The 122,633-nt window shown below is 46.2% G+C and overlaps 1 protein-coding gene across 4 annotated transcripts; it reads right to left on the bottom strand.

Moving 5' to 3' along the window:
- Positions 1–8,713: 8,713 nt before the first annotated feature.
- On the bottom strand, positions 8,714–107,375 carry LOC140201690 (dual specificity tyrosine-phosphorylation-regulated kinase 1B-like). Of its 4 annotated transcripts, none has more exons than XM_072266225.1 (11): positions 106,969–107,375; positions 31,425–31,654; positions 25,031–25,150; positions 17,631–17,819; positions 16,028–16,175; positions 14,398–14,708; positions 13,931–14,077; positions 13,439–13,579; positions 12,813–13,116; positions 11,569–11,672; positions 8,714–9,309 (listed from the first exon to the last, which is right to left on the bottom strand). In XM_072266225.1, exons 2-11 carry the CDS (start codon positions 31,572–31,574, stop codon positions 8,797–8,799), a joined length of 2,127 nt encoding a protein of 708 aa, XP_072122326.1. In that variant the 5' UTR covers positions 31,575–31,654; positions 106,969–107,375; the 3' UTR covers positions 8,714–8,796. The 4 variants fall into 4 exon arrangements, with proteins under 4 accessions (XP_072122326.1, XP_072122324.1, XP_072122323.1 ...); XM_072266223.1 differs by lacking the exon at positions 106,969–107,375 and adding an exon at positions 65,686–67,354 and having other exon boundaries at positions 14,398–14,705; XM_072266222.1 differs by lacking the exon at positions 106,969–107,375 and adding an exon at positions 65,686–67,354.
- Positions 107,376–122,633: the final 15,258 nt, after the last annotated feature.

Consider the following 122,633-nt stretch of genomic DNA (forward strand, 5'->3'; position numbering starts at 1 on the left):
TGTACCCCAGTGTTATACAGTGACAGACCCGTCCCCACCAGTACTGTACCCCAGTGTTATACAGTGACAGACCCATCCCCACTGGTACCGTACCCCAGTGTTATACAGTGACAGACCCATCCCCACCGGTACTGTACCCCAGTGTTATACAGTGACAGACCCGTCCCCACCGGTACTGTACCCCAGTGTTATAGTGACAGACCCATCCCTACTGGTACTGTACCCCAGTGTTATACAGTGACAGACCCATCCCCACCGGTACCGTACCCCAGTGTTATACAGTGAGAGACCCGTCCCCACCGGTACTGTACCCGTGTTATACAGTGACAGACCCATCCCCACCGGTACTGTACCCGTGTTATACAGTGACAGACCCATCCCCACCGGTACTGTACCCGTGTTATACAGTGACAGACCCATCCCCACCGGTACTGTACCCGTGTTATACAGTGACAGACCTGTCCCCACCGGTACTGTACCCGTGTTATACAGTGAGAGACCCGTCCCCACCAGTACCGTTCCCCTGTGTTATACAGTGAGAGACCCGTCCCCACCAGTACCGTTCCCCAGTGTTATACAGTGACAGACCCATCCCCACTGGTACTGTACCCCAGTGTTATACAGTGACAGACCCATCCCCATCTGTACCGTACCCCATTGTGCAGTGACAGACCCATCCCTACCGGTACTGTACCTCGGTGTTCTACCCTGACAGACCCATCCCCACCGGTACTGTACCCGTGTTATACAGTGACAGACCCATCCCCACTGGTACTGCACCCCAGTGTTATACAGTGACAGACCCATCCCCACCGGTACCGTACCCCGGTGTTATACAGTGACAGACACATCCCCACCGGTACTGTACCCCAGTGTTATAGTGACAGACCCATCCCTACTGGTACTGTACCCCAGTGTTATACAGTGACAGACCCATCCCCACCGGTACCGTACCCCAGTGTTATACAGTGAGAGACCCGTCCCCACCGGTACTGTACCCGTGTTATACAGTGACAGACCCATCCCCACCGGTACTGTACCCGTGTTATACAGTGACAGACCCATCCCCACCGGTACTGTACCCGTGTTATACAGTGACAGACCCATCCCCACCGGTACTGTACCCGTGTTATACAGTGACAGACCTGTCCCCACCGGTACTGTACCCGTGTTATACAGTGAGAGACCCGTCCCCACCAGTACCGTTCCCCTGTGTTATACAGTGAGAGACCCGTCCCCACCAGTACCGTTCCCCAGTGTTATACAGTGACAGACCCATCCCCACTGGTACTGTACCCCAGTGTTATACAGTGACAGACCCATCCCCATCTGTACCGTACCCCATTGTGCAGTGACAGACCCATCCCTACCGGTACTGTACCTCGGTGTTCTACCCTGACAGACCCATCCCCACCGGTACTGTACCCGTGTTATACAGTGACAGACCCATCCCCACTGGTACTGCACCCCAGTGTTATACAGTGACAGACCCATCCCCACCGGTACCGTACCCCGGTGTTATACAGTGACAGACACATCCCCACCGGTACTGTACCCCAGTGTTATACAGTGACAGACCCATCCCCACCGGTACTGTACCCCAGTGTTATAGTGACAGACCCATCCCCACCGGTACTGCACCCCAGTATTATACAGTGACAGACCTGTCCCCACTGGTACTGTACCCCAGTGTTATACAGTGACAGACCCATCCCCACTGGTACTGCACCCCAGTGTTATACAGTGACAGACCTGTCCCCACCGGTACTGTACCCCAGTGTTATAGTGACAGACCCATCCCCACCGGTACTGCACCCCAGTATTATACAGTGACAGACCTGTCCCCACTGGTACTGTACCCCAGTGTTATACAGTGACAGACCCGTCCCCACCGGTACTGCACCCCAGTGTTATACAGTGACAGACCTGTCCCCACCGGTACTGTACCCCAGTGTTATACAGTGAGAGACCCGTCCCCACCGATACCGTACCCCGGTGTTATACAGTGACAGACCCATCCCCACCGCTACTGTACCCCAGTGTTATACAGTGACAGACCCGTCCCCACCGATACCGTACCCCGGTGTTATACTGTGACAGACCCATCCCCACCGGTACCGTACCCCAGTGTTATACAGTGACAGACCTGTCCCCACCGGTACTGCACCCCAGTATTATACAGTGACAGACCTGTCCCCACCGGTACTGTACCCCAGTGTTATAGTGACAGACCCATCCCCACCGGTACTGCACCCCAGTATTATACAGTGACAGACCTGTCCCCACTAGTACTGTACCCCAGTGTTATACAGTGACAGACCTGTCCCCACCGGTACTGTACCCCAGTGTTATACAGTGAGAGACCAGTTCCCACCAGTACTGTACCCCAGTATTATACAGTGATAGACCTGCCCCCACCAGTACTGTACCCCAGTGTTATACAGTGACAGACCTGTCCCCACCAGTACTGTACCCCAGTATTATACAGTGACAGACCTGTCCCCACCGGTACCGTACCCCAGTGTTATACAGTGAGAGACCCATCCCCACCGGTACCATTGCCCTGTGTTACAGTGACAGACCCATCCCCACCGGTACTGTACCCCAGTGTTATACAGTGACAGACCCGTCCCCACCGGTACTGTACCCCAGTGTTATACAGTGACAGACCCATCCCCACCGGTACTGTACTCCAGTGTTATACAGTGACAGACCCATCCCCACCGGTACTGTACCCGTGTTATACAGTGACAGACCCATCCCCACCGGTACTGTACCCCAGTGTTATACAGTGACAGACCCATCCCCACCAGTACTGTACCCCGGTGTTATACAGTGACAGACCCATCCCCACCGGTACTGTACCCCGGTGTTATACAGTGACAGACCCGTCCCCACCAGTACTGTACCCGTGTTATACAGTGACAGACCCGTCCCCACCAGTACTGTACCCCAGTGTTATACAGTGACAGACCCATCCCCACCGGTACCGTACCCCAGTGTTATACAGTGACAGACCCATCCCCACCGGTACCGTACCCCAGTGTTATACAGTGACAGACCCATCCCCACCGGTACTGTACCCCGGTGTTATACAGTGACAGACCCATCCCCACCGGTACTGTACCCCAGTGTTATACAGTGACAGACCCATCCCCACCAGTACTGTACCCCAGTGTTATACAGTGATAGACCCATCCCCACCAGTACTGTACCCCTGTGTTATACAGTGACAGACCCATCCCCACCGGTACTGTACCCCAGTGTTATACAGTGACAGACCCGTCCCCACCGGTACTGTACCCCAGTGTTATACAGTGATAGACCCATCCCCACCGGTACTGTACCCCAGTGTTATACAGTGACACACCCATCCCCACCAGTACTGTACCCCAGTGTTATAGTGACAGACCCATCCCCACCAGTACTGTACCCCAGTGTTATACAGTGACACACCCATCCCCATCGGTACTGTACCCGTGTTATACAGTGACAGACCCATCCCCACTGGTACTGTACCCCAGTGTTATACAGTGATAGACCTGCCCCCACCAGTACTGTACCCCAGTGTTATACAGTGACAGACCTATCCCCACCAGTACTGTACCCCAGTGTTATACAGTGACAAACCCGTCCCCACCGGTACTGTACCCCAGTGTTATACAGTGACAGACCCATCCCCACCAGTACTGTACCCCAGTGTTATACAGTGACAGACCTGTCCCCACCGGTACTGTACCCGTGTTATACAGTGACAGACCCATCCCCACCGGTACTGTACCCATGTTATACAGTGACAAACCCGTCCCCACCGGTACTGTACCCCAGTGTTATACAGTGACAAACCCGTCCCCACTGATACTGTACCCCAGTGTTATACAGTGACAGACCCATCCCCACCGGTACTGTACCCCGGTGTTACACAGTGACAGACCCGTCCCCACCGGTACTGCACCCCAGTGTTATACAGTGACAGACCCATCCCCACCGGTACTGTACCCCAGTGTTATACAGTGACAGACCCATCCCCACCGGTACTGTACCCCAGTGTTATACAGTGATAGACCCATCCCCACCGGTACTGTACCCCAGTGTTATACAGTGACAGACCCATCCCCACCGGTACTGTACCCCGGTGTTATACAGTGACACACCCATCCCCACCAGTACTGTACCCCAGCGTTATACAGTGACAGACCCATCCCCACCGGTACCGTACCCCAGTGTTATACAGTGAGAGACCAGTCCCCACCAGTACTGTACCCCAGTGTTATAGTGACAGACCCATCCCCACCAGTACTGTACCCCGGTGTTATACAGTGACACACCCATCCCCACCAGTACTGTACCCCAACGTTATACAGTGAGAGACCAGTCCCCATCTGTACGGTACCCCGTTGTACAGTGACAGACCCATCCCCACCAGTACTGTACCTCGGTGTTGTACCCTGACAGACCCATCCTCACCGGTACTGTACCCGTGTTATACAGTGACAGACCCGTCCCCACTGGTACTGTACCCCAGTGTTATACAGTGACAGACCCATCCCCACCAGTACTGTACCCCAGTGTTATAGTGACAGACCCATCCCCACCAGTACTGTACCCCAGTGTTATACAGTGACAGACCCATCCCCACCAGTACTGTACCCCAGTGTTATAGTGACAGACCCATCCCCACCGGTACTGTACCCCAGTGTTATAGTGACAGACCCATCCCCACCGGTACTGCACCCCAGTGTTATACAGTGACAGACCCATCCCCACCAGTACTGTACCCCAGTGTTATAGTGACAGACCCATCCCCACTAGTACTGTACCCCAGTGTTATACAGTGACAGACCCATCCCCACTAGTACTGTACCCCAGTGTTATACAGTGACAGACCCATCCCCACCAGTACTGTACCCCAGTGTTATAGTGACAGACCCATCCCCACCGGTACTGTACCCCAGTGTTATAGTGACAGACCCATCCCCACCGGTACTGCACCCCAGTGTTATACAGTGACAGACCCATCCCCACTGGTACTGTACCCCAGTGTTATACAGTGACAGACCCATCCCCACCAGTACTGTACCCCAGTGTTATACAGTGACAGACCCATCCCCACCGGTACTGTACCCCAGTGTTATACAGTGACAGACCAGTTCCCACCAGTACTGTACCCGTGTTATACAGTGACAGACCAGTTCCCACCAGTACCGTACCCCAGTGTTATACAGTGACAGACCCATCCCCACCAGTACTGTACCCGTGTTATACAGTGACAGACCCATCCCCACCAGTACTGTACCCGTGTTATACAGTGACAGACCCATCCCCACCGGTACCGTACCCCAGTGTTATACAGTGACAGACACATCCCCACCGGTACTGTACCCCAGTGTTATACAGTGACAGACCCATCCCCACCAGTACTGTACCCCAGTGTTATACAGTGACAGACCCGTCCCCACCGGTACTGCACCCCAGTGTTATACAGTGACAGACCCATCCCCACCGGTACTGTACCCCAGTGTTATACAGTGACAGACCTGTCCCCACCGGTACTGTACCCGTGTTATACAGTGACAGACCCATCCCCACCGGTACTGTACCCCGGTGTTATACAGTGATAGACCTGTCCCCACCAGTACTGTACCCCGGTGTTATACAGTGACAGACCCATCCCCACCGGTACCGTTCCCCTGTGTTATACAGTGACAGACCCATCCCCACCGGTACTGTACCCCAGTGTTATACAGTGATAGACCCATCCCCACCAGTACTGTACCCCGGTGTTATACAGTGACAGACCCATCCCCACTGGTACCGTTCCCCTGTGTTATACAGTGACAGACCCATCCCCACCAGTACTGTACCCCGGTGTTATACAGTGACAGACCCATCCCCACCGGTACTGTACCCCAGTGTTATACAGTGACAGACCTATCCCACTGGTACTGTACCCCAGTGTTATACAGTGAGAGACCCATCCCCACCGGTACCATTCCCCTGTGTTACAGTGACAGACCCATCCCCATCGGTACTGTACCCCAGTGCTATACAGTGACAGACCCATCCCCACCGGCACTGTACCCCAGTGTTATTCAGTGACAGACCCATCCCCACCGGTACTGTACCCCAGTGTTATACAGTGACACACCCGTCCCCACCGGTACTGTACCCGTGTTATACAGTGACAGACCCATCCCCACCGGTACTGTACCCCAGTGTTATACAGTGATAGACCTGTCCCCACCAGTACTGTACCCCAGTGTTATACAGTGACAGACCTATCCCACTGGTACTGTACCCCAGTGTTATACAGTGACAGACCCATCCCCACCGGTACCATTCCCCTGTGTTACAGTGACAGACCCATCCCCATCGGTACTGTACCCCAGTGTTATACAGTGACAGACCCATCCCCACCAGTACTGTACCCCAGTGTTATACAGTGACAGGCCCATCCCCACCGGTACCGTACCCCGGTGTTATACAGTGACAGACCCATCCCCACTGGTACTGTACCCCAGTGTTATACAGTGACAGACCCATCCCCACCGCTACTGTACCCCAGTGTTATACAGTGACAGACCCATCCCCACCGGTACTGCACCCCAGTGTTATACAGTGACAGACCCATCCCCACCGCTACTGTACCCCAGTGTTATACAGTGACAGACCTGTCCCCACCGGTACTGTACCCCAGTGTTATACAGTGACAGACCCATCCCCACCGGTACTGCACCCCAGTGTTATACAGTGACAGACCCATCCCCACCGGTACTGTACCCGTGTTATACAGTGACAGACCCGTCCCCACCGATACCGTACCCCGGTGTTATACAGTGACAGACCCATCCCCACCGGTACCGTACCCCAGTGTTATACAGTGACAGACCTGTCCCCACCGGTACTGTACCCCAGTGTTATACAGTGACAGACACATCCCCACCGGTACTGCACCCCAGTATTATACAGTGACAGACCTGTCCCCACCGGTACTGTACCCCAGTGTTATACAGTGAGAGACCTGTCCCCACCAGTACTGTACCCATTATACAGTGACAGACCAGCCCCCACCGGTACTGTACCCCAGCGTTATACAGTGAGAGACCAGTCCCCATCTGTACGGTACCCCGTTGTACAGTGACAGACCCATCCCCACCGGTACCGTACCCCGGTGTTATACAGTGACAGACCCATCCCCACCGGTACCGTACCCCTGTGTTGTAGTGACAGACCCATCCCTACTGGTACTGTACCCCAGTATTACACGGTGGCAGAGTCATCCCGACTGGTTTTGTCCCTTGCAAAAAATGAAACTCGTACGTTTTTCTCATAGACTGTACAGCATAGTGGTTGTTCAGATTGAGAACCTTGACCCCAGAGAACAGCGAACAGGACAGTTTAGATATCCAAGGAACCCCCCCCCCCAAAATGAACAACTAGGGGTGGTGAGGGGTGTACTGAATATCTAAAGTGGTTGTCACCCAAAAACAACCCACTTTCAGCTCCAATGTGGTAACCTCCCTGCGTCATTCTGCTTGTGAGCAAACCCATCGCATGGCAAACGGCACTCAACAATTCACAATCCTGCTAGTAATTTTCCTTTTTTTTATATATATATATATATATATCCACACACACACACACATATATATATATATATATATATATATATATATATATATTTTTAAAACAAAGTGTTAGGAAAAAAAAAATTTAAAAGACAAATCTAAAATCCTGTACAGTTACCCATTGTCCCACCCTCCCCCCTTTACTGTTTTCAGTCATTAGAGATCTTCCCCCAATAATACCTCTCGGCCGTCTTTGGTACAATAAATTAAAAAAAAGAGGGACCACAACGGCTGGTTGTCTCATGCTCCCGATCACTGCTTCTTCACCCTCCTGCACCGATTCCCAGGAGGTACATCTGTCATAAGCAAAGAGCAGGAGCAGGGGATGTGTGGGGTTCAATAAATCTGTGATTTCTCCAGCAATCCCCCCAGCACCACCTCTCCGGGCAGGCAGCACGTGACCTGCATGCAGAGGGGAGGATGGTCCGGGGGGGTTGAGTCTCGGTTGGGCTCGGATCAAGAGCCTGGCATTTCCATCCAGAAGAGTGTTGCAATGAAGTCAGTGTGGTGCTGGGAGCGGGTTGGGATGATTCAAGGGAAGGTACTGGGGTGGGGGGTGGGGGGTGGCGGCAGAGAGAGGTTGAAGTAGAGAATGTGAGATAGAGATAGGGAGAGAGAAAAATGCGAGTGATACAGAGTGAGTGCCCTGAATGACCCAGCTGAAATCCCTCTTGTCAACCAGTGCAGGAGGGGACAAAAATGAGGCCGGAGAATGGGGAGGAGCTGGGGTGCAGGGGCTTTCCAGAAATTGATGTTTAGTGTCCCGGTGCCTTCAGATTGAAGTTGTGGAATTAGTGAGATTATAGGGAAGGGGGTGGTGAAGCAGAGGGAGAGAAAGCGGAAAGAGGAGGAGGGAAGCAGAGGAAACAAGAGTGCAAAGCCCATCTTGGGGAAGCAGGCAGGAGAAGCTCCTTTTTCCATTTGCTCAGCAATAAACAAAACCCTTTTGAGCTCCAGTACAAACTTTTAAATAAATAAGGGGTTGAGGGGAAAATATACATTGGCAGTCCAGCTCGGGTTTGAAGTTGCCGTGAGATTCCCCACCCCTTTCCCCTCTCACACTGACCCTGGCCCCACCCACCCACCCCATAGCTCTTGTTCAGTGTTATGGCTTTTTTTAATTCTCATTTTGACATACGCCCCTCGCTCTCTCTCACAGGAGTCAGCATCAGGAGGTTGCCGCTGAACCGCGGGGGGCACGGAAGCCCACCAGGGGCGTGGCCTGTGGCTGGGGTCCGTCTCGGGGCGGCCTGATGCCGCCGGGTGACGGGGCGCGAGAGGAGGAGGAAGAGGAGTAGAAGACAGGGTGAGCGGCCCGGGGCCAAGAGGGGTCCAGGCGAGACGTCTCAGGACCCTGAGCAGAGAGGTGAAGGAAGCCATGGGAGGAGGAGGGAGACAGTGGCTCAGAGGGTGGCGAAGAGGGCAGGGTCTGCAAGGGACGCTGGTGCTGAGGCCGAAGGTGCCGGTAGAGCTGCAGGTGGTGGTGTTGGTGGGGGGGAGGAGGCTGTCGATGGCCAGTGGGATGGAGGGGAGGTGGGTGAGCCAGTGGCAGAGGGAGAGGAGGAGGAGGAGGAGGAGGAGGGGGTGGAGGGTACAGGCCACTGGTAGGCTCAGGGCCGTCTCCGATGTTCCACAGGCGTAGCGAGGGTGGATGCTGCTGCTGGGTTGCCGGAGCAGGAGCCTGGGGAAACAAGACAGGAGAGTGTCGGTGTCAGTGAGGAGCATGGGAAGGTATGTCCTCACACCCAACATCACCCCCCCACCACAAACACCAACCCCTCCCGCCCCCTCTAACGTAATCACAGCCCACCTATCTCTTGACCCATTTTACTTCCACAGTCAAAAATAACCCAAAATCCATATGACTCAGAATATCCATCTAACTAATCTTAGAGCACCCACTCCAGACTTACAGGTTTCCTCGTTAGAGGAGAAGGAATAGGGAGTCTCCTTTCCCTCTCCATCTCCTCCCCAGAGGAAATGGCTTCTCTTCCACCTCTTTCCCCCACTCCCTGCAGCCTCCACCAGCACCCTGGAAGCTCCTTGGAGTACAGAGTACCCAAAGGGGCAATGTTAGCATTCATTTGAGAGGAAGGATGTAGTGCTGAAGCTCTATAAGGCATTGGTCAGACTGCACCGGAGGACCGAGAGCAGTTTGGGGCCATTATCTAAGAAAGGGTGTGCTGGCTTTGGAGAGGGTGCAGAAGAAGTTCACAAGCATGACCCCAAAAATGAAAGCATTAAGATATGAGGGAGAAGGCAGGAGAATGGGGTTGAGAGGGACGTTAAATCAGCCATGAGCAGACCTGATGGGCAAATGGCCGAATGATATTGCTCCTCCTTGTGCTGGTAAGATGATGGGGAGGTGGGGTGTGGGTGCACTCAGTTCCCTGAGAGTAGCATCATGGCGGACAGGATGGTGAAGATGGCGGTTGGCCTGTTGGTCTTCATCAATCAGGCACTGAGTGCAAGAGTTCGGAGATCACGAGATCATGGCTGAATTGTACAGCTGAGGCTTCACTTTCATAAGGATGTGGACAAAACACAGGTAAATGGGATGAGCTTGGATGGTCAGCACAGACTGGTTTGGCTGAAGTGTGACTCATCAGTTGGGAAACCCTAACCAGAGAGAGATACTACCCACTCTCATTTCCCCATCGAGTGTGGAACCTCTGACAAGCAGCAGGAGAAGCAACTGGCTTCCCAATCCCTCTTTGAGGGTGAGACGTGTGGGGGGAGGTGGGGGAAAAATGAGCTGGTGCACCACTCTCCAGCCTGTTACACGCTGCCTCAATGAAGAGGGTGGGGGAAGACGGACACACTTTTGACGGTTCTGCACACTATCATGACTGGCCCGTGCCTCTTCCTGGTCCCTAATCGTTCCCTCCCACACAAGTGCTGCCCACCCTGGAACACTACCCGCACAAGGGAGGGAAAATGGCCAACTCAATGGGAGCACCAATGCTTGGTACCTAACCTCCCTCCCTCGCACTCTCCTCCTCCAGGACAGTTCTGGAGGAGCAGCAAGAGATTCCCCCACCCAACCACCAACCCTCCACATCCTGGATCCAACCAATCTCTGGGGAGGAGAGCAAACTGAGTGACGAAGAGGCCAGTCTTCCTTTCCTGTGGGAATCTGGTTTTTATAGTGATGGGCTGCAGGAAGAAAGACGCACAGTGACAAGGGAATAAATATGCAGAAAATGGAGCGGTGATTCCCATGGGCGGCTCTGTACACAGTGGTGGAGAGTCCCTGAGTAACGGAGAGAGAACCCCAAAGGGGAGGCAGGTTGATCTGGACAAGCCCCTCGCCCACGGGTCACCTGAGAGGAGTGAAGCAGCTCCCACGGGCACAAGGGGCTGGCTAGGGGGGCAGCAATCACAGCCATTCAAAACCCCACTTCCCTGCCTTTGTACCGAATGCAAGAAATGATGGTGACAGGCACCTGTGCACGTGTGTTCACACACAAGCGCGCGCGCGCACGCACGCACACACACACACACACACACACAGACAAGAGGACACCACAGTGTCAAGACAGAGAAAGGGCAGATAGAAAACAAATTGACAGAGACATGAATAGACCCACTCCCCCTCCCTCCTCCCCAGCATTGAAGAGGTGCCCATTCACGGGCTCCAAGGCAGAAACCTCAAGTGAAATGCAACAGAGGGAGAAGAGCACACATGCAACAGTTGCTTCTGAGTGTGGAAGGGAGCTGGATCTTCTGAACCAGACACCGAGTCCTGGGTCCGTGTCGGAGCTGACCTTCCCGCTCCACGCCGGGTTTCAAGTAAAGAAGGTTGTTCCTTTCTTCACCCCCCACCACCCCACCTAAAGGGGGAGGATGTTTCTCGACGTCCAGCCATCCCCACCCGGCCGCGCGTGGACAGAAGGCTGCCTCCCGGTGAGAGACGAGGTGCTCCTGGAGACTTTCGTACCTGCGGACTGTGCATCTCACAGTCGGTGGGGGCCTCGGCATGGTTGAAGTATCGGTTGGGGTACCGCTGGTTCCGGTTGTCACTGGACGAGCCACTGGAAGCACCTGGGAGCAGGAATGGTTCAAGGGGTTAGCGGTGGAGGGAGGGGATGGGTCACGCGGAAAGAAGTGGAGGGAGGAGAAGTGGAGAAGGGGTGAAGAAGAGAGAAAAGCAGGAAGCGATAAAACATTGAAAGAGCAGACACAGGTACATATACACTACACAACACGGACTCCACATACACGAGGGATCCAGCAGCACACAGCACGAGAAGCAGCAGAAGAACCCAGTTCTGATGGTAATCAGTAGGTGACCAGCAATCCACCTTGGACTCACCATCTGGTGCAAGCAGTTTGTAAAAATAAATGGCATTCAATAACCATGAAAGAACATGATGTGACAATATAAATCTTCTAGGCTATCAAACCATTACAGACTGTACCTCAGTGTTATACAGAGACAGAACTGTCCTCACTGGTACTCTACCCTGGTGTTATACAGTGGAAGACCCACCCCACTGTACCCCGGTGTTATATAATGATAGACCTGTCCCCACTAGTACTGTACCCCAGTGTTATACAGAGACAAACATGTTTCTGCTGGTATTGTACCTTGGTGTCATACAGCGACAGACCTGTCCCCACCATTACTGTACCCCAGTTGATTTCCTCACATTCTCAGTCAGAGAGGCTGGGTAGTGATGGGTAGCAGGAACCCTTGCTGATGGTGATATTTACATTCTCTCTCTCTCTCTGTCTAACCCTGGAGTAAGTGGGCAATTACGGGGAACAGGAACCCTATACGATTCCCCTCCTCTCTTACCCAGGAGTAACCGGGCAGTGATGGGGAGCAGGACCCATGGTTGATTTCCCCCACCACATCTCTCTCTCTAATCCAGAGATCACTGGGCAGTGAGGGGTAGCAGAAATCTTGCCATCCACCTTCTCTCCAACTCCAACAAAGGGCCCACTAAAGTGTATCTGACTACAGACTCGCTCACCTCCCCACCTGTCCGAGATTCCCTGATGAGACAGAGATGAGGAGGAGGTAGCAGCCCACATGAACCTCTGCCAGAACTCCAGTTCTAGAGATGAGGAGGAAGGTAGCAACCCAGACAAGCCTCTACCCGAACCCCAGTAGGCAGCAAGGTAGGGGCTTTACCTGAGCTGGACAGGGAGAAGTAGGCAGCAAGGTAGGGGCTTTACCTGAGCTGGACAGGGAGCTGGCATTGCTGGTAGATTGGCTGTGCTCCACGGAGGGGCTGGTGGAGATACTGCTGCAGGTATTTGTGCCCTCGTCCAGTGTCTTCTTGAAGAAGTTGTGCTGCAGTGCATAGAAAGGGGTGATGCGCGTCTTGGGGTCATAGTCCAGCATCCTGAGGATCAGGTCCTTGAACTTCAAGTACTCTGCTGGGGTGTGACCAGGCTCGCCAACCCTCCGTCCACTCGGACCCCCGGTCTCCACGCCAATAATGTTGTGTAGCTTGCGGGAGGCAGCTGCTCGGTACTCCTAGGTGGGGGGAGGGTTGGGGGGGGGGGGGGGGTTGAAAGACAGGGATTACAATGTGCACTTCCGTCCTCTGCATCCTCTACCCCATGATTTATCAGAGGAGCCCCCACCTCTCTACTCCTGCCCACTTGCCTGGCCAAATCCCAGAGATGCTCCAAGATGTTCCTTCCCTCTGCACCCCAAATCAAATATTCCCTCGGTCTCCTTACTTTCACTCACACACACCATTTCTCTGCCCTAAACTAGCTAAATGCACATGTTGAGCAAACATACTGTGCAAGAAATGTTGCTGACTACATCTACAAGCATCAATCAGACATACCTTCTTCACGTCTTTGACCTTCTTGATGGCCCACAGGCCGTCTGACAGCTTTTCAAAGTACTTGCGTGCTTTCGGGGCTTGCTCCAGCATGTGAGTGGGAGGTATGCCAACAACCTCCACTATCTTATTCATCTGATCCACCTGAATGACAGAACGGGAGCCACATGTTACATTCAACAGGATGAGATGTAGAAAGAGGAGTGGAAGCAGTATGGTCATGCAGATTCCCAGCAGAACACTTGGGAGGTTTACTTCCACCCCATCAACTCAACGAGCGAATGAGTGTTGGGATGGCGTGGAGGCAGCGTCACCCCATCTCTGATCCCAGGAGTGTGTGATGGGATGGGGCGGAGGGAACCTCACTCTCTGTCTGACTCCAGGAGTGTATGATGGGATGATGTGGAGGGAGCTTCACTCTGTGTCTAACCTGTATTGTCCCCACCCCAGATGTATTTGATGGTACAACATTCAGGTGCCAACACTGCATCTCACCTCATTGCACCCACTGAAGAGAGGCTCTCCTGTGTGCATCTCCACCAGAATGCAACCCAGTGACCACATGTCAATGGAGAGATCATAGGGCATCCCAAGAAGCACCTCAGGCGAGCGGTAAAAACGGCTCTGGATGTACTGATAGATCTGTGGGCAGAGGGAAAATACATTTACCCCACTTCTGTCAATAAACCAATTTCAATCACCACCACACACACACACACACACACACACACACACACACACACACACACACACACACACACACACACACACACACACACACACACACCACCAGTTGCCCCAGCTGACTGAAGTCTGCATATATACACACACGCTCATGACTTACAGGCACACCAAACACACTGACCCTCACTGGGGTACGTTTTACATGCACACCTCCCCTGAGGGGGATCATTTCACACACACACTACCAACAACCCCCCGCCCCCCGCCAGTCCTCTCACCTGCTGCCCCAGCTGGCAGGAGCTACCGAAGTCAACGATTTTGATGGCACTGCGCTTGGGGTTGACCAGCAGGATGTTCTCGGGCTTGAGGTCACAGTGGATGATGCTGAGCTCGGGGGTAGCCAGGAAGAGCAGGGCCGTGCACATCTGCTGAGCAAACTTGCGGGTGAGGTTGAGGGAGACGCCTCGGAAGTTGGTGTTACGCAGCAGGTCGTACAGGTTGTAGGAGAGCAGCTCAAACACCAGGCACAGGTGGTTGCGGAACATGAAGTGTCGCTTCAGATGAACTGCGGGCAGTAGGAAAGGAGCTGCTGGGAGACACGGTGCACATACAGGTCCTTCGATCCGCCGATTCCATGACGGGCATCAACCACCCATTGACACTATGCAAATCCTGTTTTATTTCTTTTACAGCATCACTGATTCCCTCCCACTGATGCTGCCTTAGGATAGTTTATTGGCTGATTAACCTACCATCCCTCCAGGAGCCCACACAGGGAGAACATGCAAACTCTGTGCAGGACAGCTGGAGCTGAGAGGTGATAGCTTTACCCACTGCTGCCCTGACATGGCACTGACACCTCCCTCTCGTTTATTCTCCCAACTTTCCCCTCAACTCTCCACCCCGGATTCCATCCCTCACCCATACACTAAGGGGGCAATTCACAGCAATTAACCCACAAATGCCACACGTCTTTCATTTTGGTAACACCCATGGGGGCCACAGGGAACTTTCTTCTTTGTGCCACTTCTCCATCGCCCCCAGTACCCACCCCTCAACTAACTTTCAAACATTTCAAACGTAACTGTATCGGACACAGTTCATGGGAGGACCCTTAACAGAGGGTCTTGGGATCCTCAAGAATCCACCTTGAGGACACACAGATGGATCTTGGGATTTAAGTCCACCACTCCCTGTAAGTGGCTGCACATGTTGATAGGGTGGCAAAGAAGGCATATGGCATGTTGCTTTTATTAGTTGGGCAAACTTGGGTTGCTGTCTCTGTAGCAGCTGAGGCTGAGGGAGAGCTGATAGAGGGGTACAAGATTGAGAGGCACAGATAAGAGTAGACAGCCAGTGTCCATCTCCCCAAGGTTATAATCTCTAATAAATTTAAGAGACTTTTAAAGTGAGAGGGGAAAGCTTAAAGGAGATGTATGGATCAAGTACCCCTCCGCCCCACCATCACAAACAATGGTGGATACCAGGACCATTGCTAGAGGCAGTGGTTGAGGCAAATATGATAGAGGTGTTCAAAAGGCATTTACATTGGCACATAAATCTACAGGCAAGGAAGGAAAATGGACATTCTTTGGGCAGAATGGATTAGGTTAGTTAATCCAGAGCAGCTCTGTGGGCCGGTGCTGCATTATTCTATGTTGACATGCAGACTTCACACAAAGACAGAGCGGAGGTCAAAATCAAACTAGGAAGTGAATGCAGAGAGCAAGCCACTGTGCTGCCCAACTGATCGAAGGTGAGCTTGCTCTACGCCAAGCTTCACAGCTCGACTGACTGCAACAGTGTGTGTTTCCCATGGCTGAACGCAGCCAGCTACCTATCCTGCAAGAAGCAGCTGGGTACAAAGACACGCGGCGCCCCACTGCCTGCGCAGGCAGGCGGCCCTACCTATGTAGTACTTCATCTCGGTATCGTGTTTGTTCATGAGCTCCAGGAGGCGCAGCTCGATCTGGGCTTGGTTCAGGAAGGCCTTCTTGTTCTTGATGATCTTCACCGCCACCCACTCCTGCTCCTGGTGGTCATACGCCTTCACTACCTGCATTGTGGGGGAGGGGTGGTTAGTGACGGAATGGTGGGGGAAAACAGGGAGAGAGAGGTGAGCAAAGTAGCTCGACGCCACCTTCAAAACACCCGAGGCAGACACAGGATACAAGGTTGTTTGATGGCTCTGGGCCTATATTCAGTAGAGTTTAGAAGTGAGGGATTGCATTGAAACCTATGAAATATTGAAAGGTCTAGACAGAGTGGACGTGGAGAGGATGTTTCCCAGTTGGGGAGTCTGGGATCAGATGGCACAGTCTCAAAATAGAAGAACATTCATTTAGAACAGAGATGAGAAGGAAATGCTTTATCCAGAGTGCAGGGAATATGTGGAGTTCATTGCCAAAGACGGCTGTATAGGCTAAGTCATTGGTATATTTAAAGCAGAAGTTGATAGGTTCTTGACTAGTAAAGTAAGGGCATCAAAGGTTATGCGGTTAGAGACGGTTCAGAAGAGGTTTATGAGAATTATATTATGGATGAAAGGGTTAACATGTGAGGAGTATTTGATGGGGCTGGGCCCGTACTCACTGGAATTCAGAAGAATGACCAAAAAACCATAGATACTGTAAGCAGCCCATCAAGTCTGCTCTGCCATTGCTGATTTATTATCCCCCTCAACCCCATTATCCTGCCTTCTCCCCATAACCTTTGACACCCTTACTAATCAAGAACCTATCAGCTTCAGCTTTAAATATACTCAATGGCTTGGTCTCCACAGAAGTCCATGGCAATGAATTCCATAGATTCACCACTCTCTGGCTAAAGAAACTCCTCCTTATCTCTGTTCTAAATGGATGCCCCTCTATTCTGAGGCTGTGTCCTCTGGTCATAGACTCATCCACAATAGGAAACATCCTCTCCACATCCGCTCTGTCCAGGCTTTTCAATATTCGATAGGTTTCAAAGAGATCCTCTCTCATTCTTCTAAATTCTAGCAAGTAAAGGCCCAGAGCCATCAAATGCTCTTTATACACTAAATCTTTCATTCCTGTAATCATTCTTGTGAACCTTCTCTGGATCCTCTCCAATGCCAATTCATCTCTTCTTAGATAAGGGGCCCAAGACTGCTCACAATACTCCAAGTGTGGTCTGATCAATGAGGGACATCTCTTTAAAGCCAACTGAATACTGAAAGGCCTACAAAGAGTGGACATGGAGAGGACTTTTCCAGCACTGAGAGAGTCTAGGTCCAGAAGGCACAGCCTCAGAATAAAAGGACATTTCTTTTATAACTGAGATGAGGAGGAATTCCTTTAGTCAGAGGGTGGTGAGTCTATGGAATCCATTGCCAGAGACAGCTATGGAGACTAAGTCATTGTGCATATAGAAAGCAAACATTGATAGTTTCTTGATTAGTAAGGGCATGATCATCAAATGGCAGAGCAGACTTGACAGACTGAATGGCCTACGCATTTGTTCTACGCATTATGGCCTGCCCACAGATTACCTGTCCAAAGGAGCCCTTCCCGATGAGGGAGTCAATCTCGTATCGGTCCATCCACTTCTCCCCATTCTTCACAATGTAGTCATAGTTATCATCATCATAGCCTTCATTGTACACCTTGCGTTCTTTCTTGTTGCTGGAGTCATCCGGAGGGACATGTTGGGCCCGTCGCTTCTTCTTGGCATAGTACACCTGCAAGCAGCCCAGACAGCAGTGACTTGAATCAGATCGACAAAGGAGATCCCACTCCCTACTCCCGTATAACCCCTTCCATCACTACTGCCTCTGCCACTACGTAATGCCAGTGAGGTTGAAAGAAACAGTAGGTGCTTGGATGTGAAACAAAAGACAAGCTGCCAGAGGAACCTAGCAGGTCAGGCAGCACCTGTGGGTGGGGGTCCAAACCCTTCATCCGGACAGGAAGACAGAGAAGGAGAGAGCCAGTATAAAGAGGTGGCACAGGAATGGCAGAGCAAGAGCTGGCAGTTGATAGTGGACAACAAACACAGATTGCTGGAGGAACTCAGCAGGTCAGGTCAGGCCCCATCAAAGAAGGGGAATAAACAGATGACGTTTCAGACTGAGATCCCTCAGAACTAGAAAAGAAAGGGGCAGAAGCACATTAAAAAGATGGGGAGGGGGAAGGAGTACAAGCTGGAAGATGATAGGTGAGGACAAGTGAGGGGATGGTGGGTGGGTGGTGGAGGAAGAGGATGATGTAAGAAGCTGGGAGGTGATAGGTGGAAGAGGTAAAGACCTGAAGGAGGAATCTGATAGGAGATTGAACCATGGAAGAAAGGGAAGGAGGACAAGAACCAGAATGGGGAATGGAAAAAGGGAGGAATGGTTGGGAGGGGTGGTGGAAAGAGAGAAATTACCAGATCAGGGAAATTGATGTTCATGCCATCAGGTTTAAGGGGACACAGACAGGATACAAGGTGTTGTTCCTTCACGTTGAGAGTGGCCTCATCATGGCAGTTGAGGAAGGCCATAGACAGAAATGACAGAATGGGAATTGGAAGTCGAATTGAAATGAAAGCCACCGGGAATCCAGTCTTTTGTGGCTGGTGGAGCAAAGGTGCTCGATGAAGCGGTCCACTAATCTATGTCTTGTCTCACCGATATCTAGGAGACCACACCTGCTGAATACAGTAGATGACTTCAAAAGACTTGCAGGTAAGGTATTGCGTTACCTAGAAAGTCTGGGGCCCTGAATGATGGTGAGGGCGGATGTGTTGGGGCAGGGACAAATACCAGAAGGGAGATCAGTAAGGAAGAACAAGTGGACGAGCAAATCGTGCAGACAGAGATCCCCACTGAAAGATGTGTTTAGTGGTAGGATCCCATTGCACATGGCTGAAGTTAGAATGATGTGCTGGATACACAGACTTGTGAGGTGGGAGAATGGGGTGAGGGCAGATATGCAGGAAATGCAGGTGAGGATAGTGAAAGAAAAACCCTATTCTTTGAAGAAGGTGGACATCTCAGGCACTCTAGAATGAATAGCTTCATCGTGAGAATGATGCAGTGAAGATGGAGAAACTGAGAAAAAGCGAGAGCTGGATACAGGTGAGGAGAGGGTCATAGACAAAGGGGGGAAAGGAAAACGGGAACAATGTCAGAAGCTGGGATGGGTAGAGGCAACAACAGGTTGCAGATGGCTGAGACACAAGAGAGGCTGTAGCTGCTGGAAATCTGGATCAACATACATGAAATGCTGAAGAAACTCAGCAGGTCAGGCAGCATCTATGGAGGGAAATGAACAGTTGATGTTTCAGGCTGAGCCGTTGAAACACTGACTGTTCATTTTAAACCATAGTTGCTGCCAGACCCGCTGAGTTTCTCCAGCATTTGTAGGTGTTGATCCAGATGATACAATCTGATATGAAAGGCAGGTGAAGAATGAAAAAGAAGGGAGGGACCTGGGTAAGCAGGAGGGAGTAATAAGAGAGAGGAACCAGTGGGAGGACTGAGATGTGCAAATCAAGAGGGTGTACAAAGAGAAAGAGATAGGATGATGGCAGTTAGGGAGATCAAGAGGGGAGAGACTAGAAACAGAGAGAGGAAGCAATACCAGAATTCATTGCTTTAATTCTAATTCAAACATTGAATTCTTAAGTTTGAGGAGATTTGATATGCCACCAAAGAATCTTGCAAAGTCCTAAAGATAGAGAGCACTCTGACTGATTGCATGACTGCCTGGTACAGAGGCTCCCACACACAGGATCGCCAGAGACTGCAGAGGGTTGATGGCTCCGGCAGCTCCACCATGAGTACAAACCCCTCCACCATCAAGGACATCTCCAGTAGCTGGCATCCATCATCTCTAATGCAGGTAACCATCACCATCCGGGACATGTCCTCTCATGTCTTCACATCATATGAGCCCAATTCTAATTCAATGTACATGCCACCAGGTTGTGGACTATCCAGGTGGAATACAAGGTGCTGTTCCTATAGTTTGCGTTAAGTCAACTAACCAAATCTACCCAATTCCCAGGACAACCTCACAACTTTCCACAAAGCTCAGTCCATTTGGAAAACCCTATGGAACGTCAGTCACCCCCAGACAATTTGGCACTGGTTAATTATTACATAAGAGACTGCAGACACTGAGATCTCGAGCAAAAGACAAGCTACTGGAGGAACTCAGTGGGTCAGGCGGTATCTGTGTTGGCAGGGGTTAGAGGGAGGGTACACATTTTGGGAACAGTCAAAACAATAAGTGGATCTGATGAATAGAGAGAGTCACAGAGACCACGTCACGATATCAATCTAAGCTAGCCTGATTTGGCTGCATTAGGTCCATAACTCACTAAACTGTTCCAATAAGCTGGAAAGAGTACAAAGGGATTTTGGGATCCAAGTCCATAGCTCTCTGAAAGAGACCCTGCGACTAGATAAGATATAAAGGCACATGGTATACTTGTGTTTATCAATCGGGGTATTGAGTACAAGACTCAGGAAGTCACATTACAACTCCATAAAAAAAAAAACATTAGTTGGGCCACACTTTGAGTATTGTGTACAACTCTGGCCACCCTATTACAAGGAGGCTGTGCAGGTTATGGATAGAGTACAGAGGACATTTAACAGGATGCTGCCTGGATTAGAGGGTATGAGCTACAAGGAAAGGTTGAACAAGCTTGGGTTGTTTTCTCTGAGAACGGCAGAGGCTGAGGGGAGACAAGTAGGGGCAGGTAGTGTAGAGGAAGCAGGAAGCCTGCAGAAGGAAGAGATTCGGAGAATGGGCAAAGAAGTAGCATATGGAATATAGTGCAGGAAAGTCTCTGGTCAGGCACTTTGGTAGAAAGTATAAAGGCATAGATTATTTTCTAATTCAAAAATCAAAAATCAGTGGTGCAGAGCAACTTGGGAATCCTCTGCAGGATTCTCTAAAGCTTAACTTGCAGGTTGAGTCGAGAGTAAGGAAGGCAAAAACAATGTCAAGGATGTAATGTTGAGGCATTATAAAGCTGGTCAGACTGCACTTGGGAGTATCGTGAGCAATTCTGGGTCCCTTATCTAGGAAAGGATGTATTGACATTGGAGAGCGTCCAGAGATTCATGAGAATGATCCCAGGAATGAAACGGTTAACATATGAGAAGTGTTTGATGGTGCTGGGCCTGTACTTTCTGGAGCTTAGACGAATTGGGAGGGGAAGAGAAGCTGATTGAAACCTAACGGTAACTCCTTATTGCATCTTCGGAAACAACTCTATTGCTATCTTTGATATCTCTCTTTTCCCCTTTCAAGGTTCTTCTGCAGACCCTGACCTGGAGTTACACGCTGACTTCAGTTCTTTGCAGAAATGGGACCCGCTCTTGGGGACTCACAACTGGCTGCTTTTCAATACACCAAGGATGCAGCCTGGAAGACGAGCGCGCCTTCAGGGTGCTGGATTTTCATGGCTCTGGAGGTGGGCTGATTTAAGGCCTGTGCTGCTGTCTGATGTGTCGTGGGAGACAGCAGATCGTAAGCAGTGAGCTGGCTGTGTGCCCAGAGACCCGAGTTCTTTGGGCACAGAGCTCAGAAAAAAACGACACAACATACTTTTAACGCCATAAATCAGTGAGTTGCTTTGTTATGTCGCCCCTCTCGCTGTGGAACGGGGACACCTCTTTTTCCCTTAATAGGGAGAGGGGGAGAGAGAGGGAGAGAGAGAGAGAGAGGGGGGGGAAGAGAGAGAGAGAGAGAGAGAGAGAGAGAGAGAGAGAGGAGAGAGGAGAGAGGGGAGAGAGAGAGGGGAGAGAGAGAGGGGAGAGAGAGAGAGGGGGGAGAGAGAGAGAGGGGGGAGAGAGAGAGAGGGGGGAGAGAGAGAGGGGGGAGAGAGAGAGGGGGGAGAGAGAGAGGGGGGGAGAGAGAGAGGGGGGGAGAGAGAGAGGGGGGGAGAGAGAGAGAGAGAGACAGACAGACAGACAGACAGACAGACAGAGACACAGAGAGACAGCCTGTGGTATGTTGGATTACCAGGTGAACGAGTATTCTTTGGGGTACTGCAAGTCTGTGTCTTCACTGATGCTTTGCTGCACGCTTCAGTGGGGAGTGCCGATGCTTTTTTGCTAGTCGGGGGGGAGTCGTTGCTTTGCTGCTACTTATGCGTGGGAGGGAGGAGTTGGGTGGGAGACTTTTGGGGTTCTAACATTTAACTGTCATTCTTTGGGGTACTCCTCTGTTTTCGTGGATGTTTGCAAAGGAAAAGAATTTCAGGATGCATATTATATACGCTTCTCTGACAGTAAATGTACCTATTGAACCTATTGAATATTGAAAGGCTTAGATAGCGTGTATATGGAGAGCAGGTTTCCTGTAGTGGGGGAGGCTAGGACTGCATGGCACAGCCTCAGAATACAAGGACATCCCTTTAGAACAGAGAGAAGGAGAATTTCTTTAGCCAGAGGGTGGTGAGTCTATGGAATTGCCACAGAATGTTTGTGGAGGCCAAGCCATTGGGTATATTTAAAATGGAGGTTGATAGGTTCTTAATTGGTAAGAGTATAAAAGGTTAAAAGGAGTAGGCAGGAGAATGAGGCTGAGAGGGATAATAAATCAACCGTGATCAAATGGCAGTGCAGATTCAATAGCTTGATTGGCCTAATTCTTCTACGTCTTATGGTGTTATGGAGAGCTAATAGAAATTTATAAAATTACGAGGCAAAGGTCAGGTAGACAGTCAGAATCTTCATCCCAAAGTATAAATGTCAAGTACTAGAGGACACATTCATGGTGAAAGAGGAAAAGTTGAAGGGACATGTTAGAACAAGTTGTTTTTACACACCAGATGAACCAACGCCTTCTATGCACGCTTTGAAAGGGAGAACAGAACTACAGCTGTGAAGATCCCTGCTGCACCTGATGACCCTGTGATGTTAAGACTGTCTTTAAAGAGAGTGAACCCTCACAAGGCAGAAGGTCCTGATGGAGTACCTGGTAAGGCTCTGAAAACCTATGCCGACCAACTAGTGGGAGTATTCAATGACATTTTCAACCTCTCACTGCTAAAGGCATAAGTTCCCACTTGCTTCCAAAAGGCAACAAACATACCAGTGCCTAAGAATAATAATTTGGGTTGCGTCAATGATTATCGCCCGGTAGCACTCACATCGACAGTGATGAAATGCTTTGAGAGGTTGGTTATGACTAGACTGAACTCCTGCCTCAGCAAGGACCTGGACCCATTGCAATTTGCCTATTGCCACAATAGGTCAATGGCAGACGCAATTTCAATGGCTCTCCACATGGCTTTAGACCACCTAGACAACACAAACACCTTCGTCAGGATGCTGTTCATCGACTATAGCTCAGCATTTAATACCATCATTCCCACAATCCTGATTGAGAACATAGAACATAGAAATCTACAGCACATTACAGGCCCTAAGACCCACACTGTTGTGCCAACCGTGTAACCTGCTCTAGAAACTGCCTAGAATTTCCCTAGCACATAGCCCTCTATTTTTCTAAGCTCCATGTACCTATCTAAGAGGCTCTTAAAAGACCCTATTGTATCCACTTCCACCACCGCCGCCACCATTTAGTGTGAAAAATTATCCCTGACATCACCTCTTAAAGTTGCAGAACCTGGGTCTCTGTACCTCCCTCTACAACTGGAACCTTTCTTCCTAACCGGAAGACCACGGTCTGTGCAGATTTGTGATAACATATCCCCCTCGCTGACGATCAACACTGGCGCACCTCAGGGATGTGTGCTTAGCCCACTGCTCTACTCTCTGTATACACATGACTATGTGGCTAGGCATAGCTCAAATACCATATAAAAATTTGCTGACGATACAACCATTGCTGGTAGAATCTCAGGTGGTGACGAGAGGGCGTACAGGAGTGAGATATGCCAACTAGTGGAATGGTGCCGCAGCAACAACCTGGCACTCAATGTTAGTAATACGAAAGAGCTGATTGTGGACTTCAAGAAGGGTAAGACGAAGAAACACATACCAATCCTCAAAGAGGGATCAGAAGTGGAGAGAGTGAGCAGCTTCAAGTCCCTGGGTGTCAAGATGTCTGAGGATCTAACCGGGGTCCCAACATATTGATGCAGTTGTAAAGAAGGCAAGACAGCAGCTATGCTTTATTAGAAGTTTGAAGAGATTTGGCATGTCAACAAATACACTCAAAAACTTCTATAGTTGTACCATGGAGAGCATTCTGACAGGCTGCATCACTGTCTGGTATGGAAGGCTACTGCACAGGACCAAAAGAAGCTGCAGAGGGTTGTAAATCTAGTCAGCTCCATCTTGGGCACTAGCCTACAAAATACCCAGGACATCTTTAGGGAGCAGTATCTCAGACAGGCAGCGTCCATTATTAAGGACCTCCAGCACCCAGGGCATGCCCTTTTCTCACAGTTACCATCAGAAGGAGATACAGAAGTCTGAAGGCACACACTCAGCGATTCAGGAACAGCTTCTTCATTTCTGCCATCAGATTCCTAAATGGACATTGAAGCTACCTCACTTTTTTCAATATACAGTATTTCTGTTTTCGCACATTTCAAAAGATCTATTCAATACAAGTAATTGATTTACTTGTTCATTTATTATGTTTTTTTTCTCTCTCTGTCTGCTAGATTATGTATTGCATTGAACTGCTGCTGCTAAGTTAACAAATTTCACGTCACATGCTGGTGATAATAAACCTGATTCTGATTCTGAGTGTGGTGAGTACCTGGAATACGCTGCCAGGTAGCGGTAAAGGAGGGATATGGACCACAAGGGATTTAGTTTAATTTGGTATTCTGCTGCCATTAACATTGTGGGCTCCAGAGCTTGCTTTTCAACTGTAGCTGAACTAAGAGGGAAAAATGGGGACCCTCACTAACCCCACCCCAAGGATAGGGAGGTCCAGTGTGACAGGTGTTAGGTCACCACAGCCATCTGCTCACCTCATTTATGTGCTTGTACGTCTTGATCAAATCCACTGACAATTTCCTGAGGGGAGTCATCCCGGACTCGCGGAAGCAGAGCGGAATCCTCCTTTGCAGGATCGTCATGTCCGAGAGTGCCTAGAAAGAGAAAGACCAGAATGATAGAATTCCATGTTGTGGTGGCTGGGCTCCAGTTTGTGTGGCAGGGATGACTCTCCCCACCAACAAATTTCACACATCGAGAGGCAGGCCAGGAAAGTACAAGGGGTCTTGCTGCCAGCTCTGGCTGCAGAGAACAAAAGCAGTTGTGGGACAACTCCAATTTCACAGGAGAATGCTGGGCATCATGACACTGGGAAATGTTGCTGATCTGCAGGAATAGACACTTGATGATATTAAGCCAATCACCCCCTCACCAGGGGCTGCACCACCAAAGGACATTACATACACAGAGATGTGATAGGGAGAGCATGTGGAGGCAAAGAGAATTATGCACAGAAGCTGGAAGAGGTTACAGGGATAGGAAGCAATCTAGGGTCCACCAGGGGGAGGTGGTCTTCAAACAGATGGGGAGGAGGCTAGAGGCTGGAAATCACAGAGACAGGGAGGGGTGTAGGGTCCAGAGGTAGTTACAAAGATAGGGAGGGGTCAGAGGAGATCACAGTGACAGAGAGGGTTACAGAAGTCGGAGGGGGTTACAGAGACAGGGAGGGGTGTAGGGGCCAAAGTGATTTAGAGACGGGGTTGAGTATAGGGTCCAGAGGTGGTTACAAAGACAGGGAGGGAGAGGCATCAAGGTTGGAGGAGTTCACAGAGACAGGGGGCGTATAGGGGCCAGAGGAGATCACAGTGACAGAGAGGATTATAGAAGGTGGAGGGGTTACAGAGACTTTGAGGGGTGTATAAGGCAGAGGGAATCACAGAGGTGGGCAGGGGTGTGGAGTCTTGAGGGGGTTACAGAGATAGGGAGGGGTGTAGAAGCTGGAGGGAATTAGTGCTAGTGCAAAGTGCAAAGTAAATTTATCACCAAAGTACATATGTATATATTACCACATATTACTTAGAGACTCAATTTCTTGCAGCCATTTTACAGTTAAGAAAAAAATCAATACAACAGAATTTACAATAAACTACACATAAATAGACAAGGACTGACAAACAACCAAAGTGCAAAAGAAGACAAACTGCGAATAAAAATTAATACTGAGAATATGAGTTGTAAAGAGTCACTGACAGTGAGTCTGTAGGTGTAGGATCAGTTCAGAGTAGTGGTGATTGAAGTTATCTACACCGGTTCAGCATCATGATCATTGTAGGGCGGGGGGCCCCAGCAGACCGGTTTAATATTGACAATATTCTTGCGGACCAGCCGACAGGGGTGGTGTGTTAATCACGACCGGAATATAGGTGATAAGTCAACTATGTCACTTATCAGTGGCTAATACACTCACTTTTGTTTCTAAGGGTTCATCTAACAAATTTAATATTAAACACACAGCGCATATTTTCCTCACATGAATATAGTGGTAAGTCAGTTATAAGTCATAAGGGGGTTCCTTATGTCCAGTCTATTCCACAATTTAGCTTTCATTGCGTTCATTGCAGAAAATTCCACTCCGCAGAGATATGATGTTGGAAATGGAAGCAACGTTTTCAGTGCTTTCATGGCTATCTCAGAATATTCAGCCTTGACTTTGATCCAGAATGCCAGCAGAGATCTTATGTCAAACATACTTTTCAGCCCATCGTCATTTGCAAGCTCAAGGAGTTGATCTTCTTCCAGCGCTGACATGGATGATTCACCGGGGACATTCACAAATGGGTCACGGACCCATTCCTTTGCACGTCTTGGGTCATTTGCGGTTGGGAAGTAACGCTTGAATTCTGTCGACAGCGAAGGTAGGTGTTCGCGCACCAGCTGTGAGCCTCAGTCTCTCCCAAATTCCCAGCTAATGTTGGGAACATGTCAAATATGCCCCTGTCCACTCGCCATCCCCACAGTTCCAGTTTGGCTTTGAAAGCAGACACTTTATCTGCCAACTTGAAGACAGTTGTCATTCTCCCCTGAAGTGACAAATTGAGTTCACTGAGCAGGTTGAAGATGCCACACAGATAAGCGAGTTTTGCTATCCACTCCTCGTCACTGAAGTGTGCTGCCAGTTGTGACTTTTTTCCCCGAAAGAAATCTCTGTAGCTGTTCTCTTAACTCAAAAACCCTGGCCAGGGCTCTCCCCCTTGATAGCCACCCGACTTCAGTGTGTAAGAGGAGCATTTGTGCTCTGCATCCATTTCCTTGCAAAGCTGCTCAAACAGACGTGGGTTAAGGGCTTTTGTTTTGATGTGATTGATAACTTCAACAACGTCACTCAATACGCTGGTAAGATCAGGTGACATTTTTCGGCTAGCCAACATTTCCCTGTGTGTGACACAGTGTGCAGACTGGCATTCAGGAGCAACCTCTTTGACTCAGGAAGTGAAACCAGACTCGTTAAGCCGTTCCAACAGCTGTGCTTCGATGTCCTCCGCTATGTCATCAATTCTCCTTGAAACTGTGGTCGCTGAAAGAGAAACCTGTGCCACCTTGTTAGCTGCAGCTTCCCCCAACAGTTCACGGCACATGTCCTTGGCAGCAGGCAGAATCAATTCTTCACCAACAGTGAAAGGCTCCTTAGCCTTAGTAATATGGCTAGCCACTAAGTACGACGCTCTCAGAGCAGCAACATTTGTGGAGGTGGTGGCTCTCAGCACTTGCTTCTGTCCCGCTTGCTCACGTTTTTTCTGCTCAAAAAACTCAACGGGTTTGTCTTTAAGTGCAAGGACTCAAGGTGCCAAAGCAGTTTTGAGGGCTTCATTGCCTCATTGGACAGCTTGTCTCCACATATCACACACAGGGGGCTTGGAGCGTGCGAGTCACTGGTCGCAATAAAACCATATTTTATGTACGACTCATCGTATTTTCTGTTGAAGGAAGCTTTCTTTTTTTCTTCGCAACCTCCGCCTCAGCTGTCTCTGCGTTATCATCATTGTTAGGCCTTTTATGTCCCCTACCATCTCTTCCAAAGAAACGCTCAAGGGACATTTGTTTTTTACTCATCGAGTAGTTGCAGGTTAACAACTGACTGATGACCTTGCGTGGGTAATGACCTTGCGTGCGTTCAAATTCAACAGTGGGCGTGGCAGGGAACGAGGAAAGGTGCAGCTGACTCATATCGTTTCCTCGCGGCCCGGTAGCACATGCTTTGCGGCCCGGTACCGGTCCACAGCCCAGTGGTTGGGGACCACTGTTGTGGGGTCATAACTGTTTCTGCACCTGGTGGTGTGGGACTCAAGGCTCCTGTACCTCCTGCCAATGATAGCAGCGAGAAGAGAGAATGACCTAGAAAGCAGGGGTCCTTGATGATGGATGATGCTACTTTCCTGTAGTTGCGCTCCATGTAAATATGCTCAATAGTGGAGAGAGCTTTGCCTGTGATGGCCTGGTTTGTACCCACCACTTTCTGTTCTTGGGCACTGGTGTTTCTATATCAGTTAGGAATGGTAAAGAAACGTTGATTGATTTGCAATTTGGACCCCTGCGCCCCTGTTCTTGTGGGCAGTAGAAGTGGTGGATTTGGGAGGTGCTTTTGGAGTAGGCTGTGGACAATAGTGAGTTCTGCAGATGGTGCACTCTGTCTGCAGCCACAGTGTGCCAGTGGTGGAGGGAGGTGGGAGGGTTGCCAATTGAATAGGCTTTGTCCTAGAGAGACAAAACTTCTCAAGGGTTGAAGCTGCACTCACCCACACAAGTGAAGAGGGTTCCATCACACTCCTGACTGTAGCTTGTAGATGAGGAAAAAGCCTTGGGATTTCATGAGGTAAGTCACTCTCGGCAGGGTCATTAGCCCCTGACCCAAGGATGAAAATTTATGGCTAGCCAAGACTGATGTCTGTCCTCCAGTATAAGGAATTTGTGTGAATGGCCAGGTGCTCCGAGAGGGAAGTGGAGCACTGCTAGTATGTGCGGATTAATAGATACAGCAGGAATCAGCAGATTTCAAAAAGGCGCTGGTGAGGGAAGTGGGGCACTGTTGGTATCTGTAGATTAATAGACACTGCAGGTACACAGCAGGAATTGGCAGGTTTTAACCAGACCCTAGAGAAGGAAGTACAGCACCATTAGTATGTCTGGATTAATAGATATAGCGAGCGTACATTGGGAATGGGCTGGTTTTAACCTGATCCTAGTGAGGGAAGTGGGGCACTGATATACATGTGAATTAATAGACACAGCAGGAATGGGCAGGTTTTAACTTGATCCTGGTGAGAGAAGTGGGGCACTGATAGTATGTGCAGATTAATAGATACACCACATCATCTGACGAGGGAGAGGAGGGAGGAGGACGACAGCAAGTGAGTGGGGAGAAAGGACGGCGACGGGCGAGGGAGGGGGAGAGGGGATGATGGGCGAGGGAGGGGGAGAGGACGGCGACGGGCGAGGGAGGGGTGAGAGGACGGCGACGGGCGAGGGAGGGGTGAGAGGACGGCGACGGGCAAGGGAGGGGGAGAGGACGGTGATGGGCGAGGGAGGGGGAGAGGACTGCGACGGGTGAGGGAGGGGAAGAGGGGACGACGGGCGAGGGAGGGGGAGAAGGAGCGAGGGAGGGGAAGAAGGGGCGACGGGCGAGGGAGAGGCGGAGAGGAGGACGATGGGGAGGCAGAGGATGGGCGAGGGAGAGGCGAAGAGTTTGGTAGATATATATAAAAAATAGAGAGAGAGTGCTTCGAAAAGGAATAAAATCCCAATAACAACCAATCTTTGGGAATAAGTTCCAGTCTCCCTGGGTTTTACTGCCAGAAAAGGGGTACAGAAGCCTGATTTCCCACACCACCAGATTCAGAAACAGCTACTTTCCTTCAACTATTTGGTTCTTGAACCAACTGGCACAATCCTAACTCTACCACAGCAACGAGACACTACACACCATTGCTTGCCCTACCTTGAATCTGTCTTCGAATGTGTCTTTCTTTTTGTTTCACATCAAGGTCTTCCTTAACTTTTTCAGTGTATGATATAATTTATATTCTGTTGTTGCCTCTACCTCCATGCCTGTGGTGCTGGTATTTGGTGTGTATAAAAAAAGACTATCAGATTCCTATATATGCAGATGTAAGTGTACTGTTTCATTTTAATGATGCAATTAAAATCAAGTTCTGGATTAGGGACATTATGTTACAGTTAAATGCAGTAAGCCACTGGTGAGACTGCTCTTGGAGTATCGTGTAGTGTTTTGATCACTGTGTTATAAGAAAGGCAGCTGGAAAGGGTGCAGCAGAGATTTGAGAGGATGCTGCCTGGACTAGAGGGCCTGAGTTATAGACAGAGATGGCCCACTGTATCTTTATTCCCTGAAGTGTAGAAGAATGAGAGATGCCTCTAAAGGATGGACATACATAATTTCTTCCCCAGGGTTAGGAGTTGAAAACTAGAGGGCACAGATACAAGATAAGAGGAGAGAGATTGAAAGAAACATGAGAAGTAAGCACTTTACACAGAGGATGTACTTGGAAAGAGCTGCCAGAGGAAGTGGTCAAGATAGATAATTGCAATATTTAAGAAACATTTGAATGGTTACATGGAGGGGGAAGATTTGGAGGGTTATGAGCAGAAGACATTCACCTGGGAATAGCAGGGAGGATGCTGTGGTCAGCGTGGAAAAAGCTGAAGGCCTTTTTTCATGCTGTGTGACTCTGTGACTCTACCTTGGAGAGCTTTCTGACAGGTTGCCTTACTGCCTGGTATGGAGGCTTGAATGCACAGGAACGAAAGAGGCTGCAGAAGCTGGTAGACTCAGCCAGCTGATCATGGACACAATCCTCCCCAACAGTGAGGACATCTTCAAGTGTTGGTGCCTTCAAGAAGGCAGCATCCCTCAGTCCCTGAGACAGGGAGTCATGTGGCCACATGGCATTACTGAGGTAGTAGCCTGAAAATGCACACTCAAACGATTCAAGAACAGCCTCTTCCCTCTGCCATCAGATTTCTGAATGGTCCATGAACACATTAACACTACTTCACCATTTTGCTCCCTTGTGGTACTACTTATTTTTATAATTCTTAATGCAACTTCATAATTTTTATCGCACTGTACTACTGCCGCAAGACAAATTTCAGGACATGTCAGTGATAATAAAGCTGATTCTGATTTCTGAACGGCACATGATCCTGTGAACAAAACCTCTCTATCCCTCTTCTGCAGTATTTTTTATTGAAACTTATAGTCATCTTATGCCCTGCACTGTACTGCTGCCACAAAAGCAACAAGTTTCACAACGTAAGTGACAATAGAGCAGATTCTGAATGAGCTTGCGATCATGTGCATCCCTCGCCGTACAGTGCATGACACGGTGAAGCCAACTTGGCTGGCACACGTACCTTATCAGTGGTGGTGCCCCTCTGGTGGTCGGCGGCTTGGCCTCGGGTACGAGCGCTGGTCGGGCCCCAGTGCGGCCCGTGCCGGGCTTGCGGGGTCTCATTCGTGGGCTGCAGGCTGCTGAGTGGCAGGTGGCTGTGCTGACTCGACATGCTGGGCTCAGTGGGGGTGAAGCCAAGTGAGGCAGCCAGGCAGTGAGAGGAGGGTGGCTTGCATCCTGAGCTGGTCCCACCTGTGGACACGCACGTGTAAAGAAAGAAAAATACACCAGTCAGCAGCTAGGCAATATGTTCATCCCTACTTCTGAAACATCTCAAGACATCCCATACAAACTCACAGTTCAGCAGAAACAGTAACCAGTACCCAAACACCCCCACACAGTATAGAGCTTGGCACAACGTTGTGGGCTGAATGGCCACCCAGTGTTGTCCCGTTCCATGTTCTACAGTGCCATAATCATGGCGATAGGGCTCCTTGAATCTACAAGCCCAGAGTGGCAGATAGTCCCCAACACCTCCCAAGGTGCAGCATATCCTCAGTCCCGCTTCCCTGAGAATGCTTTCAGACCGCAAGATACAGCAGCAGAATTAGGCAGTTCACCCATTGAGTCTGCTTCACCACTCAATCATGGCTGTTTATTTTAAATCAACCCCATTCTCCTATCCAGGCTGAAGAAATTCGTCATCTCAGTTCTAAAAGGACATCACTTTATTCTGAGGCTGTGCCCTCAGATTCTAAACTCTCCCACTGATGGAAATGTCCTCTCCATGTCTGCTCTGCGCAACCTTTCACTATCTCTAATTACACAGACTGTTTGTGTCAGTCCTGTTACAGCAAGGGTTCATCAGAACATCAGAACCTCAGAAACACCAACCACCATCCTCAGAGAATGCAGCACCATCTCTTCCCCCCTTCCTCCAGCCACTGAAACATGCCCCGGAGGGATTATGAGGTCTCTCCACTGGCCCAAGGGAACTGACTGCAAGGCACGTACTCCTTTTGCTTTCAAACATTCAGCAGGGAGTTCAAAATATATAAAGATACAAAAGATTAAGAGCAGGTATCACCAGGCTCAAGGACAACTTCTATCCCACTGTTATAAGATTACTGAATGGACGTCTTACGATAAAGTTGAACTCTTGATCGTTCAATCTACCCCAATCCTGGTTCTTACACGTTATTTGTCTACCTACTCTGCACTTCACTCTAACACTATCATCTGCATTTTTTTCTGTACTACCTCAATGTACTTGTGCATGTAAAGATCTGTCTCAAGAGCTTTTCACTGTATCTTGTACATGCAAAAGTAATAATGCTTTCACAAACTGATGCTGCAATCTGGAATCACCCACATATTCCTCCATTACTCCCCCATCCTGTCCAATCAGATTCTATCTTCAGCCCCCTTCACTTCCACCTATCACCAGGAGACAGACAGACAGACAAACACACAGACACACACACACACACACACACACACACACTGTCATAAGGAAAGGTTTTGTCCCAAAACATTGACTGTTTATTCCCCTCCGTTGATGCAGCCTGACCCGCTGAGTTCCTCCATTTGTGTGTGCTGATCCATATTTCCAGCATCTGCAGAATCCCTTCCACCTCCTCTTATTACCTTCCATCTTCTGATGTTATTCCCATTCTGTCCCTCCTCTCATCTGTTTATCACCCCACTCCTTCAGCTAGATCCACCTATCGCCTGCCAGCTCTTGCTCCACCTCTTTATGTATTGGCTCTCTCTCCTTTCTTTCCAGTCCTGAAGGAGGGCCAGACCCGAAACATCGGCTGTCTGTTTCCCTCCACAGGTGCCACCTGACCTCCTGAGCTTCAAGCAGGATTCAATTATGCAAGTGCCTAAGAAGAATGTGGTAACCTGCCTCAATGGCTATCGTCCAGTAGCACCTACATCCACTTCGATGAAGTGCTTTGAGAGGTTGCTGATGAAACATATCAACTTCTGCCTGAGAAACGACGTGGATCCGCTCCAATTTGCCTACCGGCACAACGGGTCCACAGTAGATTCTATTTCAATGGTTCTTCACTCAACCTGGAACATCGGGACAGTAAAGATGCATATATCAGGATGCTCTTTATCGACTAAAGCTCAACATTCAAAACTATCATCCTCTTAAAACTAATCAATAAGCTTCACGACCTTGGTCTCAATACCTCTTTGTGCAATTGCATCCTCTATTTTCCCACTTGTAGACCTCAGTCAGTTCGGACTGGCAACAACATTTCCACCACAATCTCCATCAGCACAGGTGCACCACAAGACTGTGTGCTTAGCCCCTGCTCTACTTGCTTTACACCTATGACTGTGTGGCTAAGCACAGCTCCAATGCCATTTTCAAGTTTGCTGATGACACCACTGTTGTCAGCTGCATCAAAGCTGGTGACAAATCAGTAACAGGAGGGATATTGATAATCCCACAGCCTCTCACTCAATATCAGCAAGACCAAGGAGCTGATTATTGACTTCACGAGGAGGAAACCAGTCCTCAATGGAGATAAGAGGTGGAGAGGATCAGTGTTATCACCTCAGAGGAACTGTGAGCCCAGCGTGTAAATGCAATTATGAAAAAGTTTGCGAAGATTCAGCATGACATCTCAAACTTTAACAAACTTCTATAGACGTGTGGTGGATAATACATATTGATTGGTTGCATTACAGCCTGGTGTAGATACCCTTGAATAGAAAGTCCAACAAACAGCAGTGGATAGGGCCCAGGCCATCATGGGTAAAGCCTTCTTCACTATTGAGCACAGCTAAACAGCACTATCGCAGGAAAGCAGCATCCATCATCACGTACACCCACAGCCAGGCCACGCTCTCTTCTCACTGCTGCCATCAGGAAGAAGGTACAAGAGCCTCGGGACTCTCACCACCAGGTTATTACCCCTCAACCATCAGGCTCTTGAACCAATGGGGTAACTTCACTCACCCTATCATTGAACTGTTCCCACAACCTATGGACTCACTTTCAAGGACTCTTCATCTCATGTTCTCAATATTTGTTGTTTATTTATTTTTTTAAATATTTTATATTTACAGTTTGTTACCTTTTACATTGTCATTTGTCTGGCGTATTTCGTGCAGTCTTCTGTAGATTCTATTATGTTTCTTCAATTTACTGAGTATGCCCGCAAGAAAGTGAATCTCATGGTTGTATATGGTGACGTGTATGTATTTTAATAATAAATTTACTTTGAACTTTAAACTTTCCTCCAGCACTGTGTTGCCCAGTTCTTAACTTAAGCCACAGAAAGGGCGTCATAGTAGTGTAGCAGTTGCCGCGACACTATTACAGCGCAGGGCGTCGGAGTTTGGAGTTCAATTCTGGCACCTTCTGTAAGCAAGTATGTGCTCTGGGTGCTTTGGTTTCTTTCCACAATCCAAAGGTTAGTAGGTTATTAGTCATTGTAAATTGTTCCATGATTAGGTTAGAGTTAAATTGGTGGATTGCTGGGCAGCGTGGCTTGAAAGAGATGGAAGGGTCTATTCCGTACCTCTAAATAAAAACTCAATTCATACAAGCACTTTTGCATACTCCTGCAGTCGCGAAATCTTCGCATGTGCAAGTCACACTGGGTGATATGTTTCCTGTGGTAGAAATTATGCTCGGTGACCATACCCACAGGAACTGGCACCTTAATGTTGTTCAGTAGCTCAGAGTAGTTTTGGTGTCATGACCACCATGCCAACGGTCAGAATGGGAAGCAGACGAGCCTGATCCCAGTTTTCAGGGATACAAAGAGAGTAATGTGTGGACTGGAGCCACCTGTAAGTTGCACAGCCACTGCAGGATCAATCCTGACCTCTAGTACTATCCGAGTGTGGAAACTGAGCTTTCTCTCCTTGACAGCAAGGTTCTCCCCACCCCACCCCCATGTTTTCCTCCCACATCCCAAAAACTGATGTGCGAGGTGGATGGGTTAACCAACAGTTGTGAATTGCCCCCTTACTGTATGGATGAGGGTGACAATCCGTGGTGTGAAGGGGGGTGGAAATTTGATAGGAATGTGGGAAGTATAAAAAAAAAATGGGATTAGTGGTAAATTGGTAAATTATTTTCACATGTAAAATGGAAATCCTGTCTTGCATACAGATCAATCCATTACAACCGTGTATTGAGGCTATTGGTCATATTCACTCCTAGGAACTTGAAGTTCTCAACCCTCCTAAGCTCAGTTCAGGAACATGTGTACTGCAGCCCCCACTGCCCCTGACCAGTACAGACTAGGCAGGCTGAAGGAACTGAGTCAGTCCTGTATGACTTAGCATGCCTATCGTGTACTTCGTGGCCGTTTTCAGAGTTCGAATTGCGGCCAATCAGTGAACTGGATTCGTTAGCAAAAACAAATAAAGATAACGCGGGGCAAGTGGAGCAGCGATTGTTGGAGTGGGCCAGTGTCAGAGTGGAGAGGCTTTGGCTTATTTGGCTTGGGTGAAGCAAGTATCTGGTAAGTTTCTTCTTCTTCTTCTTCTTTATTCTTCATTCCTTGTTTATTGAGGCATAGTCAGAGCAGTGAGAATGACTCCAGGGACAGGGTTATGTTCTTTGTGTAAGATGTGGGAATTCTGGGAAACCTAAGATAACCACATCTGCACCAGGTGTGCCAAGCTGCAGCTCCTTGGATAACATGTTAAAGTACTGGAGCTGTAGCTCCATAACATTCAGCGCATACAGGAGACTGGGGAAATGTAAGATAGGAGTTACAGGCAGATAGTCACCTCTAGGTTGCAGGAGATTGCCAGGAGAAGGAAGGGAAATGGGCAGCCAGTACAGAGAACCCCTCTGGCCATTGCCCTTAGTAATAAGTATACCATTTTGGATACTGTTGAGGTGGACGGCCTACTGGGGGGAGCCACAGCAATCAGGTTCCGAAGAGAAGAGAGATGAAGAGGACTGCAGTAGTGATAGAAGATTCCATAGTTAGAGGAATAGAGATGAGATTCTGTGGACTCGATAGTGATACCTGGATGATAAGTTGCCTCCCAGATGTCAAAGTCAGGTATGTATCAGATCAGGTCCATAGTATTCTAAATAGGATAGGTGAAAAGCCAGAAGTCTTGGTACATACTGGCGCCAGTGACATAAGTAGGAAATGTGAGAAGGCCCGAAAGAGAGATATTAGGGATCTAGGTATAAAGTTGAAAAGCAGGACCACCAGGGAAGTAATCTCCATATTGCTACCGGTGTCACCCACCAATGAGGGTAAGAATAGGAGCATTTGGAAGATAAATATGTGACTGAGGAATTGGTGCAGGGGGCAGGAATTTAGATTTCTGGGTCATTGGGATCTCTTCTGGGAAAGGTATGACTTGTACAAAAGGGATGGGTTACACCGGAACTCAACAGAACCAATATCCTTGCAAGCAGGTTTGGTAGAGCTGTTCAGGAAGGTTTAAATTAATTTGGCAAGGGGTTGGAACCGGAATGTCAGGGCTGATGATGAGGCAATTGGTTTACAAACAGAGGCAGTGTGTAGTGATACTGCTAGCAATAGCAGGCTGATGAGAATGCAAAATTGCAGTCAATTTGATGAGTTGCAATATAAAAGAGGGACAAAATCAAAAAGGGTGATGAATACAGGACAGAATATGTTATATTTGAATGCACACAGTATATGGAATAAGATAGATGAACTTGTAGCACCATTAGATATTGGCAGGTATGATGTTGTGGCATCACTGATTTATGGCAGAACGAAGATTAAAGCTAGGGGATAACATCCAAGGATACACATTGTATCAAAAGGACCGGCAGGTAGGCAAAGGTGGTGAGATGGCTCTGTAGGGTAAAACACTGAATTCAAATCCTTAGAGAAAGGTTACATAGGATCAGAATGTGTAGAATCCTTGTGGGGACAGCTAAGAAACTGCAAAGGTAAAAATACCCTGATGGGAGTTATATAAAGGCCTCCAAACAGTAGCAAAGTAGTGGGCTACAAATTACAACAGGAGATAGAAAAGGTTATGCCAAAAGGACAATGCTACAATAGTCATGGGGGATTTCAATATGCAGGTAGATTGGGAAAATCAGATTGTTGTCGGATCCCAAGAGGGGAAATTTGTAGAATGCCTACAAGATGTTTTTTTTTTTTGAGAGCAGCTCGTGATTGAGCCCTCTAGGGTAGGGGTCGCCAACCCGTCGATCGCGATCGACCGGTCGATCTTTGAGACTTTCCCAGTAGATCCCGAAGAAAAATCAAAAATAAATACACAAACACTGTTGTAATGTGAGCATTATAAAAGTAATACTAATTAGGATAATGGAAATATAGCAATATTTTCGCTAAAAAACTGTTTGTAAAAAGAGATTTTTTCCAGGTTGTGGGGGTTTAGTTCCGTTCTTTCTGCCCAGTACGCATGTGTATAGTTCCCCCGCCATGCACCGCGTTTTCAGCGTAGCCTGTGCTGCATCAAAGTGACCAATCAGATTAGATAAGAGTACAGACTGTCGCAAACATCAATATACGGCAGTGTCCCCAACCTCCGGGCCGCGAAGCATGCAGTGGTACGGCGGTAGTCCGGATGCACCCAGCACATCTTTAAGAAAAAAAGCCAAAATAAACAAGCTAATTAATTAGGTCGTGCCTGGCATGTAAATGTCGGCTCAGATCAGAGGCAACGCAATCGGCAGTCGCTCATGATATACTGATAGCGTGGCAGAGGCTCCACGAAAGAAGGCAAAAACGTACAAATTCCATCCAGAATGGGAAGAGGAATTTCTATTCACCTTGGTGAAAGACAAGTGTGTATGTATGTTGTGCCACCAAACACAAGCACTGACTAAAAGAGGGAATCTGGAGCAGCACCGCAACACCAACCACCAGGAATTTAAAGACAGCTATCCCCCAAAGAGCGCAATTCGTGCCTGGAAAGTTGAGCTGAAATCGGGGTTGAAGGCCTAGCAATCGTTTTCCACAAAACATGCTGCTCAAAATAAGTCTGCTCTGTCCGCCAGAGAAAGCAGTATCTCCCAGTGGCCACACATTTTAATTCCACATCCCATTCCCATTCTGACATGTCTATCCACGGCCTCCTCTACTGTAAAGATGAAGCCACACTCAGGTTGGAGGAACAACACCTTATATTCCGTCTGAGTAGCCTCCAACCTGATGGCATGAACATTGACTTCTCCAACTTCCGCTAATGCCCCACCTCCCCCTCGTACCCCATCCGTTATTTATTTTTATACTCACATTCTTTCTCTCACTCTCCTTTTTCTCCCTCTGTCCCTCTCACTATACCCCTTGCCCATCCTCTGGGTTTTCTCCCTCCCCCTTTTCCTTCTCCCTGGGCCTCCTGTCCCATGATCCTCTCGTATCCCCTTTGCCAATCACCTGTCCAGCTCTTAGCTCCATCCCTCCCCCTCCTGTCTTCTCCTATCATTTTGGATCTCCCCCTCCCCCACCCACTTTCAAATCTCTTACTAACTCTTCCTTCAGTTAGTCCTGACGAAGGGTCTCGGCCTGAAACGTCGACTGTACCTCTTCCTAGAGATGCTGCCTGGCCTGCTGCGTTCACCAGCAACTTTGATGTGTGTTGCTTGAATTTCCAGCATCTGCAGAATTCCTGTTGTCTGCTATTGAAGCATCATTTCGTGTAAGTCACCTTTTGGCTAAACACAAGAAGCCTTTTACAGATGGCGATTTATTCAAGGAAGCAATGGTCATTACCACAGAGACTGTTTTAATGGCTTTAAAAACAAAACGGCATCACAACCACAATACATAATACACCGCTTGGCCCTGCAACAGTGACAAGGAGGGTAGAGTCATTGTCAGAGGACGTGGATATTTTTCACTACAGTTTGATGAATCCCTGGATGTAATGCAAACAGCTCAGCTTGTTGTATTTGTCAGAATGGCTTTCCAGGATTTTACAACAAAGGAGGACTTCCTCACTCTTTTGCAATTAAAGAACGAGAGGTGAGGATATTTACAGAGTTTTAAAAAATGTCTGTGAAAATGACATCCCCATTCATAAACTGGTGGCAATTACTACTGATGGGGCCGAGCAATGCGCGGTGTGTGCGTTGGTTTTATAGCACTAAAAGACAGTGTCTACTCGGGTCAACTTATCTACGTGAAATTGCAATTTCACAGATGAAATGTTGGACTGTGTGTCCGACAGAGTGATCAGCAGCACTGGGGCTCCACAGGGGACTGTCTTGTCTCCCTTTCTCTTCACCATTTACACCTTGGACTTCAACTACTGCACAGAGTCTTGTCATCTTCAGAAGTTTTCGGATGACTCTGCCATAGTTGGATGCATCAGCAAGGGAGATAAGGCTGAGTACAGGGCTACGGTAGGAAACTTTGTCATGTGGTGTGAGCAGAATTGTCTACAGCTTAATGTGAAAAAGACTAAGGAACTGGTGGTAGACCTGAGGAGAGCTAAGGTACCGGTGACCCCTGTTTCCATCCAGAGGGTCAGTGTGGACATGGTAGAGGATTACAAATACCTGGGGATACGAATTGACAATAAACTGGACTGGTCAAAGAACACTGAGGCTGTCTACAAGAAGGGTCAGAGCCATCTCTATTTCCTGAGGAGACTGAGGTCCTTTAACATCTGCCGGACGATGCTAAGGATGTTCTACGAGTTTGTGGTGGACAGTGCTATCATGTTTGCTGTTGTGTGCTGGGGCAGCAGGCTGAGGGTAGCAGACACCAACAGAATCAACAAACTCATTCGTAAGGCCAGTGATGTTGTGGGGATGGAAATGGACTCTCTCACGGTGGTGTCTGAAAAGAGGATGCTGTCCAAGTTGCATGCCATCTTGGTCAACGTCTCCCATCCACTACATAATGTACTGGGTGGGCACAGGAGTACATTCAGCCAGAGACTCATTCCACCGAGATGCAGCACAGAGCATCATAGGAAGTCATTCCTGCCTGGGGTCATCAAACTTTACAACTCCTCCCTTGGAGGGTCAGACACCCTGAGCCAATAGGCTGGTGCTGGACTTATTTCATAATTTACTGGCATAATTTACACATTACATAATTTACATTTAACTATTTATTACTATTTTTCTATTACTATTTATTATTTATGGTGCAACTGTAACGAAAACCAATTTCCCCCGGGATCAATAAAGTATGACTATGACTATGACTATGAAAATTATTAAATCTAAGTACAGGAGTTGACTTACTGACAGACACCTCACATCTCACTCCCAAATAACAGACAAAAGTAGCAGTCAAATTCCGGGACATTTATGTTTACCCCGAGAAAGACTACCATGACCATGAAGCCTTGCGCGGGCACTTGTGTGCGCATGCGTGATGTGCCTATTTTTTTACCTCACGAATCGGTTTTGGCTTAATCTTCATTATTTCTACTTTATATAGGCTGTGTATTTATCATCTCATTCCTGCTTTTACTATACGTCAGTGTTATTTTAGGTTTTATGGGTTATTTGGTATGATTTGGTAGGTTATTCTTTTGGGTCTGGGAACGCTCAAAAATTTTTTCCACATAAATTAATGGTACTTGATTCTTCGGTGTAAAGCATTTCGGCACGAAAGGTTTCATTGGAACGTTCTACCTTACTGGGGGAAATACGGGACAGTTGGCAACCCTACACCTCACAGAGTGTCTCAGACTGGCCGTCTGTAGTTATGAGCCAAATTTCAGGGAACTAGCAGAAAGTATTCAGTCCCAGTCATCACACTGAGAGCAACAGTCAATTTTATTCATTTATTTTTCGTGTTGAGATAAAATTAAATAATGAAACTTAGAATTAAAGGTGTGAAATATTGTAATATTCTTAAAGAAAGACAGCTATGGCCTGTTTGATATGCTAGTTACAGTGTTTTCTTGTTTGAATTAATTTGAAAGTTTGACAAAAGTATTTTGTGTAATTCAAATACAGTTTGCCCAAATAAAAGGCCTCAAATTGGTAGTACAATCTGAGCTGTTTTTTCTCTAAATGATTTAGTAGGTAGATCTTACCTTTCACTGAGGTCGAGGTAGGGGATCTTGGGCTTAAAAAGGTTGGTGACCACTACTCTAGGGGATCAGCTATTCTGAATTGAGCGTTGTGGAATGAACTGGAATTAATTAGAAGTCATAAGGTAAAGCAACCCTTAGGGGTCAAATATATGATAGAATTCACCCTATACTTTGAAGTAGAGGAGCTGGCCAAAATTGATTGGAAAGGGATGATGGCACAGCAACAATGGGAATTTCCGGGAAAACTTTGGAAGACACAAGATAGATACATCCTAAAGAAGTATTCTAAAAGCAGGATGATGAAACCAGAGCTGACAAAGAAAGTCAAAATCATAAAAGCTAAAGAGAGGGCATACAACAGAGCAAAAATTAGTGGGAAGTTAGAGGACTGGGAAGCTTTCAAAAACCAACAGAAAGCAACTAATATGTCGTAAAGATGGAAAAGAATACAAAGGTAAGCTAGTCAATAATATTAAAGAAAATATCAAAAGTTACTTCAGACATATAAAGAGTAAAAGAGAGGCAAGAGTCAATATTGCATTGCTGGGAAATGTTGCTGGAGAGGTAGTAATGGGGGACAAGGAAATGGCAGACCAACTGAATAAATATTTTGTACCAGTCATCACTGTAGAAGGCACTAGCAGTTTGCCAGAAGTTCGAGAGTGTCAGGGGCAGAAATGAGTGAAGTTGTCATTACCAGGGAAAAGGTGCTTGGGAAACTGAATAGTCCAAAGGTAGACAAATCACTTGGACTACATAAACCACAACCCAGGTTCTAAAGAGGTGGCTGTTGAGATTGTGGAGGCATTAGTCATGATCTTTCAAGAATCAATAGATTATGATACTGTTCCAGAGGACAGCAAAATTGCAAATGTCACTCTACTCAAGAAGAGAGAGAAGCAAAAGAAAAGAAATTATAGGCCAGTTAGTTTGAACTCAGTGGCAGGGAAGATGTTGCAGCCGATTGTTAAGGATGTGGTTTGGGGTACTTGGAGGCACATGATAAAATAGGCCAAAGACAGCATGGTTTCCTTAAGGGAAAATCTTGCCTGACAAATTTTTGAATTCTTTGAAGAAATAACAAGCAGGATAGACAAAGTTGTGTACTTGTATTTTCAGAAGGCCTTTAACAAGGCACCATATATGAGGCTACTTAATAAGTTATTACATGAAATTACAGGAATGGTATTACAGCAGAGGTACAGCATTGGCTGATTGGTAGGAGGCAAAGTGTGGGACTACAGGGAGCCTTTTCTGGTTGGCTGCTGGTGACTAGTGGTGTATTTGGACTGCTTCTTCTTACATTATACATCAGCGGTTTGGATGACAGACTTGATAGTTTTGTGGCCAAGTTTGCGGATGATATGAAGATAGGTGAAGGGACAGAAAGAAGCAGAGAGACTGCAGAAGGACTTGGACAGATCAGAAGAATGAGCAAGTAAGTGGCAGATGAAATAGAGTGTCGGGAAGTATATGGTCATGCAGTTTGGTGGAAGAAATAAAAGCACAGACTATTTTCTAAATGGAGAGAACATTCAAAAATCCGAGATGCAAAGGGTCTTGGGAGTCCTCATGCAGGATTCCTGGAAGGTTCATTTGCAAATTTAGTCGGGGTGAAGAAGGCAAATGCAATGTTAGCATTCATTTCAAGAGGTCTAGAATATAAAAGCAAGGATGTAATGTTGAGGTTTTATAAGATGAGCAAGAGAGATCAGCTGGTTGAATGGTGTCACAATAATGACCTCATACTCAACGGCAACAAGATCAAGGAATTGAATATAGACTTCAGGAAAGCGAAGTTAGAAAAACATACAGCAGTCCTCATTGAGGGGCTAGCAGTGGTAAGCGTGAGATACTTCAAGTTCCTCGGTATCAACATCTCAGACGATCTATCCTGGGCCCAACACATTGATGCAGTAACAAAGGCACGCAAGCGAGTCTAATTCATTAGGAGTTTGAGGAGTTTTGGTATGACACCAAGGACTCTACCAAGTTTTTTACAGATGTACTGTGGAAAGCATTCTGACTGGTTGCAAGTAGCAGGCCAGTAGGAGGGCTCTAATGCACAGGATCGAAAGAGACTGCAGAGGATTGTGGACTCAGCCGATCCATCACGGACACAAGCCTCCCCACAACTGAAGACCCTCACCACCTGTGGGATTTCTTGTTCATATGAAGCTCACAGATGGTGATGCTAGCAATGAATACAGCAATGAGTGCAGATCGGCAGAAGGGTGCAAAGACTGTAATACAAAAGGGAAACGCTAAAGTGAAAACAATGGAATAACTAAGAGAGGTGGCAGCGTCATCTCCGAGAACATGGCAGCCCCATCAGGAAAAGGATGGAGCTGCCATGTGTTGATGGCAGACATCTGACGGCAGCATCGATGGAGGGTAATAAACAGTTAATGTTTCAGGTTGAAACCCGTCATCAAGATGTCTGGAGTTTTGAGCTCCTGTATTTTCTCAGAGGTAGAAGAAGGAAAAGGGAGTGACCGGATGGCAGACATCCTTGACTATATTGTTAGCCTCCTGAAGATGGGAGTGATGGAAGAAAGTGATGTGCCTGGATGGATTGGGCAGCCTTACTACTCTATGCAGGTTGTCAGTCAACAACAGAGCAGTTGCCACATCAGCGTGCGATGCAACTCGTTCTGCAACGCTACATCCCTTCAACCATTCAGTTCTTGAACTAACCTGATAACCCTAATCATTACCTCAGTATGTATAGCAACATTGTGACCACTTTGCGCTACACTTGACTTTTGTTCTCATTGTGTTCTTTCTTGTTAAAATTGTGCTCATTTTTCTTCTGAATCTTGTATCTGATTCTTTGTGCCCGTTATGATGCTGCAAGTTGTTCATTGAACGTGTACATACAGGAAATTGTGCATCTGGAAGCAAACTCAAGCATGACTTCAAACTTTGACTGTGTCAGAATCTTCTCTATGTTGCATCTGTAGAAATTTCAAAAAAAACCTCTTGAACAAGCAAAATCTTCAAAGACAACCAAGAAAGTGCATCCGGTGACATGTCTTCTTGATCACCACATCAAGGAGACTGCTGGTGATACGGGAACTGAACAACTTGAAGAGGTTAACCATCTCTCTGGCAGCTCAGCTGATGAGGACAGGGTTGTGTTCATCCATCTGTTTCCTTAAGCTGACAAACAAATCATATGTCTTGTTAATGTTAAAAGCTGGGTTGTTACTCTGACACCATATGACACAAGGTTCATCTCTTTGGTGCTGTTGAGTAGCATTACCAGCAGTCTGCGTGGTCCCTGAACGAATCCTGTCTGATTTTCTTTATCTCACTCATTAGTGCCTAATGTGTATACTTGAGGTTTAATTTGCACACTCAGGTTTTAAGAACACAAGACTATAAAACATAGGAGCAGAATGAGGCAATTCAGCCAATTAAGTCTGCTCCATCACTCCAATAAGGTTGATTTCAAAGTTCGAAGTACAAAGTATGTAAATATACTATACACAACCTTGTGATTTGTCTCCTTACAGGCAACCACAAAACAAAGAAACCCAATAGAACCCATTTAGAAAAGCAAGACTGTCAAACACCAACTGTGCAGAAAAAAATTCTGAAGTTTACAAAAGCAGATCCATAGCCATAAAGCCAGTGACTGCAGCTGATCCAGAAGCCCGTTAGTTGTGAGCCACAGCCTGAGTTCTGCACAGAGATGAGTAAACCTTGTGGAGTAGCAAGTTGAACACCGGCCCATCCCTCTCCTCATGCCCCAACACCCTAACTTTTACAATCTGGCCCAGCATTTGAAATGGCAAACCTCAGGTCACTCCATGCACCAGGATCTGGGCCCAGACCCCACGGCCTTGACTCTGACTCGCATCGCCTAGATCCTGCTGCATCAAATCACCTCCAAGTCTGCTCCCCAGAAATGACCAAACATTCCCTGCTTGCAGACCCTGGCCCCGCCACCACAATTTGACCTGTTGCCACCATCCTGCACCTTTCCAGACATCAGTTCGCCCCACAAAAATGCCAGGTTGTACAGGTGGTTCAAAAGCTTAGCTGCAAAAGAAAAGCTACAGGCTATTGATTACAGTGAAATTTATCTGAGAAAAAGTGTGTTTAATACAGTAGTTTATAGTTTTGTTTGCTACCAACAAGTTTTTGCTGTGCTTCACCAGTGCCATCTTAAACCGCTCTCAACCCCTATATCCTGCCTTCTCCCCAAAACCTTCAACACCATTACTAATGAAGAACCTATCAACTTCCACTTTAAATATGAGGGGTAATTGATAAGTTTGTGGCCTAAGGTAGAAGGAGTCAATTTTAGAAAATCTCCCACATTTATTTTTCAACACAGTCCCCTCCTACATTTACACACTTAGTCCAGTGGTCATGGAGCATACGGATCTTGGACCTCCAGAAAGTGTCCACTGCAGGGGTGATTGATAAGTTTGTGGCCTAAGGCATGTAATATGGCTGTCGTTCCATGCACATGCAGTTCAACTCTGAGTGATTATGCAGAAAGTTTGAAGTTAATAACTCGTCAGGAGTGATTGATAAGTTTGTGGCCTAAGGTAGAAGGAGATGGGTTATTAAGTTCAAACTTTCTGCATAATTACAGAAAGAGTTGACCTACATGTACATGTAACAAGAGCTGTATAACTCATCTCCTTCTACTGTGGGCCACGAACTTATCAATCACCCCTGCTGTGGACACTTTCTGGAGGTCTGAGATACGTATGCTCCACAACCGCTAGACTAAGTGTGTCTTGTCTTGTCTATACTGCACCAACCGCCGCTGCTGGGCTATAAACGTGCAGAAGCAATGTGTGGTTCAGTGCCTTGCTCAAGGACACAACACGCTGCCTCAGCTGGGGCTCAAACTCGGACGAGTAAAAGATCACTAGTTCAACGCCTTCACCACTTGGCCACGCGCCAAGTGTGTAAATGTAGGAGGGGACTATGTTGAAAAATAAATGTGCTAGGTTTTCTAAAATTGACTCCTTCTACCTTCGACCACAAACTTATCAATCACCCCTCGTATACCCAGTGACTTGGCCTCCACTGCCATCTGTAGCAATGAATCCCACAGATTTGCCAAACCCCCAGCTATAGAACTTTTGACAGGTTGTCAGTTTCTCCAGATTCCAGCATCCACAGTACCTTGTCCCAAGCAATATCTATATCAGCTTCAATACTACAATACCCATCAATCCCTTTGCAATAAAATGGATCTGTTTAGTTTGTTCTAATTGTGTTCTTGAAAAAAATTGCGTAGTAACTGTTTAGTTAGGTTTTTAGCACACCATGACCACTTTGATCACCAACCTGATGGTATGAACGTCAATTTCTCTAACTTCCAGTAATTTCTCCCCCTCCCCTTTCTCTTTTGCCATTCCACATTCTGGTTTTCTTCTCTTCTCCTAAGCAGTCCATCATCTCCCTCTGGTTCCCTTCCTTCCATGTCCACTGTCCTCTCCTATTAGGTTTCTTCTTCTTCAGCCTTTAATCTCTTCCACCTATCATCTCCCAGCTTAATTCACACCCCTCTTCACCCACCCACCTCCCCCGGCCTCACCTATCACCTGCCAACTTGTACTCCTTCCCTCCCACCTTTTTATTCAGGCTTCTGTCTCCTTCCTTTCCAGTCCTAATGAAGAGTCTAGGCCCGAAACTTCAACTGTTTATTCTGCTCCATAGCCTGACGTGCAGCATTCCTCCAGTATACAGGATCTGCAGAATCCCTTGGGTTGTATTCAGATAGTTTTTGTTTCAGTTGTGCTCTCTTGTTAAAAAAAAAGGAATATAATGTATGTTTTTCTTGTGAATGCTGCTAACATGATGCTGTGTTCCTCTGATTGGTACAGAAGCCTGAAGTCCCACACCACCAAGTTCAGGAACAGTTACTTCCCTACAAAACAATTGATTCTGGAAACAACCAACACAACCTTGCTCACCACAGTTTAGCAATACTGTGATCACTTTGCTCTAAAATGGACTTTTTAAAATTCTAATGTCTTCTTCCTTGTAAAAACAAAGAGCCTAATTTATGTTTAATTTGTTTTCCTTGTGAATATTGCTTACATGATGTCATGTGCCTGTAATGCTGCTCCAAGTAAGTTTTTCATTGCACCTGAGCATATATGGGCTTGTACATCTGATAATAAACTCTTGACTTTGCCATTAACTGAACATCCATTGAGGGAAAGATTAGATTATGAGAACACTCAGTCCTTGTTTATTGTCATTTAGAAATGCATGCATGCATTAAGAAATGATACAATGTTCCTCCAGAGTGATATCACAGAAAAACAAGACAAACCAAAGACTAACACTGACAAGACCACAGAATTATAACATATAGTTACAGCAGGGCAAAGCAATACCATAATTTGATAAAGAGCCTACCATGGGAACAGTAAAAAAAAGTGTCAACGTTCCCATTGATTCCCGATAGTCCCCGACAGTAGGCGGCAGAAGGGAGAAACTCTCTCTGCCATAAACCACCAGGCACCGACAACTGTCCATGCATTGGAAGCACCCGACCACAGCCGACTCTGAGTCCATCCGAAAACTTCAAGCCTCCCACCAGCCCTTCAACACCGAGCACCATCTCTGCCGAACGCTTCGACCCCGTCCCGGCCGCCGAGCAACAAGCAAAGCCGAGGATTCGGGGCCTTCCCCTCCAGAGATTCTGGATCACATAGTAACAGCGGCAGTGAAAAAGGCATTTCAGAAGTTTCTCCAGATGTTCCTCCGTTCTCTCACATCTGTCTCCATCAAATCAGGATTGTGCACGGCACCCTACTTGACAGATTACAGGTATCATTCACCTGAGTGGCCGCACAAACTGTGTCAGGCTGCCATCTTCTCCTCCTCCTATCAAGAATTCCAATAATTCACAACCATCTGATTGAATAAACAGTTCTCCATCCATTGAGGAAGGGCCATCCCCCTATCATGGGGTGGCATCCTATGGACCACCCTGCCAATCTCTCTTCTGTGTTTTGATAAGAAATATTCCTTCTGAAGGCATATAAGATATTTGGCTGCTTCAATACAGGGTGTAGGACAGGGAGGAGGAGGACAGAGTGACATCCAAGAAACGTTTCTGCTGTACTCCAGTCAAGGTGCTGTTAACGCACACAGTGAATTGAAAAATGAAGGGGAGTGGGAAGTGAGGCCCCATACCTATGGGCAACACTTAACAGTTGGACCACCTGCTGCTTAAATGGAGAGCTCACTAGCACTAGTGTGTCGAGGGCATGATGCTTTATAGAAAAGGGAGGGAAGAACTTGTGGAAGAGGATCCTGGTGGTTACAGCACCAGTGCCGCTAAAAGGAGACAATTTTTTGATATTAAACAATGATGAGGCAGAGAGCTCTGCATACTTTCCAAGTCAGGTGACAGAGAGATGCAGGCCCATTGCCTGAGCCAACCATCAACCACCCACATACACCCATCCAACATTAATTTCATTTCTTCTTGTTCTACCCACATTCTCATCAGCTTCCCCCATATCCTATCACTTGCCTACAGCAACCAATTAACCCGCCGATCCCCCATACCTCTTTGGGATGTGGGAGAAAGCCCATGTGGTCAAAGTCAAGACTGAGTTTAATATCATTTGCATGTGTGCACAGGTGTGATTAAAAACTTATTTGCAGCAGCATCTTAGGTACAGAGCATCAGGGTCAGATCATTCACAAGGAAAACATCAATTATACCAAATTATGCAAGAAAGAACACAATGAGAACAAACCAAAATGACAAGTTTCACATAGTAGCAGACAGTGATAATAAATCTATGATTCAAAGTGGCCCTGCTGCTGCTATACTAAGGTACTGATTAAGGTTATGCCAGTTGGTTCAAGAACCAAGTGTTTGAAGAGAAGTAGCTGTTCCTGAACCTGGTGGTGATGCTGTTGTACATTTTCGTAGCACTATTACTCACTATACATACACATATGGCAATAAACTCCATTTTACTTTTTTGCCTGTCTATGTGTATATCAATTGAAGCTTTCAAGGTTGTCTCAAGTGGCACAAATGACCATCTCCTGACCGTGATAACAAATGAGAGGCTGAACACAAGTAGGATACCCTTCCTGGGCAAGCAAGCAAAAGCCAGTTCTTACATTTCACCAATGCTTAATATGAACACTCATAGACTTTTAGAGTGATCATCACCAATAGCCAATCCCGGTCCACTACATTGACATCACAGCAAAGAAAGCTCACGAGCATCTCTACTTCTGACAGAAGACTAAAGAAATTTGTCATGTTCCCATTGACTCTTACCATTTTTTATCAACTGCTCTGGCCTTGACCACAAGAAACTTAAGAGTTGTGGACATAGTTCAGCACATCACAGAAATGAGTCTCCCCTCCATGAACTCTATCTATACTTTTAACTGCCTCAGTAAAGCAGCTAGCATAATTAAAGACCCCACCCACCCTTGACAATCTCTCTTCCCCCCTTATCCATTGAGCAGAAGATACAACATTCTGAAAGCACATACCTCGGGCTCAAGGATGGCTTCTACCCCATTGTTAAGGCTATATTAATAAATAATTCCCTGGTAAGATAAATTGGACTCTTGACCTCACAATCTACCACATTATGACCTTGCACCTCATTGTTTACATGCTTCACACTTTCGCATTCTATTGCTGTTTTACCTTGTTTTATATGAATACACTGTGTACTGATCTGATCTGTAGAAACAGTATGCAAGACAAGCTTTATCAATGTATCACAGTGAACATGGTAATAACAAACCAATTTCAATTACTTTCATTTGCAATTATAATACTGTTTTTTAAGCCAAGTAGTATCATAATGCAATTAAGGTCTATCTATAAGCCTGGAGCTCTGGAGAAATATGTAAAGCCAACTAGGAAACAAAAGGACAAATTCTACCCCCCCCCCCACTATCCCACAAAGTATGTCAACCATGTAGCTTCTGCAATATCCAATAATTTCAGTTATCATTAGTTTTAATGATGTAATTAAGAGATGCAAGAGACTGCAGATGCTAGAATCCAGAATGAATAAAAACACCACTGGTGGGACTCAGCAGGTCAGGGAATGTCGGTGGAGGGAGATGTATTATTGACACTTCAGCTCAAGACCCTTCATTGAATTAAATGCCCATTTGACCTGGGCTTCTTTAGTTCCTTTTTGTTCATGGGGAAAGAGGAACTGTTCATTGTCTGATCGCATTTATATCCTTATTCCTTAGAACTAGGGAAATGAAGGGCAACCTCATAGAAATGTTAAAAATCATAAGGTGGAGAGTAATGCTCTTTGCCCTAGGGTTAGGGGAGCCCAAAACTAGGGGGCATGGGGGTTTAGGATGAGAGGGGTAAGATGTAAAAGGGTCGTGACAGGCAGTATCTTCATGCAGACGGTGATGAATACACGGAATGTGCTATCAGAGGAAATGGTAGAGTATTATTTAAGAAGCACTTGGATAGTTACATATAGAGGCTTAGAGAAATATGAGCTGACACAGGAAAGTAGATCTTACTGGATGGGCACTGTGGTCAGCAAGGACTGGTTGGGCTGAGGAGCCTGTAACTGTGCTGTATTACTCTATGACCCTAGTTAATGTTCCAGGTAAAAAGAACCATCATCAGAATTCTGCTTTTTTCAGTTTCCTACATAATAGACATTAATAGCTTTCAAGTTCACAGGTTGTACCTGTAGAACAGTTTTTGCATATTGTGCGCTAGTACACCTAGATCTCTCTGCAGCACTACATTCTCTCATCATTTAGGAAAAAATAACTTTTTAAAAGGTTAACAACTGGGGACAATTGCAGCACATTTTCACAACTGTCTCCTGCTGATGTTTAAAACTGTTCCTCTTCCAAAGATACATGCTGAATAGATGACCAGGATGCATGACAAGGGGAAGGGAAGGAGAAAAGAGCAAAAGGCTTCAGAGTTTAAAATAGAGATATATTGGACAGAGACAAACACTTCAGTCCAACTAATCTGTGCTGATTAAGTTACCTGAGCTAGTCCTATTCGCCTATATCTGGCCCAAATCCTTTAACCTTCCCTATTATGTACCTGTACAACAGCCATTTAAATGCTTTAATTGTACCTGCCTCAACCACTTCCTCTGTCAGCTTGTTCCATATACCCTCAATGTGAAAAACCTTTCCCTCAGGTCACCTTTAAATCTTTCCCCTCTCACTTTAAAACTGTGCCCTCTAGATTTAGACTCCCCTACCTAGGGATAATTGAGTGGCAGGGTGGAAATACAGCATGTCTCTACCAAAGGAAGTACAAGGCACACCTTCCCTCCGCTAACCTGCAGGTTTCCCTTGGGCAAGGTGCAGCATCTGCATAGACCCCTGGTTAGGGTCATGAGAAGCCACAGGAGCACGAGGTGGATGATCATATTAGATTATGAGGACACGCAGTCCGCTTTTATTGTCATTTACTAATACATGCATTAAGAAATGATACAATATTCCTGCGGTGTGATATCACAGAAACACAGGACAGACCAAGACTGAAAAACTGACAAAAACCACATAATTATAACATATAGTTACAACAGTGCAAGCAATACCATAACTTGATGAAGAACAGGCCATGGGCACGGTAAAAAAAAGTTCAAATTCTCTCAAAAGTCCCACATCTCACACAGACGGGAGAAGGAAGAAAGCTCTCCCTGCCACGCCCGACCACAGTCCAACTCTGAGTCGTCCAAAAACTTCAAGCCTCCGACCAGCCCTCCAACACCGAGCACTGAGCACGATCTCTGCCGAGTGCTTCATCCCCAGCCCCGGCTGCCAGCAGCAGGCAAAGCCGAGGATTTTGGGGCCTTCTCTCCAGAAATTCTTGATCACACAGTAGCAGCAGCAAAAGTTTCTCCTGATGTTCCTCCGTGCTCCTCACAGCTGTCTCCATCAAATCAGAATTGTGCACGGTACCCTATTTAACAAATATGATATCATTTCACCAGAGAGCTGCGCATGCTGCGTCATGCCGCCATCTTCTCCTCCCGCCTATGAGTAGCTTGTGCAGAACACAAGTCTGGTTATGCGACCAGGCAGACAACCTCTAATGAGTATTGATAATGGCTGGGGTCACCCATCTTGTAAAGTCACTGCCTAGAAGATGGCAATGGTAAACCAATTCTGCACAAAAATTTGCCAAGAACAATCATGGACATGGAAAGACCATGATCACCCAGGTCATACAACACGGCACATAACAAACAAACTCTGGGATAAAGGTTTTGACAATCTACCTTATCTACACCTTTCATGGTTTTATAAACCTCTATAAGGTCACCCCTGAGCCTCCTTTGCTCCAGGGTAAAGTGTCTCAGACTATCCAGCCTCCCCTCATAACTAATGCCCTCCAGTCCTGGTAACATCCTCATGAATCTTTCCTGCACTCTCTCCAGCTTAATGATATCCCGACTACAGTATTACTTTTTTTTTGTTAATTTGTTTGTGGTAATATCAATTTTACTTGTTGTGAGTATAATGCACCTTAATCCGGAGTAATGTTCTTCACCACCCTCTACGTGGTTTTTACATAACCATGTACCTGTACATGGCATCAATATTAATAGAGCTCCCTTAGCTAGCAACCCGCATGTGTTTGGAACGTGAGAGGAAATTGGAGCACCTGAAGTCTGAGAGACCATGGGAAGAAAGTGGACACTCCACATGGATAGCACCAGGTGTCAGGATTAAACAAGGTCCATGAAGCTGTCAGACAGCACTCCATTATCTGAACAACTGCCATTCAGAATAAAAAGCGGCTTCCTTTCCATTATAGGTCTGAGTCAGCCCTTGAAGCAAAAGTTAACTCCTCCTATTGAGTCTCACACCTCCCTTCCCCATGGTTGCCATCTGCCCATCCATTATTTGGTTCCACGTTCCACCTTCCTGTCACATTCCACCCTCCATGCTCTTCTCACTGCCCCAGTAAAACAGCCAACATAACCAAAGACTTCACCCACCCTGGACCTTCTGTCTTCTCCCCTCTCCCATTGGGCAGAAGATATAAAAGCCTGAAAGCATGTACCACCAGGTCCAAAGACACCTTCTATTCTGCTATCTCAATGTCTCCTAGTACAATAAGATGGACCCTAGACCTCACAATCTACTTCGTCGTTACTTTGCAACTTATTGTCTTCCTGCACTGCTCTTTCTCTTCAGTTTTGCATACCAGCCATACAGATCATTACAGTGTACATGGGAAAACAATAACAATGTAAAATAAAGGTTTCCACTGTACCTCAGTACACATGAAAATAATAAATCAATTCATCACCGATCACTCCACCCTTTCTATTCTCACCTGCCTTCTTACTTTTCCAGTCCAGATAAACAGTCTCAACCCAAAACACCAGTTGTCCATTCCCCCTCCCTCACCACAGATGCTGCCTGACCCACTGAGATCCCTCATAAGTTATTTTGGACTGAAGATAAATCTGCTTCCCAACTTTCGCTATCCAGAAACTGCACTGTTCATAGATCATTCAATTTGATGGCAGAGTTGCCAACCACATCAGTCTAGCGGATTGGAGAAGTTTCTGAAAGAAGCTAGGCATAAGGAGAAGGAAGCACTCTGTCCCTCAGACCCCTTCCAGTCTCTGGCTGAAATGCAATTGGGTTCAATACATCACTTAATACTTCGGGTTAACAAAGAAAAACGTTGTTCAATCTTAGACTGAAAATTAACAAACCCATTATTTCTATTCAGGAGGGTAGAGAAGTGTAGAACAGAACATTAATTAAAAGGGAAAACACTGCAGAAGGTTGTATCACTGAGAGATCAGAGGATTCCCTGTGCACTTAACACTAGTAGCAACTAATAGGATTGACTTATAGAATGCTAGGTCTGATTTCAAGGTGGGGTATAATAGTAGGAAATTCTTAACAGCAATTGTTTGGTGCTGGCGCAATGACATTGGTGCCGGACCCAGGAGCGGAGGTTCCCGGGTTTGAATCCAGTCGGATCCACTCCCAAGTACGCTTTCCATCCGTGCTGGTTGAGTGTCGAGATCGCAACTTGACCTCGTAGAATAAAAGGGAAAAATACTGTGAAGATGTCTGTGAAGAGTGGTGCGCTCTCCCTCGCTCTGCGCCTTGTAAAACCCATGAAAAAGACATCATCACGGATGCACACACAGACACACAGACTCGCACGCACGCACAGACTCGCACGCACACAGGCACACGCCAAAAAAAAAACTGTATCTTGGTAGATGTGACAATAATAAACCAATTCCAAAGAACTGAATGGTTGAAAGGGAGTGGTCGCTGAGGTTAATGATGGAAAGTAGATAGGATAGCAGTGCTTGAGAGGTTGCTATATGAATCTACAGGGAATGGAAAGATGTGGACCACGTACAGCTAGAAGAGAATTAGTTTAATTCAGCATTGTGTTCAGCAGACACTGTGGGCCAAACTGTCCATTCCTCTGCTGCACCTTTCGATGCCTCATATTGTTCTACTCATTGGAGAACGAGGGGAGATATTACTGAAACACAGAGGATCCGTGGCAGCAAGACAGGGTAACTGCTGAGAGGATGATTTTCTTTTGTCAGGGTCTTGAACCAGAAAGTACGGTCTCAGAAGAAGGGGATGCCTGCTTAAGACAGAAATGAGGAAGAATTTCAAAGAACTTTCAGGGGGTGCGCATCTGTGCCACAAAATCCTTGTGTAAGCTGCGATAGATCAATTTCTAATGAGTAAGGGAATGGAGGGCCATCAGGAAAGGCTGGAAAGTGGACTGGAGAAAAGTCAAGTCAACTGTAGTACAATGAGAGAATGCGCAAACTCTTGCTCTTACTTCTTATGGTCTCTTTACCTCACTTCCAAAAGGAATGACTCCAAGTTTCACACTCTATCCCCTGGTTTGAGATTCCCACTTTATTAGGTACATCTGTACACCTACTCATTAATGCAAATATATAGTCAGCCAATCATGTGGCAGCAACTCAATGCATAAAAGAATGCAGACATGGTCAAAAGGTTCAGTTGTTCAGACCAAATGACTTTGAACATGGAATGATTGTTAGTGCCAGACAGAGTGGTTTGAGTGTCTCAGGAACTCCTGATCTCCTGGGATTTTCATGCACATCCTGGGACTCTAGAGTTGACAGAGAATTGTGCGAAAAACAAAAAAAAATCCAGTGATTAGCAGTTCTGTGGGTAAAAATGCCCTGTTAACAAGAGAGATCAGAAGTATGGCCAGACTGGTTCAAGCTGACAAGGAGGCGACAGTAACTCAAATAACCACACATCTCAACAGTGACATGCAGAAGAACATCTCTGAACACTCAGCACATTGAACCTTGAAGTAGAAGGTCTACAGCAGAAGACCACAAACACACCCTGAGTATATTGCAGGAGATACCTAATAAATGGCCACTGAGTGTAGAATCTAGCTACAAAGATACAAGAGATTCTGCTGATGCTGGAAATCTGGAGCAGCATAGACGAAGTGCTGGAGGAACTCAGCAAGTCGCTGCATCTATGGAGGGAAACAATCACTCAGTGTTTCAGGCTAAGTACTTTAATCAAGGTTCCCCTACAATACTATCTCCCCAGCTTACAAAAACATCAACATAATCATCCCTTAATCTTCAAAGACTAAGAGTATAGCCCTGTCCACTCTGTCCGTTGCACAAGGAAGGATTCCTGGCGTACACGCATTTCAATTTGACTTCCCATTCTTATTCTGTCATGTTGGTCCATGGCCGCCTCTACAGCCATAATGATGCCAAACTCAGGTAGGAGGAGCAACACTTCGTATTTCATCTGGGTAGCCTCTAACTTGATGACAGTACATCGATTCTTTACCTTCTAGTAACTTCTCCCCATTTCCCTTTCTTCCTTTTTCCATTCCACATTCTGGTTACAGTCTCTCCCCTTCTCAACTGTCCAAAGCTTCCCTCTGGTTCCCTTCCACATTCCCTTTATTCCATGGCCCACTGTTCTCTCCCATCAGTTTCCTTCCTTTGCAACCCTTTACCTCTTCCAGCTATCACTCCTAGCCTCTTACTTCATTCCACCCCCCCCAACTCGCCTACCTTACCCCTCACCTAATATCTGCCAGTTTGTTCCTTCCTACCTCCACCTTCTTATTCTAGGTTCTGCCCCTTTTCCCTCCAGTCCTGTTTATTCTCCTCCATAGATGCTGGCTGACTTGCTGAGTTCCTCCAGCATTTCTCAAGGCTTCCAGCATCTATCTGCAGAATCTCTTGTGTTTATAACTCAGAGACTTTGTTCCCAAACAAGTACTCTGATGCAAGTGTCCTATATTAGTTGAAGCACCCCCCCCCCCACCTATCTGGAACTATCTGTGCCAGTGTTTTTGTGTGTTTTATTTTGAAAGAGATGGATGGGATTTCCTAGTATTGGACAGATGTAATTTCACACTATCAGGTGTGGATGGCAAACAGTCCTGTCACCTGACAACAGAGGAACCAAGGACATCCAGAAAAACGTCATAGAGTCAGAGTTATACAGCACAGAAACAGGCCCTTCAGCCTGACTCATCCATGCCAAACAAGTTGCTCCCCTGAGCCAGTCCCCTTTGTTTAGCCCTTATCCCTCTAAACTAGGGGTTCCCAACCTTTTTCATGCCATAGACCAAGCAAAGGGTTCACGGACCCCAGAATGGGAACCCCCGCTCTAAACATTTCCTATCCATTTGTATGTCCATGTCCAAGTTTCTATTAAATGTTGTAATCATGTCCGTCTCCAACACTTCCTATAGCCCATTCTATACATACCAATGACTCTCTGTGTGAAAGTGTTGCCCCTCAGATCCCCTTTAAGCCTCTCAGCTTAAAGCTCTAGTTTTAGACTCCACTACTGTGGGAAAAGAGACTGAGACCATTCACTTTATCTATAGCCCTCATAATTTGATACACCTTTATAAGATCAGAGATCGGAAAGGTTTAGAGGGATCTAGGCCAAATGCCGGCAAATGGGACTTACTCAGATAGGAAACTTGGTTGGCAACAGTCAAGTTGGGCCAAAAGGCCTCTTTTCATGTTATGAAACTCTGTGATGCACAGTGAGGTGACACTGTCCTCTGAGATGTTACCTAGCGAGTTTGTCCCTTGTGCCTCTGTTTGATCCATAGAGTTCTAAACTTCTATCTTATGGATTTTAAATGTTGCTAGTGTGTCCATATCAACCACATTTTCCAAATACAGAGCACCCTCTGCATGAAGAAGTTCCCACCCAAAATCCCTTTTAAATCTCTCTCATCTTGAACCGATGCCCTCTGGTTTTTACCACCCCTCCGAGGTCTCATCCTGTCTATGCCTTCATGAACTTGTGTAGCTCTATCAGGTCACCCCTCAATCTTACAAATTCGTAGTCTATGCAACTTCTTGTAACTCAGGCACCCCAAGTTCAGGCAACATCCTGGTAAATCTTTTCTGCTCTCTTTCTAGTTATCTTTCCTGCAAAAGAGTGACCAAAACTGTACACTATAATTTAAGTGTGGCTTCACTAATGTCTTGAACAACTGCAATATAACTTCCCAACTGTACTGAGTGCCATGAATGATAAAAGCCTGCAGGCCAACCAGCTTCTTCACCAGCCTGTCTACCTATGACACTGTTTTCAGTGAACTATGCACTTGCACTCCTCAGCCCCTCTGTTCCATGACACTCCCCATGGCGTAGCTCCCAGATTCTTGCATCATTCACTCACCTCACCTTGATTTTTTACTTCACCCCTTTCCCTCACCATTTTATACCAGCTATCTCTTCGCCTTCTGTGTAGTCCCAATGAAGGATCTCAACACGAAATGTCTTCTGTTCATTTCCCTCCACAAATGCTGTCTGACCTGCTGAGCCCCACCACTCCATTGTGCATTGCTCATATTTGCTGGTGTTTGGTCTGCATCCTTCTAAATCTTTCCTATCCATGTACTCATATAAGTGCCTTTTAAACGTTTTAATCTTCTCCTAGTTAAAGTCAAAATTGTATGGAGTACTCTAGGGTGTATTCCTCACAAAGGATGCTGTAACAAGGCAAGCATCCTTCCTCCTACACTTAAAACATTCTGCAAAGAAGATCAAACTCCCTACCGCCTTAAACTGCTTGCTCTATCAACATACTTGAGTTCAACGTAGAACACGGAACAGTGCAGCACACAAACAGGTTTTTTGGCCTACTGTATTGTGCCTTACTAATTAAACTGGTAATTAATGTACTAGCCTACTAAACTAGTTCTTCCTGCCTACACAGTGTCCATATTCCTCCATTCTCTACACATTCATGTGTCTATCCAAGAGCCTGTTAAACACTATGTTGGGAACGCCACAGTAGTGTAGAGGTTGGAGCAACATTACTGGCAACACAAAGATGGCGGGAGGAGAAGATGGCAGCGCGACGCAGTGCGCACGGCCTCTCCGGTGAATGATATCTGTAATCTGTCAAGTAGAATGCCGTGCACAATTCTGATTTGATGGAGGCAGACATGAGAGCACGGAGGAACATCTGGTGAAACTTCTGAAATGCCCGTTTCGCTGCCACCACTACTGTATGATCTGAAATCTCGGGAGGAGAAGGCCCCGAATCCTCGGCTTTGCCTGTTGCTAGGCGGCCGGGGCCGAGGTCGAAAGCGCTCAGCAGAGATGGTGCTCAGTGTCGGAGGGCTGGTTGGAGGCTCGAAGTTTTCAGACGGACTCAGAGTCGGACAGTGGTCGGGTGCTTCCAGGATGCTGCATCGGCAAGTTTGCGCCGCTGGAAGCTCATGGCAGGGGTAGTTTTCTCCCTTCTACTGTCTGCGTGAGATGATGGGCTATTGGGACTTTGAGACTTTTTTTTACCGTGCCCATGGTCTGCTCTTCATCAAATTATGGTATTGCTTTGCACTGTTGTAACTATATGTTATAATTATGTGGTTCTGTCGGTTTTAGTCTTGGTCTGTCCTGTGTTTTTGTGATATCATACTGGAGGAACATTGTATTATTTTTTAATGCCTGCATTTCTAAATGACAATAAAACGAAGACTGAGTGTCCTCGTAATCTAATCTAATCTATTACAGCTCGGAGCAGAATTCAGAGTTGAATCCTGGCATCCTCTGTAAGCAGTCTCTGTATGTTCTCCCTGTGGAATGCGTGAGTTTTCTCCAGGTGCTCTGGTTTCCTCCAACAGTTCACAGATGTATTGAGTAGGCTAACTGGTCACTGTAAATTGTCCCGTGATTAGGCTAGAGTTAAACTGGGGTTGCTGGGCCTTGTGGCTCGAAGGGCCTGTTCTATGCTGCGTCAATAAATATAAAATAAAAATAAAGCTTCTATCATATCTGTCTTGATCACCAACCCTAGCAGCACATTCCAGACATCTACCACTCTGTACCATGAATTCAACCTTGGGAGGTATTTTCTTGTCTGTGGCTACATGAGCTTCCCCAAATACTCTATTTTCTTCCTACATCCCAACAAAATGCTATTATGTTAATGAACTATTAAAATCGACTCCTGGCGTAGGGTGGGGAAACTACATTGATGGGAATGCCCCCCAAATCAGGCACAAACTTGATGGAATAAATGCACTCAGTGGCCACTTTATTAGATACACCTGCTCGGTAATGCAAGCATCAGCTAATCATGTGGCAGCAGCTTAACACACAAAAGCATGCAGATATGGTCAAGAGGTTCAGTTATTGTTCACCAAACACCATAAGGGGGGAAAAATGTGATCTAAGCGACTTTGGCTGTAGAATGATTGTTGGTGCCAGACAGGACAGTTTGAGTATCTCAGAAATTCCTGATCTCCTGGGATTTTCACACACAACAGTCTCTAGAGTTTACAGAGAATGGTGCGGAAAAAAAAAATCAGTGAGCAGCAGTTCTATGGGTGAAAAGGCCTTGATAATGAGAGAAATCGGAGGAGAATGGTCAGACTGGTTCAAGCGACAGGAAGGCAGCAGTAACTCAAATAATCACACGTTACAACAGTGGTGTGCAGAAGAGGATGGGCTAAGGCAGCAGAAGTCCATGCATACACTCAGAAGCCACTTTATTTTATCATAAAGGAGGAGACTAGAAAATAATGTGGAAACTGAGTGCATGTCATCTAGGGATGTTGTTGCTGGCCAGCATGCAGATGATGAAATAGATCAAGGGAAATATTTTATGCAGTTAAATTCCTACAAACATCAATATGGCAGTGATCAGATCAGCTATTTTTGTGTCGCCAGTTGAGGAATAAACATTGGCCCCAGGAATTGACTTGTGGCCTTCTTCCCAACTTTGCACTTCCACATGGCAAACTTGTCAGCTGACCAATTGTGCTGAAAAGGTCGAATGATATAGCACAGAGGTCAATCACAATGTGCACAACTCTCCGATTAATTTCCCACTTCCCATCTTTGACCACACCACTGTCCACTTTTTCCCTTGTTGATGTAATAATTATGAAAATCACCTTTTCAGGAACTTGCTGCATAGAAGGCGTTTGGCATGCTTGCCTTCATTAGATACGGCACTGGGTATCAGAGTAAGGATGTCACGTTGCAGCTGTATAAAACTTTTGGTCAGGCCGCACTTGGAATATTCCATGCTCTTTTGTCAACTGTTCATTACTCTCCACAGATGTTGCCTGACCTGCTGAGTTCTCCAGTGTGTTATACCCTTTTCTACATTAACAACTGTATTGGTGCTGCTCTCTGCACCCATGCAGAACACATCAGTTTTATCACCTACACTACTTCTACCTTGCTCTCATTCTCTCTGCCTCCATTTCAGGAGACAAGCAACCTACTACAAATCCAGTCACTGAGACCACACCTCTCACCCTGTCTCTTGTAAGAATGTCACCCCTTTCTCCCAATTACTCCATGGGCCACACATCTGCTCTCAAGAAGAGGAAGACAGTTTTTGCAGTTGTATTAAACTCTGGTCAGGCCACACTTGGGAGTATTGTATGTCATTCTGGTAACCTAGTTACAGGAAGGATGTAGAGACTTTGGAGAGGGTGTAGAAAACACTCGCCCAGATACTGCCTGGATTAGACGGTATGGGCTATAAGGAGAACTGGAGACTGAGGGGAGACCTGATAGAAGTACCCTTTTCCCAGGGTTGAAATATCTAATATTAGAGGATATGTATTTGAGGTGAGAGGAGGAAGTTCAAAGGAGTCCCCTCCCCATAAAAAGTAGGGTAGACAATCAGAATCAAGTATGAGAGGACACATTTAAGGTGAAATGGAAAAACGTTGAAGGAAGATGTGCAGGTTAAGTTTATTTTTTACATGGGTGCCTGAAATAGGCTGCTTGGAGGAGGTGATGGAAACAGACATCGGTTGTTTATCCTGGAGCATCGGAGGCCGAGGGGAGAGCTGAGAGAACTCTATAAAATTATGAGAAGCACAAATAGAGTAATCTTTTCTCAGGTTAGAAATATCAAGTACAGGTCGACATTCACTAATCAGACTACCTGTAGTCCGGTTCCTTCGATAATCCGCACTGATTTCAAATTTTCCATGCAACTTTAATTTCAAATTTTCCGGGCCACTGTACCAATCTGTTGCACATTGTTTTGGTTGCGCTAGATCTGTTCACGTGTTGGCGCACTCTTGTAAGCACAGACAGGCGATTCCTGCTTATTTTCCTGCATTTATTAATATCATCTGTATGAGGCGTGGCCGCCTGGCGCCTGACCGTCTCACCCGCCAGCGGTGGGGGAGCTGCCGCACGTTGGGTCAGTCCGCTTTCTTGCCCGTTTGCCAGCAGTCACACACTGCCCTCCGGCGTTCTGTTCTCTTCTGCCTACGACCTCAGATCAGACGTGGTGACCCGCTGAACTTAAGCATATTACTGAGTGGAGGAAAAGAAAATGCCCTCAGTAACTGTGAGTGCAACGTAGTCTTTGGGGTAACTGCAAGTCTGTGTCTTTGCTATCGCTTAGCTCACGTTTGAGTGCTGGTAGCGGGTGTGCTTTATTTTTTGCTGGTGGGGAGGGGGGATTGTTGCTCGCTACCGCTTACGCGTGGGAGGGAGGGGAGCGGGAGGGTACTTAGGGGTTCTGACATTTGACTGTCGTTCATTCTTTGGGGCACTCCTCTGTTTTCGTAGATGGTGCGAAGAAAAAGCATTTCAGGATGTATATTGTATACATTTCTTTGACATTAAATCAACCTTTGAATCCTTTGATATTTTAAAGGTATGATGAGGCTATTGCTTAATGTGATCCTTCTGTAATTTGGCATTTTCACTAATCCGGCACTCCTCAGTTCCCAATGGTTCCGGATTATAGAAGGTTGACCTGTACTAGGGGATGTGTGTAAGTGATGGAGAAATTTTAAAGGTATGTGTGGGGCAAGTTTTTTTTAAACACAAGTGGTGTGTGACTGGAATGCGCTGCCAGAGTCGGTGGTGGAAGCAGGTATTCCACTTGCATTTGAGAGGCTGTTTAGAAAGGCACATGAATGTACAGGGAATGGAGGAAAGTGAATCACATGCAGGAAGATGGGATTTGGTTTAATTTGCACTATGTTTGACATAGCCATCGAGGGCCAAAGAGCCTTTTCTTGTTTTGTACTGTTTTATGTTCTGGAAAGATTTCAGTTATGCTTCCCTGGTCCTCTATCTTGTGCACTGCTTGTCTTAAATCTGTGCTCCTTCTGGCACTGGGAGACAGTTCCTCTTTATTTGCTCCAGCAGAAACGCACTTTCAAACTGTTATCAGACCTCACTTGAAGAACAACTGATGGTGATTAACTTGTGATCAATCACTCTGGTGAGGTTGGCTCGCAGCACAGCGAAGGAAGTCTCCGCCCCTGCGTTTATACAGGGCCGTGCAGATGGGGAAGGCTGCGGGTTTCAGGTTCCAAACCCTGACAGGTGCAGGATTCGCTGATCTCGATCAAGCCAGATTCGTCTCAGTGACAGAAGCCAGAGTGAAGAGGGTGAGAGTCAGCCAGGGTCCCTAGTCCAGCAACACAAGGTATATCAACGCATGCACTCACATGCACAGAGCCTCACTGGAAACAGGTCCCATGTGTGCACATACATATACATACATAAATACACACACACACACACACACACACACACACACACACACACACACACGCACGCACACAGACCCTTTCAACCTTCACCACTAGATGGTACTGCCCATGATTACCCATCTAGTGAATTGGAGAGAGCTGCTGAATGAATTTGACATCCACACTGCATTTAAACCCTGGACAGCGAGAGACAGCTACTTCAGGAGAGAAGAAAACAACACTATCCACATGTACAGCCTCAACCACCACCCACTGTGACACAATGAAAGGCTACTGGGATTTATAACACACAAACCTGACCTCATGAGTCATGCATCTCACTATTCAGACATCTACAATCAGATAAGGCTACTTAGTTGCCTTATCCCAAGCCATCACACGTTCCACACGATCCTCCTTTCACTCAAGCACCCTACCCCACTATCCCCTTCTGTCTTACACGCTCATCGAGTATTTTCTTAAACTGGTTTACTCTGGGAGAAAACTCCCATTTTCACTGCTCTCTGAATAAACTAGATTCTCCAGAGTTGCTGCTACATTGGTAAAGTTCTGTCTCTCTATCAATTGTCTACATCAGAGTCATACAGAAACAGACCCTTTAACCCAGCTCATCTGTGCCAACCAAAATGCTTATCTAGGTCGCATTTGGCCAACATCGCTCTGAACCTTTCCTATCCATGTTTTTAATACACTCTAATTTCAGAGTTTTCTACTACCTCCTCTGACAACTCATTCTACATAACCACCACCCTCTATGTGGAAAAACTTTCCCCTATATATTCTTCCTTTTTTAGTTTTAGATTCCCCTACCTTGGGGAAAAGACTGTGACCATCCATGCTATCTACACCCCCATGATGTTTATAAACTCCGTAAGGTCATTCCTCAGCCTTCAGGGGAAAAAAGCTGCAGACTTATCTAACCTTTCCTTTTAACTTGAGCCCTCCAGTCCTGGTAACATCTTTGTGAATCTTTCTCCTTCTCCAGCTTAATGACATCTTCCTGTGGCTGGGCAATCAGAACTGTTCACACATCTACCCTACAGGACCTTTCCAAAGATCCTGAAACACCTCAGTCGGGCTATTCGGTGGTTTTCTCTTTCCTACAACTCCTGCCAGTTCAGCATCATAACATTTAGCATCATCAAATAATGATACACCGGGCTGATTACTGCAGAAAGAGCCTTTGTCAATCTCAATGTACAAGTCCAAGAGTCCAAATGCCCCTGTAAACTCAAAATACCAACATAAACTCCTAGGTTCCAGCTAGCAATCACTTGCAGCTCCTCTCCAAAGCACTCTAAAAAATTGAAACCATGTAGAAAAATAATCTTTTACATTTCTGAACACATCTGTGGCCATCCATTTCTCGAAGGGACACAGCTCATACAGGTAGGGGGAATCAAATCAAAGAGGGAACACTCAAGAACAATTTAATCTCTGAATCTAAATTCAGGACAGATATACTTGTAATAAACAAACACATTTGTGTCAGAGCTGAGATCTGAGTCACACCCTCACCCATGAGTCAGGAGTCTAAGTTCAAATTCCTTCCCAGGATCTTAAGCATAAGAAAATAGGCTGACATTCCCAATGGATTTGGAGGGAGCTCTCACACAGAACTTTCTGCTTTAAGACTCTTGCATGGTGGTGGTGGGGGGGGGGGGGGGGAGAAGAGGAGAATGGTCTTAAGTAGTGCCAAACTAATGCAATAGCACTTTTGAGGAAGTCAGCAATGACCTTCCTGGAGTCCGAGGGCCAATATTTAACAAATTATCATTTGACCTCCTCTGCATTTTTATTTTTGAATATTACTTTGGACAGAAATTAAAGAACATTAATCTCATTTCCAAAAGTGCCAATGTGTGGAGCTTGCTGTAGACACATTTCTTACAACATTGTTAAGTGCTGAAAAACATTTTGGGTGCCCTGAGAGAAATGAGAACAGTACAATAATGCAATGACTATTCCTCTTAGAAAGTTAACCAAACCAGCACCAATAAACTAAGAGGGGATGGGGAAGAAAAATTACCTCTATACTTCTATGCAGCATTTCAATTCCACCCCACCTTTAATATTTTACCAAAGTTGCCATTGACTGGTCAGTACCACACCAATGTTACAGTGCATGGCAGTCTCTTACGACACAGATGGGGTTTGAAAAGTTGCAGACTCATGAAGTGGGAATAGTGACCTCAAATGCAAGATGCTTCACCCCCACCTTACCTCCCCCCACCCAACCACCAGCCCCAATCATACTAACTTCGTGTCGGCTTCTTGCTGCATTGAGAGGTGGCAGGCAGGCAACAGATCGGATCCTGTTTAATCCATTCCGAGCGGAGGGCAGCCAGCATGCTGGAGGGCGATTGTTCGACCTCGCTGGTTGAGGTGATCACCATCGGAGCGGGTTCTCGTGGCGGGCTCCTGCCAGGAGTGCGCCGAGCTCAGGAAAGATGGAGCAAAGAGTTCCTGTAGAATAGTGTTCCCCCACTCTACCCAGCCTAGGATCCTGAGGGCACCTCGCATCAACAAGGAGGGGGGAAAGAATCTAGAGGTTCAACAATGCAAAGCCCAGAATAGCTCAGAGTTGACCTGCACCCCTTAACACGCTACAATGACCAGTGACTGAGGCGTTGGTTCTCAAAAGATGGTCCACTGATGTCAGATTAGAGAACAGAGATACTGCAGGTTAACAATCAGATAGCACAAACAGGTATCCCTCAGCTGGTTCCTGAAAAGTAGCTGGAGTTATACTGTACAGATCCTGTGCTTCCCCCCCAGCAGCCTCTCTCACATAGGGAAAAAGCCAAGTTAAACAGATCCACTTTGGAAGCTTCAGATTTCTGTAGCTGAGTTGAGTCCTCTTGTTCCAGGACACAGGAGGCAGAGTTAGTGAGGGGACTTGTGGGAGCCAAGTTGACTATTTCTATACAGTAGATCCCTCACTCACGCACAATAAAGAGGGGTTTCTGCTTCTAAAAATGAAATGAAAGAGAAGACAGTACCAACAACCAAGCAGGCTGCTGCTCCGTGTTCAGACCCGCCTATCGATCGGTACTGGGTGTGTATATGTATAAATATTTTTTTTTGTTTTAATTGGACACTGCACGTGTTTAAATGCCTTTCCTTTAGTTTATAAATACATCCCAGAGACGCCACATTCACGTGACAGGTGCCAGCTCGCCGCCTTCTGCTGGCTGTCGAAGAGAGGGAAGAACTTCCCTTTCCTTCGGGATGAAAGACGCCCCCCCCCAACTTGAACTGAAGACACACACAAGTCTCGCTCCCCGCTTGATGACTCCTCTGGCACAAGGATCGGGCGGAATATTTTTACACAGCGGTGTTTTCCCCTTTTAGATACACATAGCCGGCGGGGTGGACGGAACACGAATGATTCTTGCAACTGCACTTAGAGGCAGGCCCTGGTGTGAATCACTTCCCGGCACACAGAAAGAGAAAGAGAGAGAGGTGGAGACCTTTCTTTTGTGTTCTTTTAATTCCCAGTTAGTTTGGCAATCGTCTCCAGTCCGCGGGACCCAAAAGGTCGGTTTTCCTTCAAAGCGCCCAAGGCGCAGGTAAAAGTTGATCTCCTTCAAGACGCTGTTTCAGAGGATATAATGCAAAAGAGACAATAAAAAGAGCCCTTCACAGGTTTAGGATGAGGCGGGCGCAAAGTTTGCCCAGCTCACAGCTCCGTGGTGCCTGCGGCCCCTGCTCCTGTTGCCGTCTGCCTGCTCCGTGACCGGCTGACACATCGCCTCGGCGTTGGAGAAGCCGCTCCTGGGCGAGTGGGTGCGTTCATTCAGCGGCTGTGTGTCTGTGTGTGTGAGAGAGAGAGAGAGTGTGTGTGCGCGCGTGTGTGTGTCTCTCACTCACTCTCTCTCTCTCTCTCCCCCCCTCTCCGGCCGGGAGAGCGAGGAGGGGGAGGGGGAAGGGGAGGGGTGGGCTGGTTTAAGCGAGTTGGTGCAATCCACTCATCGGAGGAGGAGATGCAAATAGACATCAGCAGCTGGCTGGGCGGATGGTGGCGAAGAGGAGGGAGGGAGTGGGTGAAAAAGAATCCACACCCTGCATGGATATAGAGAAAAACACTGAATCTGCAGCGCCGAGGGAGACTGCATCCCAGGAGCTGAGTTTTGCGCGAGGGGGTGGCACTAAAGCAGCCTCTGCCCCTGCTCCTTCGCCTTCTGCATCGGCAGCAATGCAAGCGGTCCTCCTGAGAGGTGGGAGGTACAGGGAGTTGGGGGGGGGGAGAAGAGGCTTCATTCCTCCCCTCCCCTCCACCCTCTTCCCCTTGGTCCCGGGATGGGCGGATCCGCCCGATCCACCTCCATTTATAGTCAGGAGCAGGCGGTAAATTTAGTAGCAAGACGCACCCTACAGCCTCCTCCTCCCCAACCTCCGTCCCTCCGCACAGGCAGGTCCGTGGGAATCCCTTGCAAACTAAACACGCTTCCAGTCGGCTGCCAGTTACGGGTAGCGACCCCGGTGCAAGGGAAATCAAGTCGAGCGCCTCATCCCGTCTGTAGTTCATGTCCACTCTCCCACCCGGAGACATTTAATCCACGCTTGGGGTGGCGGGTCAGCACCACCCACCTCCCTCTCCCCTCCCCGACATCAACTCGATTGTTTTAATTGTCACTACAACACCAATCCGAAATATATTCAACAAGTTAACGGGGGGGGGGGGTACGATAAAAAAAGACCAGAAATACTACAAATTCACACAGATCTATCTCCACCCACGCACACTTTCTGCTAAATGAAGGTACAACGATGGATCATAGCCTAGTTCGAGGTCGTAAGTTCGCCCAAACACGCAACCCAGTGAGTTGTGCTGAAATGACCCGTTGCTCGATAATGGACCCGAAACGTCGACTGTCCATTCCCCTAGTATATGCTGCATGTGCCACCGAGTTCCTCCAGCCTTGTGCGTGTGTGTTGACCCAGAGTCCACCCGCCACACCCCACCATCCCTCATGAAAGTGGAATGGGAGGGCGTATGAATCTTTGAAATTCTCTGTCTACTCTCCCGCATGAAAACAGAAGAACATAGGAGCAGGGTAAGGCTACTTTTAGCCTGTCCCCGCCAATCGACACGATTGTGTCTGGACTATGCCAACTCCTCCCCTGTGGCAGTTCTCCGTTTCCTTCAATTTTATGGTTTAAATATATGGTGTGGCAGCTCCATTTACGCTTGTGAACTGTTCAGGTTTCAAGCAGCTCTCAGGAACAGAATCTCGTTGTAGCTTTGGGAGGATCTGACTCCAAGGATCCCTGTCACAGTGATTCCTTTCACTGGTTCACCTTCTGGAATAAGATTTAGGATCTTAAAAGCCTTGCGCTACTTCCCTACCATCAGACTTCTAAACAATCACCTCTTTCACATTTTCTTCCTGATAGTTATGCCACATTCTTGGACTTAACCTCACTTCTCTTGGTAGTCGGTCATTGTCATTTTAACATCTCCTCTTGCACTACTTTGGATTGTACTACAAACTTTGCACCCTTCTGCTGTTTCAGCACATAGGAGAGATATTGAAAATCTGGCTGAGTAGTGTCATAACAATAACCTCTTACTCAATGTCAGCAGGACAAAATACAAACTTCAGGAGAAGGAAACCAGAGGTCCATAAACCAGTCCTCATCAGCAGATAAGAGGTGGAGAAGGTCAGCAACTTTAAATTTCTGAGTTTTATTATTTTGGAGGACCTGTCCTGGGCTCAACACAATTACAAAGTGCAATTACAAAGAAAGCACGGCAGCGTCTCTATTTCCTCAGGAGTTTGTGGAGATTCGACATGACATCTACAACTTTGATAAAATTCTATTGGTATGTAGTGAAGAGTACATTGACTGGCTGCCTGGTATGGAAACACCAATACGTTTCAACAGAAAATCCTATGAAAAGTTGTGATTATGGCCCAGTCCTTCATGGTTAAAGCCCTCCCAACCATTGAGCACATCTACATGAAACACTGTTGCAGGAAAGTAGCATCCAGCATCAGGCACCTTTGTCACCCAGCACAAGTACCTTCTTCTTGATGGCAGCAGCAAGAAGAGAGCAGGAGTCTCAGGACTCGCACCACCAGGTTCAGCAACCAGTTATTACCCTTCAACCATCAGGCTCTTGAACCAAAGGAGATAACTTCACTCAACTTATCTTGCTCCATCATTGAAATGTTCCCACAACCAATGGACTCACTTTCAAGGACCCTTCATCTCATTTATTGTTTATTTATTATTAGTTCTTCTTTTTGTGTTTGCACAGTTTGCTGTCTTCTGTACACTGGTTGAACGCCCTAGTTCGGCAATCTTTCATTGATTCTGTTATGGTTAGTATTCTATAGTTTTATTGATTATGTCCACAAAAAAAAGAATCTCAGGGTTGTATATGGTGACGTGTTATTTGATAATAAATTTACTTTGAACTTTATTATTACCTCGTTTATCATTTAGAGCTACAGGTGAGCACTCAATTTCATTGCACTTTGGTGTCCATGAACTAAATTGCATATATATTACTGAAACTTGCTGTGTGTAACTTAGTCACCGCCTTGCATCACAACAGTAAGTGATGAATTAATCTGTATGCAAGGCAAGTTTTTCACTGTAGCTCCATACCTGTGACAATAACTATACTCACCAATTTAAGTACACTTCACAAGTTACTGAGTCTAAAGCACTTTGGCAAGTTGAATGATCATGCTGAAGACCTGTGTGTCAAAAAAGCATGGTAAAAAGCATGAGTATACAATCTGAAGGAAGGCGAGGTTTGTGTAACCCAAGGTTAGTGAATCTGGTGCAATGTAACCTGGGTGAAAGGTGCATGGGTCACTGGTGTGAAGGAGCTCCCAAGTCCACAAGCTTCTAATCAAGCACCTCCTCCCAGACATGTTGCCACTCTCCACGGCACACACCCAGCCCAGTGCGCTGGCCCAGGGATTGGAAGGTGGCCGCTGGCTCCGCCTCTAATTGGGCAGCAGTGAGCACCAATCGGACAGGCCTGGCTAGGGAAGAGAGGCTGACGGTTGAGAGAAGAGGGCATACTCGAAGCTCTGGCAATTTGTGGCCAGGAGATGCACACACACTGAAATCAATGTCTTCTTCTTCATGTGCCTTGCACGTTACACGCTTGGGCGATCATGGCTCTCCACATTGAACGATCCCTTGCAGCGTCAATGATATCTCACACACTTAGATCTGTTAGTTCTTGAAAATCAATGTAGCAGTCCAAAAATACACCAAAGTTAGAACCACAAGCAGCTCTGTTACTGTGCACCCATACAAATCCAAACACTACAGGGGTATTTATAGACATAAACCTCAGCAGAAAGATGGTCTACAAATTCAGGAATTCCACAACCACCACTCCACACACACACATATCTCTTCAAGAGGCTCATTAAATTATCCACCTCCTAATCTCCCCTGATGTGGCTCCGTATCTTACTTTCTCTGATTTATATTCCTGAGGGAGCCCTGCATTACAATGGGAACTTGCATTATTAGGGGCAGCTCTGGTAAATTAGAACATTGAACAGTACTGCATCGGATGGACCCTTAACACATAATGTTCTGCTGCAATCAATCTAATCCTTCCGACACAGCCCTTAACACTCCACTTCTCTTATATAAATGTGCCTATCTCAAAGTCTGTAAAATATCCTGATCGCATTGGCCTCTGGCACCACCCCATCAGTGCGTTCCAAGCACCCACCTCTCTGTGTAAAAAACCTACCTCTGACTTCTCCCTAAAGCTTTCCTACACTCACCTTAAACGGATGAATTCTGATATTGACCATTGCTGCCCAAGTCATACTATTATCACATGTACAGTGGGGGGAAAAGAATTTTGCATGCCATCCATGCAGTCCTGATGAAGGGTTTCAATCTGAAAAGTCCACTGTCTATTTCCCTCCATGGATGTTCCCTGACTTGCCGAGTTCCTCTATTTTTTTTATTATGCCATCTGTATGGATCATTTCATTACATCAGTGCATCTCTATTGTCTTTTAAAGGATGACTATTGTACCAGACAACATACAAATTTCTAGAGGAATTCAGCAGGTCAGACAGCACCCATAGAAGGAAATGGGACAGTTGACATTTCGGGTAAAGGCTGATACATACTTGTGCATAAGGACTACGCCGTAGCCTACGCCGTTGTGAGCATTTATACTTGTGCATTGGTGTGTCTGCGTCGCTCTGCAATTCACCGCCTAAACGCTAGTTGGCGATGGGGTTTCTATGCCACTGTGTTGAGTTTCTTCCTGTACTTCAAACAATGGCAATTGAAACTGAACGCATCATGTTGGAGTTGGAGCTCATGTTGAGCTAAGAACACTCAACTTACGTTTTTCTTCTCTCTTCTGTCTCAATTCTGAAACGGCAGAGAAGAAGCAGCAACCAGAAATGCGATGCTACCAAGCGGACCAATCACAGTTGTTGCAGTCTGCGTCGCCGCGACACATAGTTACATTTTGGGAGAGGTTCAGCGTAGAATACAGCGTAGGGTACGCGGCTACGCCGTACCTACTGCGTAAATTTGATGCAGAAGTATAAATTGGGCTTTACAACCCTGCCATCTAGGCCCAGTGAGTTCCTCCAGCATTTTACTTCTTGCTCCAGGCTCTAGAATCCAACATCTGCAATCTCTCAGGCCAAGCCACTTCTCAAGAGGAGAAGCAGCTTTCCAAAGACCAGTGAGACTGAGGGACGCCTGGACACTTTGTGGGAGCGAGCAACAGAAAAGTTAGTGGCCATCCAACACAAGCTTGTTCTTTTGTCCTGCCTTCTGCAACCTTCAGGACTTGATATTGAATTAATCAAACTCAGATAAGTTGCAAATGCAGATGATGGAATCTGGGGAAAAACTCAAAAGGTTGGAGGAACTTAATATGTCAAGCAGCAGCAGTGGAGAGAAACAGTCGATGTTTCAGGTTGAGACCCTTGCCTGGACTCATCCACACTCACCCATGCCAACCAATGTTCTACTCCCATTTGCCCATAATGTACCTGTCTCAACTACTTCCTCTGGCTGCTCGTTCCATATATGGACCACTGTCTGATTGGAAAAAGTTGCCCCTCTTAAATCTGACCCCTCACCTTAGACCCCTGTCATCAAATTTTAGACTGCCAAACCCTGAGGAAATAGATTGTGACCATCTATACCCCTCATTACTTTAGAAACAGTTATAATTTGGCATAGTAATTGCTCTGCCCACAACTACAAGAAACTGGAGGAAGTTGTGGACACAGCTCAACATACCATGGAAACTAGCTTCTATCTCCGGACTCCATCTACACCTCTTGGTGCTTCATTAAAGCAGTCAGTATGATGGAAGACCTTTCCCGCCCCAGGTATGCTCTCTCCTCCCCTTCTCATTGATAAAAAAAAGCCTGAAAACATGTACCAACAGGCTCAAGGACAGTTTATATCCTGCCGTTAAAAGATTATTGAATAGTCTGCCAGTACTGTAAGATGGACTCTTGATCTCAATATACCCCATCATTGCTCTTGCACCTTACTGCACTTCCTCTGTAAATATTATTTATACTATATTCTGCATTTTGTTATTGTTTTCCCTTGTATTGCCTCAATGCACTGTTGTAATGAAATGATCTGAATAGATGGCATGTAAAACAAGTTCTTCACTGTACCTCAGTACATCTAACAATAATAAACCAATTCACCACTTTAAGGTTGCCCCTCAGTATCCTTCATTCCAACGCAAACTGTCCAAGCCTATCCGGCCTCTCCTTATAACTCAGTCCAGGTAACATCCTCGTGAATCTTTTATGCACCCTCTCCAAGCTTAATGACATCCTTCCTTTAGCTGGGACACCAGAACTGCACACTGTACTCCAAAGTCCAGTCTCACCAACACTTTTTACAGCTGCGAGGTGACGTCTCAACTTTTGTTCTCAAGAGTAGCATTTGTAGGATGCTCCAGCACAACTTGCTCTTCCCCAGCACACTTAAGACAATATTCCCCTTTCAGAAAGTTGTGGTTGAATATCCTTTCATGACCTTTTCGGGGGTGTCTAGGGAGGGGTAGCACCTCTGGTGGGGGGCCTGCCGTGCCCTTTTTTAAGACAGCTCATCCACCTTTGGTCCCCACCTGGTGCTCAGCTTTCACCTGTGGCTCCAAGTAGCATGCGCAGCAGCCACACCCCGGTAAACCATCTCAGCAGATGGGCCAAGCCAGATGAGGGTAGCCGACAGGTCTTCAACTCTGGGTAAGATAGGGGATCTGCCTGTCCCAGCATGTGAAGTCTGGCCATGGCGGACTGAGCAGAGACCAACTGATAGTCCAACAGTCAAGAAGGCAGGCCAGCAGGCGTTTGTGGAGCAATAAGAGCACAACAAGGCACTTAGACGTCCTGGTCATCCACTGGAAGAGGTGGTGATCTCTTTAAACTCACCCGGCAGAAGGCAAAGGCAAACCACTGCTGTAATCTGCCGAGTACGATTTCCCAATATGTCAGAGTGGCATGGAGGGAAATTGTCCGCCAATTGGAAATTCCAGATGCGACCCAACAACAACGACCCTGATAGGCAGTATGTCCCAGGACATCAAACTGTCCAAAAGGTCAGATACAGCAAGGTTAGATGAAACAATGACCTAGGTTAGAAAGAGCTCTTGTGCAGCATCGAATAGGGTCCAAAATAGAAACTGAAACCTTATGATCAAAATGTGCTCTTCAGAGAACATGCTCCCAATGGATGCACTGAAATTATTTCCAGCAGTCTTAAGAACAAAAAGAAATTGGAACAGGAGTAGCCAGTGTAGCCCCAATTCTACCATTGAGATCATGGCTGATCCACATAAACTCCACTTCCTCATATTACTCAGTTCCTTTTGACATGCAGGAATCTATTGATCTCTCATTAACTTGGTCTCTACACCCTTCAGAATAGAGAATGATAATGATTCAATTTCTCACGGGAGGAAATTTCTCCTCACATCAGTCCTCGTCAGCCTACCCCTTATGGTGAGGATGTACTGGAATTGGTTAATTATTGCCATATGTACTGAGATACAGTAAAAAGCTTGTTTTGCATACAGTTCATACAGATTATACCATTATACAGTGCATTGAGGTAAAAGTAAAGGCATCCGTTAGTCTTGCGAGACCATGGGTCTGCGCCTGGAAAGTCTTCACTCTCCAGGGTGCAGGCCTGGGCAAGGTTGTATGGAAGACCAGCAGTTGCCCATGCTGCAAGTCTCCCCTCTCCACGACACAGATGTTGTCCAAGGGAAGGGCATGAGGACCCATACAGCTTGGCACCAGTGTCGTCACAGAGCAATGTGTGATTAAGTGCCTTGCTCAAGGACACAACACGTTCCCTCGGTTGGGGCTCAAACTCACGACCTTCAGGTCACTAGTCCAATGCCTTAACCACTTGGCCACGTGCCCACACGGAGGTAGAGCAAGGTAAAATAGTAACAATTCAGAATAAAGTGTAAAAGCTACAGAGGAAGTGCAGTGCAGCCATCAGCTTTAGTCTATTCAACTAACAGAAACATCAGTGAACATCGAACATGTCAGCCAGCCACAGGCTCTTCAGCTGATTGTGTTGGTCCACCTTGATGCCATTCCAAACTAATCCCATCTGCCTATACAATTGGAATTGGAATATTATTGTCACACGTACCAAGACACAGTGAAAAGTTTGTCTTAACATATTGTCAATACCGATCGGATCATTACACAATACGTACGTTGAAGTAGAACAAGGCCAAACAATTATGAATAAATCTTATTGTTATGTATTTAGAGGTGCACTGCGGAACAGGCCCTTTTGGCCTAACGAGCCACATTACCCAGCAACCCACTAATTTAACCCTAGCCTAATCACAGGCCAATTTACAATGACCCATTAACCTTCTAACTAGTACATCTTTGAATTGCGGAAGGAAACCCACGCATTCACAGAAAGGATGTACAAACTTATAGACAGCTTCGGAATTGAAATCCAAACTCCAGCGCCCCAAACTGTAATAGTGTCATGCTAACTGCTATGCAAAGTGTAACAGCTATAGAGAAAGTGCAGTGCAGGTAAGCAATAAGGTGCGAGATATTAACAAAGTTAGAATCATGAGGTCAAGAGTCCAACTTATAATGAAAGGGAACTATTTAAGTCTTATAACAGTGGGCTAGAAGCTGCAATAGTTTATGTTCTTAATGTCTAGCAGGGTCTTGTGATCATAATAAAATATGCTTAAAAAGGACAAGTGTGCCTTCTTTACTACCCTAACCATTTGTGTTGCTACTTTAAGGGAGCGCATGTACAATGCAAGGGTAGAGAAAGATTCACAAATGCCTAAATAAAGAGATTTCTCTTCAAGACGATCTGAAATCTTGGGATGCTGCAATGACTCTATGATTACTCCCAAAGGCATACATGTCAGGTGAGGAGTCAAAGGGAATCACAGGAAGAAATCTTTCATCCAGAGGTTGGTTGCCATCTGCAACACCCTACCCAAGGTAGACGAGACAGAGCCACTCACACACAGGTGTCTGGGTGAACACTGGATTGCCAAAGCTGGTAAATGGAGTTAGTAGAGATGATTACTTGATGGGCCACAGGCCTATTTCTGTGTTACATAACTCTAAACTACCCCTTCCCTACATCTCTTTATATTGGCCATCTCCCCTCTAACTTTCAGTCCAGATGAAGTCTTGACGCAAAATGTCAACTGTACATTTCTCTAGGCAGATGCTGCCTGACCTGCTGAATTCCCAGCATCTGCAGTCTCTATGACTCCAATCTTATCTTAGTCTGACCACCTGAGTTCTCCAAACTCATTCCTACATTCTCCCCTCCCTCCACTCCAAAATGACTAAGTTAAGGAATGGCCATTAGTCACTGATCACCCTGAAAACACTTGAGGACCTGAGTTGTGAGGAGAAGTTGAGGAGACTTAAGACTTTGTTACTTGGAATGCGGGAGGCTGAGAGGCGACCTTATGGAGGTGTATAAAATCATGAGGGATATACAGTGGAAAGGGTGAACACACACATCCTTCCTCCAGGGAAGAGAACAAAGTAACAGAGGACACTACAGGAATTAAAGGTGAGAGGTAAAAGATTTAAAAGGGACCCAAATAGCAACTTCACACAATTTCTTCTCTAACTTCCATTAATTTCTCCCCCCTCATTTTCCATTCCCTATTCTGATTACCATCACTCCTTCTCTTTTACTCACCTGCCCAAGCTTCCCTCCGACTCTGGTTTCCCTCTTCCTTCATTCTCCTATGGTCTACTGTTCTCTCCTGACAGATTCTTCAGCCCTTTCCCTCTGCCACCTATCCCCTCCCAGCTTCTTACTTTATCCCCCTTCCCCACCCACCCACCTCTTCCCTTACTCCTCTCACCTGCCAGCTTGTATTCCTTCCCCTCCCCCCTTACTCTAACCTTTGCCCCTTTTTTTCCCAGTCCTGATGAAGGAACTTGGCCCGAAATGAACAACCATTCATTTCCCTCCATAGATGCTTCCTAATCCGCTGAGTTTTTCCAGCATTTTGTGTGTGTTCTTCACACAGAAAATGGTGATATATGGAATGACCTGCCAAAGGTAGTGGTGGAGGCAGGTAAAATATTAACATCTGAATAAGATCGATGGGCTTCGGAGGGATTAAGGCAGGGACCAGCCCCCCACCCCCTTTGGTCGGGGTCTACCATAAATGTTCTGTCCCTGCCACCTGTAATACACAAGCCAGGGTAGTACAATATGGAGAGCAAACTGTTAGCCATGCAGTAGGCTCCCTCCCTCCATGGAGCTGATGAATCCAAAGTAACAACAGAGACTGATACAGTTTGGCATCAGTGGTGTTGCAGGAGTTGCCAATCAACACTGAACTCAACATAGGGTACTTCCAAAGCCTCCCCCATGAGTGGTTATAGTCACAAGGCTGAGGAGGTTTGAGATCAGTTTTCTTTCTCCAAGAACAGCTGCCAACCATAGCTGACGAGCCTCATCTGCCTGATGCAACTGGTTTTAAGGCACTACTAACCTTCTCCTGTCGGTAGAAATAGTTCTGCCGGGCTTAGTAGCTAAACCACATGTGAAGACCAGGAACTGGACTTGGTTGTCAAAGGCTATTTGAGATGCACACCATTGGAAGCACAATAGGCAGTGGGAGCTTATCCCACTACCAACCCCAACCATAACAACTTTAAGAATATGGGCTAAACACGAGCAAATGGGACCAGCTTGGTGAGTACCGTGGTCACCATGGATGAAATAGGCCGAATGGCCCAAGAACCTAGGTTTTAAAAAATCTCAAGCCCAAGGAATTCTCAAGTGATTAGAGTGGGCAAACAGAAAGTCCAATTGGCCAGTGGCTCGGTGCCTGTACAAAAGAGTGCCAAAATCACTGGGCCACAGGGCAGGGCTATATTAGGCTGGTGACACTTGGCTGCCAAACGTTCTGTGCATGCACGTTTTGCATTATAAGGTCTTGTTAGGTTGGGTCATGTCCTAAGAGATACTGATATCAGTTATTAATTTAAGCATCGGCACCATCACACACCTGGAGGCAGGTTCTGCTGTCCCCTTAGAGACTTAAAAAGCAGTTTATTCCACAGAAATCTGTGGAGCTGTGGACTACAGATGGAAGAATATGGACAAAGTCAGTTCGGGTGTCTGTAGACACAAGAAATACAAATAAAAGTCCTTTTCTTTCTCCACCCCCACCCTTGTGACAAATCGTCTTAGAAAAATTGAGTTCAGAAGTCGTGATATCATTGCACTGCACTGTGGGCGTTCTTTTCCTGGAAGAGTGCTTTGGGGGGGGGGGGCTGACACACGATCACCATTAATCACAACTATATTTTAAAAAAAGTTACCCAAGATTGCTCGCTCCCCACCCCCACCCCAACTCCACCACTCATCCCTCCTCCGTCTGGTGAGGTAATGCAGGAATACCAGCCCGAGTTATCTCAAGAACTGAACTTGGGACAGGAAGAGGAATCTAAAAATAAAACAGACCAAGCGACGGGGGTTGGGGGAGGGAGGAAGGGAGAACTCCTACTCAGAAACCCGGACTGGAAGCATATGAAAAAGGAGAGGGAAGGAAGCTGGTGGACGAATTAATCAGCTTCCTTTGTTTGTGCTATGTATAGGTTTGTAGAAAAAGACCAAAGCTAAACGCACTTCCACACCCGGCTGGGAATTTCTGACCCTGCGGATTACAGGTGGAAGATCCCATAGGCAGCAAGCAAAACCAGCAAATGCCGTCTCCCAGGCAAATGCTGGCATGATATAGGGCAGCAACAAATGCTAAAGAAAGAATTCTTTTAACACACCAGATATATCAGTGTCCCCACCCCCTCTGATGCTGGTGGGCGCGCTTGGTGGCACGGCGTCTCATTCATTTTTTTCCCCGTCGGAACTGCTACAGCCCCTCGCCTGGCAACACGCAGCGTCAGAGTCTGGCCGGCCTCGCGCATTGGACGGCCGCTCGGCCCAATGGCGAGCGGCGGTGACGCCTGTTGCCATGCGGCGCCGGCGGCTGGATGGGCGGAGCTTCGCACGGCTCTGCCCGGCAACAGGGAGAAAAACTGACGGCCGCCGGGTCCCAGAAATAGACTCTCAGAAATAGAAGTGCGCACCCGCAGTAGCGCCCTCCCTTGAACTTAAGATTAGGTGTGGGTACTGCCCCAGCAAGGGCAGGTTAACCTTGCAAGCAGGAAGGATACCTAGATTCCCAAGGCTTTAATCGCAAGGACACACACCACAGACCTTCACTGGGAGACAAGGCACATACACTCACACCCTCACAGAGGGATGGAACACACATTTATATTTCTAATGCAAGCACTCTAATTACGAGGAACGAATGGCCACAGTCTATTCCCCCAGGGTAGGGGAGTCTAAAACCAGAAGTCACAGGTTTGAGGGGCCCCTCATCGAAGAGGCGTATGGAACCAGAAGCTGCAGGAAGCAGTTGATGCGGGTACAATTACTGTACAGCATTTAAAAGACAGTAGCAATACACAAAAAGTTGTAGGGACTCAACTGAGCAGGCAGCACCACTAGTTTTGGGTTGAGACCTTTCACCGGGGCTTCATCCCTCTTCAGGTGCTGCCTGACCTGCCAAGTTCCATCCAGCATTTTGTGCATTAGGAGACCACTGAACAGAGATAAAATGACTCTTGACCTCACCATCTACCTGGTAAAGATCTTGCACATTGTCTGCTTGCACTGCACTTCCTCTGTAACTGCAACACTTCATTCTGCATTCTCCAGCTGTTTTACCTTGTTCTATCTCAATGCACTGTGTAATGATCTGATCTGTATGAACAGTACAAAAGACAAACTATTGTCCATGTGACAATAAACTAATTCCAAATTTCCAGCATCTGCAGTCTCTCTTACGTCACAAGGTAGAGGATTGACTTATCAGGATACCAGCCAAACACTGCCAAATTCAACCAGCTCAGCTGGTTGGCATGGAGAAATTGGGCCAATGAGCTTGTTTCCAAACTATACAACTCCATGGCCTTCCCCACAAACTATTCCCTCACCCCCAACAGTTCACAGGTCTGGGAACGGTGACACAAGAACACGGGTTCCAGCAACCAACTTTACCATTCAAGAAGATCGTGGATTTTGCCACAGCTAGGCACTCCCACTGGATCAAGGATGGCTCGCCTTGTAGACTCTGCCACAGGTGAGGTGTGGTGGACAATTGGAAGGGTTTTTCTGCCACTGTTTTGCACTCAAACACTCAAGGGCACCTCCCCGCTGAAAGAAAATAATAAATCAGAGCTTGTCAAGGTGAGAGAGGCACCAGCACTGAAGAAAATGTGGGGGAAATAAAATAAGATTAGTGTCAGAATAGGAGACACAAGGTGGTCAGTATAGACTCAGTGGGCCAAAGGGCCTGTTTCTGTGGTATGACTATTGCAGAGTCCTTGACACTAGCATATTTGTATCTCAGTGATACCTATTCAGTCTCTGCCGTGCTCAATAAATCAATAAAGCCACAAGAAAGAAGAGGTGTTGGGGGCAGATGGTTTCTCCACTAAAGTTCCAAAGCTCAATGAACCAGACTTATTCAGAATTTCACAGCCACAGGAATCAACCACCTCATCCCAGCATTCCTATAAGACTCTGGTCAAGCCTCATCTGGAGTATCACATTCAATTCAGGTTGCCCCATCACAAGAAAGATATGAAGGCTTTGGAGAGGGTGCAGAAGTGGTTCACCAGGATTAGAGGGCATAATAACATAAGAAATAGATGCAGGAGTAGGCCATCTGGCCCGTTGAGCCTGCTCTGTCATTCAATAAGATCATGGCTGATCTGGCTATGGACTCATCTCCATCTACCTGCCATTCCCCCAGAATCCTTAATTCTCCTACTAAGCAAAAATCTATCTAACTTTGTCTTAAATACACTTACATGTGCTACAAGGAGAGGTTGGGCAAACTTGGGTTGTTTTCTCTGAGCAGCGGAGATATTATAGAAGTAGTTATGAGAGTCATAGATAGACAGCCAGTATCTTTTTCCTCAGGATCAATATGTTTAATATTAGAAGACATACTCTACATTTAAGGTTTGGGCAGGAGGTTCTTTATGACTTAAATATGCAGAGAATGGAGGGAATGGAACATGCGCAGACAAAAGGGATTAGTTTAATTAAGAGTTATTAGCTTCGGATTTAGATTTATTTATACACATTGAAACACAGAGTGAAATACATCATTTCTGTTAACAACCAACACACCCAAGGATGTGCTGGTGGCAGCAAATTAGTGTTACAATACATTCCAATGCGAACATATCATGTCAAGAATATTTAGCAAAACACCACATGCAACATCAATAGCAAAACATGCCCCTTTCCCACTTTCCCACCCACCCACCACCTCTCCCACACACACACCTCCGACACTAGGACAGGTTGCCTCTGACCAAGCTGACCCAGAGGGCTTCAGCCTTCGGGCTTCTACTTCCGTACTCGCCAACTTCAGTCTTCAACCTTTGGGTTTCTACCTCCAGAGTCAGCAAGCCCTGGACTTCGACCTTTGACTTTGCTTCCGGATTTCACCAACCTCTGGGTATCGACCCCAGGACTCTCCAATCACAGATTTGACTTTCAGACCTTGAACCTCAGATTTGCCAATCACCATTTTATCTTCAGGATGTACACAGACTTCTGATCATCATGACCTGGGGAGGGGTTGGAGGTCACTGGCCCTCATGACTCGCACCCATACAGATCTCTGTTCCAGGACTCGATGACCTAGGAATCACAGGTTTCCTCAGCACCTGCCAACTCAATCTCCAGCACCACCGACTTTCAACCACAGAGCACTCCAATCTGGAATCCGAACACCAGCTCCTGCCTTGACTCTTCATTTACTGCCTCTTGCTTCTAACTCTCCCTCATCCCTGTCCCTAAACAAGAGGTCGAGTCCCATCTTAACATACTAGAGAATCATTCAGTAGTCCAACAACGGTGGAATAGAAGCAGTCTTTGAGCTTGGTGGTGCATGCATTCATACTTTTGTATCTTCCACCCAATGGGAGAAGTGGGGAAGAGAGAATGTGCAGAAAGAGAGGGGTCCACAGTTATTTGGCTACTTTCAAGAGGCAGTGAGAAATGCAGTAAGAGTCCATGGAGGGGAGACCGGTTTCTTTGATCTTTGAGTCCATGGAGGGGAGACTGGTTTCTTTCTGTGTTTTGATAAAAGCATATCGAATTTTACCTCATTACTAACCTCAAAATTACCTCCAAATGTTATTCTTGATAACAGCCTGCCTGGTCAGAGCACTATGTTAATTCTTTTTCCAAGTAAATTATTGATTGAGTGGCGATTGGTCCTTGCCCAGTAGAAGAGTCTTCCTAATGCTGGGCTGAAAGTTTGAGAGCAGTGTGTTTTTTTTCCCCAAAGAGAAAAGGAAAACCCAGGATGAAAGCAAACCTGAGCAACAGTAGAACATTTCTCATTAATCAAACTGGTTGTGCCATCAGGGACAGAGCTGTAATTGGCAGTGTTTCAAAAAGAACAAGGAGTAGAGGGGAAGCAGTGAGTCCTGGAGTGTTACAATAGAAAATGTTGGGTGAAAGCAAAACATGAATTGGATTCGGGGGGGGGGGGGTGATTGAGGGATGTCAATCATTATTTTCAATGCCATGTTCAAATGTCTTTAGACTGTTGGGGTTAATTATCAGAAAACTGGAGTTATCGCCTGCAGGGGTTATATCAAGCTTTGCGTGACTGTACAGTTTTATATACCGGTGCCTGGGAAAACTAATGAAATAATCATTGCCCACTTCTAAGTGTCAGGAAGGCAACAAGGGTACTCGACATGGAACAATAGCTAGGCTGTTTCAATGCAGTTTCATTCCCTGATTGGCAATCATTTAGGATTTTAAATAACTATTTTGCAGTTTTCTTTAGACCATAAGACATAGGAGCAGAACTAAGCCATTCAGCCTATCAAGTTTGTTCTGCTATTCAATCATGGCTGATTTATTTCCCTCTCAACCCCATTCTCCCGCCTTCTTCATGTAACCTTCAATATTCTTACTAATTAAGAACCTGCTGACCTCCACTTTGACCTCCTAATGACTTGGCCTTCACAGCCGTCTGTGGCAAGGAGTTCCACAGATTCATTCTGTGGCTATGAATTTCGGAGAGTCACCACCCTCTGGTTAAAGAAACTTTTCCTCATCTCTGTTCCAAAGGTATGTTCATCTATTCTGAGGCTATGCCTTCTGGTCCTGGATTCTCCCACCGTTGGAAACATCCTTTCTGAGTGGCCATCCAAGTCCACTCTACCTACAGATTCCCATATTCAGAGCCATCAAATGCTTCTTGTATGTTAAGTCTTTCATTTCCATGATCGTCCTCGTAAATGTCCTCCAGGTCCTCGCCAATGCCAGTACATCCTTTTTTAGATATAGGGCCCAAAAAATGCTCACAGTACTCCAAAGCTTTATAAATCCTCAGCATTACACCCTTTACTATTTCTACATCTCAGAGATTACTTGACACAATGAGATATTGGATTAGTCATTGGCGGTCAGACTGCTGATATGTTGTACTGCTGCTCAGGTTTGATTTCATCCTGGGTTTTGCTTTTCTTTAAAAAAAACGATCTCAATAAGTGGGACACAGACTGTAAATAATTCATAGTGTATTGGGGGTGGGGAGGGAGTGATTGTGGGAGCTATGATTTTCCACACTCTTTAATACATTCAATTGAAGGGACCGTCAGTTTCATAACTCACCCAAAAGGCAGCACCTCTGGCACAGCAGCACTCCCACAACTACAGTGCAAATCTTCAACGCTACACCTACCATACCAGTGTATTGCCACATTTGGATGCAGATTGCTGAAGTGGCAAATTCCTATGGAGCAGGAAGAACATTTCAAATGGATGGGCATGACTGTACAGCAGGCATCCCCAACCTTATTTGCACCGCGGACCAGTTTAATATTGACAATATTCTTGCGGACCGGCCGACCAGGGGGCGGGGGGGGGGTGTCCAAGTAGGGTTAAACTCACCTCAGCATGTCTTTTACAGTTAGGGTTACCAACTCCCAAATACGGGACAAAAGTAGCAGTCAAATCCCAGGACACTTTACCCCAGGAAAGACTACCATGACCATGAAGCCTTGCGCGGGCACCTGTGGGCACATGCGTGATGTGTGCATGTGATGTGCGCATGTGCCGATTTCTCCCCCCACAAATCGGTTTTGCCTTCATCTTCCCGACTACACTGTACATACATTATTTCTACTTTATATAGGCTGTGTATTTATATCATTCCTGCTTTTACTATATGTTAGTGTTATTTATTTTCAGTTTTATGTGTTATTTGGTATGATTTGTTAGGTTATTTTCTGGGTCTGGGAACGCTCAAAAAATTTTCCCATAAAAATTAGTGGTAATTGCTTCTTTGCTTCATGCCATTTCGGCACGGAAGGTTTCATAGGAACGCTTTACCCTAGCGAGGGAAATACGGGACAAACCAATTTAGCCCAATATACAGGTATCCCCCGCTTTTCGAATGTTCGCTTTATGAAACCTCACTGTTACGAAAGACCTATATTAGTTCCCTGTTTTTGCTAACAGAAGGTGTTTCCACTGGTATGAAGAAAGGCAGCACGCGAAAAAAAAAAGGGCGCGATAAAAAAGGCAGTGCGCTCCCCAAGCAGCCGCTCTCCCCCGGAACTGCATCCTAGCCAGCATTGCTTAAGCACGTGCCTGTGAGCAGCCGTTTGCAAGATGAGTTCTAAGGTATGGGAAAAGCCTGAAAGAGCTCGTAAGGGTGTTACACTTAGCGTAAAACTAGACATAATTAAGTGTTTTGATCGTGGTGAACCAAGTAAGGACAAAGTGAGTCTGGCTTGTGGAAGTTGACAAAGATGATGTTGAAGAGGTTTTGGCATCCCATGACCAAGAACTGATAGATGAAGAGCTGATGCAATTGGTAGAGGAAAGGATAACAATTGAAACCGAATGAGTAATGATAAAGTATGACTTTAATTTTGAAAGCATACATCGGTTTAAGGCATATTTGCAGGGTGGTTTGAGTGCTTATATAGTTATAGTCATACTTTATTGATCCCAGGGGAAATTGGTTTTCGTTACAGTTGCACCATAAATAATTAAATAGTAATAAAACCATAAATAATTAAATAGTAATATGTAAATTATGCCAGGAAATAAGTCCAGGACCAGCCTATTGGCTCAGGGTGTCTGCCCCTCCAAGGGAGGAGTTGTAAAGTTTGATGGCCACAGGCAGGAATGACTTCCTATGACGCTCTGTGCTGCACCTCGGTGGAATGAGTCTCTGGCTGAATGTACTCCTGCGCCCACCCAGTACATTATGTAGTGGATGGGAGACATTGACCAAGATGGCATGCAACTTGGACAGCATCCTCTTTTCAGACACCACCATGAGAGAGTCCAGTTCCATCCCCACAACATCACTGGCCTTACGAATGAGTTTGTTGATTCTGTTGGTGTCTGCTACCCTCAGCCTGCTGCCCCAGCACACAACAGCAAACATGATCGCACTGGCCACCACAAAGAACTGTATGATAGAAAAATGCGCGAGGCTAAGCAGTCAAGCAAGCCTTCCACATCAGCCACAGCAGGTGAGCCTCAACCTTCGACATCGAGGTGGGCAGTCATAGGAGAAGATGAGCTGCCTGCCCTAATGGAAACAGACGACACCCCAGTGTCCCACCACCACCCATCCAGGCCGCGGACAGATACCGATTCACGGAGAATGAAGCGGTAGCCAGGAGGCACTCAGCACATCTTTAAGAAAAAAGCCAAAATACTTTAAGAAAAAAGCCAAAATAAACATGCTAATTAATTAGGTGCCACCCGGCACGTAATTGTCGGCCCAGATCAGAGACAATTGCCGATTGTGTCGCCTCTGATCTGGGCCGACATTTTCGACCACACTTTGACTCAGACTCGCTATCACAGCCATATATCCTTTCTGGGAACGTGCCTCCGTCGCCAACTTACTCCAGTTGGCTTTAGGATTCGTTTCCGAGCCTCTCAATTTGGACCTTCTGAGGATCGCAGGTACTCACATTTTATTGACTCTGCCTCTCGCCGCTTCTCCCGTCAAGCTCTGAAGGCGACTCTCTCCGCCATGAGGAGGTACTTGGTGTCCCTATCCCAGACCCTTCCACACCTTCGGGACACTTTCTTCGCCGTCTGTAATGGTCCTACCCGTTATTTCATCCTCCGTCGGATCCACGCCTGCAATCGCCGTTTTTTTTACTTTGTCATGTTAGGCAAAGATCGCAAGATCCTACATCTATGGACTCCAGAGCCTGCCGGCCCCGACGCTAGCAGGCATGAACTTCAGATTGCCTCTGCCATTGATCTCGCCGGCTCCAACACCTCAGGGCATATTCAAAACCTGGACTCCAGCAACGACCATGGACACATTCAAAATGATTGCGCAACCACCAACTGCGACTCCAGCCTTGAACTCCAGGCCAGGTCTTTATGTGCTGCTATTGTGACTCCCGTCTCCCCTTCCCCCACCAATACTCTGCAATCCCATTTCCTTCAGATCCCACCATCAGCTCCTGGGTCCTCAGAGGCTCGATCTTCCTCTCACCCCAACCCTCCCCTCTCCATTGACACCCCCAGCCTCCCCCCTCCCCCCTCTGATCCCAGCTCTCATCCGTGCCGGGTCTTTACCATCCCCTCCGACCTTCAACTGTCAGAGGCAGAGCGCTCTGTCCTCAGTAAGGGCCTCACCTTTGTCCCCCTTCGCCCACACCTCAGCGAGTTCCGTGTTCGCCATGATGCGGAACTCTTCTTCCGCCATCTCCGTCTCCGAGCCTACTTCTTCGGCAAGGACTCTTCCACACTCACCGATGACCCCTTCTCCCGTCTTCAACCCTCTTCTTCATGGACACCCCGCTCTGGTCTTCTGCCTGCTCTGGATCTCTTTATCGCTAACTGCCGACGGGACATCAACCGTCTCGACTTCACCACACCTTGTCCCCATTCCAACCTTACTCCTTCGGAACGCTCTGCTCTCCACTCCCTCCACACTAATCCTAACCTTATTATTAAACCCGCCGATAAGGGGGTGTGCTGTTGTAGTTTGGCGTACTGACCTCTACCTTGCCGAGGCACAGCGACAACTCACGGATACCTCCTCGATCGTGACCCCACGAAGGAGCACCAGGCCATTGTCTCCCACACCATCACCGAATTTATCCGCTCAGGGGATCTCCCATCCACTGCTACCAACCTTATAGTTCCCACACCTCGCACTTCCCATTTCTACCTCCTACCCAAGATCCAGAAACCTGCCTGTCCTGGCCGACCTATTGTCTCAGCTTGCTCCTGCCCCACCGAATTCGTTTCAGCATACCTCGACACGGTTTTATCCCCCGTTGTTCAATCCCTTCCTACCTATGTTCGTGACACTTCTCACACTCTTAAACTTTTCGATGATTTTAAGTTCCCTGGCCCCCACCGCTTTATTTTCACCATGGATGTCCAGTCCCTATATACTTCCATCGCCCATCAGGAAGGTCTCAAAGCTCTACGCTTCTTTTTGGATTCCAGACCTAATCAGTTCCCCTCTACCACCACTCTGCTCCGTCTAGCGGAATTAGTCCTTACTCTTAATAATTTCTCCTTTGGCTCCTCCCACTTCCTCCAAACTAAAGGTGTAGCTATGGGCACCCGTATGGGTCCTAGCTATGCCTGCCTTTTTGTTGGCTTTGTGGAACAATCTATGTTCCGTGCCTATTCTGGTATCTGTCCCCCACTTTTCCTTCGCTACATCGACAACTCATTGGCGCTGCTTCCTGCACGCATGCAGAGCTCGCTGACTTTATTAACTTTGCCTCCAACTTTCACCCTGCCCTCAAGTTTACCTGGTCCATTTCCGACACCTCCTTCCCCTTTCTAGATCTTTCTGTCTCTGTCTCTGGAGACAGCTTATCCACTGATGTCTACTATAAGCCTACTGACTCTCACAGCTATCTGGACTATTCCTCTTCTCACCCTGTCTCTTGCAAAAACGCCATCCCCTTCTCGCAATTCCTCCGTCTCCGCCGCATCTGCTCTCAGGATGAGGCTTTTCATTCTATGACGAGGGAGATGTCTTCCTTTTTTAAAGAAAGGGGCTTCCCTATCAACTCTGCTCTCAAACGCATCTCCCCCATTTCACGTACATCTGCTCTCACTCCATCCTCCCGCCACCCCACTAGGAATAGGGTTCCCCTGGTCCTCACCTACCACCCCACCAGCCTCCGGGTCCAACATATTACTCTCCGTAACTTCCGCCACCTCCAACGGGATCCCACCACTAAGCACATCTTTCCCTCCCCCGCGACTTCCTTGTCCATTCGTCCCCCCCATCCCTCCCCACTGATCTCCCTCCTGGCACTTATCCGTGTAAGCAGAACAAGTGCTACACATGCCCTTACACTTCCTCCCTTACCACCATTCAGGGCCCCAAACAGTCCTTCCAGGTGAGGCAACACTTCACCTGTGAGTCGTTTGGGGTGATATACTGCATCCGGTGCTCCCGATGTGGCCTTTTATATATTGGCGAGACCCGACGCAGACTGGGAGACCGCTTTGCTGAACACCTACACTATGTCCTCCAGAGAAAGCAGGATCTCCCAGTGGCCACACATTTTAATTCCACATCCCATTCCCATTCTGACATGTCTATCCACGGCCTCCTCTGCTGTAAAGATGAAGCCACACTCAGGTTGGAGGAACAACACCTTATATTCCGTCTGGGTAGCCTCCAACCTGATGGCATGAACATCGACTTCTCTAACTTCCGCTAATGCCCCACCTCCCCCTCGTACCCCATCTGTTACTTATTTTTATACACACATTCTTTCTCTCACTCTCCTCTTTCTCCCTCTGTCCCTCTGAATATACCCCTTGCCCATCCTCTGGGTCACCCCCCCACTTGTCTTTCTTCCTGGACCTCCTGTCCCATGATCCTCTCATATCCCTTTTGCCTATCACCTGTCCAGCTCTTGGCTCCATCCCTCCCCCTCTTCTCCTATCATTTTGGATCTCCCCCTCCCCCTCCCACTTTCAAATCCCTTACTCACTATTCCTTCAGTTAGTCCTGACGAAGGGTCTCGGCCTGAAACGTCGACTGCACCTCTTCCTAGAGATGCTGCCTGGCCTGCTGCGTTCACCAGCAACTTTTATGAGTGTTACCTAATTAATTAGCTTGTTTATTTCGGCTTTTTTCTTAAAGATGTGCTGTGTGCCTCCCAGCTACCGCTGTACCTCTGCATGCTTCGCGGATCAGTATCGGGTCACGGCCCGAAGGGTGGGGGCCACTGCACCACCCAAACTCCGACGACTGAGCCTAACACACCATCATCGGTGTGCTCTGCACTGTCTTCCCGATTCCCGTAAGTGATACTACACTGTACATACATTATTTCTACTTTATATCGGCTGTGTATTTTTATGTGTTATTTGGCATGATTTGGCAGCTTCGTAGCTTAAAGGTTACTGGAGAGAATGTTCTTGCCAACAGCGCTTGCGTGAGATTTTCTGCCGAGAGTGCTTGCGTGAGATTTTAGGTACAGAGAACAGTGCCAGCAATGATTGTGGAAAAGTATTTCTACTTTATATAGGCTGTGTATTTATCATATCATTCCTGCTTTTACTATATGTTACTGTTATTTTAGGTTTTAAGTGTTATTTGGCATGATTTGGTAGGTTATTTTTGGGTCTGCAAACGCTCACAAAATTTTCCCATATAAATAAATGGTAATTGCTTCTTCGCTTTACGACATTCCGGCTTACGAACCGTTTCATAGGAACGCTCTACCTTTGGATGGCGGGGGAAACCTGTACAGGATGTCCCGGCAAATACGGGACAGTTGGCAACCCTATGTTCAAATTCAACAGTGCATGACAGGGAATGAGGAAAGGTGCAGCTGACTCGTATCGTTTCCTCACGGCCCGATGGTTGGGGACCGCTGCTGCACAGCATAAACACAAAGGAAGTCACAGGATGCAGAAGAGGTTTACCAAGACACTGCACGGACTAGTGGTCCGAGTTGTAAAGGAGAAGTTAGACAAACTCAGGATTGTTTTCTCTGGAGTGTCCAAGGTTAAGAGGAAACCTGATAGAACTTTATAAAATTATGTGACATGGAATGGGAAAATTATCCTTTACCCAGAATTTCAAATACTAGAGGTAGTTTGGGTTTAAAGTGAGGCATGGAGAGTTTGAAGGAGATGAGCACAGCAAACTTTCTTTTAAAAACACTGGGAGTAGTAGGTGCCTGGACTGGTCGTGGAAGCTTACCAATAGAGGCGTTTAAGAGGCTAATAGATAGACACATGAATATACAGAGAATGGAGGGAAAGGGTCATGTGACAGAACATGTCAAGCAACGATTCAAAAACAAAGTTGGTAATGTGGGGGTGTAAAACAGTGCCAGATATCTAAAGGGAATACAAGGAAGGTTTTCACATTACAAAAAGGAGTCTGTTTTGAGGGTATTGAAACAAAAGGGAAGGCGAAGTATGCAGGGAGTGCTGAAAATGGTCGTATAGAACATGCTTACTACCGGAGTATAATCGTTACACTTTTGGTCAGAAAGGGAAGTGGAGGATTTGGAATTAAGAGCAGGAAAGATCAGTCACAACTTCAGGGTCAACAGACAGAATTATCTCCTTACAGTAGATCAGCACAGAGTGCATATTGACTTCATCTCCTCCTGCAGGTCCTGCCTGGGTTATTAACACCAACTTACGGACACTCTGTGCACACATGAGCATCTGGGGGACTGGCGGGATGGATTTGCCAGCTACACTAGGACTGCAGGCATCCTCTACTGGGTGGGGACAGTGAATTTCCGCTGGCCTACTCTCCCCGAGCCGCAACAATTAGGAGGGGTTGAGTTGAGCCATGTAGGGCTGGGGTGCTAAGCAGACTCACCTGCTGACCAAATCAGCAAAGCTGGCTGGCAGCCATTTCCCGTGCCCGCTGACTCTCACTTCACAACTGTTTTTGCAATCATTTTTCTTCACTTCAGACTTAAGAGCTCAGGTTATGGACAGTTCTCAGAAATCCTATCATAATCCGGCAAATTAAAAAAAACACCTCTTGTGCCAAGACACGTGGATTGGTAGCAGACTAATCGGCAATGATGTGGCCCTCTGTAGAACCTCCCAAATCTAGTGCATCACTGATGTCGATTCACAACTACCCTCTGTCCCTGTTGTGCTGGCTTTAAAGAAGCAAGCCACCTTGTAGGAAACATCCCTTGCCTCACCTTCCTGTCACTCTCCCTCCCACCAATTCTTCTGCAGCAGCTTAAACCTTGAGGACAAGCATGGTTGAAGTATTCAGCTGCAATAGAAGCTGGGGCCCAGCCCATCGGTGGATCAGAGATATTAAGGTTTGGTCAGCAGTGGTCCAGTTGGAGCCTGCAAAAGAACCACTAATAATACCACTGGCACTTATTCAGCCTCGTGCTGTCAACATCCACAATAAGGTGGCCCAAGTGCTTGCAAAAACACAAATGCTTGCTGGTAGATTCAGTATTCTGTAGATCGATATGCCCCCATTAAAGACCCGAATATGAGTTTTTTGTTACTGTAATTTTCAAGTCTATTGGTCTTTTGCAGCACCTTATCCCAACCTTCAAGACAGCAGCAGCAACTTGTACTTACACAGCAGGCTTGGGCCAACATTTCTAGTGCCACTAGACCAATGATCAAACAAATCTAACATTGTGACTCATGGGCTCTAGGAACAATTATAAAAGATAATAAATAAATCTACTGACCTGAGTGTTTTTGGGATATGTAAGGAAACCAGAGCACTAGGTGAAGCGGGGCAGTGGTTGTGAAAATGGGGAAGAATGTACAAATCACAGCTGGAGAACTGGAGGCTAGGACCCAGGTTACCGGAACTGAATCAGCTGTTCTCCCAGCTATGCCACAGTGACATCCAGGAGGGAATTCAGGACCAAGGGCAAGGATATTGGCAGTGGGGTGACAGAAATCAGGAGATAACAGCCAGAAGTGTAGGAGTTCAGAGACATAAGGAGTGGCTAGCCACCAGGAATTGGAGAGAAAAGGAAATAAGGAGATTCTAAAATAAGGGCGACTTTTTTTAAATCGAGCATAATGGTGACTGGAGAGTGGGTCCTAGTGCTAACTGGGGAAAAATAGAGCAAAGTAGTCACGGAATAGTCAGGTCTAGATGTACAAAAGACAGAGGAGGATTCCAACAGCTGACAAACTGAAGCAAGGTCAGAGATGGGCAATCCTAATTCAAGTAGATACATGTGGTCAAATAGGTTTAAAACAAAACCTAGATCAATCTGGTTAGTTTCAGATGAGAGGGTGACCAGTTATTCCCCCTGCAATTTCAAGCCTCTATCCCCAAGAGTTAAGACATGAGGAAGAGGGCACTCAGGCTGAAAGAGGAAATGGATTTAATGGATACAGGAGAATCCAAATGGGAAATGAGAAAGAGACTGAGCAACAGGCATCTGTAAAATGGAATGGTTCCAAGAACTCCAAACATCTTTGGCCTACCCCAATCCTCATTATGACCTGCTGAAAAAATTGACCAAAAGAATTTGCCTAGGTTCAGTGGTAGCTCTCTGACCTCTCTAGTCACCAGCCAAACTCCAGAGATTTGAGCACAGAATCTGGGCAGCAACCTTTCCCAAGCAAAACCTTAAATAGAGGAGCCTCAGCCCTCCTATTGTTGGGACAGCCTGGGAATAGAAAAGGCTTTCACCATCTCCATAACCACTCTTTAAACAGATTATCTCATCACTTATTTTGCCCACATTTGAAGGAAGACTGCTGGATCAGACAAGGTGCCACCTTTGGATCACTGCCACTTTGATCGCACTGCAAAACCAAAATTACTTCAGCAGTGACATCTCAGTTTCTTTCCCCACGCTCCACTGTGGCTGTCCTCTTTGAAGTCCTAGGCCTTTGCTTGTGGGAACCTGACCTGATACTCTCCTCCGATTTGGACTCACTCGTGTGTGCCTGCATGTCCCTGCCTGTCCTGCTCACCAACCTCACTGCATCGAATTTTCAACAAACAGAATAACACTGCCGATCGGTTTACAGGAAAGCCATGAGCTGTGCAACGTGCAAACATATTGGAGGTGACCGTGGAACATGGCACACACTGAGAAACAAAATCTCACTGCTAGAGGAAAAAAAAGTTATCTCAGGGTGGCACTAATCCCCTTGCAGAATTGGCAAGAACAGCGCCAGTCTTTGCCAAGTGCTCCCTGGACTCAGCAATTACGAGCACTTCTCAGGCCCAGGAACTGGCAGGGTGTAAGATCCCAACCCACTTAAACAAAGAGGCCACAGTGTTGAGGGGACAGCGTTGTAGAACTGATCAATTAACTGGCCCGTGGCTGAGCCAGCTGGGACAGGGCACAGGGAAGTACCCACTCCGCATACAATCCCATCATTCAGACCGCACTGCGGGAACTCAGCCAACGTGTCAGCAGCAAAATAAATGCAGGAGCACACATCTCACTTCAATGAAAGTCAGTCTCCATCACCACCCCCACCCCAAGCCCCACCGTCCATCCTTGGATGGGCAGGCAACATGAATATTCAGACTGCTAATATTTACACTTTTACATTATGATATATGTTTTGCTAATGAGATTAATTCATTGTTTTTGGCTTTGCAAAACACAAATTGAATTTGAACAGTTTCTTTTTCCCACACTAGATAGATCAGTGGGATTAACACTACACTGTCCCCTGATGCTGCATATGCATAAAGGTGGCCACAGGGCTGGTGGGGGTGTGCACATACTATCACACTGATCAAGTCAATGTGTCCGCAATCACCACCCTGGGCTCAGTGTTGAGGGCAAGGACGCCCTCGTCTCAGTACAGTGCTGGGTTTGAATACTGATGAGGATGCCAAAAAGAAGGCATGACTTATAAGGAGGGATTGGGCAGGGTAGAACTTTATTTCCTTGGAACATCGGAAACTGAGGGACAGCCTTCAGAAGTGTGTAAAATCATGAGGAGCTATAGATAGGGAGAATTCACGGAGACTTTTTCATAGGGAAAGGGACTCAAAAAATCAGAGGGCATTGGTTTAAGGTGAGAGGGGAAAGATTTAAAAGGGACACAGATGGAATGAACTGCCAGAGGAAGTATTAGAGGCAGATGTGTAAACAACACTTAAAAAACATTTGGAGAGGTACATGGCTGGGAAATGTTTAGAGAAACATGGGTTAGCTTATATGGACATGTTCATTGGCATGGACAAGAAAGGGACTGTTTCTGTGGTGCATATAACTCAGCAGAGAGAACTGGGCCATGTGCACATACCACCAAGCATAAGGACAATTTCTATCCCTGGAATGAAAAGATGGGCATCTCACCTCACAATTTACCTTGCTTTGACCTTGCACCTCATTCCCTGCCTGCACTGCGCTTTCTCTGTAACTGTAACGCTTCATTCTGCACTGTTCTTGTTTTAACTTATACTACCTCAATGCACTGTTGCAAGCCGAGTTTTTCCACTCAGTACATGACAATAATAACTCCACCATGGCCAGTCTCAAGCCCAGCTGTGAAAAGAGAGGGTTGGGCAACCCCATCTCATAAAAACCCACCAGAGCTACCGAAACATCACCAGAAGCTCCAAAGCATCCCTAAGAAAGGAAGGATCTTCACCTAGAAGACCTATGAAGCCATATGACGAAAGCAAAAGCCACGGGGCTGATGGGCTTAAGGCGAAGAAGAATATGACAATAATAAACTAATTTATCTTCCAAGTGGCATTGTTCAGCCACTTTGACCAGACCTGGACACCTGAATCCATGTTCACAAGTTTCAGAAAATGCGGCCAAAAAGAACTGAATGTTATATCATGGATCTGATAGTTACCCTGCTAAATAAATACAGCCATTGTTCATTCTCAGTTACATCAGCTTCCTTTCCTACAAATCGAGTACAATGACTGGATTGAGCAGAAATCACATCCTCAATACGAGGAGACAGGTAGTGAGAAGCCAGAAGACGGCTAGCTTGTGACCATAAATCCTCCACCCTTCGTGAGGAGAAACAGCATTTCATTGGGAAATTCAGAAAGCATGGAGATGGAAAAATATGGGGATATGCCATGTCAATCTGGTTTTCTATAAAAAGTGTCAAGTTAAAGGCAAAAGATTTTTGTCACCAGCAGCAGTCCCAGCAGACCCATTTACAACCAAATTGAATGAAAAACGGGCAGCAAGATGAAAATAATCACTTTCAATCAACGACCCTAGGGCAGTACCAGAGAAGCATAATACAAATATTCCTGCTCGACATACTGGGAGAGGAAAGGACAGTCAAATCAGTTCTAATTTAAAAAATGCATCATACAAACTGACAATAGATAAAGATACTGGACCAGAATCAGACACACCAGATGTAGGTGCAGAGATGCAAACGTCAATTACAAGATCTCTGACTAGTATCAGACACACAGACCCACATTGGATAGAGACGCTAAGATTAATGAGCCAGAATAAGTGAACCCAAGAGGCACTAGTGAGATTTGAGCATCAGAATAATAATAAAACAAAAAGGATTTACATTTCTATAATACCATTCCCTGCTTTGGGAACTGCCAAACTTATTCACATCCAACAAAGTTTTCTTTTGCACTGAAAGTCAGCCAGTGGCCCTTGATCAGATTGTGCCTGAAATTCAGCTGGGCATATGGGCTGAGGTTTGGCCTTGTGAGGCTGCTCCTCTCTCCTTCAGTCTGTCTAGATCTCAAACCTAAACCACACCAACCCTTCTCCTGGTTTTCATTCACAAGCACATCCCCCTCCTTGTTACTCAGTACAAATATGAGCGAGCGCTGGAATTTCTCTGCAATAAGTGCACAAACATGAATGTAGCCACAGATACCATTTCTGAACTAGCATCTCACTTGGACATCTGAAGAAGCTTTATTACATGAGGAGCTTGTATGATCTTGTATGATATATGATCTTGTATCTTATTGTGCATCTGAGCTGCACTTTCTCTGTAGCTTTACACCTTATTCTGCAATGTTATTGTTTTACCTTAATTCACTGTGTAATGAAATGATCTGTGTAAACAGTATGCAAGACAAGTCTTCACTATAACTCAGTACATGTGACAATAATAAAACAATTACAATCCTATAATGCAGGAATTGACTACCATTACTTAGGCAGGAGATACATGAGTCTGAAAACCCACACCTCAAGGTTCAACAAAAGCTTCTTCCCCTCCCTAGACCTGAAAGAAGGCTTTGCAAGGAGTATTTGGGTCATTTCTCCTCTCCCACCACAGACCAAGTTCAGGTTTATTGTCATGGGCAGACATAGCCAGGATATAAATGTCATGAAAATTAGTTCTTTGCAACAGCAGCACAGCACTTTACAGACCTGACAAGTATAAGTTAATATAAACTTATTGATGTAATTATGCATAACTTACATGACAAAATAAATATAACAACATTAGTGCAAGCTCTGTGAGAGAAAAAAAACTAAATATTTTCCAAGGCCGTGTTAGGGTTTTCTAAGAATCTGATGGCAGATTCAATAGGATGTTGGCTGGATTAAGTTCGAAAGAGATTGATAAATTGGGTTTATTTTGCATGGAGAGAAGGTGGCTGAAGGGTGACTTGACAGAAATAGAAAAGGTAGGTAGAATCTGTTTCCCAATGGGGAGATAGAGATACCTGCAGCTCGCTGCCAAAGAAAGGTGGTGGCAAATGGCGTGTGTATGGACAGGCACAACAGTTGACAGGGGTATGATGAGCTAAAGGGCTTAATTCTGGTTGTACATTAAAGACCGTCTGGCTGAGCAGGAAAGCCAGTGTGTAATGCTTCCTATGCCTGCATAGAGCAGATACAAGGTTTCCTATATCTCCATTAAAATCAGATTACAGTGCAGAAACAGGCCCTTTGGCCCATCACCCTGTTTTTCTGCCCCGTGCTACCTACCTGCACCCAGACAATATCCCTCCATACTCCTTCTATCCATGCACCTATCCAAACATCTCTTAGATGTTACAATTCCGTTGGCAGCTTGCTCCCAACTCATACCAACCTCTGAGTGAAGAATATCCCCCTCAGACACCCCTTAAATATTTCACATTTCAGCCTTAACCTATGACCTCTAGTTCTAGTGTCACCCAACCTGAGGGGGAAAAGCCTGCATGCGTTCATCCTGTGTATACCCCTCGTAATTTTATATATCTTTGTAAAATCTTCCCTCATTCTCCTGCAGTTCAGAGAATCAAGTCCAAAGCTATTCATGAGCACTGAGCCCAGGTGAACGCTGAAAGATCTACCACAGGTAAAACTACATTGTGCAGAGCTAAGGAGGTACTTTGAGTTGAGATGGACAGGTGCAACTTGTTCTCCATTTCTCACTGGTGTCATCCATAACTCTCAAGAAAAGCAGTCGAGAACAACAGAGGCTGGGCAACGCATACAAAATGCTAGAGAAACTCAGGAGATCAGGCAGCATCTATGGAGGGAAAACAGTCGATGTTTCAGACCAACAGTCTTCATCAGGGGGGCAGAAGCCAGAATGATAGCAGAAGTTGCAGACACTGGTGTGTTGGTTGCAAGGGCTTGAGGGGTTGTAGTTGAGTACAAATGGAAGTACAAATGGATGGGGAGTCGGATGTCCTGGAATGTAAAGTCTCATCCTTAGAACAGATGTGGCAGAAGCTCAAGATTTTCAGCAACTGCAGAATCCCTTGTGTAAAGACTGGAAAGCTGGAATGAAAATAGAAAATGCTTCAGAGACCCAGTTTCTATCCTGACCTCTGGATGGTGTTGATATGTGGAGTTTGCGTGTCTTTCCTGTGATTGCAAACTCCAGTTTCCTTCTGCATCCCAAAAAGCAGCGTATCAGTGGATTATAACTAGCCACTGTAAAATGCCCCAAGAATGAGAACAGAAGGGAAAACTTTTTCACTCAGTGGGTGGTAAGGGTGTGGAACGAGCTGCCAGCGCAAGTGGTGGATGCAAATTCGATTTCAACGTTTAAGACAAGTTCGGATAGATACATGGATGGGAAGGTTATGGAGGCCTATGGTCGTTGGGACTAGGCAGTTTAAATGGTTTGGCACAGACTAGATAGGCCAAAGAGCCTATTTCTGTGCTGTAGTTTTCTATTACTCTAATGTGGGTGTGGGGATAATAAAACAGGACTAGTGCAAGTGGATGACTGATGATTGACAGACCTTGTATCATGCCTTAGGATTCTAATTATATTAATGCATTTAATTACATCAGTAAATTAAGTATCAATGAAGTCATTTACCTTAGAAACTGCCATTGGTTTTCCAGTACACACCGCTCTTCACACTTCAATTCATTATTCTAATCTAATCAGGAGGCAATTGGTTTGGTTCATTGGTTCATAGGAGGTGTTGCAGAATCAGGCAAACTCGGAGTGGCCAGTAATGGCCAGAGACCCTCAGACAGCTTAACTTAGTTAGGGTGTGGTGAAAAGGTAAGGTTTATGTGGAGCAGAACCATTGGAAAATTCAGGCCAGATAGGTCAAATGGGTTACACATTCTTCATCAGCTCAATTTGACTTCAATGAACTGGTTAAATGAAGCCCAGAAACTACCATTCCAACTGCCATTCAGCCCCCTCCCCAATGGTTCCCATTATCATCTCCTTTACTTACCATAATCCAGCACTGGTAATGCTGTGTTCCTGCTTTTCACCCTGCAGCAACTGTCCCCAGCCTTCATCTACCTGGTCTCCACCTTGCTCCCTTACCCTTTTTCCCCTCTGTCTGCCTCCATCTATCATTCACCTGCCAATATCTTTCAATTCCACACCCTACACTGAAGTCCCCTACCTGGCACTACCTGCCTGCCACCTTATGCCCCCCTTCAGCCCACCAATTGCCTCAGAATCCATTTTCACCATTCCCCTTCTCCTCTTTATACTGGCCATCTCGACTTTCCACTCTCAGTCCGAATGCCAACAATTCTTTTCCCCTCTCTGACGTTGTTTGACCTGCTGAGTTCTTTCAGCAGATTGTTTGTTCCTAACATCTATAGTCTCTTGTCCCTACAGTGATTCTGATGACAAGTTGCAGACTCCAAAAGCCACAAGAGGGGAAAGGAAATATACCAGTTCCCATAGCAACAAGCTGTTCCACCACTTTCTGGGATACGCCTTCTTATTACTACCATCAGGGATGAGGCATAGGAGCCTGAAGACCCACACTCAATGATTCAAGAACAGCTTCTTCCCTTCCACCATCATATTTCTGAACAGTCCATGAACACTATTTCTTTATTCCCTCTCCTTGCAGTTTTTAATTTGTAATTTAAAGTCATTTTATGACTCTGCGCTATATTGCTGCCACAAAACAAGTTTCACATCATATGAGACCGCAATAATAAACCTGATTCTGCTGCTTGTCCAAGTAGGAACGACAGTGGAATGGCAACCATCGTCAATGAAAACTATTCTCTTTATTGATCTGCAGTTCTGACTACTGTGGCCCTGGACACAAGACAGGTCCTGGAGAAGAAATCTGCGTAAACAGTAACCAGAAACACCAATCCCAGAGCTATCCACTGCAGATATACTATTCAATGACCATTAAATCAGCTGCTGCCAGAGTAATCCCATGCTTAAGGGCCACTGGCAAAAGTGAGCAAGCCTGGCAGTGCCCTGGTAGGAACTGCTAATAGGAAGCTGGAAGCCAGCCGTTTACTATGCTGCTAGTGGCTCTTTTCACCGGAGGTTGGAGATGTGGATCATACACTCCTTTGATTAAAGCAAAAACAAAATACTACAAAGCCAGGGTGGATTATCCTGTTGCCCATGACCTCATCAATTCTGCAAAAGTTAACTTTCCACAAATGTACGTTTGACTAGAACCAATGGTGGATGTCTGTCGATGACAGGAAATCTGTGTGGGAGTTTTTAAAGTGGAAAAACTCTTGCACTGGGGCAGTTCCACTCTCTTGACCTCAGAAGTCCAAGTCCAGTCATACAAAAAAGTGTCACAAACTGGGGTTTCCTTGGTTGCAGTGGATGACCATGACGTCTTCTGTGCCTTGTCATGCCCTTGCTCTCCATGGAGCATTGCAGTGCCGCCTTCCCGGCCGCTGGATCTAACTACAGATCTCATTGGCCCAGTCCGCTGGAGCCGAGTTCACATGCTGGGACAGGCATGTCCCTAACTCAGCAGGGTATGAGGCCGCCAGCTACCCCCACCTGTCAAAGTGGTGTACTAGGGTGTAACCTCTGTTGCATGCAAACAGCTACTTGGACCCATCCACAGGTCAGAGCTGAGTGGCTGGTGGGAACCAAAGATGAGTGAGCTGCCCCGGAGTGGACTCAACAAGCTCCTTTACCAAAGGAGCTACCCCTCCCTGGACACCCCCTACACCATAGGTCCCGTATAGAATCATATTTATCCCGCAGCCAAGAAATAAGGCTCTAAAACTGCACAGGAAGACTAGAATCATAGGGTTAACAGCACAGAAACAAGCTGCTTAAGCCATCTCATCCACTTTCACCATGATGCCAATGTATGCTAGTATTATTTGCCTGCATTTGACCCATATCTCTCTGAACCTTTGCAGATGTCTTTTAAACAACATAGAAAGGGGCCCTTCGGCCCACTAAGCACATGCCAACCCAGATCCTAGGGGCAATTTTTAGTGCCCAATTACTACCAACCTGCACTTACCAGTCACAAGGAGTACGCACAAACCTGCAACCCCACACTTCCCAGTCACAAGCAGTACGCATGCACAAACTCCATAACACACACACACACACACACAAAACAAATCCACCCAACTAAAGCATCAGGATTAACTATATAATCAACACCTTAAATCAGGGGTCCCCAACCTTTTTCGCACTGCAGACCGGTTTCATATTGACAATATTCTTGCAGACTGGCCGACCGGGGGGGCGGGTGGTAGAGTTGCCAATGGACAAGAGTAGCAGTTAAATACGTTGGGTTTACCCCGAGAAAGACTACAACGACCATGAAGCCTTGCGTGGGCACCAGTGCGCATGTGTGTACGATTTTTTTCTACAAATCGTTTTTGGCGATTCTGTTCTGCCGGGGGGATCGTGGGTTGTTAATCATGACCGGAATATCAGTGATAAGTGGCTAATACACTCAATTTCCTTTCTAAAAGGGTTTATCTAACAAATTTAATATTAAATATACAGCGCATATTTTCCTCGCATGAATATCGTGATAAGTCAATTATCAGGGGAGGACAGGGGAGCTTGACGTAAGTGTTGAACGAACTTCCAGTAGAAGTGGTAGAGGCAGGTTCGATATTATCATTTAAAGAAAAATTGGACAGGTATATGGACAGGAAAGGAATGGAGGGTTATGGGCTGAGTGCAGGTCGGTGGGACTAGGTGAGAGTAGCGTTCGGCACGGACTAAAAGGGCAGAGATGGCCTGTTCCTGTGCTGTAATTATTATATGGTTATATAAGTCAATAGCATAACATTTTAAGTAACTTTTGGATATTAAACACGCAGCACATATTTCCCCGTATGAACATACAAAATCATTGCAACACACCAATATTGCTGAATCAGTGGGAGCCCTGGGCTTGTTTTCCTGCAACAGGACAGTCCTATCGAGGGGTGATGGGAGACAGCAATACTCGAAGGGGGTTCCTTATGTCCAGTCTATTCCGCAATTTAGTTTTCATTGCATTCGTTGCAGAGATATGTTGGAAATGGAAGCAACGTTTTCAGTGCTTTCGTGGCTATCTCAGGATACTTAGCCTTGACTTTCTTCCAGAATGCCGGCAGAGATGTTATGTCAAACGTACTTCTCAGCCCACCATCATTTGCAAGCTCGAGGAGTTGATCTCCTTCCCGCGCTGACACGGATGATGAGCAGGTAATGACCTCGCATGCGTAATGGCTCAACAGTGGCCGTGACAGGGAATGAGGAAAGGTGCAGCTGACTCATATCGCTTCCTCGCGGCTCGGTACTGGTCCGCAGCCCGGTGGTTGGGGACCGCTGCCTTAAATAACTTACATCTACTCAGCAAGAGAGACAGCAAAACAGACATTGTGTCAAAATGAGCAATGAACTCCAATACATATCTTAAATGAAGGATGTTCTCAGCACCCTCTCATAAACTAAATTGATTGGTACACAGGCAAATTCCTTGCAAACTCAGCCATAGGGTGATGTTAGTGGAAACATTAAAGATGTTTCTGCACCAAAATCTGTCATCCCAGCCAGCAGAAAAATGCGAGGAATACAGGAGGAACTTGACAAAATTGAGAGATCCGGGTGGAGAAGAGTCGATATGGTCCACTTTACAATCAAATACTCTTCAGTTACCAGTTAGATACATGCTATAAATCAATTGTAGTGCAAATCCACACACTCCAATGACAGATGCATGGATATAAAATAAACAATTTCAACACATGAACAATCTGCAGCAAACACAAGATCTCTGCCATACTGAATAATGCAAAAGCTTGGATAAGGACAGTCTATTGATATTTGGTAAATGGTTTAGCGCAACAGATCGATGGGAGAGCATTCAGCTATTAATCTATCTGAAACACATATAAAGCTACAGCCCAATTACTGACTGCATGCTGCTTATATGAAATCAATGATCTATACTAGACATGTGCCAAGTTATTAATTATACGCTTTTACAGTCAGAGGCTATGTTTTTATAACAATCCTTTCCTCAGTTGTCCACATTAGCTTTCTATAGAATGTGGGCAATGTGTACACTGGGTCAAGGAAATGACAATTGTGCAGGCAAACACAAATCACTCCACAAGTTTTACACCAGGTATTCTAATCTTATTGAAGTCTGAAGTTCCTACAAGGAAAAACAGAATTGCAGCATTTCTAAGGAGATGCTGTCTATTTTAATCATGTTTCTTGATAAAACAAGTTTGTCATCAGCTTTCAAATTGTCCCATAGGGCGGGTGGGTATGTGGTAAAAGGTGAGCTGCTGGACACAAGAGAGGGAATGATTCACAGAGAAAGCGGGGGGGGGGGAGATGGGCAGGAAAGAGTCAGGATTATACAGCACAGAAACAAGTCAAAGTCAAGTTTATTACCATATACAGAAGTTGTACCAAAAAGCTTTCATGCAATGGCACCACCGGAACAAAACATCATACAAGCAGTAGTCACAAGAACAGCAAACATAAATTGTACACAAATTTAGAACAAAAAAGTCTGTTTTAGTGAAAAGTGATTATCATGTTGCTAAACTGTCGTAGTGATTAGTGTTGTGCAGGTTGGTTCAAGAATAGCTGTTCTTGAACTTGGTAGTGTGGGACTTCAGGCTTCCGCACCTCCTGCCCAATAGTCATACTGATCAAAGTGTTGTCTGAGCTGGTCTTATTTGCCTGCATTTTGCCCATGTCCCTAAACCTTTTCTATCCATGCATCTATCCAAATGTAGCCCCCGCCAGCCAACCTCAGGGTCGCTCAGCTCGCTGTCGTCTAGGGAAACATTTTAAATTTAATAATTATAAATTTAATTTTATATTTTAAACATTGTAATTGTACCACATACCACCCTTCCTTGACATACATCCACCACCCTCTATGTGAAAAACCTGCCCCTCAGGTCTACTTTTAACCTTCCACTTTATATCTATGTCCTCTGGTTTTAGAATCCTCTACCCTGGAGAAAAAGACAGTAACCATCCACCTTACTTCTGCCCCTCATGATTTTACAAACCCCTAAAAGGTCACCCCTCAGCCTTCTCACTCAAAGGAAAACAGACTATCCAGCCACTCCTTACCTCAGGCCCTCCAGTCTCAGTTTTCTGCACCTTCCAATGCTCAGAGAACTGCTTTACACTTGATGATTAAATGCACTTTCTATAAAATGCAATGTATAAACCAAGTTCAAAATTTGGTTTGAATTTCATACAGTTCTTTTGGAAACATTTTTCATCAATAATGGGGTTTGGATGAGGAATCTGAGAATCTCTGATCTCTTGCAGATTGCCTGCATTCACAGACTGTCAGATTTACTACTGCCAATTTTTAGGACAACACTTACAATGGGAATCACCTTTGTAAAATTGTCACACAGCAGCACCACCTCAATGTACAGGGTGTTATTGCAGCCTAGGCATTCATAAAAGCAAATCAAATGGAAAACAATGTCTATAGATTTGTGCGTGTTTTTACGGTGTACAGAAGAGTTCCCCATAATCAGTGGAATCTATAGATGATGGCTTAAGTTAACAACACCTATCAAGGATCGCCACCACAGACAAGAGAAAATCTGCAGATGCTGGAAATCCAAAGCAACACACGCAAACTGCTAGAGGTCAAATGATGAGGGATCCTTGGCAGGCCAGGCAGCATCCATGGAAAACAGTTAACAGTCGACATCTCGGGCCAAAACCCTTCTTCAGGACTGTTTACTCTTTCCTATCGATGCCGCCTGGCCTGCTAAGGATTCCCATCATCCAGGCCTTGCCGTTTTCTCACAGCTCCTGGGCCATTGGGCAGGAGGTACAGAAGCCTGAAGTCCCACACCACCAGGTTCAGGAACAGCTATTTCCCTTCAACCATTCAGTTCTTAAACCAACTGACTCAACCCTAATCACTTCGTACTAAAGTGGACTTAGGTTTTTTTGTGTTCTAATTATGTTCTTTCTTGTAAGAATTGCTGATAATTTATGTTTTCCCTGTGAATGCTACTTACAGGTGATGCTGCTGCAAGTAAGATTTTATATGACAATAAACTCAACTTTGACTTGAAGTTATCGATTTCCCGTACAGATCTTGGCCAGTGTACAAACAGTTTGAAAGTGGGAAGCCTGACTATGGGTCAGATCCAGATAATTCTTGACACATGGTTAATGAAATCATATTAACTCTGATCTCTATGGTGATCAGTGAGATATGGTTAATTTATACCTAGGTAGTAACAACACCTGAAGACAGATCTGATTAGCAATCAGTTTACTCTGAGCAATTTTTTATATCTTATTACCGACAACATGACAACACAGACCGATCAGTAAAGCCTGGCAACAGAAGCCTGCAGCAAACAAGAAATCCATCCCAAACATTTATCCGTCTATATGGGCTGTACACAGGTTGGGAGTTTGTAAACTGGAGAGAACTTGTACTTGTAGATCACAGCCTCAATTATTGGCATACACCACACTCAATCATAACACTCTAGTTCTCAACTTAAAATCACATAGCACAGAAAGCGGGCCCTTCAGTCCCCCAAGTCCATGCTGAGCATCGTGCACCAATTTTATTTTCCCCACAGTCCCAGCAACTCTTCCCCTGCACCCCCCCCCACCTGGATTCTACACAGCAGGGGATAAATACAGAACCCAGTTAACCTACCAACTCACACAGTGTTAGAATGTGGAAAGAAACTGGAGCACTTGGAAGAAACCCAAATGGTCATAGCAATAACATGCACCTGAACTGGGCTATATTTAACTGTGTTTACAGTATCATCAGGAACACACAAGTTGGCACATACTGATCATATTTTTAAAATATTCACAGTACTGTTATTGATTAATTGCATTTATAATTTCTATAGTGTAGATCCAAAATACATCATACAGTTATAATGGCCTGGCTATTATAACAATAAACCCATCACACCTTCACTTTTTTTAAAGCAACACACATAAAATGCTGTAAGAATTCAGCAGGCAAGGCACCATCTGTTGAATAGAGTAAATAGTTCAACACTTCAGGCCAAGACTGATGAAGGGTCTCAGCCTGAAGCTTCAACTATTAACTCTTTTCCATAGATACTGCCTGTCCTGCTGAGTTCCTCCAGCACTTTGTGCGTGTGCTGTGTGTGTCACTTCTTTAGAAGCTGGGTCCTGTTATTGAGCATGTATTACCTCACAACATTGATTAGGTATTAGGCACATTAGAAAAACCAAGTCCAATCATTGATCAAACCATGTGATCAGATATTTAGCTGACACAGTCACCAATCAATCATTTAGGTAGGTTCAACTCACTGACTACTTAGTCATATCATAATGTTAGAGATCCGATCTGGCAATTGGTCAGAGGCAATGAATTGTTTACACTTAACTGACAACACAACAAAATAGGCTATTTGAAATCACTTAGCTCCAGTTCCTTAGATCTTGTTAATGACAACATGTTAACTTAGAGCCAGTTAGCAACAACACAAAAAAACAAATTCAATTAGCTAACCCTGACTACTTCTTTACTGACAACATATTAAAGCCACAACAATTCATGATCATCCAGAACTAGTTAATACTTGACACTTAATTAGTGACAACATATTAACTCTGATCTCTACAGAGATTAGTCAGACAGATGTAGTTAATTTAGTCCTGCTTCCAATTGGTTGGTTAACTGAAACTACTTCTTAGGATCATGTTACCAACAACATACCAAAAACAGAACTATCTTTAAGCTGTCAGATCCAGATAATGCTTGACACTTGGTTAATGAAATTGTATTAACCCTAACCTCTACGGTGATCAGGGAGATATGGTTAATTTATACCTGGGCAGCAACAACACGTCAAAACAGATCTGATCAACAACAATTAACTCTGAGCAATTCTTTAGATCTTATTACCGACATGACAACACATGACATCAGTGATCATTCAGACCTCGTTAATTCTTGACAATTGGTTAGTGACAACACATTAACTCTGACCTCTGCAGAAATCAGTCGTATCAAGTTAATTTAGACCCAATTCCAATTAGTCATTGGTTACCGAGCTCCAATTAATTTTTCGGACCTGCTTAGTAATTCCATCTCCAATAGTTAACAGCCAGCTCCTGGTTTAGGACTGAAACATGGAGTCTCCGGGTTAGTGACCAGCTAGTCTCGCTAGTTAACTGCGTGTTACGGCTGGATGTTGTTGCCGGAGATTCGGGTACATTAAGACGTTGAAGGGGAGGGGGAGAGGTTAGGGCCCAATTAAGGAGCCGGGGAGAGGGTAGGGTGGCAGAGGTGGAAGCGGTACTCACCTCAGCTGACGGCCCGGGACCGGGAGAGTAGGCCTGAGGCCCCGGTCTTGGGTAGTTCCCGTCTCCTCCCTCTTTTTCCGCTGGCCAGTCTCCGCGGATGCTTCGGCTGCTTTTTTCCCCCCTCTTCGCCGATAAAAAAAATTCTCCTCCGGCTGTGGGGAGAGGATGGAGGAGGGGGGGCCGGGCCTCTAATCGCCGGGCCCGGGCTCGGGCTCGAGTAGCGAGCGGCGCCGATTTTCTCCGCCCTCCATCGGCGACCGGACCCCCCCTCCTCCTCCCTCCCTCTTCTCTCCTTTCGGGCAGAGGTGTATGAGGGTGGCGCAGTTGCAAACGAAGGAAAGGAAGGTGGAGGAGACGCCGGATTTTAAAACCCCGAACTGAGGCCGATTCAAACTTCCCGCCGCGCACCGCCCACTAAACGGCGGTCGGCAACCCGCCCTCAAGCCGCAAATCCCCCACCCCCACCTCACGCAGATGTTAATTCCTTCAGTGCCTTTTTTCGAATATCCTCACAAATGTAATTGTCGATTCTTATGTTTAATTTTGACGCTCCGACCGTTTTTGTAATTCAAAATTTCCCGCGTGTCCGACAAAATGGCTGCCGTCCCTTCGGGGAGGGGGGAGGAATAGTGCGGCTGAAGGCCTCATGGAAGGGGATAACATCAATTTACCTGGTCTCTTCCCCCAGGTTTCAATGCAATCCTGCAGTCGGATTGGGTTTTCAGTTCGACCTGTTTACATTTTGAATGCCTTTCACTCTTTCTCCCCCCCCCCCTCCAGCTTGGGAGCTTTTTAATTTTTCACGCGTGCAGAATAAAATGGCTGCCGCCCCTTCAGGGTGTAGGGGAAGGCCTTTCGAAAGGAAAAAGAAATCCATCACCTCGCTTCTCTCCTCAGATTTCGGTACAATGCAATAGCTGGGTTGGTTTGCAGTTCTATCTTTATGATTTTTTTGGGGGGGGTTATTTCATCCCTGCTGGAACTTTCAAATTTCCCCACGCCCCCCAGACAAAATCGCCACTGCCCCTTTGGAGGGGATTGGTGGTGGGGAGGAAGCCTCAGAAGGGGCAAACATTCATTCACCTCTCTTCTCTCTCCTCAGATTTCTATGCATTGCAGCAGCTGGGTTGGGTTTTCGGTTCAGCCTTTTGAATTTTTGAAGCTCTAATCCCTCCACCAGCACTGTGGAAGCATTTGAATTTCCTGTACCCACACAACAAAATGGCTACGGCCACCTTGAAGAGCAAAAGGAGAAAATGTATTCAGACATACCACCCTGCAAAAACTCATTTCAAGGAGGTAGCACCACCACCCACAACACCCCATCTCTCCCCCCACCACCCCGGTTGACCTCCAAGGGTGTATGTATACAGAATATTTGATTATGAAAGAACACAACAATTTATTTGATCACATACTGAAACTACACACATATATATTCCTTGTTGAGTATTTTGTTAGCAGTCTCAATGCTAATAGCTACAAATAGCTTTTCTAAAATAATGATAGTGCAGCGAGCAACACTGTCATTATTTTTGACCCCTAATAGGCAGGGGTACACTTTAGTGTAGTCTGGGGTGAGTACATTCTATATTTTCTTTTTTTGGAACACTCTGCCATGGTGCTGCAGGACACTAAACTGAACTGATGGAGAAAGAGAGAGAGATGTCAACTGTAAAGCCTGCCCACAGAGAAAACTGATAGGTCTACTTAGCACAAAGAGAGACCAATCAGGATGCTCTCTCTGTCGCGCTCTCTCTCGCTCGATCTCAAAAAAAATCCATTTCCGGGACATTGCACATAACTTGCGGGCGTCAGGGAGCTGCTATCAATATGCAGGAGGTGGGATGTCTGTGTATTCATCTTGCTTCTTTCCTTGTATTTCAAGATGATGCAGCAGCTGGGACGGGCTTTCTGGTTTTACCCTCTTGGTTTTTATTTCTTCCCTGTCAGCTTTTGAATTAACTGTGCCTCCCCAACAAAATGACCACTACCCCCAGAGATGTGGGGGGAAGAAAAGGTCTTTGGAGAGGAAAAAATCCATTCCTCAAGTCACAATGAGATGCAGCAACTGAATAGCTAAATTGGGCTTTTTGTTTATGTTTTTTGGTTTTGGGAGTTTGTTTTCCCCCTTACTGGAATTTTTGAATTTCCCATATACTCGTCAGAAAAATGGCCAGAACAATTTTGAAGTGAGGTTGGGGCTGCAAAAACAAAACGTCTTTTGGTGTGTGTGTGTGGGGGGGTACATTTACCTCGTCTTTCCTCAGATTTTGATGCAATGCAGTAGCCATAATGCATTTTCAGTTGATCATTTTTGGTTTCTAGGGGCTATTCTGACTCCCCCCACCCCCAACCCTGTTGGCACTTCCGAATTTCCTGTGCCCTCTGGACAAAATGGTGGACAGCCAAGTAGAGAAGGTGGAGTGTGAGGTTTGCCACGGGAAAAAGGCTTAAAATTTAGCACTGGAGGTCCAGATGGAGCTTTTCAAATCGTCTACATTAGGAGATGTTAATGCCAGGCTTTTGGGTTTGGGCCAGGTCAATAGGGTGTTAAAGGTAGACAGCATGCTTGCTTTTACCAGTTGAGGCACTGAGTTCAAGAATTGGGAAGTTATGTTGTAGATTTATAAAAACTCTGGTTGGGTTACATGTGGAGTACCGCATTCAGTTCTAGTCTCCCCATAAGGAAGAATGTAGAGGCTTTGGAGATGGTACAGAAGAGGTTCACTGGAATGGTGTCTGGCCAGAAACATCAACTGTTCATTTTCCTCCATAGTTGTTGCCTCACCAGCTGAATTTCTCCAGCGTTTTGTGTGTCATTCCAAATCACATTCAGATCACTGTCTTATGATGTGAATTTGTTCTTTTGCAGCAGTGCAAAGATAAAAATAAATTGCTCTAAATGACAAAATATAGTGTACACAGGTTCAGAAATCTTATGGTGGAGGGGAGGAAGCTGTTCCTGAATCATTGAGTGTGGGTTTTCAGGCACCTGTAATGAGAAGGAATGTCCTCGACGATGAAGTCCTGAGTGGTGGATGCTGCCTTCTAGAGGCACTACTTCTTAAAGACATCCTCCACTGAATTTACTTCAGCTTTCATCACCATTGGCTACACATCCACTTTGGAGTCAGAAGCGAAAACACTTTCCAGCCAAAGTATCAGACTGTTTTGCATTAATTGCTCATTCCGGTAGTTTGAGTGTTCGCCAAATAATGTGCACACAATGTGCTGGAGGAATTCAGCAGGTCGAACAGCATCAGGACTTGAGCAACAGCACACAACCTGCTCCAGGATGGGCACTGGCCTCCATCTTCAAAAAACAGTGTTACATACCTCCTGGGTATCTTGTGACTGTCTTATGACCATGATGTAAGTGAGTATCTTGTGAGCAGGATGTAATGGTCTTGTGATGGTGGGGTGATGTAATTTTCCCGCCGGGGTGAGGTCACATGATGACATGTTCTCAACAGATATATAACGGGAAACTCCTGTTGTTACGCAGTTGATTCGTTGTTTAATTTGTCAGTTACTCCATTATGCTGCATATTCATCTCATGACGCAGTTTCGTTTTGAAGTGGAGTTTTACTTTCTGTTGTAAGTCTAGTATTGGGGAGTGAAGACCTTACTGAAGTACAGGAACCTGAACAATTGAGTAAAGTTGGTGTCACTCGGCGGTTTCATAAAGGATCGACCTTATTGAATCTTCGTTCAGAAATAGTGACCTGCATCTGAGATAACCCCTGTAAGAACAGGAAGGTTTGTGCAGTGTTCACTCGCCAGGGAAAAGGTCACTTCCTTTATATAACCATATAACAATTATAACACAGCAACAGGCCATCTCGGCCCTTCTAGTCCGTGCCAAACACTTACTCTCACCTAGTCCCACCGACCTGCACTCAGCCCATAACCCTCCATTCCTTTCCTGTCCATATAGCTATCCAATTTAACTTTAAATGACAATATCAAACCTGCCTCAACCACCTCTGCTGTAAGCTCATTCCACACAGCTACCACTGTCTGAGTAAAGAAGTTCCCCCTCATGTTACCCCTAAACTTTTGCCCTTTAACTCCTTTAAGCAGTTTTATTTCCTTCGTCATGAATCCTTTGGGACAGAATCAGTAGTAACATCATGTCTTCAAAGAAATCCATTTCCAGAGAAGTCTCTCCTTATTGACTGTGTAAATTTCGAATTTACCACTTTAAGAACTGTTCCAGAGTTGCCGTATAGCAGTTAACTTCCGGTTAAGTTAGTTATTTGAATACTTTTCGCTATTGTTGAGCAGAGTTTAATAAATGTTTGTTTGCTTTTAAAAACCTGACTGAATTATATATTCATTGTTGCTGGTCATATGACAACAGTGACTCAAAGAAGGTGAAAAGCAAGAAAAGTTCCTAAGCGACAACTAGTTCTGCCTGTCCTATGAAGAAACATATGCACGGAAGTTAGGCTGTTGAGTTTAATATTGTGGAAGCTTGTTCATATGTATGGGCATCCACAAGTAGGACGTTTGTGACCCACTGATAATCTGTAGACATTTTTATCAACATGAAAAAGTTGGGCAAAAGGGCAATTTCCATGCTGTATAAACCCATTAATCTATTTTTCAAAAAGACTTTAAATTTTTTCGTTTTTAATTTCCCATGACAAAATAGGAATGGTGAATTAGACTGTTTTATTGTTATTATCTTTCAATTTAACTACTAATTGCTGACTTGTATTTTACATAATCACTTGTATATATGTAACTGCTTAGTATCTTTCCTCATGGTCACATTATATATATATGCAACTGTTCAATGTGCCCCCTAGTGGTCACAGTTCTTTGCATAATTCTGGAAACTTGCCATTATCGCATTGTTTGAATAGGGGCTATCTGATTGGTTAACTCTTACCTACAAAGTTGAATGAAATAGTTCTTATCTGTGATATAAAGAGCTGTACAAATAAGATCTCCATCTTTAGTCTTATTATTCTATTCTTTCCTGCCCTCTTTGATAGTAGACACCTGCTACTGTCCACTTTCAATTCTCTTTTTTTCTGTTAGCGCTTAATAAAACAATTGTAAAGCAACAAGTTTTTCTTGACTTCTAAAAGAACCTTGGATTAAAATTATCCAACAGCAAGGCTCCCTACATGTTAACATTGGTATTCACTTATTTATCTGAAGGAAAGGATATCATCAACAAATCTTCCTTAAACCTTGCTCCAATTGTGACTGTGAATGAAGTCACTGGGAGATACTGAAGCTGGTGATATAAAACATAGAAAATAGGTGCAGGAGTAGGCCATTTGGCCCTTCGAGCCTGCACTGCCATTTATTATGATCATGGCTGATCATCCAACTCAGAACCCTGCCCCAGCCTCCCCTCCATACCCCCTGACCCCCATAGCCACAAGGGCCATATCTAACTCCCCCTTAAATATAGCCAATGAACTGGCCTCAACTGTTTCCTGTGGCAGAGAATTCCACAGATTCACCACTCTCTGTGTGAAGAAGTTTTTCCTCATCTCGGTCCTAAAAGGCTTCCCCTCTATCCTCAAACTGTGGCCCCTCGTTCTGGACTTCCCCAACATCGAGAACAATCTTCCTGCATCTAGCCTGTCCAATCCCTTTAGGATCTTATACGTTTCAATCAGATCCCCCCCCTCAATCTTCTAAATTCCAACGAGTACAAGCCCAGTTCATCCAGTCTTTCTTCATATGAAAGTCCTGCCATCCCAGGAATCAATCTGGTGAACCTTCTTTGTACTCCCTCTATGGCAAGGATGTCTTTCCTCAGATTAGGGGACCAAAACTGCACACAATACTCCAGGTGTGGTCTCACCAAGGCCTTGTACAACCGCAGTAGTACCTCCCTGCTCCTGTACTCGAATCCTCTCGCTATAAATGCCAGCATACCATTCGCCTTTTTCACCGCCTGCTGTACCTGCATGCCCACTTTCAATGACTGGTGTATAATGACACCCAGGTCTCGTTGCACCTCCCCTTTTCCTAATCGGCCACCATTCAGATAATAATCTGTTTTCCTATTTTTGCCACCAAGGTGGATAACTTCACATTTATCCACATTAAATTGCATCTGCCATGAATTTGCCCACTCACCCAACCTATCCAAGTCACCCTGCATCCTCTTAGCATCCTCCTCACAGCTAACACTGCCACACAGCTTCGTGTCATCCGCAAACTTGGAGATGCTGCATTTAATTCCCTCATCCAAGTCATTAATATATATTGTAAACAACTGGGGTCCCAGCCTTGCGGTACCCCACTGGTCACCGCCTGCCATTCTGAAAAGGTCCCGTTTATTCCCACTCTTTGCTTCCTGCCTGCTAACCAATTCTCCACCCACACCAATACCTTACCCCCAATACCGTGTGCTTTAAGTTTGCACACTAATCTCCTGTGTGGGACCTTGTCAAAAGCCTTTTGAAAATCCAAATATACCACATCCACTGGTTCTCCCCTATCCACTCTACTAGTTACATCCTCAAAAAATTCTATGAAATTCGTCAGACATGATTTTCCTTTCACAAATCCATGCTGACTTTGTCCGATCATTTCACCGCTTTCCAAATGTGCTGTTATCACATCCTTGATAACTGACTCCAGCAGTTTCCCTACCACTGATGTTAGGCTAACCGGTCTATAATTCCCCGGTTTCTCTCTCCCTCCTTTTTTAAAAAGTGGGGTTACATTAGCCACCCTCCAATCCTCAGGAGCTAGTCCAGAATCTAACGAGTTTTGAAAAATTATCACTAATGCATCCACTATTTCTTGGGCTACTTCCTTAAGCACTCTAGGATGCAGACCATCTGGCCCTGGGGATTTATCTGCCTTCAATCCTTTCAATTTACTTAACACCACTTCCCTACTAACATGTATTTCGCTCAGTTCCTCCATCTCACTGGACCCTCTGTCCCCTACTATTTCTGGAAGATTATTTATGTCCTCCTTAGTGAAGACAGAACCAAAGTAATTATTCAATTGGTCTGCCATGTCCTTGCTCCCCATAATCAATTCACCTGTATCTGTCTGCAGGGGACCTACATTTGTCTTTACCAGTCTTTTCCTTTTTACATATCTATAAAAGCTTTTACAGTCTGTTTTTATGTTCCCTGCCAGTTTTCTCTCATAATCTTTTTTCCCCTTCCTAATTAAGCCCTTTGTCCTCCTCTGCTGAACTCTGAATTTCTCCCAGTCCTCAGGTGTGCCACTTTCTCTGGCTAATTTGTATGCTTCTTCTTTGGAATTGATACTATCCCTAATTTCTCTTGTCAGCCACGGGTGCACTACCTTCCTTGATTTATTCTTTTGCCAAACTGGGATGAACAATTGTTGTAGTTCATCCATGCAATCTTTAAATGCTTGCCATTGCATATCCACTGTCAATCCTTTAAGTGTCATTTGCCAGTCTATCTTAGCTAATTCACGTCTCATACCTTCAAAGTTACCCCTCTTTAAATTCAGAACCTTTGTTTCTGAATTAACTATGTCACTCTCCATCTTAATGAAGAATTCCACCATATTATGGTCACTCTTACCCAAGGGGCCTCTCATGACAAGATTGCTAATTAACCCTTCCTCATTGCTCAAAACCCAGTCCAGAATAGCCTGCTCTCTAGTCGGTTCCTCGACATGTTGGTTCAAAAAACCATCCCGCATACGTTCCAAGAAATCCTCTTCCTCAGCACCTTTACCAATTTGGTTCACCCAATCTACATGTAGATTGAAGTCTCCCATTATAACTGCTGTTCCTTTATTGCACACATCTCTAATTTCCTGTTTAATACCATCTCCGACCTCACTACTACTGTTAGGTGGCCTGTACACAACTCCCACCAGCGTCTTCTGCCCCTTAGTGTTACGCAGCTCTACCCATATCGATTCCACATCCTCCCGGCTTATGTCCTTCCTTTCTATTGCGTTAATCTCTTCTTTAACCAGCAATGCCACCCCACCTCCCCTTCCTTCATGTCTATTCCTCCTGAATATTGAATATCCCTGAACGTTGAGCTCCCATCCCTGGTCACCCTGGAGCCATGTCTCTGTGATCCCAACTATATCATAATCATTAATAACAATCTGCACTTTCAATTCATCCACCTTATTACGAATGCTCCTTGCATTGACACACAAAGCCTTCAGGCGCTCTTTTACAACTCTCTTAGCCCTTATACAATTATGCTGAAAAGTGGCCCTTTTTAATGCTTGCCCTGGATTTGTCGGCCTGCCACTTTTACTTTTCTCCTTAGTACTTTTTGCTTCTACCCTCACTTTACACCCCTCTGTCTCTCTGCACTGGTTCCCATCCCCCTGTTGTGAACTAACCTCCTCACGCCTAGCCTCTTTAATTTGATTCCCACCCCCCAACCATTCTAGTTTAAAGTCACCTCAGTAGCCCCCGCTAATCTCCCTGCCAGGATATTGGTCCCCCTAGGATTCAAGTGTAACCTGTCCTTTTTGTACAGGTCACGCCTGCGCCAAAAGAGGTCCCAATGATTCAAAAACTTGAATCCCTGCCCCCTGCTCCAATCCCTCAGCCACGCATTTATCCTCCACCTCATCGCATTCCTACTCTCACTGTCGCGTGGCACAGGCAGTAATCCCGAGATTACTACCTTTGCGGTCCTTTTTCTCAACTCCCTTCCTAGCTCCCTATATTCTCCTTTCAGGACCTCATCCCTTTTCATACGTATGTCATTGGTACCTATATGTACCACGACCTCTGGCTCCTCACCCTCCCACTTCAGGATATCTTGGACACGATCAGAAATATCCCGGACCCTGGCACCAGGGAGGTAAACTACCATCCGGGTCTCTGGACTGCGTCCACAGAATCGCCTATCTGACCCCCTTACTATTGAGTCCCCTATCACAACTGCCCTCCTCTTCCTTGCCCTACCCTTCTGAGCTACAGGGCCAGACTCTGTGCCGGAGGCACGGCCACTGTCGCTTCCCCCGGGTAAGCTGTCCCCCCCAACAGTACTCAAACAGGAGTATAGAAGTCTTTATTCAGCACGCAAGCAGCCATTGTTGCTGAGACACTCTTAGAACAAGAAGCCTCCTAAACTCAAAGTACATCACATTTTTATACCATTAAGATCAATGGTAACTAAATACAGTTTCAATAGTGATAATGACATCATTTACTTCAATACTTTGGATTGCCAATGCTTCATTTGAGTTACATATAATTTTCAAACACCCCAATCTTCACACCAACACTCCAGCCACCCTAGATTGAATGTTAATCCATTGTCTACCCTTCATGCATATGCAGACATCTCAAATCAATGGGCATTCATGGATTTGCAATTGACTCCAGCCTGCTGCTCCAAGGCAAATGTTCTAAATAGTATTTTAAATTCAATCTGCAGTCTACATTCAAATCTGAAGACTGCTGTTGAGACTAATATTTGCTATATACTGTGGTCCCTCCTCTTAGCCCCTCCCAGACAAAAATAAATTTGCTCCAGGGAAGGTCAAACTTTGAGGATCTAATCAAATAAGGCAGCAAAAAATGCCCTGTACTTTGGACCCCCTTCCCCAATTACTTATTATATCCCTATGTGCAACTACGTCTATGCTATCATCCTTAATAGCTGTCCACAATGCTCTTAAGCAGAGATTGTTCCAGAAATTCGACCAACAGCCTTTAAAATGCAACTCTGTCATTCCTTGATCGTTGCCTCCTTCCCTGCTGGCTGATTACAGTTTATTCACATTCTTTTATGTTCATCCCTTTATTCTCTGATAGCTAAAACTCAGCAGTGGCTGTCAGTGGTTACTCTCTAGTCAGGAGCACCAGCAAGGTAAATGTATCAGACTCTGAGGCAACAGTTCACACTCCATGCCTTGACAAAAGTTTGTCAGAATGACCTGACAAACTAGTCACTCAGACCCTTTCATTGTAGCGGGGGGAGGGGGGGGGGCGGGCGGGGGTTGGGTGCAAGGACCTCATCCTGCTGGTAGCCCTTCCCGGATGGTCCATGTGCTCACTGGACCAACCACTGAAAGGGCCCAGCTCATTTGTATTCACTCCCCATTCAGTCTGGCGTGAATACATTCAGACACCATGTGTAAGTTCTTCTCTTTCCCAGTCTGCCATGCCATTGAAGTTGTCGAACCTGATGTCTCTGCTGTAACTCAGATCTCTTCCCATAAGTTTTCCCCAATATCTTTCTAGTCTGATCTCTAAAACTAATCATCTACCTCGAGGGACCAGCCTTCATTACAGAGTACAGTTACCGTTGTACTTCAAAACGCTGTTCATAGCTTGCTGTCATGCTCTCTGCATCTTCAGCATTTGTGTTGTGAGTCTGCTTCTGTCAGATATGGTCAGAACTGGTGCAGCCTGCTGGTGTTCATCACTTGGGGTCTCTGTAATGACGCTGTTACAGGGTACACTTGATCTCTCGCTCAGTCTGTGAGGGTGACAAGCAGGTGAGTCATGAGGTTTAACCTGAGTGCCTGGCTGCCACACCGGGACTGTACACCAACATGGGTGTCATTCGCCCAGAGCTCCACCTGAGATTCTATCCACCTGGGAGCAGAACTTGTCTTTTCGACCAGCTCCCTTGCCAGCTGGCTGTGGGAGACCAGCTTCTCTCCCTCTGGCTCTCTCTGATCGGCAGTATGTTGCCATTGTTTTGCTTGATACCTCAATGTGTTACCCTGGTTACAGTGGTCCTTCACATCTCCATGTAATCTTACTAATTTAGTATTTGTAGTTTTTTTCTGTACATTTGTAATTTCTGTTGCTTTTTGTTCTGCTGCTGCCTTCCTTACGCTGATGTCTGCCCAGTTGTTTCCTGTCTGCTCCTTACTGTCTACTTTCTAGTGAGCCTTTATTTAATCACTGCTGCCTACTCAGGCAGCTGTTCTACTTCTAACAGCTCCTGTCTGTGCTTGGCCATGACCCTTGGGACCTCCTGACATGATTCCCACACATTGCCCTGTCTCGCCTCTCTGCTTGGGGCTGCTGTCTCTTTGTGGGCCATGTTACCTGCTCTGTGGGTCACACATGTTCACTGCCCCTGTCTTGTCCATGTTATTTCTCGTTTTCCTGAGTCTATGATAGCACCTGCCTTGCAATGTCTCTATCCACAGGACAGTACTTTCAATCCTGCTTCTGCCGACGTACAGGCAGAAGCTGAAACAAGAAGCGGCCACAGTTAAAACATCCACTGTTGGTCCGACCAATCAGTCTCCATGCTGCAGTTCTGCTTCAATGATGTCGACTGGAATATCTTCCATGATGAGGATGTCTCTGAGTTCACGGTTGGAGTCACGTGCTTCATTCAGAAGTGCAGCGATGATGTTGTCCCCCAGAAGTCGGTCAGGGTCTTCCCAAACCAGAATCCCTGGATCAATATGGCAGCACTTGCCACGCAACACAGAGCTTACGCTGCCAGCAATCAGTAGAAGCTCAAGAAAAGCAGCTATCAAGGCTGCAGAACAACAACAAAGGGACAAGATTGAGTCAAGATCCACAACGAATGGCACACGTGACTTGTGGTGAGGGTTGCATACCATCGCAGACTTCAAAGCCAGACGTAGTGGTGCTGCCAACATCATGGCCTGTCTCCCAGATGAGCTCAATAGCTTTTACGCTCGACTGATGTCGCTAACTCTGAGCCTCCGAGGAAAGCCACAACTAAACCTGCAACCTGGTCATCTCTGAGGCTGGGGTACACAGATATTTCCAATGAGTAGACAGTTGTGAGGCTGTGGGACCGGGCGGCATCCCAGGGTGTGTACTCAGGATGTGCACAGCACAACTGGCGGATGTGTTTACAGACATTTTTAATCTCTCCCTCTCCCAGTGTAAAGTGCCCTCCTGCTTCAAATTATCCACCCATTGTCCCTGTACCAAAAAAAGACCAAAGTAACATGCCTGAATGATTGGCGAACTGTCATGCTCCTCAATAATAAGCTTTGAGAGGCTGGTCAAGCACTACATCTGCAGCATGCTACCACCCAAACTGGACCCCCTACAATTCGCCTACTGGCACAACCAATCAACAGACAATGCAATAGCCCCTGCTCTACATACCACCCTTGTACATCTAGAGAAGAAGGATGCTTACGTGAGCATGCTGTTCTTGGATTACAGTTCAGCACTCAACACCATGATTCCATCCAGGCTCAACAGGAAGCTCAGAGACCTCGGCCTTGACCCTACCTTGTGCAGCTGGATCCTGGACTTCCTGTCAGATCGCCAGCAGATGGTAAGAGTGGGCTCCCTCACCTCCACCCCTCTGACCCTCAACACAGATGCCCCTCCTTTACTCTCTGTATAACCATGACTGTGTTGCCACCCACAGCTCCAATATGATAATTAATTTTGCTGCTGGTATTACATTGATTGGTCTAATCTCAAATAATAATGAGGCGGCCTACAGGGAACAAGTCATCTCTCTGACACAGTAGTGTCAAGAAAACAATCTCTCCCTCAATGTCGCAAAAACAAAGGAGCTGGATTGTGGATTACAGGAGGAATGGAGAAGGGCTAACCCCTATTGACATCAATGGATCTGGGGTTGAGAGGGTAAACAGCTTTAAGTTCCTCAGCACCCACGTCACTGAGGACCTCCTGTGGTCTGTACACACCAGCTGTGTGGTGAAAAAGCCACAACAGTGCCTCTTTCCCCTCAGTCGGTTGAAGGAGTTTGGTATGGGCCCCCCAGATCCTAAATACTTTCTACAGGGCCTGTTATGGGAACTGTACCTCCCTTAATCGCGGGATTCCGCAGAGAATGGTGCAGACAGCCCAGTGCATCTGTAGTTGTGAACTTCCCATGATTCCAGACACTTACAAAGACAGGTGTGAAAAAACAGCCTGAAGGATCATTGGGGACCTAAGACATCTCTACCATAATCTAACCCAGCTGCTCCCATCTGGGAAACGGTACTGCAGCATAAAAGCCAGGACCAACAGGCTCCAGGACAGCTTCTGACTGCTTAACTCATGCTGATTTGAGTGCATTTCTATGTAACATTGACTGTTCTATTTGTTATAAATTACTGTGATTGCACATTTAGACAGATGTAAAGATTTTTACTCCTCATGGATGTGAAGGATGTAAGAAATAAAGTCATTGTTTTGGCAAACCCAAAAATCTACAGAAAGCTGCACTCTATTCTCAAGTTCCTGGGGCCAACTTCTCTCTGTCATCATTGTTTCACCTCCTGCACTGGTAATATACATCACCGCTCCAGTCCTGGGCAAGGGTAGATCAGTTATTGATGCTAACGACCCAGTGTCCACTAACATTTCCTATCGCTGCCCCCCCAAATAAACCTCCTGTGTACAGCCGTGAATGACCACCACTAGCAATAGAGCCATCAGCCGTCTGTCTGCCCTCAGCAGTCAAATCAGAGAGGGCACTGCTGTGGATTTTGCACGCTTTGAGTGATTCTCACATCTTCCTCTTTTCAGGACATTGAGAGGCCACACCTGTAACAAATCATCTCCTTTACCCTCACACAACTATTCCAGCAATTTCTTGCTAAGTGCCCTGGATGCTGGCAAACAAAGCACATCCTCTGTGACGCCACTGCAGCTATTTTATGAATGCTCTTCCCCCATCTCCGGTCTACCTCACTGGGCCATGAAACTATCGCAGAGAAGGTCGATCCCACCACTATTCCCAAATCTAAAACTTCCTGGTGGGCTGAGCTCCAACCATGAATACACCCCATACACTATTTACCTTCACATAATCCATGGCGGGCTCATCAACTCTCTGAACCACTGTCGTTCTCATTTCCCATTTCTCTCACCTCCCAAGTCGCTGCGTCACTCCCCCTTTAGATAAGCATTCTCTCTGTTCAGGGCTGGGGTTATATCCTGCACCCTTTAGACCAGACTGTCCCACATATTCCTCGGTCCCACTTTTATCAACTCATGTACATGGGTGCATCTGGTGAATTTCAATATTTTCTTTGAGATTGTGCCAGAATTCTGCACTCCGGCATGCAACCCTTAAGTGAGAGCAGTTCTGACAAAATGCTCTGCTTCTTCCCAGGGGCGGGTGAAGCACTTAAAGATGGTTGTAATTAAGGTCAAGGGCTGGCTGCAGTCATTAGGGCTCTTGACCTGACCTCAATAGGTGCCATCCCAACAGATATATCTGGGTACAACTTCTCCCTCAAATATCTCCACACTAATTCCCACAATAAACAAAATATAAATTAGATAAAAACTAAACACTACATACTTACACAAACTACAAACCGCTAAGTATGTACTCTGTATTCTGCCACTTGTATATGTGTGAACTCAATGCCTGTTGTATTCCTTTGCATTTAGAACTGTTACACCACACTACTTTTATATCTACCAGTTCAGCTCTCCACAGTGTTTATGATGACATGATCCCATCTTTACCAAACCAACAGATATCCAACTCTCCCATTTGGACTGCTGAGATCGCTGGTCACACAATGAGTTACAAATGTATCCCAGATGAGCCCCTAAATGTTGAGACTGTGAGTGAAATAACCAGGAGACACTGAAGCTGGTGATATAGAAGTCTTTATTCAGCACAGAAGCAGCCATCATTGTTGAAAACTCTTGGAACAAGGGCCTCTTAAACTCAAAGTAAATCACATTTTTATACCCTTAAGATCAATGCTAACTTAATACATTTTCTTTTTTTTTGTAATTTATTTTTTATTGAAGTTCAGCATCAAACATTTCCATAAGATGTATTTCAGATATTGTACATATATATCATATAGTCATATACGCCACTAACTCAGTACATTTTCAATAGTTACAATGACATAATTTACTTCAATACAAATGTTTAACTTGAATTACAATTAATTTGGTGGGAAGAGATAGAAAAGATGGTGCCAGAAGTTTTTACAGACCTGGGCAACTTCTTTCGGTTCGGCCATGAAACAGCTTATTTTTCTTTTCTTATGTCCCTCTTCCTTTCAAGGTGGTTGGAGTCTGTGATCTACAGCGGCAGCTTGAACTATTGTTCCTTACAGGTTCTCCTTCAGACCCAAAAACAAAATAATCTGCAGGTGCTGGGATCAAAGCAACACTCACAACATGCTGGAGGAACTCAGCAGGTCGGGCAGCATCAGTGGAAACAATGAGTCGATGTCTCGGGCCGGAACCCTTCGTCAGGAACGAAGGGTTTGGGCTGGAAACGTGGACTCATCGTTTCCACTGATGCTGCCCGACCTGCTGAGTTCCTCCAGCGTGTCCTGAGTGCTCCTTCAGACCCACCGTGCCATCTGGCATTTCAGTATCTCCAGGTGTGGTCCTGAGGACGACCCAGTTCCTCACCAATGTCACTGACTGAAGCACCGCGCAAGACTGAAACATTGAGACAGCCAGCAGTGCGTGCTGTTGTCAGAAGGCCCCCGCACTCAAGTGATCCTCCCTCTCTCTTTAGATGAGTTGGAGCCAGTTAGTCCTCAAGTCGGGACTGAGAAGCAACACGGCAGATCATAACACCAAAACAGCGAGCTTCTGGCCTCCTGCTTTTGTTTGTTGCAGGAGTGACCTCTCTCTCCCTCGCTAGGGAGAGCCTGTCTGAGATACCAAGTTGTTGGGATGAACTGACTTCAGTTTTTGACTGACTCCAGATACTGGTCTCTTTGGAAGCTTTGCTATTACTTGCATGATGGGGGG

The sequence above is a fragment of the Mobula birostris genome, chromosome 8 (genome assembly GCF_030028105.1).
Source record: "Mobula birostris isolate sMobBir1 chromosome 8, sMobBir1.hap1, whole genome shotgun sequence".
NCBI classification, from domain to species: Eukaryota; Metazoa; Chordata; class Chondrichthyes; order Myliobatiformes; family Myliobatidae; genus Mobula; species Mobula birostris.

Bases quoted from the DNA above. Each gene is read 5' to 3' on its own strand.
- LOC140201690 (XM_072266222.1), bottom strand. From the start codon at position 65,821: ATGGTGATCACCTCAACCAGCGAGGTCGAACAATCGCCCTCCAGCATG. The intron at 31,655-65,685 runs GTTAGTATGATT...GCGTGTCCACAG, and splicing joins CAGCAAGAAGCCGACACGAA to GTGGGACCAGCTCAGGATGC. The intron at 25,151-31,424 runs GTACGTGTGCCA...TTCTCTTTCTAG, and splicing joins GGGGCACCACCACTGATAAG to GCACTCTCGGACATGACGAT.